The sequence below is a fragment of the Camellia sinensis genome, chromosome 2 (assembly GCF_055761805.1).
Source record: "Camellia sinensis isolate YWXY chromosome 2, ASM5576180v1, whole genome shotgun sequence".
NCBI lineage: Eukaryota > Viridiplantae > Streptophyta > Magnoliopsida > Ericales > Theaceae > Camellia > Camellia sinensis.
The window spans coordinates 58,676,524-58,820,702 of NC_138962.1; the positions used below are offsets into that span (position 1 = coordinate 58,676,524).

Genomic DNA, 144,179 nt, shown 5'->3' on the forward strand with positions numbered 1-144,179 from the left:
GATGCAAAATGATACAAATGAGACACGTATGCCTCATAAGATGCAAGATGATACAAATGAGACACGTATGCCTCATAAGATGCAAAATGATGCCAAGCGTGACACGCATGCCACATGGAATGTAAAATGATGCGAACGGACTTAAATGCGTAACAACGCACGTGTTTCGGAATGCATGACAATGCGAACGATGCGCGAGGCGACGTATGTATGACAATGCTTGTAATAAAAAATGCAATTACAATGCATGAGAGATGTGCATGACAATGCAAAGGGGTGCGTGTTACAACGCATGTAGTATGTGCATAACAATGCAACTGTGAGGCGCATAATAGCGCGATGTAATGCACCGAAACAGTGCGATGGACGCGTGCAACGTAAACGGGGTAACTTTTGGATCTTGTAAAAGGAAAAAAGGATACCAAAGGATACAACATTGTATGAGTTGGAGTGCTACGCACAGAAGACGCGGTCCAAGGTCAAAACGGAGGCCGGTTGAGCGTCGGAGATACACTTTCTTGCACTTTCTTGAGCTATGAAGACCAAAAACTACTCATATGGCCCGAACAAGGTTGTGGTAACACCACCGGCCGGGAGGGGAAGCCACCGGCTGTCCACCGGCTGCAAAATAATTTCATCGGCACAATATTCTGCCGGCCGGCACAAAATGTTGCCGACCGGCAAAAGGTTCCTGAGTCGGGGCAGATTCGACATTTCACCATGGGTGTTTTAAAATAGGGTTTCTAAACCCTATTTCTCACTTCCTCTTCTGCCGAAATTCCACACCCTCTCTCTCTAGAGTGTTTTCCTCTCCTCTTTTCCCCATTTCTTCGCGTTCTATGCCCGTTTCGTCGTCGGATTCGCGATTTTCTTCGCGTTTCGGACATTTTCAACCGAACACATCTTTGTTTCGGCGCCTCTTTTGCCGTTCCCACCTTTTTGGGGTTTGTTCCCCTCGCTTTTCTCTTGATTTCCGTGCCCTTTTCACATCCCGGCCTTTTCGGCCATTTTCGACCTTCTCGGGGGTTGACTTTTCGGTTGACTTTCCATATTCTAGCCCGGTTTTCCTTCCTCCGGCTATTTTCTCATCATTCTTGACATGGCGGACTACATTCCACGTGGCGGGACTCCCCCGGATCACGAGATGGATCCCGGGGTCGAGCTCCTACCTTTGAGCGAGCGCCCGTTCGACTCGGCGACCTACCGGCCGGCGATTCATGTTCTGCCCCCTGACGGACTTCGCCAGTTTCGGAGCTTCGAGAGGCACGTGCCACCCGAGCTACTACTGCGTGAGCCTACCTCCCACCTGTCCTTCGGCGCTTCCGAGGTAACTCTCTTTTCTTTGTTTTACTTTCTGTAATGTAGGACACAAAACTGTCGTAGCTAGTTGTGCTCTTTAACTGCTTTAGCTCAGATACCCTGTATACTGTAGTTAATTGTAAACATTCGTACAACTGATATCTGCTTGAAACTGACACATGCACACACACTGCACTAGCCCTGAATCACCCAAACACACTGTATTTCACTGCATACACACTGGCACCTAGCATTTGCTCGAATCTGTCAAACTATGCACACATGGTACATCTGCTCTGAACCACCCAAACACGCTGACGCATCACACGCTGTAGTTCACTGTAAGCACACCGACACCCGGTATTTGTTTAAATCTGTCAAACTTGCACACATGCTACATCTGCTCTGAACCACCCAAACACGCTGACGCATCACATGCTGTAGTTCACTGTAAGCACACCGGCACCCGGTATTTGTTTAAATCTGTTAAACTTGCACGCATGCTATATCTGCTCTGAACCACCCAAACACGCTGACGCATCACACGCTGTAGTTCACTGTAAGCACACCGGCACCCGATATTTGTTCAAATCTGTCAAACTTGCACACATGCTACATCTGTATGCTTCTTAGAACTGTATTTTGAATATTGCCTTGCGATTGTTGTTTTTGATTACAGGGAGATTCCCATACCATCCGCGGGTATGGGAACACCGGCGCTCGGGAGTGGTACGCCGAGCTTCCTGATGCGGTCTGTCGCATAGTGGACCAGGCGGGCTTCGGCGCTTTCTGCAGAGGACTCTCCAGGCTCACTACATGCAGACCTCTCCTCGCCGCTCTGGTGGAGAGATGGTGGGACACCACCGATTCATTCCATTTCTCCGCGGCAGGGGACATGACGATGACCCCTTACGATTTTTCGATGCTCACAGGCATCGGGGTAGGGGGTGATCCGATCCCCTTTGATACCGACATGAACGAGTGGACTGCCGCTCAGATCTATCTGCTGGGTGAGGTGCCACCTCTCGCTCGTCCAGGCTTTGTCCGATATTCCTGGTTCGAGGTCCAGTTTAGGGTCCAGCCAGCTTTGACCGAGGAGGCTTCGATGACTCAGGAGGCTGTGGAGAGGTATGCACGCGGCTTCCTCATGTTCTTGTTCGGGACGACCATCTTCGCCGACCGGGCGAACACCGTGCCTCTCTGCCTGCTCAGCGCACTGGTGGACGTCAGGGACATCTTACATTACGATTGGGGTAGCGCCGCTCTGGCCACTCTCTATGGGTATATGAGCTCAGCTTCCCGCAGCAGCGGACAGTTGCTCGGAGGCTACTGGCGGGCTTGGGAGGTACATTTCTTCTCCGCTTTTCATTTCTGCTTTATATTTTTTGTACTCTGTACACTGCACACACTGTAGTCTGCTTTATACTTGCTGTATACTGTACACGCGGCACACACATACATTCTGCTTTACACTGACTGTACACTGCTCACACTATACACTGTACACAATACACTGCACAACACATGGCTCTGCCATTTCTGCTTTATTCTGTATTCTGCTTTATCTGATAAGTGCACTGGTATTTATCTTGCAGTTGTGGGTTTATGCCTACTTTCCTAGGCTTGCTCCCGTACCAGTCACGGAGACTCCTCTGGTCGTCCCTTTTTCGCGTCGCTTTGACGGGAGATGCACCCGGAGGCCGCGAGAGACTTTCAGCTTCTTTCGCCGTTACTTCGACACCATCACCCCCGCCGAGGTATGTTTTCCTTGCAGTTCATTTAAGCTTCGCCTTTCAACTGCGTATTTCGATAACAGTAGATAACAAACTGTATTGCATTTTCAGATCACCTGGTAGCCTTGGGCTCCATTGCCGGCGACGATTCGGGACCGATTTGCCGGTGCTGAGGAGACCTCGCGTTTTCGGATCTTACTGGAGGGCCCGGTCTGTCGGGCTTGGTACCTGGGTGAGCGTTTCCTACGCCAGACCCTAGGGTTACCAGAGCAGATAGTCTCGGTTTACCCTCCTGAGGACATGAGGGAGACCGAGAGGCTCACTACCGAGCAGATGGCCGATTATACTATCGGCTGGGAGGCGACCCGCTTTAGAGGCATCGGCGACTACAGAGAGTACGTGCAGACGTACATGATGCGATCTCTGAGCGGCGGCCGTCAAGCGGAGGGAGCCAGGCCCGTGGCGCCAGCAGCTAGGGCAGGAGCGGGAGCTGGAGCGGGAGCTTCGAGGAGGGCTCGAGTCCGTGGCACGGGTGGAGTTCAGGGACGGGGGACCAGTTGGCCTGTTCTCCCTGCTTCATTGACTTTCCGAGGACAGGGTGGGGCGACCTACCAAATCCCCTTCGCCTCTCCGCCGGCTGATCATGAGTTTGTCGGTGTCCCCGACTTGCCTCCGGTATGTATTACTGCATTTTTGTACAGTCATTTCATTTCAGTTTATTTGATATTCCACAGAATATTGATGCATCCGATACTTTTGCAGGCTTCTTCTGAGTATACCCGGCAGTCATTGGAGATGAATGCCTCCATGATGGGGATGCTACAGCGGACCTTTGATCTTCTGGCCCTCTACAACATTCCGGTATGTTCTTCTGATCACGGCCTCAAATCACTCACAAGCTGATTCACGTAATCTAATGCACGGCACGATACCTGATACACTGATCTCACGGCGTGTGATACACTGAATACACTGCATTTTACACTGTACTCATACACTGCATTCTGCACTGATAAACTGCTCACGGCATACACACACTGTACTCATACACTGCATTCTGCACTGATAAACTGTCCACAGTATACTGATGCATTTGCCTTTTATGTACTTTTTTTCAGCCTCCCTTCCAGATTCCCATGGTAGGAGGTGCTCCAGCTGGACCTTCTGTCCCTGCCCGAGGGAGAGATGAGGAGGGCAGAGCATTCCCCCGTACCAAGGCGGGGCGCACTCATGTCGGGAGTAGCTCGCGAGCTCCAGTCCCTGATGATGACGACGATGAGGATGACGAGTCGGAGGCGGAGGCGGAGGCGGAGTCGTCGTCGGAGGAGACCGGAGGTGGTTCTAGCTCGGGCTCTGATGACGATGCTGATGATGCTCCTGGACCTTCGTCCAGGAAGAGGACTAGGACAGACTGATAGCCCTCGGAGTGCTTGACATGGATACAGATTTTTGTTGTTGTTTTTTTTTTTGTTGGTAGTTAGGATACTCTGTACTGCCGCAGGCAGGTTTTTGTTTCCAAAACTTGTGTATTTGAAAAAGATAGATAATGAAATGAACAAACTTTTTTGCTTAAAAAGTGTTACATTTACATATCTCATGCATTGCATCGTATCACACCATATTACACCTCGATTGTGAATGGAATTGACCTGTTGTCTGAAAAATTGAGCACTTGCACGGTAATAATCAGATAACTAAACAGCCAACAGCAAAATAACCCAAGCAACCCACTGCCTGATTCTGGACACACAGCCCTTACTCTACTGGGGATTAATCTGCATACAGCCCGTAACACAGTATTTGGTTCATTTTGCGCACAGCAAACTTTAAACACAACAGCCCAATCTGACAAGAAGGCCTTCAAAGGTGAAACCGGCTAGGGTTGAAACATGCTCAGATGCCCCAAATTTTCCCTTCCTTCTTTTGGTTCGCCCAGATGTAGAGAATGGCACAGCATTCTGAGCATAAACGATTTTTGAACTTAAATAAGGGTTTTCAACCGGGGTATCGAGCCTACAACTGGGCATAGCAGGGAGGACACAACAAAGGTACACGACCTAAACACAACGAGACATGCTCGGAAGAAACCTAAAGCAAAGGTTGAGGTAAACAAAACAAAAGATACGACATACAGACACGTTAACGAAGGCGGGGGACCTCAGATCACGAGGAGCCAGTTTCTCTGGGTATTGTTTCCCACCTCTTCTAATTTGTGATTCTCACATCACTCGGCCCTTAGGCTTGGTTTTTCTTTCAAAACCCTTTTTCTCACTTTTCTCTCAACTTACACCTCTCTATTCTTTATTCTCTCATTTTTCATCCCTCCCCAGGGTGATTGATGAATGAATAGGAAGTTGCGGGTTCATGCCCAATGCCATTAGCTCACAGCTATTTCTTTTGGTGGGTGGAGTCCCCTCCTGGCAAGTACGTCGATGACGGGGGAAAGACAGAACTCCTGACTCCACTGTGCCCCTAGTTCATCACTTTGACCATTTTTCGTTTTGGTTTTCAACTAAAACAGTTTTGATCAAGATGAGAGTCGGATTAACGTACTTGTTCAATTTTTGATTTGAAAATCATGCAAGTCAGGCTGTGAGCACTGAAAATTTTCCCTTTTGGGTCCAAGAAAATGGTCCAGTTTTGGGAAAATGGAATAGTTTTCGAGAAAATAGTCAACCTCAGTAAAAATTTTCAAAAACTATTTTTGCAAACAGTTGATGCTCAACGAGCATGGAACTTACTCTTTGAGATGCGCAACCTCGGATCGGAGGCAATGGAAAATTGCCCCTGGCTTGAAGAACGCCGCACGACAATGGAAAGTTGCCCCTGGTTTGAATGGCGACTCATGGCAACGGAAAGTTGCCCCTTGTTTGGATGATGCCGCAGCAGTCCGCAAACAGTCTTCACTAGTGATGATCACGACCGAACTCCCTCGGACACAGAGAAGACGAAGACGGTCATAACAAATATATGGACACAGTCGCCTTGAAGGTGTTGGCGACTGGACTTTGGGATGAAATCGGAACCATTGCATAGACTGAGACGCTATGAAAGCGTTGGGGGCTGGACTTCAGGATGAAGTTGCCTACGTATCCCAAACATGGGAATCAAGCCTTACGTAGTTCCGGTTAAGGTACACTCGGGTATTTTAACCTTCACTTTTCAGGCTCTAACTTTTGCCAAGGTGCCCGATGCGGGTTTTCGACCTTGCGAGCTTCTTTTCATTTTCTTTTTTTTGTATTTCTTTTTTTGTTCTTCTTTGCATTTTTTCTTTTCTTCTTTTTTTTTTTTTTTTTTTTTTTGTTTTTTTGTATTTTTCTCTTGCTCTAACTTTTGCCTGGGTCGCCCTTCCGGGTTTTCGGCCCAGCGAGCCTCTCGAAGGGTAAAAGTGTAACAAGTCCATGCCAAATGGTTTTTGAAGTTGAAGCCTCTCTGTATCTAGGAGAACGACTGTTGCAAGGATTTGTAGGAGAATCCATCATGGTTGCTTCACGAGCTTCTTCTGGTGAGGTCTAATCTTTCTGATTCGGCTTTGGTGCCTCTTGTTTGAGGGCTGCTTCAAAACTGGCCACACGGGGCTCCTCCGACAGTTGACCGTTGAATGTTCCGAATGAGTTCAAGGTTCGAAACGGACAAGTTGAATCTTGAGGCTGAGAGCGATCCTAGGCTGCGCGATCTCAAGAGCGGTTCCACACAGGTCTTCACAGGGCCGTGTAAAACATTTGTTTTTGAAAGTTTTTAAGAAAAGCGACAAATCGCTCGCGCCGAAGATAGTGTGGAACCAATCTGGATCAAGCCAGGGTCCTTCCCAGTACTCACGCTGACAAGCATGGTTTCATTCGTTAAGGACTTAGCATGCTTCTCTTTCTCTCAAAATGATCAAAGTTTTGCAAAACCCGAGGAATTCCTTCCTCTTCGTTTTTATCACCGCAGTGTTCAAAAAGGGGTTTTTGAAAAACTTAGGCTAATGCAATGAGTTTGGCGCGCAGGAGAGTGGGCGAGATGTACTGTCAGCCCATTCAAATCCTCTGGCACTTATACTGAAAGCAAGCACGAACGTGAGATAGCAACAGTTGTTTCATTCAGATTCGCTGGTGTAACTGGCCCCTCGGCAGAAACAGACTAAAAATAAGAACAGGTAATTACAAGACAAAATGGTGTTCGGGACAACAACCCCAAAATCACCTAGTATTCTATACAAAGGGGACTGACTCGATACAACAAGACAGACCCTTAAGCAAAAAGACTGACTCAAGACAAAGAGACAGACTGAAGACAAAAGACTGACTGGATACCCAAGCTAGAATTTACAAAACTCGGTTTCACCGATGCTCAAAAATGCGTGCCAGACGCCACATCCAAAATATACCGAATGCCGCCCGCAGGTGGTTCACTTTCTGATTACATACTTGCAGTATCTGTGTCCTCAAAATCCAATAACTGGGTGGTAACGGACTTGGCTGAGGTGGGTGGGAGGATAACCTCGTTATCAATCAGATCTTGCACCTCATGACGGAGGCGGAAACAATTGTCAGTAGCATGGCCTGTCTGCTGGTGGTACGCACAGTACAAAGCAGCATCATGCGTGGCAGGGAGATTCTTCGGGAGAGGCCGGGGCTCCAAGGGTTTAAGGTGCCCCCTCTCGGCAAGGATCTGAAGTGCCTTGGATAGAGGCATGTATAGAGCATGAAAGGTCCTGCGTCCTCGGGGCAGGTACTTCGAAGTCTGAGTGTTCTTACTTGACGCACAAGCGAAAGGGTCGGCAGGCGCCACCTTAGCTTTTTGATCCTTTCCCGGTGCAGGGGCGGGAATAGGAGGAATTGTTCTGGCATGACGGGGCCTATCCTGATCTTCTGACTGACTTGAACTACCCTCAGGTGGAGTGGGGAAAGCATCCTCCACAGTTTTTGCCACAACTGCGGATATCTGTTGCTTGTTCATCCCCCCGGCTTTCAAAGCCTCGACTGCCCACAGCAGTTGTTCAATGGGATCGGCATCTGCCTTTGCTTTGTCTTTTCCTCTGGCCTCAGCCTGATCGAGGGTTTGGATTGATGTTGATATGTCATTGCCATAGCTGGAGGCCATCTCTGGTTGGCTAAGTTCGATCACAATTCGCCCCAACAGCGGGGGCTCTTGGGGTACGAAACTTCCGACGTATGGTGCGGCTGGAGGTGAAGCTGACATTCCGTAGGCGAGATCCACCACAGACCTCTGGAGATCACCTATCATCCCCATCAATTCAAATGTTGTGGGCTCACGAGCCTGATACAACTGGGGGGCCCAGACCGGGTGCGCAACAGGCGACCTGGGTGGATGTGACATATCAATGTTGGTCTCACTTTGCAGAGTGATCCCTTGATCTAATGCAGCTGTCATAACCACGATCTCTTCTGAATTTTGCGTCATCATAAGCCCTGCCTCAGCGAGGAGGAACACTAGCTATTCTGTATCAACTCTCTGGATACTCTGAACTGAAAGGAAAACAAATAGCATTTCAGCCCAAACAGATCAACCACAGGTGTAGCCGAACAACTGCACTCTATTGTTGATCACTGTTCCCAAAACTGAACCCTGATACCCGCAGATAACTGATTTTCAACAACACTGATACTGGTGCCCTCGGGCCTGATACTCAATCTTGCAAACTAATATGTACGTTCCTGTAGAGATACACTCTAAAAGCACATAACAGATAAGTGAGAACCAAAACACCCCTATGTTGGGGTAGGGTTTCCCTGTCCTATTTTGTCAGGAACTAGGGTTTCACTACGCACACAATGGTTTCAAGCAACCTATAAACGGGTAAGCAACCTGTCCTAGCTTGGAATGGTCACTATGGATCCGAATATGCACTAGGTCAAATGGTCGAAAAGGGTGCCCCGGTAAAAACCGGGGTTTGTGTTCCCATACTGTCAGAGCCCATAACCGGTCAGCCTTATGGTCATGCCTTGACAAGACAAGCCTCCAGCAAACCGTTCAGGAATGGCAGATGGCAAACACGGTGTCCTAGGCGCCCCAATGCACATGCAATGCAAAGAGACACATAAATGAGATCAAAACAGGATATCATGAGTTCGAGTCAAGCTCTCTAAATTCCCCAGCAGAGTCGCCAGAAACTGTAGACGCGCCCGGGTGGGGCCCTCGCCACAGTTCGGACTCGATTTGTGTCACGGTTCTTAATTTGAACCAAAGAGTCCAAATCTGGCAAATCGTTTTGAGAAACAGATTTTGGAAAAAGTAGTGCCAAAGATGGACTGCTTTGCCAGATACAGAGTCGCCACCTAAATATTTTATTATGGGGAATTTAGGAAACCCTGACTCGGTGCCAAAGGCCACGTGTCCGTCATCACCGGAGTTGCCTCGGCTCGGGAGCTAGGGTACGATCGGAGAAGGTCAGCTATGAGCACCCCCTCTCGCCCGGTCTGAAGACCGGCCTCTACTAACCGTGATATCTAGTTTTGAAAATGTTATGTGTTCTTATTCCAATTATTAGCCTAGAATTACTATGTTATGCACACAACACACAAGTATAGACTAGATTGCCTAATTTTGGAAATAAACATTGCATATCCGTTTGTCTTGAAAAACATTTTGGAATTCGCTACTCGCAAGTAGGCTAAAAATACGGATTTCAACGAGTTTTTCCAACTCAGACAATCCAACCTTCACCCACAGGCATTCAAACAGTTTATCACATAAGCACCTAGCCACATGGTAAACATGCTGTCATGATAGCATTCACACTCATGCGATATGCTAAAGCATAAATACTTACAATATACTCTGCGCCAAAAAAAAAACAGGAACATGTTAGCAATCAATGCATGATCCAAGTCCATGTTAAGTGCCTAATGCAATGGGCTCGGCCAACCTAAGCATGGCATGTGAAATGTAGTCAATTGATGCACGTATTCAATTTGGAATTGAAGTACAAATGCAGTTAGCATGATGTACCGAGCCCGGTGGATGCACGCAAGACAAATGTATGGATGCACGCATGCATAGCATAAGGTATGCTAATTTCAAAATATGGCCTATTACTAACCATCAAAGCAGGTAAGTAAAAGGGAAGAAAGAAGTGGGGGTTGGAAGACATGCACACACACGCACCCACACTTATTACAGATTTACCCTCGCTCGGAGGGACCGAATGAATATTACAAACAATTAACCTACAAGCTAATTAAATATTACAAATTGTCTAATTAGTTTACAAACTAACTAAGCTAGGGAAAACCGACAAATCGCCTCGGGAAGAGGGCTCAATGCAATGAGCATTCGGGTCTCGCTCGGAAATGCACCGCCATGCATAGGCTGCCTCTGTTTTCCTTTCTTTACTCCTCTGGAGGCTTCCAAAACCTCAGGATTGCTTCTCTGGATACTGGGAGACATCACCGGCCGAGTAGAATTACCACCGACAGTTTTATGTGGCCACCGGCCATTGGTGAAGCTATCGGCAGAGAGAGGATTGTCGGTCGGCACTTGGAATGCCGATCGGCAGAGTGTTCCTGCAGAATTTGCAATTGACAGCAATAGAGGGCAAGGCAGAGCATGGCAGTACAATTCAAGGCATATATGCACCAATCATGTCCCTTATCATGGTAATGACTCAAAAGGGCATGTGTCTCGATTCTCGGACCACCAATCACGCATTTCCATGCATGATGGTCCAAAGAATCAAGTGTGCAACTTTAATGTCAAATGGAATGCAAACCAAACAAACAAACCAAGGCCCAATTCCTATCACCAAGTCAAGGAACAAGGCATGCATGTAAGGTGCAATGCAACCTAGGCATGCAAGCTAAGGATGCAACATGGCATGGCAAGGCACTTATGCAAGCATACAAGCAAACATGAGGCAATGCAAACTGATGAAAATGTGGACTTATACATGATTTAGGCAACTCCAAATAGGCCTAAAACAGTGGCCAAAGTGACCAAAATAAAGGACCAAATACACATACACACATGCACATGTTAAAGGGCCAACACTTAGGCACAAATGAGACAACTCTCAAGCACATTTGAATGAGGCAATCATGGACATATGTCATGCAAGGTAAGCATTGGAATTCATGTTAAGATGGTATCAAACCAAGCAAACAAAGTAGACCAAGCATGCAATGAATGGCCCAAGTACTTGAAGCAAGTCAAAGGGACTCGACCCATGACTAAGTCAACCAAGCCTCACAAGGCTAAGAGGACTTAAAATAGGTTCAAGACAGACCTAGACCATGCAAAGGGGACTCTTAGATGGCGTCTAAGTGGCTCAAATTCAAAGGCATGCACAAATACCAAAACATGGAGCATGCCACACAAGCTTTCAAAGCATTAAAGAGGCATCCAAGGCAAACATATAGGCATGCAAAGGGGACTGAAATGACATGGTGGATGGTTCCAAATCACCTAATCAATGCAAAAATGTCATGCTATACATTCACATACTTAAGGCCAACAAGCCGGAATGCAAAGAGGCTATACTAAGCATGCCAAATCCGACCCAAACAACCTAGGACAGACCTTAAACATGGCAAAATATGCACAAAAGCTTCACAAGACTAAGCCTAAAACATGCTTGAACAAGGGCTAACAACCTAAGGCATATTAAGGCAATAACAAGGCATTACATGGTAGGTATGCTAAGTATGCATGATGTACCAAAACCAACACACAACAAGGTTATATCATGGTATAATGAGCATGGAAAACAGCCAAGACATGATCAATACACACTCTAACATTATGCTCCCTCAAGAGGCCAAAAAGGGTCCCTTTCAAGGACAACAAGGGGAGGGGGTGGCCCTCCCCTTTTGGAGACTTCAAGGCACCATCTCCACCACTTAAATCCCTCAAGATTTCAGTGGTGAAGAGGCCCAAACACCAAAATCTCGAAACTCACTCAAAATAGCACAAAAAGGATCCTTACAAAGCTTAGGAGGGGTCGAACAAACCCAAACCACAAAACACTCTTAATAAACAATCAAGAGGGATAAAAAACAGAACTTTTTTGTCTTATACAATAAGCACAAAAACATCTCTAAGATAGGTAAAAAAGCAATGCCAAAATGGGGTAAAAAGGGGTAAGATTCTTACCCTTGAAGACCTCTTCAACAATGGTGCTCCAACAGCCCTCCTTGGCTTGAATCCAGCTCCAAAACACCAAAACCAGCCCCTTAGAACCTCAGTAGCTAAGAGAAGGTGAAACACTAGGTGTTTGTGTGCAATAGTGTGGACTAAAACACAATTAAACACACACAAAGGCAAAAAGAGAGAGGTATAGAGATAGAATGTGTATGGATCCTAACCCTAGAACTCAAAACCCTAATATGGCTGTCTAAACTCTCCAAAAAATCTCACCCTAAGCAAGGGAGAGAAGAACTTCTCTTATAGAGCTTCTTGTCTTGTAAAGCTTACAAGACAAGCTTCTAAAGAGGGAGAGCCAAATGCAAGACAGCTGTGATAAAATATCTGCAAAAGCAGATGCACAGTAGTCGGCCGGCCAAAGATGCCATTTTGGCAAAAGGGAATGCCGACCGGCAATAAATAGTGCCGACCGGCAATATACATTGTCGGTGGCAGCAAAAAACCAGCCGGTGGCCTATGGCCATGGCCGGTGATGTGTGGGGATGCCTAACAAGGCATTCCCTACCCCTCTAAGGCAAAACACAAGTGTTTGGTGCAAAACCAGACACTAAACAGTCGAGTTCGGAGGTCCTGAGGCAAGGCGCGTAGCCGAGACCTCCGGGAACTCTAAACGAACACAAACATGGATGATCACCGAGTGTTCAAACGGTGACGTCCAAGTCTTGAGGATGGTCAAAAATGGGGTGTCTACAAGCGCCAGTCACCCCGCTTGAGCGTGAGTTCAAAATGTAGAATTTCCAGATTTGAACCTCAAGCTCAAATTTAACTTCAAACGTATCAAAACCAAACCTTTTGGGACAAATTTCCAGAAAACATTCCAAGACTCATAGTTTAACATGATTCAAAGCTCAATTTGTAAAATCAAGGCCCAAAGGTAATTCAATTCAACATGATTTTCAAACCAAATTCATGAACATGATTCAAACATGACATGCATGAGTTTAAATCAATTCAAAACTTCAATTTCATGCTCTAGTGAGCCAATTCTTCCAAGGACAAGATGAAATCATGGACTTTAGCATAAACATGGATATGTATGTGAGATTTCATGAACAATCACTTCAAAACTCAAGAATGGCAACATGCATGCATGGATTAAGGTCTTAATTCAATAACTTGAGCTAGTTATAGACTTAATTCACTAATTTGACATGAAACATGCAAGATCAAGCTCAATTCATAAATAAGAGGGTAATTACTCTACCTTAGGTCTTGAATTACAAGACTAGAAGCTCAATTTAGCAATCTACACTTCAATCCTCTCACTCTCTCTCTCTCTTGGTCAGTTAAGTGTAAGAAATGGCTGAAGAAAATGTTTTGTTTGAGTGTACTAAGGCTCACATATGTCTAGGTAGTGGGCCACTAGAGTGGCAAAAAGGTAAATAGCCTAATTCATGACATTACACAATTTAATCTAATTTAATCATACCAAATCGATTTTCAGATAAATATGCCATAATATCCCATAAATTCTAACTAACACAAATCATCAATCAATTTCAGATTCGGCCGCCGATAAGGCCTTCAATTTGAAATTTAAACATAAAACACAAACAGATAATCAAACAGTCAAACAGATAAATGTACAAATAGACAGATATACTTAGTCAGTTCAGTTCCAGTTTTCAGTCAGTCAGTTCAGCACTTCAATCAATTCAGTTACCAATCATAATAGTCTCAGTTTAGCAGAAATCAGTAGTTTATTGGTAAACAGTGGTGAGGGTTATTACAGTCTCCCCTCCTTATAAAGAGTTTAGTCCTCTAAACTCGAGTTACCTTCGTTCTGGGAGAAAACAGCATTCAGTGGAAATAGTTCAGGATATCTTTTAGCCATGTCATCTTCCCTTTCCCAAGTGGCATACACGCCACCATGGTTTTGCCAGTCGACTTTCACTAACGGAATCTCTTTGTTTCTCAACTTTTTAATCCGTCTGTTTACAATCTGAACAGGCCGTTCCTCGTAAGTGTAGTCGTCACTTAGCACTACACGGGTTGGCTCTATCACATGGAAAGGATCCCGGAGGTAATCCCTCAACATAGAAATGTGGAAGACATTGTGCATATGCTCTGTTTCAGGAGGAAGCGCAACTTGATACGCCACCGGATTGATTTTCTCAATAATCTCATACGGTCTGACATACCTTGGCGCTAACTTGCCTTTGACTCCAAAACGAGTCTGGCCTTTCATCGGTGTCACTTTCACAAAAACGTGATCACCCACTTCATATTCTCTGTCTCGTCTTTTGACATCCGCATAACTTTTCTGTCGGCTCTGTGCGGTTTTCAGCCTCTGTTGTATCAGTTTTACCTTCTCAGTAGTTTCATAGACAATCTTGGGCCCAAGTAAAGGCCCATCTCCAACTTCTGCCCAGCAAATCGGAGATCTACATCTTCTGCCATACAATGCCTCGAAAGACGCCATACCAATGCTTGAATGGAAGCTGTTGTTGTAGGCGAATTCAGCCAATGGCAAATGGCTTTCCCAGTTCCCCTGAAAATCAAGGACACACATTCTCAGTAAATCCTCCAGAGTCTGGATGGTCCTTTCTGAATGGCCATCTGTCTGAGGATGGTAGGCACTACTCAGTCTCAGTTCAGTACCCAATGCAGTCTGTAAGCTTTGCCAAAATCTCGATGTAAACTTCGAATCCCTGTCAGAAACAATGGACACAGGCACTCCATGCAGTCTAACAATTTCATCAATATAGAGTATAGTGAATTTGTCCACATTATAAATTGTCTTAACAGGTAAGAAGTGAACAGATTTAGTCAGTCTATCAACAATAACCCAAATTGAGTCCATACCTTTACTGGAGCGAGGCAATCCCACAATAAAATCCATGGTGATATGTTCCCATTTCCACTTCGGTATAGGTAAGGGCTGTAATAAGCCTGCGGGTCGTTGATGTTTGGCTTTAACTTGTTGGCAATGAAGACATTTCGATACAAAATCAGCAATTTCTTTCTTCATTCCCGGCCACCAGAAATTCAATTTCAAATCTTGATACATTTTCGTGTTCCCTGGATGGATAGACAGTTTTGAATTGTGGCCTTCCTGCAGAACTCTTCTTTTCAGTTCAGCATCATTCGGTACACACAGTCTTTCTTGAAATTTCAGTACCTTATTTTCAAATTTCAAACCCGGTCTTGGTTTAGTTTCCCCTTCTTTGATGATCTTCTTCAAGAAGTCATCCGATTGTTGTTTCTCTTTAATTTCTTCGATCAGTGCCAGTTGAGCAGAAATAGCAGCTATTGTTCCACCTAGTTCTCGCAAAACAATTTTAATTTTAGACTTTTCAAGGTCACAAAGCAATTCTTTCTGCCCGGTGAGCAAACAGGCTAAATTTCCAATTGATTTCCGGCTCAGTGCATCGGCAACGGTGTTGGCTTTTCCCGGATGGTACAAAATCTGTAGGTCATAGTCTTTAATCAGTTCTAGCTATCTTCGCTGTCTCATGTTCAGTTCTTTCTGTGTGAAGAAGTATTTCAGACTCTTGTGATCTGTATACACCTCACATGTCGCCCCATAAAGGTAGTGACGCCAGATTTTCAATGCAAATACTACTGTAGCGAGTTCTAAGTCATGGGTCGGGTAGTTCTTTTCATGCGGTCTCAGTTGTCGGGAAGCATAAGCAATAACTCTCCCATTCTACATTAAAACACATCCCAAACCCTTATGAGAAGCATCACTAAATACAATATAACCATCCGTACATGAAGGTAAGGTCAGAACAGGTGCAGTCACTAATCGAGCTTTCAACTCTTGGAATACTGATTCCCTTTGGTCAGTCCATACAAATGATATCCCCTTCTGAGTTAATTGAGTCAATGGTAAGGCAATTTTGGAGAAATCTTTGACAAATCTTCTATAATATCCAGCCAAACCCAAAAAGCTTCGGACTTCTGTTACATTTGTTGGTCTAGGCCAGTTTACTACCACTTCAACTTTCTGTGGATCAACTGAAATTCCATCTTTTTTAACAACATTCCCCAAAAACATAACATGATCAAGCCAAAATTCGCATTTAGACAGTTTAGCATAAAGTTTCTGTTCTCTTAGGGTCTGTAGGGCAAGTCTCAGATGATGTTCATGTTCTTCTATACTTTTGGAGTAAATCAGTATGTCATCAATGAATACAACAATAAAGTTATCAAGGTATGGTTTAAAGATTCTGTTCATGAGGTCCATAAATGCAGCAGGTGCGTTGGTAACTCCGAAAGGCATAACTAAAAATTCGTAATGTTCATACCTCGTTCGAAAAGCAGTTTTATCAATATCTTCTGGTTTAACTTTCAGTTGATTATATCCGGATCTGAGATCAATCTTAGAGAATACTTGAGCACCCTGTAACTGATCAAATAAGTCATCAATACGCGGCAATGGATATTTATTTTTCACAGTTACCTTGTTCAGTTCACGGTAGTCAATACACAGTCTCAGTGAGTCGTCTTTGTTTTTCACAAACAAAACAGGTGCACCCCACGGTGAAGTGCTAGGCCTGATGAACTTTTTGTCTAACAGTTCTTGCAGTTGAACTTTTAATTCTTTCAATTCGGTTGGAGCCATTCGGTAAGGAGCTTTAGATACTGGCTGGGTTCCCGGAACCACATCAACGGTGAATTCAATCTCCCTGTCAATCAAATCCCCTGGCAGATTATCTGGAAAAACATTTGGAAATTCTCTGACTATGGGAATACTGTGCACATTAGCATTATTATCAGTAGATACAGTCAATACAGAATACAGATACCCTTTACACCCATTTCTAATCAATCTAACAGCTTTCACAGGTGAAATCAAATATGGAGGGGGTACTACTCAACTTCCATTAAACACAAATTCAGGCAAACCAGGTGGACGGAAAATTACTTGTTTCATTACACAATCTATGGTAGCATGGTATTTCGTTAACCAGTCCATTCCCAATATTACGTCAAAATGATCAATGTTCAGTGGCAGTAAATCAATATACAGATGTGCATCTCCAACAATAATTTCACAAGCAGGGTACATATATGCACAAGTCATGGATCCCCCAACGGGTGACGATCCAACTAACAGATAATTCATGGGCTCTAATGGCCTATTCAGTTTTTGCGAAAAAACACGCGACACATATGAATGCGCAGACCCCGAATCAATCAGTACATAAGCATTTTGAGTACAAATAGAGAGAATACCTGACACAACGGTCTCGGTATTCTGCACATCTCCCGGTACTAGGGCGAACACTCGGCCCTGCCTCATGGGCTCTTTCCCGGTAGCTTTAGGGTTGGGTTTCGGTGGAGCAGTTGATGCTGCGCTGCTGGCTGCAGCTTTGCTATTGTCCTGAGGAGTAGAGGGGCAATCTTTAACCATGTGGCCCACCTTGCCACACCTGTAACAGGCTCCAGATATTTTGTAACAGACCCCTTTGTACTTCTTGCCACACTCAGAACAGGGTGGTATGGAACCACTCCCCTGACTGGGGCTAGTTGTTGACCCCGTATTCTGTTTCTTGTTTAATGGGTTATGCTTGCCTTTCTTGAATTTGAAACCCTGCCTTTTACCACGCCATTCAGATGCTGGTGTTTCAGTTTTCAGTGCCTCGATGTTTGATTCAGCCATCAAAGCTCGGTCAAGAACATTTACATAGTTCGGTAGCTTCAAAACATTAATTCTGTCCAGTATTGCAACATTAAGGCCGCCTTCAAACTTTCTGGCCTTCTTGTAATCAGTGTCAACCATGTGCGGTGCATAATGGGCAAGTTCAGTAATTTTGTCTCATATTCTGCCACCGACATGGTGCCTTGTTTCAGTTGTTCAAACTCAGTCACCTTTCCTTCCCTAACACACTGAGGGAAATACTTCTCGAAGAAGGCTCCTTTGAATTAAGCCCAAGTCATTACAGTGTTGTCATCACGGATAAGCATCCACCACCTTCTAGCCTCTTCTTGCAAGGTAAAGGTGGCCAACAATACTTTATGTGCTTCAGAGCACAGAAAAAACCTCAAACAATTTTTCTGTCTCAAGAACCCAAGCTTCAGCCTTCAATGGTTCAAGGCCTCCCTGAAAGGACGGCGGTTTCATTTTGCTGAACTTCTGGGTGAGGGCAATTATGTCATCTTTAACAGGTGGCTCTGGCTGTACTGGAGGAGGTGGGGGCTGTGGGTTCTGTTGTTGCCCTAATCTTTCAGTTATGAGTTCCATCATTCTCTCCAGTCTTGCCATTCTTGCCTCAGAGGATAAGGATTCAGATTCATTTGCAGTTCTTGTATTATCCATTTCACTATAAGCAATTATAGCAATGATAACCATAAGCAATTGTACACTTAAACAGTTTATCACATTAGCACATATTCAGTCATGTCATAGCCACACACACTTTAACATGTTCATGCAATGCCCTAATCGCTTTTCTAGGACATCCTATAGCTCATTTGGACACGTGTGTGCGGTATAACTCATGGTAAGTATCGCTCTGATACCACTCTGTCACGACCCAAACCCGCCCCTATGGGTTTAGCACCGTAACCGGCCAGTAATCCGAGATTACCAAAGGCCTACTTAACAGTAAGACAGTAATACAGAGTACAGGGGCATGGCGGAAGCCAAAACAATAAATAAACAATGTCCAATGAGCTGTGAGTCTGTATGCAAAAAGATTTCCCATACATATATACATGAGCAGTACAAAACAGTATGTACAACATTTACAGTCGATCAGAACAGGGACCTAATCCCTGTTAAACAGTACAGTACAGTGCTATACAGTTATTACAAAACGGTTGCAGAGACAGACGGGGGAAATTAAAACACCCCTAAGCCGTAGCTTGACAGGCTCGGAACCTCGCAGTGAGGCACAGTGGTTGGCTTGACAAAAGGGAGTCTAACCCAGGCTCCTAGCTCCGGTCGGGTGCCTGAACACCTACATATATATATGAGCAATGAGCTAAAGCCCAGTGAATAACATAATGCGTAAAGAGGTTAAGAATGAATGTCCTTACAGTAATGAAAACAGTTCATTGATTCAGTATATCAGTTATTCAGTCATTTAGTCATATGTGGTACATCCATTAGTATAGTAGTACAGTAAACAGTAGGTCTTAAAAGACCAAACAGTCAATGATGGCCATCAATCAGTAAACAGTAGTGGTTCCAACAAGGGAACCGACAGAGATCTCTGTAACAGTAACAGTCAGTAACAGTAGTTGCTAAGGATGTCACAATACAGTTCAGAATAGAGGACATACATTCATTCCATTAACAGTATCATTTCAGAAACAGTACAGTTCAATTGTTCAGAAGGTAATCATTTTTGAACATATTTTTACACAATTGTTACTCACAGAGTTCTGGGCTACAGTTAAGCTAGAGCGCGTCCCCAGATGCCAACCCTACACAGTTACAGATTGAACACACACTAAGCTACACAGTGGGGAAAAATAATAACTTAATCCCTAATTTGCCTCGGTGTGTTCTACATCTATATCCTCATTTAAATGCCTTAAACTAGGCCTAAGAATGCCTAGGATGTGATGAGGATGCAAAGATGCACTTAGAAAACATTTTCAGAATTTTCAGAAAACAGAGGTCCCGCTCGAGCGTAGGTTTCCCCGCTCGAGCGTGAATGCAGACAAAGGTTTCCGCTTGAGCGTGTACTTACCCGCTCGAGCGTACTGCAAAACAGTCAAAAGTGCTGGATGGGTCAAAATCACGCTCGATTGGGCGCTCGACACCTGCTCGAGCGTAATACACAATGTCCCGCTCAAGCGTCAATTATTCCGCTCGGGCGGACCTCAAAACAGTGCAAAGTGCTGGGAGCACGAATTTCACGCTCGAGCGCCAGTCACCCCGCTCGAGCGTGAGTTCAAAATCTGGAATTTCCAGATTTGAACCTCAAGCTGAAATTTAACTTCAAACGTATCAAAACCAAACCTTTTGGGCCAAATTTCCAGAAAACATTCCAAGACTCATAGTTTAACATGATTCAAAGCTCAATTTGTAAAATCAAGGCCCAAAGGTAATTCAATTCAACATGATTTTCAAACCAAATTCATGAACATGATTCAAACATGACATGACTCAATTCAAAACTTTAATTTCATGCTCTAGTGAGCCAATTCTTCCAAGAACAAGATGAAATCATGGACTTTAGCATAAACATGGATATGTATGTGAGATTTCATGAACAATCACTTCAAAACTCAAGAATGGCAACATGCATGCATGGATTAAGCTCTTAATTCAATAACTTGAGCTAGTTCTAGACTTAATTCACTAATTTGACATGAAACATGCAAGATCAAGCTCAATTCATAAATAAGAGGGTAATTACTCTACCTTAGGTCTTGAATTACAATACTAGAAGCTCAATTTAGCAATCTACACTTCAATCCTCTCACTCTCTCTCTCTTGGTCGGTTAAGTGCAAGAAATGGCTGAAGAAAATGTTTTGTTTAAGTGTACTAAGGCTCACATATGTCTAGGTAGTGGGCCACTAGAGTGGCAAAAAGGTAAATAGCCTAATTCATGACATTACACAATTTAATCTAATTTAATCATACCAAATCGATTTTCAGATAAATATGCCATAATATCCCATAAATTCTAACTAACACAAATCATCAATCAATTTCAGATTCGGCTGCCGATAAGGCCTTCAATTTGAAATTTAAACATAAAACACAAACAGATAATCAAACAGTCAAACAGATAAATGTACAAATAGACAGATATACTCAGTCAATTCAGTTCCAGTTTCAGTCAGTCAGTTCAGTACTTTAATCAATTCAGTTACCAATCATAATAGTCTCAGTTTAGCAGAAATCAGTAGTTTATTGGTAAACAGTGGTGAGGGTTATTACAACAAGACTCGATAACAATGATAACAGTATGACACATTCAACCACTACAGTGTTTTGAGACATCCACCACGTCTCGACTACCGACAATACCCAAACCAGTATCGAGTACTTAATACCCCAACATAGGAAATATGAAATCATTCGTACACAAGACTTCTGGTCAACTTTCACAGAACGAGGACGCAAAACGAAGCACGGGTAATGAATAACATTATGGCACGTTAATGCCCCAAAATTTCGAGCTCTCGCCAAAGAGACACAATATGTAACCAGCAACTCAGGCTAGGTTAAATCTAACTTCTCATAAGATACTTCGTCCAGGAGAAAGAAATTGCATTATTTATTCCATTTGTTTCAAAGCACTCGATTTTTTCCAAAAAGTATTCAGACTTATACCGCCACTACTTAAACACGTCATTTACAACTAGCCACAGCTGAACTCAGAGATTTTTCAAATTATTTTCCCAAAGAATAAGGATCGCAAATTCATGTTTCGACCCAAAATCATTTTAGTTTATGAAGAGTACTCAATGTCCCTCCAGTGAATCACAACATAGCCATCCCATAAAACCCGTCACACTTATGGTGATGACACAATACTAAAACAAAACTTTCATGATAGGGACCCCGATAAATTTTGAAATTTCCAACCACGCAACAACACAAAGGGTGAAATTGCACACCCCCGTGCCTTACACCACACAAACAAGGACCGAACAAGTCGGAAGAACTCTGACAGAGTGCCTCACTCACTTTACACAATTTTACTACTTCACTTGTGTTTCCACTATCCAAACTGGACGATAGACACCTACACCAAGGTGACCCAACTTTACTAAACATCAAACCACTCGATTCTATCAGTAACCACACTATAGCCTTACCAAGGCATTCTCCTGGGATTTTCCTAAGATCGATCCCCTTCTACACATCATCTAATAACAACATACGAACCACACACTATCACGCACCGTACTAGGCAAAACCTCCTCACTTAATGCAAGCTATCTTGCACCCATACGGAATCCCTCATTCAACGCTTTCACTCGCCACCTCAACTGAACTCATAACAACAAAATTCGCGTACTTGTTCCCTCGTACCGAATTAGTTAACAAGTGTTTACCACAACACGACACTTATCATTACTACGTAACCGTTCGAGCCGAACATAAGCAAACATAGTATCTTCATCCGCCATGATCCACATGGTCCACTCTTTATTCCACATCCTATTTGACACTCGTCCCGAGGATACAATCAAGACTCTAAATCTCCGTGCCAAACAACTAGTCATTACTACTACTAAACAACTGCGTTGAACCAAACCCTGGCACAATCACATGTCGTCGACAAGGCTTTCAAAGACTCACCATCCTAACTCTCCTAAAGAGTAAAGGTCCTCACCCTCCTCGCTATTATCCCGAACCTTCATCCGCAAACACCACACCACTGTGACTCTACTCACAGGTCACACCCTAACCACGGGTTATACACCCTAACCATGGGTTATACACTTAACCAATGCTGCCGACAGCATCTCCTGATTTAACCAGTATTAAGGTACACACCTAACGCATTCAAACATAGTAAAAGAATCCTGAAACTTAGAGAACATCCATTACACTACTGCCCGAGATATAACACTAGTTGCTCACAACACGCCACTTCCCGATGCCAACAACCACAATCTTAATAAGGGACTAACACTCCTTCAAATAAAACAACCAATCAGTACGTATACAGATTCGGCAATGTTACTTACCATGAAGGTACAAGTCTATTCCTAACGAAACTATGCGCTATGCCTCTGTAAAACATCATGTTAAATAGACAACACCTAGTATTAATCGCACACTTCACATCCTCTCGAGGAGTTCTCACGACAGTAGACCAAAATCTCTACCACGCACATAAGATCAAATAGGTAACACCCTTGAAATTCCGCACACCCAGCAAGTATAACTGTTCTCACCCCATAGTAGTCCTGACCAGGATACGCATCTCTCAATTATTCCTAATTTCAAAACATGGCTCACCAACCCTCGTTTTCCCAAACCAAATGACACGCATACAAATGCATTATTACAAAAATTTTACAGTTTCACAACAACTTATTACATTAATAAAACTTTAGAGCCACAGCATGCTCCAATCCGCCCAACCCATGGAAATTAACAAACAAAGGCATACCTATATAAACAAGCAATTTTGATGTTTCAACATTCCTAAAACACATTGGTTACACAACAGAACCCAGTGATTACAAAACGATAATTCACCGGTTACAAAAACAAATTTGCCAAAACAAAACCATCCCATCGGTATTACCACCGTTACCGTCCCTCGCCGGACCGCTAAAGTTGTTCATTCTCAAACCCAAGATATCCTACGAGCTTACAAGCCACGGACAAGAACTACTGATATGCCCCAACTGGCCACACCTGGAATAACTGCATATTTCTCCAATTGGGGCTTGGGAACTCGACTCTCCCGAGGCCCTCGAAATCTGGCCTGTTTGTTCCTCATAACGGTATTGCCCCTGCCCAGTCGAATAAAGTTGAACCCGACATGGTTGCAAAACTCCCAAAGAAGCCCCTGGCTGGGTACAGAAACGCTTGATATGACCTAGCTGATTACACACCCAACAAGTAAGTGGCTCCCAAGTACGTGACAGGTTCAAAGTCTGAACTGATGGGGACCCCAACGACTGCTTCCCCAATGAGCATTCGATCGATCCAAAACTTGGTTGGCTAGATGATTTTGGTGGTGCAACTACTGGTCGAACTGTTAACCCTGTCCTCTTCCTCTGTGGGCAAACTGGAGACTTGTGGCCCAGCTGACCACATTTGAAACAATTGACAACCCTCCACTTACCCTTTCCCGAACCTAGACTCGGCACTGGAAAAGTAGAGCTAGACTGAGCTCTCTGAAATAGTTGTGGGTTAAAACCCTTCTGCCTTTTAAAAGGCCTACCAGCACTTTGAGTTATAGGGGTCGCCAAAATGGCCTCCTCCCTATTTTGTCCCATAGCTAGCACTGCTGCCTCTACATGAGCTGCCGTCTTAACAAGCACACTATAACTTCTATGCTAAGACCCAGCAATCCTTTCTCGGATGTCGTCACACAGCCTACTCTCAAACTCTGAACAGCGCAGTTCCTCCATCTCCACTAATTCTGGGGCAAATCTCGACAGGTTAGCAAACCATGCTTTAAACTGTACCAAAGGTGTAGTACCTTGGCGTAACTCCACAAATTGTTTCCACAACTCTTCCCGTGTGGAAGGAGGGAAATCACTACTTCCTCGTCTAGGCATCCTAGTGAAGGTAACAAAGATATTAGCACATTATGAAAAGTGCCGAAGTTATTTCACTCGCGTGCTAACACGGTGGATAACTGCAATTCATTCCACATAAACACATAATCACATAAGTACTTACGAATCGCATTTCCGGGTAATGACCGTCCCGTGGCGTTGCTAGAGTTCCAGTTAGAAACAACATTGATTAAGTGCCCTTCCAACAGGACTCCCAGAAACCAAGGATCCAATCAACATCCGTGAAACTAAATTCCATACCCATATAGTCACATAAACATGTTATCACATAAGCATATAACATCATACATAAGTCTCTAACAAGCGAGACAAACCCATTGCGGTATTAACCACTTCCCACGTACCCAAAGTATTCAAACTCGGTACACTCGGATACCAAGTTGTAACGCCCTCAAAATAATACATAATCCCAACATCCAACCGTTCTATATACATGATAGATAAATCACATTTCCATACATACATCAGAGTCAATATTACAAAAGAGTATTTCATATAAGTTACAAATGTTTACGAAAATGATAGAATGCCCAGCAGGCTTACATCTTTCCAAGTTGTTATTTGGTTACACAAAAGAAGAGTTCTAACTCTTTTACAAATAAAGCCCTCGGCTTGCATTTACATGTAATCAACAAAACAAATAACAAAGCAGAGTCTTCAACTCCTAAAGCCTCCCAAGCAAAGATCTTGAACTTGGCACGTCTTCTGTACCTGAAAATGGTGTCCCAAGTAGGGTGAGCCAAAACCCAGTAAAGATATACTAAACCCAATATGGGAAACAACTAAAACATTATCATTCGACAAATGATTAACACGTGTACACCAACTCACACTCTTCTCATAGCCCAATAACAACTACATCCATGTTTCAACCCACTTCCCTTATTTATCCAATTCAATTTCTAAATATGGTTCATTATCTAACCAAACAATTTAAATGAGACTGCAACTCGACTTATTAACACTTCCGTTATCCACAATTCAAAATGAGACTACAACTCATGTAATTAATACTTCAATTGTCAACTTCGTTCATGCACTTCAGTTTATGAGGTTTCGGGACTTTCACCCCGGACACTCCGACCAACTTCATTATCTATAGAGTCCATCCCCTATCTCCTCCCAAACAATGGACTACATCCCCTATCTCATCCCAAACAAAGATACAAATACAATGTAATAAAGCATATAATCACACATATGGAGTACATCCCCTATCTCCTCCCAAACAAAGGTACATATACAATGTATTAAAGCAAATAAGCACATATGGAGTACATCCCCAATCTCCTCCCAAACAAGATACATATACAATGTATTAAAGTCTTTGTCTTATACCATGATCAATTAAGGCACATATTCAATGTGTTCTTCCTACTATCATATTCTATGACACATTTCAATTGATTAGTTTCAATTTACCTAATCATCATGCGGTTCTACAACAATCAAGACTATCCTCCGCCGATAGTCCAAAGTAGTTATTTCTAGACAGATAAATGAATTTACCAAACAGATAAATTATCACATTTTCCATAAGTGAGTGATTTATCAAACCCACCACACCAACTAGTCCCAATACCATCCAATTTCATGATGTTCAAATCAATTTCATATTTCTCATAATTACCCAATTAATTGTACAAATTAATTATTTAAATTCAATTAGGGTTTTTCCCCTTTTTCTCAAACATTGATCCTAAGACCAAATCTCACCTATCAAACCCACAGAACCTCATTTTCAAGACCTCATATACATATGGAGCTTAAAAACACAAAACCCCTCTCTTATGTACCACAAACCTCACACCCTAACTTCCCAAATCACCAAATCTCAACATTATACTAAATGACTAATATTTATGTTAAAACTCATAAGAAGGAGTAGATCATTCCTACCTCGAAGTTAAGAGCCCAAAGGAGAAGATGAAGAAACTCGAAAGTGTTTCAAAGTACAACTTTTTCGGATCAAAGTGTAGCCCGTACCAAGCTCCACCTTTCTTACAAAGAGATTAGGGTAGACACGCCCAAGAACCAAGGGTATTTGTAGAGAGAAGGTGTATGTAGAGAGAGAGTCGGATCTAGGGTTTGGAAATGAAAAGAGATGAAAAAGTGAAGAAGAAACACGCTGCTGCAACTGATATACTCGAGTCTTGCTTGAGCGAAGGAGTGGTCGCTCGAGCGACTAGACACAGACAAACCTCGCTCAAGCGCACAAAGCCTCGCTCGAGCGAACAACAGAAAGCTTCAGGTCTGCAACTCAGAAGCACGCTCGAGCGTAGGAGTCCTCGGTCGAGGGAAGAAACTCAAAACATAGTCCTCCCTCGCTCGAGCCAAGAAACACAACCTTCAGGTCCAAAAGAGAAGCAGACGCGCGCTCGAGCGAAGGACACCTCGCTCGGGCGAAGAAAATCTCGCTCGAGCCAAAGCTGCGTCTGAAAAGAAAACCTAAAGACCCACAATACTCGCTCAAGCGTACAAAACCTAGCTTGAGCGAAGAAGGAAAAACATAAGGCTCGCTCGAGCGACAAAGTCCTCGCTCGAGCGAAGAGACCAAAAACTGGACAGCAACTATTTACTCCAACACCCAACCAACCTGTTTCGAACTTGCCCAACACACCTCAAGACTCAAATACAAAGAATCAAAGGATGGAAACCAGAATAAGACAACAACATACATCTACGGAACTGAGTCCGGAATATAATAAATAATAGAGGGAAAACCGGGATCTCTACAATCTAACTGAATAAAAAAGTATGTAAAATAATAATTAAGGCTAATATCTTTTTTTCATTTAAGATATGTATTTTTTTGTTACCTATTTTAGAGTCAATCTAATAAAAAATATATAGTAATAAGGTACAACTTTTTTAATTAGAAAAATGCAATTGAATTAAAATCAAACATTCTATGAATAATTTCATTTAGTAGAAATAAATTTTATAAAATTCAACTGATATGGGAAAATTTTAATCTCTTCATACACTTGCTAAGTTATTTTTAACTAAAAGAAAAAGTTTTTATATTAAATATCAATCGGACACGAATCAAAATAACACCATACAACAACATGAAAATAAATGAATTGAACTAATTTTAAAGTAATTCTGAAATAACACGACATGATACACTCCCCTAATTAGGGGCCTAAATTTTGTTCAAAATTGGGGGCCCGAGGCGACCGCCTTAGTGGCTCAGGGCCGGCCCTGTTTTGACCTAACCAATTAGGCTGACTCATTTTCGGTTTGACTGATTCGCTAGTTTAACCATGATCTTACCGGTTTTATCAAAATATGTTAGTTAGATTTATTTGATTCAAAATAAACTGTTAATTAATTTAATAATTTGTTAATAAAAAAATCATTTATTATAAATTTAAATGAACGGAACATAATTTTATAATCTCTTGAATTTTCCCTCTATAAATAAAATGTAATCTAATAAATTATGAAAAAAAATTAGTTTATTGTCCAAAATTTAGATCTTGAGATTCACAATCGAAGACAAAAGGTCAAATCCAGCGTCGTGGGGGTTTACTTTTTTTAGGAAAATAACAAATTTGTGGATAATTAAAAAGTTAATTACAAATTAGTGAATAAATATATAAATATTAATAATTAGAAGCTTATTTTTTTATTAGTTTGTGATAATTTTGTAAAATCACCACTGTGCGGTAATTTTTTGTGACTTTTTTGTTGGCATATTTTTATTTTCAGTAAATTTTTTAAAAAATTATGAAAATTTGAATTTTTAAATTTTACTGGATAAGACAAATTGAAAAATTAAAAAAGACAAAAATAATAAACTTTTTTGGCTTTTTGATTTTTTTTATTTTTGAAAAAAAAAATTTACTTTCTAGATTCATCCACACAAAACGGACTGAAAAGGTAAATATTTTTACATAATTTAAAAAGAAAAAAATTGCTAAAAATAAAAATAAAAATAAAAATTTTAGAAAAAAGATATGACTTAGTGGTGTATCGGGAAGATAGTAAAATGAGATAAAATCAAAGAATTTTACCCAAATAAAAAAATTAAATAAATAAAAAAATATGTAACAACATTACGAGTTGTTGAAAATATTTGGTAAATTATAAATACACTTTTTAAAATTTACTTAAAATATTAATTGTTGTAATTTTTTATATTACATATCACTCCCTTAAGGGAGACTTATTTATAAGTCATTTTTCAGACACTTATGGTAGGCTAAGTCTTGTGTAATTTCTTATAAAGTCTCAAGCTCTATTTAGATAGGAATGTATTCCACAAGATCCTACATAAACGTAACGTGACGTGACACTTACATAAACGTAACGTAACGTGACACCTACATAAACGTAACGTAACGTGACACCTATATAAACATAACGTAATGTGACACCTACATAAACATAGTGTAACGTAAAGTGTCACGTTACGTTTCACAAACTTAATGAGTTTTTATTTTTTTAAATTGAATGTGAAAATATTGCTGGTTTATGTTGGTGTCACGTTACGTTTCATATAAATATGATCTGTGGTAACATTCAATTTCCTATATAGAAAATTGAATATTGCTATAAATCATAGGTGTCACGTTAAGTTTATATAGGTGTCACGTTACGTTACGTTTATGTAGATATGATCTATGGTAACATTCAATTTCCTATATAGGAAATTGAATGTTGCCATAGATCATAGATATCATGTTACGTTTATGTAGGTGTCACGTTACGTTACGTTTACGTAGATATGATCTATGGTAACATGCAATTTCCTATATAGAAAGTTGCATGTTACCATAGATCATAGGTATCACGTTACGTTTATGTAGGTGTCACGTTACGTTTATGTAGATGTCACGTTACGTTACGTTACGTTTATATAGATATGATCTATGGTAACATTCAATTTCCTATATATGGTTTTACTATTATTTATGATATTAACAGCTAATATTGAGGGTAAATGTGTCAATAAACTTCCCACATGACTTATGGGAACATAAGTTTTTTAGTAGGACCATATGTAGTATAAGTCTCCCTAATAGGACTTATAAATAATTTTTCCAATTTTTAATTGTATAACAAAAAAAACTCTTTTTTATTAATCAATCATTAATTTCATTATTATATAGGAGAATAATTACAAATTTCATTTTGACTATCAACTTTGTTAAATGACAAATTGTAACAAAGGATATTTATAAGTTCTAAAATTATAGGAGACAATTTATATTTTAACTAAACATTAAGGTGTATTTGTAATTGTGAGAGGTTTCTCTCAGGTTAGATATCACAAATGGAGGGTACTATTAGGCCTCTGTGGGCTCACCGTGGAGCCCGCATCGATGATCTGAACCGTTCAATAGAGCTCGTCAAGTACTTTATCTCTGTAAAAAACCAAGTTGATCGGAATCAATAGACACTTGATCAGATCATATTTGTATAGATAATTTATTTTAAAAATTATACTTATCGTTAACACAAATGTGATCTGATCAAATAGTTATTGATATCTGATCATTGTGATTTTTTGTAGGGATAAAATACTTGACGAGTCATACATGTTCAACAATTTAGATCATTGATACAAGCTCCATAATAAGCTCACAAAAGCCTAACAATATTTTTCTAATCCGATTTAGACCGGAGAGAATCCTTCCCCTTATAATTTATTCAAAATCTCTAACAAGATGCATGAAACCACTAAAATGCTGCGTCTGTAGAAGGATGATGTTCTTACAACGTGGGAAATAGGGAGGTAATAGTCTCTCCCAAAGATGGACATGGGGCCACTGCTGTGTTAAAGGCACAGCAGTGACAGTTGTGCTTCAATTTGAGGTGTATTATGGGCTTATTTTTATGATCTGAACCGTCATTTTGTAGGGTTTGTTGAGTACTTCATGCCTACCAAAAATCATATTAATTGGATATCAATAACTATATGATTGTAGAACATATTTTTTATGCTATTTCTCAAAAGAAAAACTTATTGCTTATTTTTTTGGTTATCGATCATATAGTTGTTGATATCCGATTAATATGATTTTTGGTAGGCATGAAGTACTCAACAAACCCTACAAAATGACCGTTTGAATCATAAAAATAAGCCCATGATACACTTCAAATTGAGACACAGGCATAGCAGTGACCTCATTTCCCCCAAAGATTGGGGTTTGGGCCAAAAAGCAAGTCACAGATTTTTTTTTTTTTTTTTAGTGATTTTTATAAAAATTATATCAAAGTATTTTAGAAAAATTATAAAAAATATTTAAGATTTGACAATTGTAACAAAATAAACCTTAAATTTTTAATTTTGTCAATTGAAACCTTAATTTTTAGATTTGTTTTCAATCTAAATCATTTACCTATTTTTGTAAGTAAAATTGATGAAAAAAATGAGTATTTTAGTCATTAAATTCAATAAGAAATGATATTTTAGGCATTTCTGTATCGGTAAATTGCAGTTGCCTCCCCTAAGATTTCTAACAATTATGGAAACTTCCCCTATGGTTTTTGAAATTACATTGACCTTCCTTATTTTTTACTGACTATAGCGATCTCGGTTTTCCCCGTCATGTACTGTGTTCCGGACTTAGGTTCCGTGGTTGTTTGTTGTTGTCTATATCTTGTTTCCATCCTTTAATTCCTTGTATTTGAGTTTTGAGATGTGTTGGGTAAGTTTGAAACAGGTTGGTTGGGTGCTGGAACAAATGGTTGCTGTTCAGAATTTGGCTTCTTCGCTCGAGTGAGGCTTTTTGCACTCAAGCGAGCCTTGAGTATTTGCTTCTTCGCTCGAGCGAGAACTCTTGCGCTCGAGCGTGAACTCTTGCGCTCGAGCGTGCGTCTGTGTCTTTGAAAAACTTGAAGGTTGGTATTCTTCGCTCGAGCGACGCATCTTGCCCTCGAGCGAGCGAGCTCTATGTTTTGGTGTCCCTTTGCTTGAGCGAGAACTCTTGAACTCGAGCGTGTGTCTGGGTTGTAGACTTGAAGCTTTGAATTGTGCGCTCAAGCGAGGTTTCTTGCGCTCGAGCGAGGTGTTTGTTGTGTCTGGTCGCTTGAGTGACCACTTCTTCGCTCGAGCGAGCCTCGCATATATCAGTTCGCAGCAGCGTGTTTTTACACCATTTTTGAGTCTCTTCTTCTTCCAAAACCCTAGATCCACACTCTCTCTCTCTACAAACTCCTTCTCTGTACAAATACACCTTGTTCTAGTGGTTCTTTACCCTAGTCCCTTTGTATAAAAGTTAGAGTTTGGCTTGGGCTATCTTTGGATCTGAAAAAGTGTTGATTTGGAGCACTTTCAAGTTTCTTCTCCTTGTTCTTTGAGCTTCTTCATTTGAGGTAGGAATAAACTACTCGTTCTTATGGGTTTTAACATAAATGTTAGTCATTTTATATAAATGGCGAGATTTGGAAATTTTGAGAAGTTAGGGTTTGAAATTTGAAATGTTTGAAAGAGAGGTTTTCCATGTTTGGGTTCCATTGAGTATATAATGTGTTGATAATGAAAATGGTGATGTGAAATGAAAGAAATTTGGCCTTGATTGGCCCTAATTTGAGTTATATAAATTATTTGTGTAAATTATGAAACATTGGGGAAATATGAAATTGGTTTGGAAATTATGGAATTGGGAAAAACATGAGATTGAATGGTGTAGTTGGATTGATAAATCACTCACCTGTGGAAAATGTAATTATTTATTTGTTTAGAAATAACTGTTTTGGCCTAACGGTAGAGCGTAGCCTTGATTGTTGTAGAATCGCATGATGATTAGGTAAATTGAAAATAATCAATTGGAATATGTCAATGAATATGACGGTTGGAATAACACATTGAATATGTGCATGATTTGATCATTGTGTATGATAAAGTGTTTAAATACATTGTATATGTATCTATGTTTGGGAGGAGATAGGGGATGCACTCCATTGTTTGGGAGGAGATAGGGGATGGACTCCATTGATAACTAAGTTGGCCGGAGTGTCCAAGGTGAAAGTCCCAAAACCTTAAATACGTTTGAATGACGTCGATAATTGGAATGTAATAATACGAGTTGTAGTCTCATTTTAAATTGTTGATGATTGAAGTGTTGAAAATATGAGATGTAGTCTCATTGTGATTTGTTGAGATAAATAATGATCCATACTAATGAACTGATTTGGATAAATAAATGATAATAAATTGGAATATGGTTGTAAATGTTGGTTATGAGAAGGATGTACTTTGGCTTACATGTGTTAAACATTTATCAGATGTTAACGTTTTAGTTATTTCTCATACTTGGTTTAGCATATCTCTACTGGGCATTGGCTCACCCTTCTTGGGACACCATTTTCAGGTATAGGGGACATGCCACCCCCAATGTCTTAGCTTGGAAGGTTTAGGAGTTGAAGGCTCTGTCTTTTGTTATTTGTTTTGCTGTCTAAATGTAAATTCAAGCCGAGGGCTTTATGTGTAAAAAGTTAGAACTCTTCTTTTGTTACACCCAAGTTATACTTGGAAAGATGTAAGTCTGTAGGGCATTCTTTTGTTTTTGCCATGTGTATTCATTTGTAAGAAGACTCTGATGAATGAAAATGTATTATTTCTTTATGATTATGGATCTTATGAATGTTTGCCATTATGTCTAATTTTGAGGGCGTTACATTGACAATGTCAAAATTCCCCCTCCTGTTAATTTAGCCAAAACAGTGTTAACTTGGTTGTGCAGATGACCATAATACCCTTTAAATACTATTCATAACCTCGAGGGAACTAAGTATAATTTACCTATATATTAAATTGTCATTTTATTTCTCACAATTTTTTTTGTAATTCCTTGACTTTGTATTTTTTTTTGGGCGACAAGTTTTTGAACTTTTATAAGTATAAAAAAAAATCAACCATTAATGAAAGAAAGAAAGAAAATCCATGTTTTTTGTTTGAATTTTTTTTTAAGATTTAATTTAATAAAATAATTTAAATGAGAGAAAAAAAGACATAGATATAGATTTTAGGAAACAAATTTTTTGAATATTTTGTTATTTTCAAATAATTTATTTCTTCAAGTAAAAATCTATTTTAATTAGATGTAAGAAATAACAAATTGTTTAAATAGCTCATTATTCTCAAATAATTTCTTTATATTTCATTCCCTATCAACTAATTTTAATTTATTGTAATGTGATTAAACATCTTTTCACTTTTATATTTATTTTTTAAAAATTTGTTAATAAGGTGAGAAATATTGACCGATTTGTTTTAAAGAAAAATTTAGTGAAACTTCCCTATTAAACTTTGTATAGTAGGAGAGGTCAAAGATTTTTTTTTTATTAACTAAGGTCGCTCGATAAAATTTTTCTATGAAATCAGAGAAATTTCTCTGTGAAAATTGAAGGATGTGTTTGGTTTGTGTTTTGAGATAAAATTTTTAAAAGTTTTTTGGGGAGAGAGTTAGAAATTTTTATATATGAGAGAAAAAGTGATTGAGAAGGAGAGATGAGAGAGAAAAAGTGATTGATTGATGTAAAGGAGAGAGAGAAACTGAATTTGGAATTTTTTTTCAAAAAATTTGAGCCAAACAAAATTTTGAAAATTTTTCTCAAAAATTGTATCTTTAGATACAAACCAAACAAGCCTGAAATTTCTCTCTGTCGGGGCCGAATTTCTCTCTGTAGGGCCGAAATTTCTCTAAGTTCATTTTCATTATGAAAATATTAAGGGACCTTAACTACTATGAAATATTGTATGTTTTTTTATCTTATAAAATCTTAATATCAGGACCTTAAAAAAGAAAAAAAAATTTAATAGTCATCGACTGAAAATTGAAAGACTCAAAGATAAAAATTAAAATTTGAAAATAATATAGGATTGTGAAAAGATAAAAATGATAATTTTTTATATATATTTATGAGGTAGCATTTGGTAATTTTTATAAGTCAATTTTTATTTTATTTTTTATATTATAATATGAAATGCTATTATGTTTATTTTTCTTTAAAAAATGTAGTACACAAATATGTTTACAAAATAAAAGAAAAATTTCATGGTTCGTAAGTTGCTGTGGTATTGGGTGATGCTAGTTAGCATTGACGAAAGAGGAAAAAATTGAGGAAAGAGAATAAGGGAAGAGAACAAATGATAACAATAATAATAAATTATGCGGTGTTGCTATTGATTGCAGTGATACTACGAAAAAATAAATGAGAGAATAAATAGAAAGAAGAATGAAAGAGGTAAAATAAAGAAAATGAAAAGAGAGGGATAATTTCTCCAAATAGGTATTTTTCATACCCTTAAAAAAAAATATCAAATACCTATATGTATTTTTAAATTTTTATTCAAACTCTAATTTCTCAGAATAAGTACTCATAAAATTGGTGGTCTTTTTAAGCAATAAAAATTGACATCTTTTATATTTTATTTTGTAATTTTTAAATAAAGGACTGCATTTAAATTAATATAAGGTTTGATGGTGATCAATTTATTGATAGTTTTTTTTTTAATAAGGTAATGTGTGGTTATTCTACTATATATATGCTTGTCATTTTAAAGGTTTCGGTTCTATGTAATGAAATGAATAATGATTTCCTTTTAACAATAAATTGAATTTATATTTATTGTTTAAACACATTTATTAATCTAAGTTAAGGTTTAATAACGCATATAAAATATAATACGTTAATCTCTAATTTTATTATTATTATTATGGATTTATATATATTGATGAATTGAATATGAATGGTTTAAGATTTTCTCACATTATGGAGTAAATCATAGAGCATTAAAAACATATTCAAATTATAGAGTAAAACATGACACAATTACAAATTTATGCAATATTCAAGGATTAGTCCCTGGATCAAAAGAGTTCATTTTGTTTAAAAAAAATAAAAATAATGAAGTTAATTTATTTTAACTTTCTTTAAAAAAAAAGTTCAAATAATAAATACGTTGGTTCAAATGATAAACTTTAGTTGTTTATGTAGTATGAAATAAATTTTATGTGAAATTATATATTAAGGTATTATCTATAATAACATTAATTTTAGACATATGGTTTCTTTTTAAGTATTTTATCAATGAAAGTTATAGTTTTTTGATTAAATACTTTTATAATATCTTAACAATTTATAATTTTTTAATATTATATAGAATTTAATAATTTTATTCAACCTTACCAAAATGATGTATGGGTTTTGATTAATTTTTTTGTAAAACCTCTGGAGAGATGAGAGAAATTTACTATTTGAATATATAAAGTCAATCTTCAGATTTTTGACTCATAATACATGACATCAGTATAATATTAGTATATTCTGTTAAATAAATTAATAGAAGATTAACGGTGGGAATTCGTAATAATAGTTTTAAAAGTAATAAAGGTTTCTGTAATTATTAAAATTACAGGAGAAGTCCCTGTAATTGTCAGAAATCTTAAGGAGATAAGTGTAATTTACCCTTTATATATATCTATATTGAGTTTAATAACTAAAATATATATATATATATATATATTTTATTGACTTTACATAACAAAAATAGATGAATAGTTTAAATTGAAAACAAATAAAAAAATTAGAATTCAAATTGACAAAAATTAAAATTTCATGATTTATTTTATTAAAATGATTAAACTCTGTTTCTTTTTTTTTTTGTAATTGTTCCAAATTTTTTTAAAAATTTAAAAATAAAAAAAATCTATGATTTTTGTCTTTTCTAAATTTTTTGATTGTAAAATTTAAAAATTTAAAAATTAAAAAAAAAATTTACCAGATAAGGCAGCAAAAAAAAAAAAAAAAAAAAAAAAAAAAAAAAAACTTGAAACACATACCATAATCTTCATAGCAACTCATGACCCAAGGCTGAAGGTCTGGAAACCTAGATCCTCGTATTCTTGATCGTAGTTAATTTATTTGTTGTAATCTTTGTCCACTTTTGTAGATCAAATTACACACGCGTAGCGATATTAAATTGTGGTTGAGAATGAAGGCTTGATTTGTGGTTCCTCCAGGTAAACCCCCCTTCTTTTTGGGTGCTCCTAAACCCCTTTCTCTTACACCTCTTCTGGATTGAAAAAATAGTGATTTGGAAACAAAAGAAAAGAAAAGAAAAGAAAAGAAAAGAAAATTAATTCCTTTTATTCTTAATTCTTACTTGTTTGGATTACTAAACATGAGAAATGAGTAGAAATTGAGAGAAATCAGAACTTAATTTTGTATATTAACAAAATTTCCCATCTACCTACAAAAGAAATAAAAATATAAAAATGTTATTTTGGTAATATAACTTGTTTCCAATCTATCCATTAAAGCAAATTCACTATCTTTTCTTTGAAGAGAAAGTTTGAAAACAAAAACTTCCAATTTCATCTTGTGTATATTAAATTACTATTTTAATTCAACATCAAACAATTTTTTAATTTAAAAATTTAGCATTCAGTTTCTAGTTTTATCACGTATCACCTTAAACTCATCCCTAAATAAAATATTCCTTTGATTTCCAATCCAAAAGTACACCTTTCTGTTAGAAATGGTTTGGAAATTCTGGGTAAAAAATAGAATTTTTTCTAACTTTGGTCTATTATTTAGGTAGGACCCGTACACCAAAGCTGGCGGGTAAACCATTATCGAGTGAATGAGAATTTGAAGCCAAAGTGTGCTCCATGAAAATAGAGTTTTAGTTGAAGTTTCTTAAAGGTGTGGTTTAAGGTTTGTCCCATATTGGTTTGGTAGGAAGATTTTTGTGGGTTTATATAGTTTGGAATTATAACTTGGGGAGGGCCCCAAGGGGCACTCGAAGTTTGTAGAAGGGAGAGGTTATGGGCAAATTTGGCTAGACCCATCGGACCTATTTATTTTTGGTAAAATAAAATTTGTTCAATTTAAATTTCAATTTTTTGAATTCAAAATTGTTGCACCTCTTTAGAATTTGTTTTGTACAGGTTCACAAGCCAACTGGTTCAAAACTGTCCAGATTTTGAGCCCAAAACAGTTTTATCTGCTTGAATTTTGAACCTAACAGATTTGAATCTGTTGATTCAAAACCGAACAGGTTTCATACCTGTTCAAAACAGGTTTGCACCTGTTTATTTCAAAACCAACAGCCACCTATCTATCTATAAATAGACAGTCCTCATTTGATGTATGTATTCAATAATTTTCGTCCTAAATATTATCTGCCTTCTCTGCATTTTTGCTATTATTTTTATTTTCAGAAAGAGTGTAAACACTTAGTGTGTTCGTTGTTCGAATAAATTGTAGTGCTGCACTTATTCGTTGATAGATCATTTTATCTTGGGAGATAGACGTCCATATTTTGAAAGCACTATGGAGATGACGAATCTATCTTAAGGACAAGTGTTGAACACTGGACTTGATCAGAAAATTTGTTAAAGAAATTAATTCGGTAAGTTATTTATTTATTTTATGTTATTTTTATTATTTATTTAATTCAGATTTTAATTTTGTTTTTGTAACAAAATAAAATCTGTTTTATTTATTTAATTTTATTTCTAGTTTGATTTTTGTAATCAAACATTCACTCTCCTTTCCTATTTTTCTTTTATATTTTGTTTGTCGTTTAGTACCCAAACAGAATTAATTTAAATACAGTGAAGATTGTTCAACAATCTTAAGACAAAATATTTTTTGGTGTCTTTATTGTATTTAATTTTCTGTGTTTTCACAAAGTTATATTCTGGTTGGAAAACAAATAGTAGTAATATACTATTTGACAGATAGTAGTAATATACTGTCTTTTTCTTTGACAACTAATAGTAATATACTGGTGTCATTAGCAATTTCAAAATATTAATTTGTGTTTCCTAAAATTATTTTAGTATTTTATTTTTCTAGTTTTAGTAACAAGGAGAATAAAATTATTTTGTATTATAATTCATTTTCTTATTTAAGTAACTAGAAAATTAATTTGTATTTTGGTTTTTTCTGATTTTTGTAATCAGATATTATGGCTACTGCAACTGAAACTGCAACTGGAAGTGGTACTCCAATTGTTACACCAACACCGGTCCCTATCTAGAACCATGTTCAAGTACCAATAAATCATGGAGAAAAAGGGGGAAAATTTAACGGTACTGAGTTTAAGAGATGGCAGCAGAAGATGCTGTTTTATCTTACAACTCTAAATTTGGTCCGGTTTCTCCGTGAAGAGGCTCCAGCACTTAAAGAGGGTGAAAGTGATCGGCAAGTTGTTGCCGCTGTAGATGCTTGGAAACATTCAGATTTCCTGTGCAGAAACTACATCCTCAATGGCCTTGACAACATGCTGTATAATGTGTACAGCCCTCTGAAGTCAGCAAAAGAATTGTGGGATTCTTTAGAGAAGAAATACACGACAGAGGATGCCGGCACGAAGAAATTTGTTGTCGGTAAATTTCTGGACTTTGTTATGGTAGACTCCTAAACGGTAATTTCTCAAGTTCAAAATTTTCAGATAATTTTGCATGATATTCATTTAGAAGATATGTCTCTTAGCAAGTCTTTCCAAGTCTGTGCTTTAGTGGAAAAGTTACCACCGGCTTGGAAGGATTTCAAAAATTATTTAAAACATAAACGCAAAGAGATGACCATGGATGAACTTATTATAAGACTGAGAATTGAGGAAGATAACCGAAAGGCTAAAAAGAGGAATGGAAAAAATCCCATTGAGTCCAAAGCTAACGTGGTTGAACAAGTTCACAAACTACATAACAAAAAGAGGAAGTTTACTGGAGATGGTCCTAAACAAGGCGACAACAATGACAACAAGAAGTTCAAAGGAAAATGCTATAACTATGGCAAGACTGGACATCGAGCTTCTGACTGCCGCCGCCCTAAGAAGGATCGCGGAAGTACAAGCAAGAAGACCACCAATCAGGCCAATATGACAGAATTAGATTACATCTCTGACGGGGTGAATGACACCAACCTCTAATCTGTGGTGTCTGAGGCTAATTTGGTTGGAAATCCCAAGGAATGGTGTGTTGACACTGGGGCAACTCGTCATATTTGTGCGGACAAAAAGATGTTCATTACCTACAATGAGGCTGCAAATGGTGAACAACTTTTCATGGGAAATTTTTCTACTTCTACTGTGGCTGGACATGGAAAAGTGATCTTGAAGATGACATCAGGGAAGGAACTGACCCTCAACAACATACTACATGTACCTGACATCCGAAAGAATTTGCTTCTTGGTTCTTTATTAAGCAAAAATGGCTTTAGGCTTGTCTTTGAGTCTGATAAATTTGTATTAACAAAGAGTGGTATGTATGTTGGTAAGGGATACATGAGTGATGGTTTCTTCAAATTGAATGTAATGACGATTGTACCAAAAGTTACTATTAATAAGAATAACACATCTTTTACTTATATTCTTGAGTCAAATTTATGGCATGGTAGTGTAGACGCGCTCTCGGGAACTCCTCGACATCCGCACGCCTGCGAGTGAGAGGCGCGAATCTCGTTTAGTTCTCTGAGCTACTACAATTCGGACTCAAATGTCACGGTTCTGAATCTAATCTCACAATGTGCGATGTGAAATCGATAAATCACCAAAGAGTCCAAATCCGGCAAATCATTTTGGAAAACAGATTTTTATAAAGAAGTGTCAAACATGGACTGCTTTGTCAGATACAGAGTCGCCACCTAAATATTTATTTTGGAGAAAATTTAGGAAATCCTGACTCGTGCCTAAGGCCACGTGTCCGTCATCACCAAAGTTGCCTCGGCTCGGGAACTTGGGTACGAGAGGGGAAGGTCATTTAATGAGCACCCCCGCTTGCCCGATCAAAGATTAGCCTGTACTAAGCATGATATTTTGTTTTTGAAAACACATGTGCTCTTATTCTGGTTAATTTAGCTAATCTTTACTACGTGATGCGCACAACAAACAAGTATAGATTAGATCACCTAATTTGGAACAAAACATTGCATTTTTGTTTTGAAAACGGTTTGAAGTTTGCTACTCGCAAGTAGGCTAAATCGCGGATATTAATGAATTATTCCAATTCAAGTAATCCAACCTTCACCCACAGGCATTCAGGCAGTTAATATCAAATAAGCAGTTAGCCTCATGGCAAGCATGCTTTCATGGCAGTCAATAACACACATGCAGTATGCTAAAGCGTAAACACTCATAGTGTACTCTGAGCCAAAACAGAGAACTAGTTAGAAATCATGCACGACACTAGTTCATGTTAAGATGGCTAATGCAACACATGCAAAGATGCGACTAAGATAGGCTCGGCTATCCTAAAATGGCATATGAAATGCAACTTGATAACATGCTGTTAAACACGTATTCAAGTAATGTATTGAAAGTACAATGCAGTTAGTATGATGTGCCGAGCCCAGTGCATGCAATACGGATGAATGGATGCACGCATGTGAGCATAAGGTATGTTAAATGAAATATGCCCTAAAACTAACCATCATAAGCGGTTAAGTAAAAGGGAGAAAGAAATGGGGATTAGAAGACATGCATCACACACACGCACGCTTATTACAACAATTGGCCATCTCGAGGGAGGGACCGAAATAAGAAGCTAATTAGCTACTCTAGGCTAATTAAACTAATTATTACAACAAATTAATTAACTAATCCTAGTTAACTAATTATTACAAAACAAATTGAAATAGCTAACGCATTAACTATTAAGTACAAACCAAATGCTTAATCTAGCTAAGTAAAGAAGCTAAGTAAAGCAGTAAACAAAGGCACTCCAGAGGGATAAGGATGCATGCATGTCCGGTCGCCTCGTTTGGAAATCCAATGCGATGCCCCGATTTGCCTATGTTTTCATTTGTTCTCAGAACACTGCACCAAGCTCTAGAAAGCTTAAACTTCACCTTGGGAGTCTTGTGGGAGGGTGGCCGACCACTTTTGGTCTCTCTAGACCCCTGTCGACCACTTTTGGTTGTTGAAAAACCAGAAAAGTGGTCGGCCAGCTAGTTTTTCTGGTTGGCCGACCAGTTGTTGCTGCTGAACTGCAATTTGCTGCAACAGAAAGCAAGAAAGGGCATGGCAATGTATTTGCAAGATATGTGTGCATAACCATCTTCCCCATCATGTCATGAACTCAAGGGAGTGTAGTTCTCGACCCTCGGGCCACCAATCCCACATTTCAATGCATGATGGTCGAGAGGCGAAGTTGCACAATTCATTATGAAATGAATGCACAAGTAAAAACATAAGGCCTAGAACTCTATCATGTATGATCAAGAGCGTCGGCGACCGGGAATTAAGACACATTTCATCACTTTAAGTATGAAACGTCCCTCTTTTCCCGTGTTTGGACTGACTCCTATTCCAAACACAATGCAACACATAACATGGCATGCACAATGCAAGGGACAAGCATGCAACAACATGCAATGCAACATGATCAAACTACCAATGCAAACAGCATGCAAACAATGCTAATACATGCATGCACAATGCAATGCTACGAGGGCAACTTAGCAATGTTATGGACATGCATACTCAATGCAAGGGACAACTTGGCATACACAATGCTATGAACTACATGGCATACGCAATGCACAATGTAAGATGGCATACTTAATGCAATGTGACCTAAGCATGCGAACAACATGTAAACAAACATGCTAAATGGACTTAAACCAAAAGGGGATAGGCCTCAACCATGTCCAAATTAGTAGCCATTGGTGATGAAATTAAAGCACAAAAGGCATGGTATGCATGCACAATGCAATGGCCTATCAAAGAGGCCTAAGAGCACAACTCTCGAGAGTGCTCAAAAAGTGACAAATGTGCAAGTGTGACAACACTAAATACACTGAAATGAGGTAAGAAATGATGCCAAATCATTCAAACAAAGCAAGTAAAGCATGCAATGGTCCTAAAGCATGAAAGCTAACAAGGAGGACTACCAAGGAGGCACGTAATACATGGCACAAAAGCATGAACCAAGCGTGGACAGAGCTTAATTAGCTCAAAACAAGGACCTAAACATGCTGAGATGAGGACTCAAATACCTAGGCATGCAAGCATACAAGCTAAGCCATAAACAAGGCAACAAATGCACAACCCTTAGAGGCACTCAAAGGGTGAATGAAGTGAAAACATAGCAAGTTTATATGCTCTGAAATGTCATGTTAGGTGATGCCAAATCATGTACACAACATAAATGAAGCATGCAATGGTGTTCAAAGCTTGAAGCAAGCAAGGGCGCTTGTACTACAACTATACAAAACATGAAGCATGTGATCAAGGCAACCCAAAAAAGTCCTAGAACATGTTAAAATGAGTCTAAAACATGCATGGAAGGAAGCCAAAACAGGCTAGCATGAGGGGCATAAGACATGATGCATACAAGGCAAATAAGGTGGATTGCACTACACCTATTAAGATCAAGCATGGGATGACTTAAGCAACAAAAATCAGAGTTATATCATGGCAAAATAACCCCAAATAAGCACTAAAATGATGGCTCACAAGCTAAGGCATGAAGGCATACGCAATGGTTCATGTTAAGGCATAAAGAGGCAAACCCTCCAACGCGTTGAATAAGTGACAAATGCAAGTGAATGAGCATGAAACATGGACTGAAATCACATAATAAATGATGCCAAATCATTCAAATAGTCCAAGTAGAGCATGCAAATGGACTTGGTGTGCAAAGCTAACAAGCTAGAATGCACAAAGGCTATACAAAGCAATGCATGCATGGCCAAAAAAACCAAAATCAGAGCTAAATCATGTTAAAAAATGGACAAAAGCTTCATGAAGTTAAGCCAAAAGCATGCTAAAATGACATGTTACAGCATGATGCAAGTTAGGCTATTTGATGGAAATGCACTACAAGTGCATGGAGCATGCAAAGGCTAACCAAACCAAACCCTAACAGAGGTATGAAATGGTAAAACAACACTAAATACATGCTTAAATGGACTCAAACCAAGCTAGAATGACATGCTACTTCATGAAGCATACAATACTAGTTTGTGTGATTTACACTACAAGTGTATTAACCATGCATGGAGTGACCAAAGCAAGTAAAAACAGTGGTATGCCTCAGCCAAATAACCACAAATACAAGCTAAGAACAAGCTAACACAAGCTTAACAAAGGTGCTCAAACATGAGGCATATGAAGCTAGTAAACACAATACAAGGAGAGGGGATGACCCTCTCCCATTTAGGACACCAAAACCACCTTTCCACCACTGAAAATCCTCTAGATTTCAGTGGTAGAAAGATCATGCAAAGGCTTCAACAAAAGCCTACAGGGATGGCTCAAAACAAGGCCTAACAAGGCCTAAGAGGGGGTAAATCACCCCAAACGAAAAAGTGACCTTAAACAACTATTTTAAGCATGCAAAAATAGAACTTTTTCTAGTTAAGAGTTAAGCTTAAAAACAGATGCAAGAAGGGCTAAAAGCTTGAGAAAGAATGGGGGATTTAAGGGCTAATGACTCACCCTTGAAGACCACCTTTATAACTGCAACTCCAGCAAGTTTTTCAAGCTCAAACCAACCCAAGAACACCTAAAACAACTTGAAGAAGCCTCAGCAACACAAGCAAGGTGTTTGAGTGTGTGTTTGTGTGAAAAAGTAAGACAAAACAACACTCTTGAACACAAAACAAGAGCAAAATGAAGAAGTATAGATATAGGCTCTATGTATAACTCAAGGGAGTTTTTTGAACCTAGAGGAGGGAGGAGGAGCCTCCCTCTTATAGAAACTAAAAGGCAAAGCTCCTTGGAGAAGCTAAGCTTCAAACAAATCCCTCCATACACATGTATGGAGGATAGCCCAAATGCCCTCCAGCTGTGCCAGCTGGAGGAAAATATCTCCAAAAAGGTGACAAAAAGTGGTCGACCACTTAAAGTGGTTGGCCAGCTACATAAGTGGTCGGTCGACCACTTTAAGTGGTCTCCAGAACACAAACTGGTCGGCCATGGGTGGGAGAGGTCCAGAGCATGAAAGAAAGCTAATAAGGTGGTGGCCGACCAGAAAAGGTGTCCCAAAGACCAAGAAAGCCAGTTATCCGACCAGAAAACTGGCTGGCACAAGGAAAAGTGGTCTCCAAGGAGAAAAAGTGGTCTCCCACCCTTATACCACCTTTCAAACAAGGAAAACAAGGTTTGTACAAAAAACAAACCAAAACAGATCCAAGACGAGAGATCGGGAGGCAAAGCACGAGGCCGAAAGCCTCGAAAACTAGTCTTCGGGCATCAAAAGTGGTATGCGACCACAAAAGTGGTCTCCCAAACCACAGTGGCCCTCTAGGTCAAGGAAACAAGGTGTGGTCCAAAAACCACGCAAAACAGAGAACGTTAAGTGGTCTCGAGACAAGACGCGCGGCCGAAGGCTCCAAAAATCGAAAACCAGTCTCCAAACAGGAAAAGTGGCCTTCGACCACAAAAAGTGGTCTATGACCACAAAGAGATGGTCTACCAGACCTCTCCCTCCTTCAGGCAAGGAAAACAAGGCTTGGTCCGCAAACCGAGCTGAACCACAAAGAGTTCAGAGGTCTGGGGGCAAGGCTCTCAGCCGAAACTCCGAAACCTCGAAGCGAGCACAACATGCACTATCACCGAGCGCTCAATCGATGACGTCTGAGTCTTAAGGTCGGTCAAAAATGGGGTGTCTACAGTTGCCCCTCTTTGACAGAACTCGAAAGTCATAAGTGACATGAGTGAATGTCAAAGCCTAGAGACGACCCATTTTTGACAAGGCCGAAGACTTAGACAAACATACAAGATAACAAAGAGATGCGCCCGTAGGCGGGGGCAAGATGCAAAGGATTCGCAAGATGCCGAACATAACTTATGATCATGCAAAAAAAGCTGTAATTAAGCAAATATACACAATAAATGCAATAGTTTTAAGCAGGCGAATACGAACCAAACTACATTACATGTAGAAAGGATGTAAGAGAATTATACAATTCTCGCTACGTCTCACACGGAGTACATACAATACCGTGTGGTTCGTCTGGTCGCGCTAGCTTCAAATGAACCGTACATACAATATCGTCTGGTCGCACCAGCCTCAAATGAATCGTACATACAATATCGTGCCTGCAAAAAGAAAGAAACTTAACAGGTATAATATCGTTAGAAACATGCATAGCAATGCAAGTGAAAAGTGCGTGACAACGCCGGTGAAGGGGTGCATGACAATGCAACCTAAGTGTGACGCATAACAATGCGGATAAAAGTACGTGTAATAATGTAAGCTAAACGAGTGGGCCAACACAAGTAGTGAGTGCATAACAAAGCAACAAGTGGTGTGCATAACAAATGCAAGAGAGGAAAGTGTGCATGACAATGCAAGAGAAGTGCAACTCCAATAGTATGTTCGAAACAAAACGCTGTAGACACCCCATTTTTGACCGACCTTAAGACTCAGACGTCATCGATTGAGCACTCGGTGATAGTGCATGTTGTGCTCGTTTCGAGCTTCGGAGTTTTGGCTGAGAGCCTTGCCTCCGGGTCTCCGAACTCTTTGTGCTTTGGTTCGGTTTGTGGACCGACCCTTGTTTTCTCTTCCCGGACGGAGGGAAAGGCCTTGTAGACCATCTTTTTGTGGTCGTAGACCACTTTTCGTGGTCGTAAACCACTTTTTCCTGTTTGGAGATCAGTTCTCGGTTATCGAAGCCTTCAGCCGTGCGCCTTGTCTCGGGACCGCTTAACGTTCTCCGTTTGGCGTGGTTTTTGAACCACACCTTGTTTCCTTTATCTAGAAGGACACTGTGGTCCGGGAGATCACTTTTGTGTTCGTATACCACTTTTGGTGCTAAACAGCTGGGTTTCGAGGCTCCCGGCTGCGCACTTTGCCTCTCGAACTCTCGTTTTGCATCCGTGTTGGTTTGTTTTTGGTACAAACCTTGTTTTCCTTTCTTGGAAGGTGGTACGAGGGTGGGAGACTAGTTTTTCCCCTTTGAGACCACTTTCCTTCCTGCCAGCCGATTTTCTGGTCGGGAAACTGGTTTTCTTGGTCTTTGGGCCACCTTTTCTAGTCTCTCACCCCACCATTGGCTTGCTTTCAGTGTGGAGACCACTAATTCCCCCTGCCGACCACTTTCTTTCCTGGGAAACCACTTGAAGTGGTCGGCCAACCACTGCAAAGTGGTCAGCAGCTTTCCCCCTGTTTTGGCAGACTGTGTAGATGCCAGCTGTGCCAGCTGGAGGGCACAAACTGTATCCTCCATACACGTGTATTGAGGGATTGCATCCAAGTTTTAGCTTCTCCAAGAAGCTTGAACCTTTGTTTTTCTATAAGAGGGGCTCTCCCTCTCCATGGCAGGGGTTCTAAAAATTTTCCTAAGGCATAAGCATATATCTCTCTCTATATCTCTATATTTGGTGCCTAAAGAGGGTGTTGTTCTTCACTTTTGCACCACAACTCTTAACCATACACCCCCATCATTAAACTGAGGTTCTTGGAGGACATTTTGGACGTTAAAAAGTTGGTTCTTAGCTAAGAAATTTGCTGGTATTGCAGTGCTTCAAGGGTAACCTCTTTTCTCCATTTTTAGCTTTGTTTTGATCACTCTCTTAGCCATATTTGCATGCTTCTCTTGGCTTAACATTAAACTACAAAAAGCACTATTTTTTAGTCCTTAGCATGTTTGTTTAAGGCCCTTTTGGTGTTGAGGGCCTTCCACCCTCTTGCATGCCTTGTTTAGTCTTGTTTTGTGCCATGACTTAAGGCTTTTGGGTTGGTCTTTGCTTGGCCTTTTAGCCACTGAAATCCAGTGGATTTTCAGTGGTAGGCATGTTGTTTTGAGGCCTCAAATCAGAGGGAGGTGATCCCCTCTCTTCTTATTTTGTTTGCTTGCATTATTGGACAATCAAAGGAGCATGTATCTTCATACTTTCAAGGCTTGGTTCAGGCACTTTTTTGTGACTTTTAGGGCCTACCTTAGCTCTGTCTATGGCTTGTTTGGTCACCTTGTGTTTGCTTCTTGTATGTGTAGTGTAATCCCATTTATGGCTCATCAAAGTAGGACGTCTTTCTAGCATGTATTGGCTCCATTTCAGTAGATTTTTGGTCATTATTTGACATGTCATGACTCTGTTTTTGGCTGGTATGGTAGCCTCTTTCATGCTCCATATGCTTGTAGTGTAAATCTTGTTTACTAGCTTTGTTTGCATGATGTTTTGGCTCGTTATTTTAGCATATTTTGGCTATGCTCCAGCATGATTTTGTTCATATTTTGGGGCTGTTCTAGCTCTATTTTGAGGCTTCTTGGTCGAATGATGCATTGTCTTGCATGCCTCTAGTGTAATACACTTCACTAGCTTCGACGCTTGAGTTTTTCAACATGCATTACATGGGTTGTTCGCATGATTCTAAGTCATTTTGCATGCCATTTCAATGCTGGAGCATATGCCATTGTACTCTATGTTTCATCCTTTCAATGCCTTTGGAGAGTTGTATTTTGTGCCTTGAGCTTGGGCCAATGTGCATGCTTGTTTGTATAGCATTTTGAGTTTCTATCTTAGCATGTATTGCCACTGATTTGGGCATGACTGAGGTCAGTCCATTTCGGTTTAAGTCCATCGAGCATTGTGTATGCCATGTGGTTCATTGCGTTGTGTATGCCACGTCCATTTGCATTGTGTATGCTAGTTTTTGTTCACATTGATTGCATGCCTGTGTTGCTTCGCATTGAGTATGTATGCATGTGCATTGAGCATGCCATTAGCCTTGTTAGGTTGTTCATGCTGTATTGCATGCTTGTCCCTTGCATCTTGTTCACATGCCTGTTTCATTGCATTGTATGTTCGCATGCTTGAGCCGCATTGTGTATGCCATGACATGTTATTTGTTGCATTGTGTTTGGAATAGGAGTTAGTCCAAACACGGGAAACGAGGGGCGTTTCATACTCGAAGTGATGAAACATGCCTCAATTCTCGGTCGCCGACACTCTTGACTATACATGATGGAGTTTTAGGCTTTATGTGTTCGTGTGTGCATTCATTTCATATTAAGTTGTGCAACTTGGGCTCCTCGGCCATCATGCATCGAGATGTGTGATTGGTGGCCCGAGGGTCGAGAACCATACTCCCTTGAGCTTACGTAATGATAGGGAGGGTGGTTATGCATACATGTGTTGCAAATACTTTGCCATGCCTCTTTCTTGCTCTCTGTTGCAGCAAACCAGAAACCAGCAGCAAAAACTGGTCGGCCGACCAGATAAAGTGGCTGGCCGACCACTTTTTTTGGTTTTCAGCATAAAAAGTGGTCGGTAGGTGGTCTCTAATGCCAACAACTGGTCGACATCATCCCTACAGGTTCCCATGGTGGAGTTTCAGCTTTCTGAAGCTTTGTGCATTGTTCTGGAACCAGTTGCAAACAGAGGCAAATCGGGGCATCGCGATGGATTTCCGAGCAAGGCCATTCGAGCATGCATGCATCCCTCGTCCCGAGGCCATTTCAGTACTTTTGTTAGCTTAGAATGTGTATTTGTTTCAATTTGGTTGTGTAATAATTAATTAGCTAGAATAGTTAGTTAATTAGTCGGTTCTGTATTATTTATTCGGACCCTCCGTCGAGAGGGCACAACTGTTGTAATAAGTGTGCGTGTGTGTGGTGCATGTCTTCCAACCCCCATTTCTTTCTCCCTTTTATTTACCAGCTTACGATGGTTAGTTTTAGGGCATGTTTCAATTAGCATCCTTATGCTTCGCATGTTTGCATTCATTCATCTGTCTTGCATGCACCGGCTCGGCGCATCATACTAACTGCATTGTATTTTAATTCCTGTTTGAATACATGTATCAAATTGCATTTCACATGACATTTTAGAAAAGCCGAGCCTATCTTAGTTGCATTTTGTATGTGTTGCATTAGGCATTCTTGACATAGCTAGGATCATGCATTGATTTCTAACATAGCTATTGTTTTGGCTCGGAGTACTCGGTAAGTGTTTATGCTTTAGCATCCTTGCATGTGTGTGAGTGACTACCATGATAGCATGCTTTCCATGAGGCTAACTGCTTATGTGATATAACTGTCTGAATGCCTGTGGGTGAAGGTTGGATTACTTGAATTGGAACAATTCATTGATTGCGAGTTTTAAGCCCACTTGAGAGTGGCAAATCACCATGTTTTCTAAGCCCACTTAAGGGTGGCAAAATCCGCATTTTAGCCCACTTGCGAGTAGCAAACCGCCTTAAAAAACAAACATGAGGTGTTTTGTTCCAACTTAGGTGAACCAGTTTATACTTGTATGATGTGTGCATCACATAGTAATTCTAGGTTAATAACCAGAATAAGAGCACATGTGTTTTCAAAAACATGATATCATGTTAGTAAAGGCCGATCTTTGATCAGGCGAGCGGGGGTGCTAATTGCATGACCTTCCCCTCTCGTACCCAAGTTCCCGAGCCGAGGCAACTTTGGTGATGACGGACACGTGGCCTTAGGCACGAGTCAGGATTTCCTAAATTTTCCAAAAATAAAATATTTAGGTGGCGACTCTGTATCTGGCAAAGCAGTCCATGTTTGGCACTTCTTTCTAAAAATTAGTTTTTCAAAACCATTTGCCGGATTTGGACTCTTTGGTGATTTGTCAATCTCGCATTGCACTTTGCAAGATTAGATTAAGAACCGTGATTTTGAGTTTGAACTGTAGTGAGCCCAATGAACAAAACGAGATTTTCCTGGGACGTTCGGGCGCGTCTACAGTTTCTGGCGATTGAACACCCAGTCCATAACGCAGTACACTCCGCTCAATCTGAACACGCAGTTCATAACATGGTATTCGGTTTAATAGCACACTGCTCAATCTGAACACACAGTCCATAACGCAGTACACTTTTTTCATAACATAGCACACCGCTCAATCTGAACACACAGTTCATAACACGGTATTCGGTTTAATAGCACACTGTTCAATCTGAACACACAGTCCACAACGCAGTACACTTTTTCATTGGCACGTAGCTCATATTTTTCATTTTGAACATTGTAGACACCCCATTTTTGACCGTCCTCAAGACTTGGACGTCACCGTTTGAACACTCGGTGACTATCCATGATTCTGTTCGTTTGGAGTTCCCGGAGGTCTCGGCTCGCGCGCCTTGCCTCAGGATCCCCGAACTCGACTGTTTAGTGTCTGGTTTTGCACCAAACACTTTTGTTTTGCCTTAGAGGGGCAGGGAATGCCTTGTGAGACATCCCCATACACCACCGGCAGTGGCTGGAGGCCACCGGCTGGTCTTTTTCTTCCATCGGCAATTTTGTTTGCCGGTCGGCACACTTTATTGCCGGTCGGCATAATTTGTTGCCGGTCGGCACTGTTTTTCGCCGAAATAACACTTTTGGGCAGTCGACCACTGTTCCTCCACTTTATGGAGATATTTTGTGCCAGCTGTGATAGCTGGCACCAACTCCTTTCCCCTCCATACACGTGTATGGAGGGATTTCCCTCTAGCCAAGCTTGTTGAATAAGCTTTGCAAGAGGGAGTCCTATAAGAGAGGGGCTTTCCTCTTGGTTCTAGGTTAGAAAAACAGAAGCAAAAATCAGCCTTTAGAGATATAGATACATATTATCTCTATACCTCTCTCCCTCTCCCTTCTTGTGTGTGTTTCTTGGCCCAAAAGGTGTGTTTTACCTTACTTTTGCACCATTACACACACCATTACACCTTAGTCCGAGATTGAGGGACTTGGAGGAGTTGTTTCTTGAGTTTTGGACTGGTTTTGATCCAAAGAAGGAGGTTAGACCATTTGTCCTTCAAGGGTTCTTCAAGGGTGAGCATCTTCCCTTTTATTCCCCAAACTTGCATTGGTTTTCTACCTATTTTGTTTATTGTTTTGGCTCTTGTGTATAACATAAAAAAGGCTCATATTTTCCTGCTCTAACACTTTCATTAAGGTCACTTTGTGGTTAGATTGCAAATTCACCCTCATAGGCCTTGTTTGGTCTATTTTGGTGCCTCTTTGATAAGGTTTTGTTCACTTCAGCATTTTGATCTTTTCATCACTAAAAATCAGTGTATTTTAGTGTCAAAAAAGTTGGTTTGAAGTCTTGCATAGGGGAGGGACACCCCTCTCCCTTTATGGTTTTGTTTCCTAGCTTTTTGGGCTCAAGAGGATAGCATGTGTGCTTGTTGTTTCTTGGCTTCATTTCAGCATTTTTTTAGGCATGTTAGGTCATATATAATCTTTGTTTTTGGTCAAATTTGTGCCTCCTTGCATGCTTGTAATACTTGTTTTGTATTGCTCTACTTTGCTTAGAAGTGCACATCATGGTTAGGCCATGATTCTTGTGAGAGTTGGCTTAGTTCCATGAAGTTCTTGGTGATGTTTTTCCATGCTTAAGGTTTATTGGTTATCCATTTAGCCATGCTTGACATGTTTGTGAGGGTTGCTTTGTATTTTAGCTTAAAAGCTTTGAGCATGATGGCCTATAGCATGTATGTTTGTGACTACCCTCATGGTTTAATATCATCTAAGGACTTTCTTTTTAGTCCAAGAATCATGCTTACATGTGTGCATGCATGGTCTTTTTTCATGTCTTGAGGGTGTGTCCTCCTATGCCTAAGAATGAGCCTTGGTGTATTTGTTTCATGGGGTTTATTTTAGTTGCCATATTAGGAGTTTTTGGGGTCCTATCTTGCATGCACAAAATCTTTTTTTACTTGGCTTTAATCATGCCATGAGTGGTCATGTTGGTGGGGGTAAGTTGTCTCCTTTTGTGCCTTAGCTTTGGGACCATAAGTTTGCTTGTTAACATGAGTTGGTTGTCTATCATTTTGAGCACTTTTGGCCACTGTTTTGAGAAGGGTGAGGGCCTGCCCCTTTGCCACTTTAAGCCCTCTTGCATGCTTGCTCCATGTTTGTTGCATATTTGTTCCATTAAGCTTTGTAGTACATCAATTCCATGGTCAATGTGCTCCATGTTTGCATCATGTTTGTATCTTGTGTGCTTGGTATCATACATTTTGTCATGATAGTTGCATATTGCTTGTTGTGTTTTACATCTTGGTGGCATGATACATTTGAGGCTTGTGAGCATTACATGCATTGCATTTACTTGGTTTGGGGTGTCAAACCAAGTGCGGGAGTCAAGGACCATTCATACTTCAAGTGATGTAATGTGCCTTGATCCCCGGTCATCGGGACCTTTGACTCCAACTTGATAAGGCCCCGATTTTCATGTTGTTGTTGCATGCATTTTCATATCAAATGGCAAATTCGATCCTTTGACCCACCATGTACCATTGATGGTTCAAGGATCGAAAGTCATGCTTCTTTGAGTTCAAAATATGATAAGAAGTAGGACCATGCTTACATGTGTCCAAAAACCCCATGCTGTGCACTGTCTGTTCTCTGTTTGCTGTCAAATTGTCTTCTGCAGGAAGTTTCTGCCGACCGGCAGAATTTAGTGCCGACCGGCACTATCTGGAATGCCGATGAATCCGATAAAGTGCCGATGGGAATTTTGAAGTGCCGGTGGCAATTCTGTCTGGCCGGTGGTGCTCTGCAGGATGCAAGGAGCTTGTCCCAGTACTTTGGCAATTTTTCAGAAAGACAAGGCAGTACAAACAGAGGCGACAAGAGTATAGTACGGGTTTTCCGGGCAGGACGGATTCGAGCATGCATCATCCGCGCACCCCGAGGCAGAGGCTGTGGCCACTCTCTTCTTTCCTTTTGCTTCCTTTCTTTTAATTAATTAGAGAAATTTTGTAATAATTTTGTTTGTTCATTATTTTGGGACTGTAATATTAATTCGAACCCTCTGAGTGAGGGTAAACATGTAATAAGTGTGGGTGAGTGTGTGTATGTCTTCCAACCCCCATTTCTTTCTTCCCTTTTATTTATCTGCTTATAATGGTAGATTAGGGCATTTTTGAGATTAGCATACCTTATGATATGCATGCGTGCATTCATGCATCTGTTGGCATGCACCGGGCTCGGTACATCATACTAACCGCATTCGTATTTTCAAATTCCAAAATTGAATACATGAAACAGTTGGTTGCATATCATATGCCATATTTAGGTTAACCGAGCCTAACTAAGATTGCATCTTGTATGTGTTGCATTAAGCAAAATAACATGAACTAGGACACGCACATTTGCTAACTAGTTTATTGTTTTGGCACGGAGTACAATGTAAGTGGTTATGTTTTAGCATCCAACATGTGTGTGAATGTTGCCATAAAAGTATGCCTGCTATACGGCTAAGTGTTTACATGAGATAAATTGCTTGAATGCCTGTGGGTGGAGGTCAAACTGCTTAAATTGGGATAATGCGTTAAAACTATATTTGTTTTAAACCCACTAGATAGTGGCAAAACCGTCTTTTCTAAAAAGCCCACCTGAGGGTGGCAAAATCTGCATTTTAGCCTACTTGCGAGTAGCAAACCATTTTCAAAATGAACATAGAATGTTTTGTTCCAATTTGGGCAATTTGGTCTATACTTGTTTGCTGTGCGCATAACATAGTAAATTCTAGGCTAATAACCGGAATAAGAACACATAAAGTTTTCAAAATCAGATATCACGGTTAGTAGAGGCCGGTCTTCGGACCGGGCGAGAGGGGGTGCTCATAGCTGACCTTCCCCGATCGTACCCTAGCTCCCGAGCCGAGACAACTCCGGTGATGACGGACATGTGGCCTTCGGCACCGAGTCAGGGTTTCCTAAATTCCCCATTTTTAAATATTTAGGTGGCGACTCTGTATCTGGCAAAGCAGTCCATATTTGGCACTTCTTTTCTAAAAATCTGTTTTCTCAAAACGATTTGCCAGATTTGGACTCTTTGGTTCAGATTAAGAACCGTGACACGAATCGAGAGTCCGAACCGTAGCGAGGCCCACGCGGGCACGTCTACAAACATGCAACTCATACTTTTCATTCTGAACACACAACTCATACTCTTCGTTCTGAACACACAGCTCATACCTTTCATTCTGAACACACAGCTCATACATTTCATTCTGAACACATAGCTCATAAATTTCATTCTGAACACACAGCTCATACATCTCATTCTGAACACACAGGTCATACATTTCATTCTGAACACACAGCTCATACATTTCATTCTGAAACTGAATATATCTGTTTATTCGGAATGCTAGTTTCCTCCTGTTTCACACAGGGCTACGGATCTATTATTACTACGGAGTGGTATATGGAGCTCCCAGATGTTGTTCGCCACATCGTGGACAAGGCAGGATTTGGCCCTTTCTGTGCGGGATTATCACGTCATCCAACGAGTAGGACCCTCCTAGGGGCACTTGTAGAGAGATGGTGGGACACCACCAACTCCCCATTTTTCAACTACCGGGGACATGACGATGACCCCATATGACTTCTCCATGTTAACAGGCCTTGACGTGGTAGGCCGGCTAATCCCATACGATGCAGATATGGGTGAGTGGGAAGCTGCTTGGATTTATCTACCTGGAGCCCGCCCGTCGATCGACAGATCATCAGGCAGGGTCAGGTACACTCGGTTCTCCGAGCGGTACAGGGGGACTACGCCTGAGACCATCGAGGCCATACAGCATTATGCCCGGGGATTTTTGATGTTCCTCCTCGAAACCACTCTGTTCTCCGACAGGGGGAACACAGTTGGGCTTTATCTGCTCAGTGCTTTGGTAGACCTATCACAGGTCAGTCAGTATGATTGGGGTTGCACGAGCCTCGCTACCCTTTACTGCTATATGAGCGCGACCTCCCAAGAGCGGGGGACGATAGTAGGTGGCTATTGGCGAGCCTGGGAGGTACATTCTGCCCTATTGATTTACATTTATGCTTTTTATTATCTGTACACTGTGCACGACACACATTACATTTTGCACTCTACATTCTGCACTTAGCATTCTGTACTTCCTATACATTCTGTATACTGCACATTGCACACAGCATTCTGCACTCCCTATACATTATGTATATTGCACATTGCACACAACATTCTGTATTCAGCATTCTGCACTCAGCATTTTGTACTTCCTATACATTCTGTATTCTGACAGCCACTGCCTTGCCTTTCACAGTTGTGGGTTTATGTGTATTTCCCGACATTGGCTCCTGAGCTCGAGGTCGAGGCACTTTTTGAGATCCCCTACTCACGCAAGTTTGAGGGTCGGTGCCGGCCCAGGCCTTGGGATACTCTGCTCCACCTCCGGCAGTTCTTCGATACTGTACGGGCAATGAAGGTAATTCAGAACTCTCAGTTCTTCATGCTTTTAGCTTTGATTCATCTTGCATATTGATGATATCTAATCAATTTATGCACTTGTTTCCCACAGGTGACCTGGCAGCCTTGGATCGACATGCCAGGGAATCCTCGATTTTTGTTTGCTGGGGCATGGCGTACCTCAAGATACAGGGTTCTGCTTGAGGGATCGGTCGGCAGAGCCTGGTTCCTCGGAGAGCGCTTCATGCGCCAGACGATGGGCAACTCCAATCAGGACATCCCCTCACTGCCTTCACCGGAGATGCGGTCCGTAGGGGATCTTACACCCCAGAAGACGGAGGACCTCATGTTGGGCATTGATGCAGTTCTTTTCCTAGAGGAGGGGGATTACGCGACATATCGCCGTACATACCTGATGCCTCTGCTGTCAGGCATCCACACCCCTAAGAGGAGAGCTGCTGCTATGCCTTCCTCGAGTCGCGCCCGAGCCGGAGACATTCCTTCGACCAGTGGGGCCGGCACATCGAGGGGCGGGACTGGAGGGATCCCCCTGACTTGGCAGTATGCTGGATGACCAGATCTTTCGACCGAGCTAACGGGCTGGCAGTATGGAACTTCTTACTCGATTTCACTGGAGCCTCCGATGACTGATCATAGATACGTCAGTGATCCTGACTCACCACCGATATGTTTTACATTTTTCATCACTCAGATATTTAGACATTCATTCATTCACTGATGACTTGAACTTGCGTGTGCAGCCTCCCAGGGAGTATACTGAGGGGTTACTTGGAGTCGTGGCTTCATTCGAGGGCATGGTTCTGCGAAGGGAGACGATGCTTTGTGCCTCTGGCGTTCGGGTACTTTTCAATTTCCTTGCATTTATCATGCTTCTGATGACATATGGAAACTGTACATTTCACTGTATTGATTTATTGCATGTGCAGAGCACATCAGACACATCGTATTCACACACTATATCTGCATGCACCCACTCTATGTATCATTCTCGCATCTGCATCTGGTGCACATACTGGCTGATGCACTCAAATTGTCCTTTTTAGGTCCCGCCTCTGTGGACTGGGCCATCCAAGCCTTCTCGAGCAGCTAGGAGAGGAGTCTCAGCACGCGGCCGAGGGGGACGCAGGGCACCTGTTAGACAGGATGACGAGTCTAGCGAGGATGAGGAATCAGCACATCCCCAGTCAGAGACATTTGCAGGCAGGGACGATGACTCTGGTTCTGGTTCAGATGGCGGAGGCGACACCGAGGAGGCTTCCGAGGATGGTGACTTTGACTCAGACGGAGATGCCGATGATGGTGGTGTGGGGGCTGCTCAGCCGAAGAGGGCGAGGAGAGCCTCTCAGTCTTGAGCTCGACAGCGCTGATGCGGATGCTCCTGCTTTATTTTTCTTTTTACATGTAGTTGTAGCACATTGTACAGCTTAGGTGGTTTCATTTTCTTTTTCTTCAAAACTCATACCCTTTTGTAAAATGTTGTAAAAAGAAGCTATGATAGAATGAAAATGACTTTTTGTTCAAAAGTGTTGTACTTGACATTCTAAGCATCGTATCGCACCATTTTGCACAAAAATGGAATCGAAATGGAAATTGAACCTCGTGTATTACCAAGTCAAGTAATGAACCGACACAACAAACTAAACAACTTAACTTACTAAGAAACAACAAAACCTTAGCAAGTTTACAACTCGATAAGCAATGAGCAACAACTCGATAAACAAAGAGCAACAACTCGATAATCAAAAGACAACAACTCGATAAGCAAAACTTAACAACTCGATAAGCAAAACTTAACAACTCGATAAGCAAATGCATTTTGGACAAACAGGGCAACAGAACGCATCCGAAACAGAGGTAAACTCGAACCTTCAGCACTCTCAGCACACAGGAAAGCTAGAGATTCTCTTCTGGAGACAAAACACAGCTAGAGACCAACTTTTTGCACATGGCTGACCACCATAGGAGCTGGCAGACCACTTTCTTCTGCTGTAGGCCAAAAAAGGTGGCTGGCCGACCAGAAAAAGTGGTCGGCCGACCACTTAACCTGGGAACCTCCAATTTTCTAGCACTTGTCCTTCAAATAGTGTCTTATCCTTTATAAAGGTTCCAGTTTCGTGGTTCCCTCATTCCAACTCAGTTTTGCACCAAAATGGAGGCGTTCTTCATCCAAAATCTCACAAATTGGATTGCTTCCTTGGATGGCTCGGAAAAGGTGAATTTCTGGGGCTTCAGCATAAATGCACTATTTACATTGAGTTGCACCCCGCTGCATTTTCCGTTTCTTCATGCCGCAGCAAGGTTTTTGAATCTGGTAACACACGTCTCAGGAGGTATGTCTCACATTTGAAGACTTCCAAGCTTTAATGGAATCTGAACGTGATGAAGAAATTTTGCCGCAATTTCGCTTTGGCCACATCCAAGCCTTGGGGCGGATGTGCGGGCTTACTATGCATGATGTTCAGTCTTTGATCCGCGAAGGAGCATTGGACATCCCCAGCTTAGTTCATCAGTTTTCTGATGCCGGTGACCGCGGAGATCATCACTGGTAGAGTTTTCAGCGACATGCGCTTTGCTTGTGCATGCTATCTCATTTCTTGTTTGCCTCAGGCTTCAGAGGGTCTAGTATCTGTTTGATCGAGATCGCCGAGTGTTTGAGAGAGAGCAAGAGCTGCATTGCCATGACACTGGCTGAGACATTGATGGGTTTAGATGCTTTTCATCATCGAGAGGGGACTAGATTCGCGGGGAGTCCACTACTATTGTAGGTAATGTTTCCCACCCCCATCTCACATATATTCCTTGCATCAGTCGGCTCTCAGGCTTGGTTTTCTCTCAAAACCCTTTTTCTTACTTTTCTCTCAACGTACACCTCTCTTTTCTTTAATCTCTCATTTTTTATCCCTCTCCAGATATGGTTGATGGACAAATTGAAGGTTGTCGACTCATGCCCAGCATACTCAGCTCGCGGCTACTTCTTCCGACGATGTCTAGTCGATGCCCTTGATGAGGGTTGGTGGTGCGACTGGATGTGCAGTTTGTCCGAAGACGACATTGCTTGGCGCTGTCCTTGGCTTAATCTACTGGCAATGAGTTACAGCATCTCCCGGCCGACCGGGATTCAGTTGATTGGCCTGACACACTGCGTGTTCTACTTTCCTTTCCGATTCTGGTGCCAGTTCGGACATGATCAGACTTGCCCGGCAGAAGGGATAGAGTATCTCGCTGCATTTTCGGTCCGAGGCACGCAGCTGGCTCGATATGCCATGGCATGAAGGACTAGAGAGCTTCTGGCGCCCGCTTCCACTTTCAGTTGCACCCTCTCTGATGAGTGCATAGCTTGGCTTGGTGAGGAGGCACATGTTGGGCCCACTTTGATATCAGAGGCTTCGACCAGCTCTGGGAGGGGGCGCGGGAACACCTGACTTATCCATGCCCCGAATTTATTGCTTTATCAGTACTTTCAAGTTTTCTTTGCGAATGTAATAAAAGCAACTTCAATTTGTATACAAGAGTAGGAGAACTCTGTGTTGAAATCAATGAAATTGAAGGTTGTGGGTACTGAAATTTTTTTTGTTTGGACAAAAAATGGTCTAAGTTGTAAAAAGATTAATTTGAACAAAATCAACTTTTATTAAAACTTTTCAAAACCATTTTCGATATGGATCAGAACTGGACACGCTTGAGATCTGTCACTGCGATGCACAACCCCGGATCCCAACAACTGGAAAGTTGCCCCTAGTCTGAATAGCACTGCACTGGAGATCATAACCGAGCTCTTGGATGTAGAATAGACAAAGACGACCAACATGATCACATGGACAAAGTTGATTGGGGAAGTGTTTATGGCTGGACTTCAAGATGAAGTTGCCTACGTATCCCAAAGATGGAAATCAAGCCTTACGTAGTTTGGCTTGGGTTCACTCGTGTATTAACACTCTCCTTTTGTGCTCTAACTTTTGCCAAGTCCGCCCTTTGCGGGTTTTTAACCTTGCGAGCTTAGTTTTTATAATTTCAAATTTTTCATGCTCTAACTTTTTCCTAGGTCGCCCTTTCGAGTTTTCGACCTAGCGAGCCACTCAGGGAAAATATTTCTTCAACCTGTCCATGTTGATCGGCTGGGAGAACTCTAGGCCATCTAGGTCCATCAGAATGACAACTCCACCCAACCAGATAGACTTAATGATGTAAGGGCCAATCCAATTAGGTCTGAATTTGCCCCTAGGATCGTGGATGGGAGCTCGGTTGTCTTCGAGCACAAGATCCTCTTCTTTCAAATTCCTAGACTTAACCTTCTTGTTGAAAACCCTGGCAAATCTTCGTTGATAACCCTGAACATGATATAGTGCATTCAGCCTTCTCTCGTCAAACAGCATGAGTTCTTCGAACATACTCTGCTACCAATCTGCCTCTGCTATCCGACACTCAGCCAATACTCGTAATGACAGAACCTCAACTTCGATAGGCAGAACGACCTCCATCCTATAAACCAAGGAATACGGAGTCGCCCCGGTAGAAGCTTGAATTGAAGTCCGATAGCCCCACAGGGCAAATGGCAACTTATCTGGCTAATCTCGGTAGGTTTCCACCATCTTCTACAGTATATGCTTGATGTTCTTATTGGCGGCCTCAACTGCTCCGTTGGTCTGCGGCTGATATGTATATAACTTATGAAAAGCCACGTTATACTTCTCCAACAAGTCGATCACCTCCTTCTTGAAGTGAGAGCCATTATAAAAAATGATCTCATTCGGGACCCCGTAGCGGCAGATGATATTGTTCCTGATGAACTTTGCAACGTGCGATGCCTTCAACACTGCGTAAGATTGGGCCTCTACCCACTTTGTGAAGTAGTCTATCGCAACCAAAATGTACTCATGCCCATTGGAGCCCTTCGGAGCGACAGCCCCAATCACATCAATCCCCCAGACTAAAAATGGTCATGGCAAAGTCATGTTGTACAACTTTGACGGCGGAATGTTCATGCGGTTTGCATCACCATGGTAGACCAGTAATAACCCTGTCTAAGGATCTTCTGGGCTAGCATCACCCCGTTCATGTGCGATCCGCACTCTCCTCCATGGATGGCCTCCACAGGCGCTTGGATTCTTCAGTATCAACACACAGCTTATGCATCCTGAGATGACTTCTCTTGTACAGTTTACCTCCACAGATGATGAACTGAGCAGCCATTCTTCTAATTGCCCTCTTATCTTTGGCATTTGCCCCTGGTGGATACGTTTCCTTCTCCAAGAAGTTCCAGACGTCGTAATACCAAGGATTCTCATCTTGTACTTCATCTATGGCGGCGATCAACTCGTAGATCGGCACAAATCTCTGCTCGATGATGATCGAACGCATTCGGACTCTGAAAGGAATGTCTATCATAGAAGATAGAGTTGCTAATGAATCTGTGAACCCGTTGTTCTTTCTTAACAGATGGGCGAAATTCAGTTTCTCAAATCGAGGAATCAACACGTCCAAGGTCTGGTGATAAATTCTCATCTTTTCTTTTTTGACTTTTCAATCTCCTTTAGCCTGAGATACAACAAGGTTCAAATCTCCGATGACGTCTAACCGATTTATCCCTAGTTCTAGGGCGGCTTCTAAACCGACAATACATGCCTCATATTCTGCCTCATTGTTCGATACTTTGAACCAGAGTTTGAATGCTAGGGGTATGCAAGAATTGTCGGGTGCTATTAGCAACACCCCTATCCCATACCCATATTGGTTTGACGCTTCGTCAAAGTACATCGTCCAAGTTTCATCTTCAACATATAGAATGGCCTCGTCTGGGAATATATACTCAACTGCTTCATCCCCTTTAACTGGGTGATCGACTAGGAACTTTGCTACCGCTCTCCCTTTTACTGACTTGGGCATCACATGCTTCAGATCGAATTCGGAAAGCAGAAGCAACCAACGGGCTAGCCTACCCGTAAGTGCTGGTTTCTCGAAGAGATATTTGATGGGATCCAATCTCGAAACCAGAATTACAGAGTGAGATAATAGGTAGTGCCGCAGCTTCCTGGTAGCCCATACCAAGGCCAAACAAGCCTTCTCCAGAGGAGTGTAACGGGTTTCGTACTCCAGCATTTTCTTGCTCAGATAGTAGATAGCCCTCTCCACTTTGTCCTCAGACTCTTGCGCGAGCATGCAGCCCATTGTAGTTTCAGTCACTGAAAGGTATAGAATCAACGGTTTCCTCGGCTCAGGTGGTGACAACACAGGTGGGTTTTGTAGATATTGTTTAATCTGTTCAAAAGTAGCTTGGCATCAACCGTCCCATTGGAACTTCGTTCCTTTCTTCAGGAGACCAAAGAGTGGTTCACAAGTCAAGGTTAATTTAGAAATAAACCATCTTATGAATTGCACTTTACCCAGAAAGCCTCGCACCTCCTTTTCAGTCCTTGGTGGTGGCATTTCTAAGATGGCCTTGATTTTGGAAGGATTGACCTCGACACCTCTCTGTGTGATCAAGAACCCCAACATTTTCCCTGTTATAACACCAAATGTACACTTCTGAGGATTCAGTCGCAATCGATTCTCTCTGATCCGTTGAAAGAACTTCTGCAAGGCGGTGTAGTGGCCCTCTCTTTCTTTGGACTTGACAATCATGTCTTCTACGTACACTTCCACCTCTTTATGGATCATGTCGTGCAATATTGTGGTCGCAGGCCGTTGATATGTAGCCCCAGCATTCTTCAGCCCAAACGGCATCACCCTATAATAATAGATTCCCCACAGGGTGGTGAAAGCAGTCTTTTCCTGATTTTTGGGTGCCATCAATATCTGATTGTAGCCTGAAAACCCGTCCATGAATGAGAGCAATGCATGCCCAACAGTAAAGTCCACTAACTCATCGATATGAGGCAGAGGAAAGTCATCCTTCGGACTGGCTTTGCTTAAATCCCTGAAGTCCACACATACTTGAATCTTGCCATCCTTCTTCGGTACTGGAACTATATTGGCCAACCAAGTTGGGTATTCGGATACCAGCAGGTACCCTGCGTCAATTTGCTTGGTGACCTCTTCCTTAATCTTGAGAGCCCAATCAGGGTGGATTCTTCTGAGCTTCTGCTTAACAGGTCAGGCCTTTGGGTTAAGAGGGATCTGGTGCTGTACAATCTTAGGATCGATTCCAGGCATGTCTTCGTAGGACCACGCGAAAACATCTTCGAAATCTTTTAACAAAGCGACTAAGTGCTCGCGCTCCTCCGAAGACAATGTGGACCCGATTTGGACCAGCCGCGAGTCCTTCTCAGTACCAACATTAATTTGGGTGATTTCATCAACCAAGGGTTTTACAAACCTCTCCTGCTCTTGATCAAGCAAATATTGCAAAACCGGAGGAATTTCTTCCTCGTCATTTTCATCAAAAATTTGAAAATCCTGATTAATGCAATAAATTAAGGGCACAAAAAAGTATTCAAAGGCCACAGCCGCACAATTCTCATTAAGTACTTCCATGTCGCTTGATTCCTCTGTTACAACAGACTCAAAGGAGAAAGAAAAAGACGACCTAGACAGGATTGTGGCATCCGGATTGTCACCCCCAAGAATATCGGACTCAGACTCAGACGAGCTGGAACCTGATTCCGACTCTACAGACTCAGTAGAATCAGATTCCGACTCACTACCTGACCTGGTGTTGCTCGATAAGAATCCTTCCTCGTATTGCCAGACAAGGGAGGGTGCGATAGATGCATCCAGAATGTTTGAAGATGGGTTCGCAGCTGTTTCATTCTCGATCATGGACACCGAGAAGTTATTCCCGAAGCACTCATGTACGATCGGAGGATCTGAAAATAGACAAGACAGTGTTACCCCCATTTCAATCTCTATTCTCTCGGAATCCTCCTCCCTACACTGCTCAACCTCAGCTGGCGGGTCTGTCTGCTCCTCAGCAACATCATCCCCAGACAAGTGCAAGTCAAAGAATATCTCGAATCTCGGCAAACGCATTTTCTCTGTAATCAACCATGGCTCTGGGAAGCCGCAGAACAGAAAGTCCTTCCCCTCCCAGACAAAGCGTCCGTTCAGGGTGCCTTGGATGGGCCGGTGTACCAACTCATAAGGCTTCCTGGTTTGCTTTGATCTGGCCCTTCCGATCATCTTTTTGCCTTTCCTCACCCAGTCCTCCTTGGTAGGCAGATAGCCTAAACCAAAGGTATGCCGGTTATGCGGCACTTCGGCCGATGTTGCAACGCCTTTCTAGCCACTTTTCCCTAATCCCATCCCGGGGATGTGCTGGAGTTTGTTCATGAGGTACACAAATTATATACTGACATATAACCCCTCGTCAATAGCTAGTAAGTTCTGTATAACCCGAGCCTCAGCTAGGCTAAATCCTGACAAGAATACATCCTCCGCGCCATGTTCGATCTCTAGAACAGGTGTAGACACCTCCGGCGGCGGATGGATTGACGAATTCCCAAAAACTATAGCCACCCCCTTCCCATGGGGGTACTTCAACATCTGATGCAGGGTGGAAGAGACTGCCTTTACCTAGTGCAGCCACAGCCCCCCTAGGAGTAGATTCAAGGTCGCGGGAACGTCCAAGACATGAAAGTCAATATTGTGTTGTCCTAGACTGACCCTAGTCTGAATCCGCATAGTCCCCATCACTTCTTTGCTAGTATTGTCATATGCCCGAATCACTTAGGCAGTAGGCATAAAGTCCGCGGGTTTCAACCCGATTGCATATGCCATCCTCGACGGACATACGTTGATGGCAGATCCTGTATCGACAAGAACTACTGGTATCCATTTGTCTCTACACTCCACAGAGATGTAGAGCGGTTTGTTATGGTTTGAGCCCTCAGGCGGCAGCTCCTTATCAATAAAGGTCAACGTCGAGGAAGCTTCTCCTGGAAAAACCAATCCTACCAGCTGCTCAAGCGTGGTATTGTAGACACCCCATTTTTGACCGCCCTTAAGACTTGGGCGTTACTGATGGTTTACTTGGTGGAGACAGGTGTGCAGGGGAAATGTTCAGTTTCTTCGGCAAGGAGAGAGGCAAATCCTTCAAAACACTTTGTTTAGGGATTTGAAGTTGAAGAAAAGAGGAGAAGAGGGGAGAAGCCAAGTTGGAGAAGAAGATAGGCAAGAATTGCTAAGAGAGGGACGAGCAGCACTCGCTGAATCGGGCTTGTCTATCTGTACACTTGGAGTTTAGTTATGAGGTCACCACCGTTGGAAAGAAGACTTCCGGGGCTTCATTTTGCACTCAAGAATCTCCTAGGGCCAAGTCCGGGTGGGGGAGATATGATCAGTTGAAGTCGGGCATCATCCTGGTTGGATCGAATCTGCGCGGCTTCACGGAAAAGGGCATAACTTTTTGCACAGGAGGAATTTTAATGCAAGGTTTGCGCCATTGGAAAGCTAACTTCCGGGGCTTCAATCTGGACATCCACCGGCACTTTTTTGACCTCACCGGCCACCCATCGGCACTCTGTTTGTGCCGGCCGGCAATTTATTGTGCCGACCGGCCATTTATTGTGCCGACCGGCACTTTATTGTGCTGATCGGCAATTTTTGCTAGCCGACGACCTTCCGGAGCATTCTGCAGATTGAGTGGATTCCAGTTGTGCCAGCTGGAATGCACAGAATTGATCCCCCACGTGCATGTGTGTTTGTTTTGCACCTTGTGAGCCTTTGACCCCCTTAACCTTCTAGAAGCTTGAACCCTTTGGCCAAGCTTCTTGGAGAAGCTTGGCCAGCTGTTTTAGCTTCCTCTAGAAGCCTTGCACCCCTTTGACCCTTTCCCTTTACTTAGCTTGTAAGCTAAATGCTTCCCTTGCCTTATATAAGCACCTCTTCTCCTCCTTTGTTTAGGTTAGAGATTTTTGGAACAAAAAACCAGAGATATATAGATATATCTGATATACATACATACAACCCTTGATCTCTCACCATATCTCCCTCATTCAACCATCAAACACCCTTGTTCTTGGGCCATTTCTTCATCAACTCATAGCACAAGGCATCCAACGCCTATTCCAGCAGCTTGAGGCTGTCCTCCAGAGGTTAAAAGCTCCTAAACTTGGTCCAAGAGGTGCTGGTTTGCTAGTCTTCAAGGGTGAGTCCTCATCTTCCCTTTTCTAGCTTTTTCTTGCTTCATATCTAAGCCATAGTTACTTGCACTTTTGGGCTCCGACCTAAACTTCAAATCATCATATTTTGGGGTCCTCTTCATGTTTTATTGAGGACCTCTTGCTGTTTGAGGACAGTAGCTTGCACTTACTTCAATATCCTCCTTGAATGCCATAATCTTGCATAGAATTTTTGGCTTGCGTGTGATCTGTTTTAGAGCCTGATGTAAACTTAAAATAGGCTTATTTTGAGCCCCTCTTCAACATTGAAGAAGGGCTCAACACTGTTTGGGACTTCCATGTTGTACTTCCCTTTATATCCTCTTTTTGGTCCCATTTTTGTATGACTTGGCAGCCCCTGATGTTGCTGTTTTTGGACCTTGGTCCGAACTAAAATTGGCTTTATTTTGACCTCCTGAACAAGTTTTATTAAGGGTATTTTCTTGTTTGGTGAATGTTTTGTATACCTCATGTTATAGCCACTTTTGAGCCTCATTTTGCATTGTATTTCTAGCATGTTTGTATACTGATTTCGGGGCTACCATAAACTGTAAATGTGTATATTTTGGGCCCCTATTCAATGTTGTTGAAGGGCCCTAACATGTTTGGGGACAGCAGCTGTGAGTTGCTTCATAATCTCATGTTTAGGGCCGTTTTTGTATGCCATTGTTGCCCTATCTTTGTTTGCTTTTTGGCCATGAGTTGTACTAGTAAAATGCTAATTTTGGGGCTGCCTTGCTACTGTCTATTCATTGCATATCCATGTTGTGCATGTTTGATATAGCTATAGGCCATTTCGGGTGCCAAAGTCCATGTTTCGGGACTATTCCATGCATCGGGTGTGTTTTCGCCTCATTCCGGGGCTGTTTTCCCCCATATTTCAGTGCTGAAATCCCATTAGCATATTTGCATGTCATTTTCCATGCCATTGCATTGCATATGCCATTGCCTCGGTTTGCGTGCCCGTGTGCACGCATTTCGAGGCACTTCATTTTCATTCATCGGCCTCTTATGTGAGTGTGGCTGAGGCTCTCTCATGTTAGTATAAGTCCATGTTGCATTCCATATGCCATTTTAGCCATTGCATTGCATATGCCATTGCCTCGGTTTGCGTGCCCGTGTGCACGCATTTCGAGGCACTTCATTTTCATTCATCGGCCTCTTATGTGAGTGTGGCTGAGGCTCTCTCATGTTAGTATAAGTCCATGTTGCATTCCATATGCCATTTTAGCCATTGCATTGCATATGCCATTGCCTCGGTTTGCGTGCCCGTGTGCACGCATTTCGAGGCACTTCATTTTCTTCCATTGGCCACTGTTTTGGGCCTAACTAGAGCTGCCTAATTCATGTTTAAGACCATCCCTTGCTTATTTGCATGCTCATCTTGCATGTTTGCTTGTATCGGCATGTTGCATCCTTAGCTCGTATGCCTAGGTTGCATTGCATTGGCATGCATGCCTTGCCTCTTGATCATGTGATAGAGGTTGGGCTTTAGTTTGTTTGATTGGTTTGCATTTCATTTGACATGAAAGTTGCATACTTGATTCCTTGGGCCATCCTGCATGGAAATGCGCGATTGGTGGTCCGAGAATCGAGGCACATGCCCCTTTGAGTCATTACCATGATAAGGGACATGAATGGTGCATATATGCCTTGAATTGTGCTGCCATGCTTTGCTTTGCACTTTGTTGCTGTCAATTGCAGGTTCTGCAGACATTCCTTGCCGACCGGCAGTATATATTGCCGACCGGCAGTAAACAAGCAGCCGATGGATTCATCTTGTGCCGGTGACTACACCACACTGCCGGTGACAATTCTACTCAGCCAGTGGCACTCCTCAGTGTCCAAGGAAGCAGTCCTGAGGTTTTGGTAGCTTTCAGAGGAGCAGAGGAAAGAAAACAGAGGCAAACTATGCATGGCAGTGCGATTCCGAGCCAATCCCGAGCATGCGTTGCATATGGCCCTCGCCCCGAGGCGGTTTACTGTTTTTATTTAGTTTAGTTAATTTGTTAATTAATTAAACAATTTGTAATATTAATTAGCCTGCGTAGTTAATTAATTTGTAATATTTATTCGGTCCCTCCGAGTGAGGGCATGTCTGTAATAAGTGTGGGTGCGTGTGTGCATGTCTTCCAACCTCCACTTCTTTCTTCCCTTTTATTTACCTGCTTATGATGGTAGATTAGGGCATATTTATTTTAGCATACCTTATGCTATGCATGCGTGCATTCATGCATTTGTTGACATGCACTGGGCTCGGTACATCATACAAACTACATTGTACTTTTCAATTCCAAATTGAATACATGTTGCTTGTAGCATTTCATATGCCATTTTAGGTTAACCGAGCCTATCTAAATTGCATCTTGTATGTGTTGCATTAGGCAATTTAACATGAACTAGGACACGCACATTTTTGCTAACTAGTTTGCTATTTTGGCATGGAGTACTAGGTAAGCTTTTATGCTTTAGCATATCGCATGCGTGTGAATGTTGCCATGATAGCATGATCACCATGAGGCTAGCTGCTTATGTGATATAACTGCTTGAATGCCTGCGGATGGAGGTCAAATTACCTAAATTGGAATAATGCATTAAAACTGTGAGTTTCAAGCCCACTAGGTAGTGGCAAAATCATCTTTTCTAAAAACCCACTTAAGGGTGGCAAAATCTGCATTTTAGCCTACTTGCGAGTAGCAAACCATTTTCAAAACAAACATGAAATGTTTTGTTCCAATTTGGGTGATTTGGTCTATACTTGTTTGCTGCACGCATAACATAGTAATTCTAGGCTAACAATTGATTTAAGAACACATAAATTTTTCAAAAACGGATATCACGGTTAGTAGAGGCCGGTCTTCAGACCGGGCGAAAGGGGGTGCTCATAGCTGACCTTCCCCGATCGTACCCAAGCTCCCGAGCCGAGACAACTCCGGTGATGACGGACATGTGGCCTTCGGCACTGAGTTAGGGTTTCCTAAATTTCCCCATTTTAAAATATTTAGGTGGCGACTCTGTATCTGGCAAAGTAGTCCATGTTTGGCACTACTTTTTCAAAAATCTGTTTCTCAAAACGATTTGCCAGATTTGGACTCTTTGGTTCAGATTAAGAACCGCGACAACAAAATCGCGAGTCCGAACTGTAGCAGCGGGGCCCACGCGGGCGCGTCTACAGTTTCTGGCGACTCTGCTGGGGAGTTTAGAGAGCTTGACTCGAACTCGTGATATCCTGTTTTGATTTCATTTATGTGTTTCTTTGCATTGCATGTGCATTGGTGCGCCTAGGAACACAGTGTTTGCCATCTGCCATTCCTGAACGGTTTGCCGGAGGCTTGTCTTGTCAAGGCATGTCCATAAGGCTGACCGGCTATGGGCTCTGACAGCATGGGAACACAAACCCCGGTTTACCGGGGCACCCCTTTTGACCATTCGACCTAGTGCATATTCGGAATCCATAGTGACCATTCCAAACTAGGACAGGTTGCTCACCCGATGTTAGGTTGTTTGAAACCGCTGTGTGCGTAGTGAAACCCTAGCTCCTGACAAAATAGGACAGGGAAACCCTACCCCAACATAGGGGTGTTTTGGCTCTCTCTTATTTGCTATGTGCTTTTAGAGTGTACCTCTACAGGAACGCATATACCAGTTTGCGAGTTTGAGTATCGGGCCCGAGGGCACTAGAATCAGTATTGTTGAGAATCAGTTATCAGGAATTAGTTATCCGCGGGTATCAGATTCAGTATTTTGGGAACAGAAATCTGGGAACAGTGATCAGCAGTAGGGTACAGTTGTTTGGCTACGCCCGTGTTTGATCAGTTTGGGCTGAAATGCTGTCTGTTTTTCCTTTGAAGGTTCAGAGAGTCGGAGAGGTGATACAGAATAGCCAGTGTTCCCCCTTTGCTGAGGCAGGACTTATGATGGCGCAGAATTCAGAAGAGACTGTGGTTATGACAACCACATTAGGTCAAGGAATCAGTTTGCAGGGCGAGATCGATGGTGGTGCACCACATTCGCCCAGGTTGCCTATTGCGCACCCGGTCTGGGCCTCCCAGCTATACCAGGCTCGCGAGCCTACTACATTTGAACTGATGAGGATGATCGAAGATCTTCAGAGAACTGTGGCAGATCTGGCCTTTGGGGTTTTGGCCCCATCATCAACCACATCACGTACCAGGGAGTTCATGTCTAAAGGCTCCCCAACTTTGGGACGGGTTGCATTGGAAGAAGGCCAATCTTTTGACAAAGTGGAAGCGACTGGTAAGAACAAGGCAGGAGCAGGCATTGGTCCCCATGAACACCTTCAGTGGGACATTGAGGCTTTGAAAGCTGAGGGACTGAACAAAGAGCAAGTCTTCGCGGTTGTCACAAAAACTGTGGATGATACTTTCGCCACTCAGAATGAGAGCACTCTGAATCAAGGGGCAAGCCGGGAGAAGGGCCTTTGTACCAGGAATGTTCCCTTCAGCCCTAATCCCGTGCTCGGAAATGATCAGCAAACCCAGTCAACGCCTGCCAATCCCTTTGCTGGTGCATCCAGCAAAACTCCACAAACCTCAAAATATCCACCTCGAGTCAAGAGGGTCTTCACTCCACTTTATATGCCTTTGTCAAAGGCTCTAGAGGTCTTACTCCGGAAAGGACATCTGAAACCGTTGGAACAACGGCCCCTACCCGATCCTATCCCTGCAAAGCATGACCAGACTAAGTACTGTGCGTACCACCAACAAACCGGTCATGAGACCGGTAGTTGCTTTCGTCTGCGCCATGATGTACAGGATTTGTTTGACAACAAGGTCATTGCCGCACCAGCTCAGTAAAGTCTATCACCACTGGATCAGTGAACTCGAGGGATAGTACGAGTATGTGATCAGGGGATGAACCACCTGTGGACGGCACTCAGTTTACTCCAGATGTGGCGTTTGGCACGCACTGTTTCGAGCATTTTTACGAATGCTAGTTTTTGTGTTTTCTAACTTGGGTATTGGGTCAGTCTTCTCAATTTGTATTGAGTCAGTCTTTTCATACTAAGTCAGTCTGGTCTGTCTTGTTGTATCGAGTCAGTCCTGTTTTGTTAGGGTCAGGTGATTCCGGGGGTGTTACCTCGGGCATCACTATTTTGTTTTGTGTTTGTCTTTTTGCCTTCTTTTGAGTCTGTTTCTGCCTTGGAGCCAGTTATGCCAACAGATTTGAATGGAACAGCAGTGGCTTTCACACTCTTGTGTTTGCTTCTGCCGTGTGCCAGTTGCGCCAGAAGTATTGAATGGAATGACAGTGCTCTTCGCCTGCCTTTTCTGTGCCTTGAAATCATTGTATCGACCTAAGTTTTTCAAAACTTTTTTTGAACACTGCGGTAAAAACGAAGGGGAAGGAATTCCTCAGGTTTTGCAAAACTTGATCAATTGAGAGAAAGAGAGGCATGCTAAGCTTTTAATGATCGAGATCATGTTTGTTAATGTGAGTACTGAGAAGGATCCTGGCTTGATCCAGATTGGTCCCACACTGTCTTCAGCGCGAGCGATTTGTCGCTTTCTTAAAAACTTTCAAAAACAAAATGTTTTGCGCAGTCCTGTGAAGACCTGTGTGGAATCGCTCTTGAGATTGTGCAGCTTAGGATCGCTCTCAGCCTCGAGATTCGACCCCTCACTTTCAAACCTTGAACCTGAGTTCAGAAGGTTCAACGATCAACCACAATGTGAGGCCTGTGTGGCCAGATTCGAAGCAGCCCTTGGACAAGAGGCAAGAAAGTCAGATCAGAAGAAGCTTGCAAAGCTAGAACAGAAGTACCCCTCGAACTAGGGGCAAAGATGTCAGATGTGCTCGAAGAGCCGAAGATGAGTCCTCTTGCAAATCAACAGCCACTCTCCTGGATACGGATGGCTTCAAAACCCTAAAACCATTTGGCATGGATTTGTTACACTTTTACCCTTAAGAGGCTCGCTGGGCCGAAAACCCGGAAGGGCGACCCAGGCAAAAGTTAGAGCAAGAGAAAAATACAAAAAAGAAAAAAATGCAAAGAAAAGAACAAAAAAGAAAATCAAAAAAAAAGAAAGGAAATGAAATGAAAAGAAATGAAAAGAAAAGAAATGAAAAGAATTGAAAAGAAAAGAAAAACAAAGCTCGCAAGGTCGAAAACCCGCATCGGGCGCCTTGGCAAAAGTTAGAGCCTAAAAAGGAGAGGTTAAATACCCGAGTGTACCTTAACCCCGAACTACGTAAGGCTTGATTCCCATGTTTGGGATACGTAGGCAACTTCATTCTGAAGTCCAGCCGTAAAACACTTCAAATTCAACTGTGTCCATGTAATGGTTCCAGTCATCTTTGTCTTTTCTGTATCCGGGAGTTCGGTTGTAATCGTCGCTCTGAGGACTGATTACAATACACTACGGTGCCATTCAGACAAGGGGCAACTTTCCGTTGCCATTCAATGCGCTGCGGTGCCGTCCAAACAAGGGGCAACTTTCCGTTGCCATGTAGCTCTCTTCGAGCAAGGGGGCAATTTTCCTCCAAATCTGAGGTTGTGCGTCTCAAGAGTGGGTTCCGTGCTTGTCAAGCATTGGCCGTTTGCAAAAATAGTTTTTGAGAATTTTTACTGAGGTTGACTAATTTTCTCGAAAAGTGTTCCAGTTTTTTTAAAAACTGGACCATTTCTTGGACCCAAAAAGGAAAATTTTCAGTGCTCATAGCCTGACTTGCATGATTTCAAATCAAAAATCGAACAAGCGCGTTAATCTAACTCTCATGTTGGTCAAAACTGTTTTAGTAGAAAGCAAAAACAAAAAATGGTCAAAATAATGAACTAGGGGCACAGTTGAGTCAGGTGTTCTGTCTTTTCCCCTTTGTCAACATACTTGTCAGAAAGGGCACTCAACTTGCCGAAAGGGCACCGTATTCGCTAGAAAAAAGAGCACCACTGAAGCTGAGCGCAAAAGGGCAGAAAGCTCTCTTATCCTCCAAGCAACGAGGTATCGAGCCAAGTGCGAAGCACGAGTTGGAATGGATCATGATATTCCACATCCTCATCTGGACAAATCTGATCACGTCCAAACTCCCCAACAGAGCATCGTCAACCGATGTCAGCTGCAAATTTGCTACATGCCCAGTTGTCGCGCAGCCCCTCTGTGGGAGAAACTTACTGTTGTGAACAAGAGTCTGGTAAAATACCAGGGGCAAGAGCCCACAATTTCCAGCTTATCCATCAACCACCCAGGGGAGGGATGAAAAACGAGAGATTAAAGAATAGAGAGATGTGCGCTGAGAGAAAAAGTGAGAAAAGGGCTTTTTCAGAAAAATAGAGCTTGAGGGCCGAGCGATGTGAGGATCACAAATGAGAGAGGAAGGGAAACGATACCCGGTGAAACAGGCTCCCTGTGCACGTTTGTGTGTCGTGTCTTTTGTTTTGTCTCGATTCTTGTCTTGAGTCGTTCCGAGCATGTCTCGATGTGTTTAGGTTGTTTACCTTTTGTTTTTCGTTGTTGAGTCGTAGTGCGCTGTGTTCAGTCGTAGGCTCAATACCTGGTTAAGAACTCTTTTCTTAATTTCAAAAATAAAATTGTTTTGTGCTTAGAGTGCTGTGCCATTCTTCACATTTGTGCAAAAAAAAGGAAATTTGTTCTTTCGAAAACTGCAGGGTTCAACCCAGGTCATGTGAGAACAGTAAAATCAGGATCTATCTGAAGCTATATAGGTTCTGGACTGCGAAGCAAAAGAAAAGAGGGAAAATCGAAGCATCTGAGTGTGTTTCACCTTCAGCAAATTCCGTGATTATACTCCGAATATACCTCTTCAGGCCTTGTCACTACTCCGAAGTATGGGTGTGCCCCTACCTCAAGCTCAAGATCAGGTCTGCTTCAAGCCAGAATGGCAATCAAAGTGCTCCCTCAGAAAACCAGTCCTTGCTAGGAAAGAAAGGTAGTAACTGCGTTTTGGAAGTATAAGCAAGAGTAACCCACTTTCAGCTCAGATTGTTTCTGCGGAATTTTCAATTCATGTCTTCGATGCGTAGCTCATCGTTAGTCGGCATGCACGAGGTGTATCCTTTTGAAATATATATTGTGACCCTTCTGAGAGGTAAATCGGAGGTTGTGTTTGAATTGGTCTTGTTAAGGCTTGTATTACTTTATTCGGCATTTTGTTCCAAATATGCGTTGTCATGCCCGTTCCACTTGCATTGTGATGCACGTTCCAATTGCATTGTTATGCACCCACTTCACTAGCATTGTTATGCTCATTCATTGCATTGATTTTGCACATCTATCCAGCATTGTCATGCTCATTACATTTGCATTGTCATGCACCTTTTCACTTGCGTTGTCACGTACTTTCCACTTGTATTGTTATGCACGCTCTCTTATTCAGAAACACTGGGATACGTCCTTATGCTTTCCCTTCTCATTCGGAAACTCCGGGATACGTCCCTATGTTTCTTTCTCTTTTTCCGAAACACCGGGATACGTCCCTATGTTTCTTCTCCTTTTTCGAAACACCGGGATACGTCCCTACGTTTCTCTCTCTTTCCGAAACACCGGGATACGTCCCTACGTTTCTCTCTCTTTCCGAAACACCGGGATACGTCCATACGTTTCACTCCTCATTTTCCGGGACATTGGGATACGTCCTTATGTTTCTCTCCTCATTTTCCGAGACACTGGGATACGTCCTTATGTTTCTCTTCCTTTTCCGAAACACCGGGATACGTCCCTACGTTTCTTTCTCCTTTTCTGAAACACCAGGATACGTCCCTATGTTTCTTCTCCTTTGTCGAACCTTGGGATACGTCCCTAACCTTTGGGATACGTCCCTAACCTTTGGGATACGTCCCTAATCTTTGGGATACGTCCCTCATCTTTGGGATACGTCCCTAATCTTTGGGATACGTCCCTCATCTTTGGGATACGTCCCTAATCTTTGGGATACGTCCCTAATCTTTGGGATACATCCCAAATCTTTGGGATACGTCCCTCATCTTTGGGATACGTCCCTAACCTTTAGGATACGTCCCTAATCCTTGGGATATGTCCCTAATCCTTGGGATACGTCCCTAATCTTTGGGATATGTCCCTAACCTTTGGGATACGTCCCTAATCCTTGGGATACGTCCCTATGTTTCTCCCTGTCCCATTTCCCCACACAATTTCAGTGCGTTTGGAATTCATCTTAGGTTGCATTGTCATGCACACCTCTTCACTTGCGTTGTCACGCACATTCCACTTGCATTGTTTTATCAAAACCGGCTTCGCGTAGCGTATAAGTCCAACTTTCAAAACTGGCTTCGCGTGGCGTATAAGTCCAATCGTCAAGGTCTCCTTTCATATCATTTGCATCCTGCCCCTGAACTACGCTGGTTTGATTCCTTGCAAAGGGATACGTAGGCAGCCTGCGGGCACAACCATTCATTCATTTGTATTTTGTTTGTTTGTCCAAGTCTTCGGCCTTATCAAAAATGGGTCGTCTCTGGGCTTTGACATTCACTCCCGTCATTGTTATGACTTTCGAGTTCTGTCAAAGAGGGGCAACTGTAGACACCCCATTTTTGACCGCCCTTAAGACTTGGGCGTTACTGATGGTTTACTTGGTGGAGACAGGTGTGCAGGGGAAATGTTCAGTTTCTTCGGCAAGGAGAGAGGCAAATCCTTCAAAACACTTTGTTTAGGGATTTGAAGTTGAAGAAAAGAGAAGAAGAGGGGAGAAGCCAAGTTGGAGAAGAAGATAGGCAAGAATTGCTAAGAGAGGGACGAGCAGCACTCGCTGAATCGGGCTTGTCTATCTGTACACTTGGAGTTTAGTTATGAGGTCACCACCGTTGGAAAGAAGACTTCCGGGGCTTCATTTTGCACTCAAGAATCTCCTAGGGCCAAGTCCGGGTGGGGGAGATATGATCAGTTGAAGTCGGGCATCATCCTGGTTGGATCGAATCTGCGCGGCTTCACGGAAAAGGGCATAACTTTTTGCACAGGAGGAATTTTAATGCAAGGTTTGCGCCATTGGAAAGCTAACTTCCGGGGCTTCAATCTGGACATCCACCGGCACTTTTTTGACCTCACCGGCCACCCATCGGCACTCTGTTTGTGCCGGCCGGCAATTTATTGTGCCGACCGGCCATTTATTGTGCCGACCGGCACTTTATTGTGCTGACCGGCAATTTTTTCTAGCCGACGACCTTCCGGAGCATTCTGCAGATTGAGTGGATTCCAGCTGTGCCAGCTGGAATGCACAGAATTGATCCCCCACGTGCATGTGTGTTTGTTTTGCACCTTGTGAGCCTTTGACCCCCTTAACCTTCTAGAAGCTTGAACCCTTTGGCCAAGCTTCTTGGAGAAGCTTGGCCAGCTGTTTTAGCTTCCTCTAGAAGCCTTGCACCCCCTTGAACCCCTTTGACCCTTTCCCTTTATTTAGCTTGTAAGCTAAATGCTTCCCTTGCCTTATATAAGCACCTCTTCTCCTCCTTTGTTTAGGTTAGAGATTTTTGGAACAAAAAACCAGAGATATATAGATATATCTGATACACATACATACAACCCTTGATCTCTCACCATATCTCCCTCATTCAACCATCAAACACCCTTGTTCTTGGGCCATTTCTTCATCAACTCATAGCACAAGGCATCCAACGCCTATTCCAGCAGCTTGAGGCTGTCCTCCAGAGGTTAAAAGCTCCTAAACTTGGTCCAAGAGGTGCTGGTTTGCTAGTCTTCAAGGGTGAGTCCTCATCTTCCCTTTTCTAGCTTTTTCTTGCTTCATATCTAAGCCATAGTTACTTGCACTTTTGGGCTCCGACCTAAACTTCAAATCATCATATTTTGGGGTCCTCTTCATGTTTTATTGAGGACCTCTTGCTGTTTGAGGACAGTAGCTTGCACTTACTTCAATATCCTCCTTGAATGCCATAATCTTGCATAGAATTTTTGGCTTGCGTGTGATCTGTTTTAGAGCCTGATGTAAACTTAAAATAGGCTTATTTTGAGCCCCTCTTCAACATTGAAGAAGGGCTCAACACTGTTTGGGACTTCCATGTTGTACTTCCCTTTATATCCTCTTTTTGGTCCCATTTTTGTATGACTTGGCAGCCCCTGATGTTGCTGTTTTTGGACCCTGGTACGAACTAAAAGTGGCTTTATTTTGACCTCCTGAACAAGTTTTATTAAGGGTATTTTCTTGTTTGGTGAATGTTTTGTATACCTCATGTTATAGCCACTTTTGAGCCTCATTTTGCATTGTATTTCTAGCATGTTTGTATACTGATTTCGGGGCTACCATAAACTGTAAATGTGTATATTTTGGGCCCCTCTTCAATGTTGTTGAAGGGCCCTAACATGTTTGGGGACAGCAGCTGTGAGTTGCTTCATAATCTCATGTTTAGGGCCGTTTTTGTATGCCATTGTTGCCCTATCTTTGTTTGCTTTTTGGCCATGAGTTGTACTAGTAAAATGCTAATTTTGGGGCTGCCTTGCTACTGTCTATTCATTGCATATCCATGTTGTGCATGTTTGATATAGCTATAGGCCATTTCGGGTGCCAAAGTCCATGTTTCGGGACTATTCCATGCATCGGGTGTGTTTTCGCCTCATTCCGGGGCTGTTTTCCCCCATATTTCAGTGCTGAAATCCCATTAGCATATTTGCATGTCATTTTCCATGCCATTGCATTGCATATGCCATTGCCTCGGTTTGCGTGCCCGTGTGCACGCATTTCGAGGCACTTCATTTTCATTCATCGGCCTCTTATGTGAGTGTGGCTGAGGCTCTCTCATGTTAGTATAAGTCCATGTTGCATTCCATATGCCATTTTAGCCATTGCATTGCATATGCCATTGCCTCGGTTTGCGTGCCCGTGTGCACGCATTTCGAGGCACTTCATTTTCATTCATCGGCCTCTTATGTGAGTGTGGCTGAGGCTCTCTCATGTTAGTATAAGTCCATGTTGCATTCCATATGCCATTTTAGCCATTGCATTGCATATGCCATTGTCTCGGTTTGCGTGCCCGTGTGCACGCATTTCGAGGCACTTCATTTTCTTCCATTGGCCACTGTTTTGGGCCTAACTAGAGCTGCCTAATTCATGTTTAAGACCATCCCTTGCTTATTTGCATGCTCATCTTGCATGTTTGCTTGTATCGGCATGTTGCATCCTTAGCTCGTATGCCTAGGTTGCATTGCATTGGCATGCATGCCTTGCCTCTTGATCATGTGATAGAGGTTGGGCTTTAGTTTGTTTGATTGGTTTGCATTTCATTTGACATGAAAGTTGCATACTTGATTCCTTGGGCCATCCTGCATGGAAATGCGCGATTGGTGGTCCGAGAATCGAGGCACATGCCCCTTTGAGTCATTACCATGATAAGGGACATGAATGGTGCATATATGCCTTGAATTGTGCTGCCATGCTTTGCTTTGCACTTTGTTGCTGTCAATTGCAGGTTCTGCAGACATTCCTTGCCGACCGGCAGTAAACAAGCAGCCGATGGATTCATCTTGTGCCGGTGACTACACCACACTGCCGGTGACAATTCTACTCAGCCGGTGGCACTCCTCAGTGTCCAAGGAAGCAGTCCTGAGGTTTTGGTAGCTTTCAGAGGAGCAGAGGAAAGAAAACAGAGGCAAACTATGCATGGCAGTGCGATTCCGAGCCAATCCCGAGAATGCGTTGCATCTGGCCCTCGCCCCGAGGCGGTTTACTGTTTTTATTTAGTTTAGTTAATTTGTTAATTAATTAAACAATTTGTAATATTAATTAGCCTGCGTAGTTAATTAATTTGTAATATTTATTCGGTCCCTCCGAGTGAGGGCGTGTCTGTAATAAGTGTGGGTGCGTGTGTGCATGTCTTCCAACCTCCACTTCTTTCTTCCCTTTTATTTACCTGCTTATGATGGTAGATTAGGGCATATTTATTTTAGCATACCTTATGCTATGCATGCGTGCATTCATGCATTTGTTGACATGCACCGGGCTCGGTACATCATACAAACTACATTGTACTTTTCAATTCCAAATTGAATACATGTTGCTTGTAGCATTTCATATGCCATTTTAGGTTAACCGAGCCTATCTAAATTGCATCTTGTATGTGTTGCATTAGGCAATTTAACATGAACTAGGACACGCACATTTTTGCTAACTAGTTTGCTGTTTTGGCATGGAGTACTAGGTAAGCTTTTATGCTTTAGCATATCGCATGCGTGTGAATGTTGCCATGATAGCATGATCACCATGAGGCTAGCTGCTTATGTGATATAACTGCTTGAATGCCTGTGGATGGAGGTCAAATTACCTAAATTGGAATAATGCATTAAAACTGTGAGTTTCAAGCCCACTAGGTAGTGGCAAAATCATCTTTTCTAAAAACCCACTTAAGGGTGGCAAAATCTGCATTTTAGCCTACTTACGAGTAGCAAACCATTTTCAAAACAAACATGAAATGTTTTGTTCCAATTTGGGTGATTTGGTCTATACTTGTTTGCTGCACGCATAACATAGTAATTCTAGGCTAACAATTGATTTAAGAACACATAAATTTTTCAAAAACGGATATCACGGTTAGTAGAGGCCGGTCTTCAGACCGGGCGAAAGGGGGTGCTCATAGCTGACCTTCCCCGATCGTACCCAAGCTCCCGAGCCGAGACAACTCCGGTGATGACGGACATGTGGCCTTCGGCACTGAGTCAGGGTTTCCTAAATTTCCCCATTTTAAAATATTTAGGTGGTGACTCTGTATCTGGCAAAGCAGTCCATGTTTGGCACTACTTTTTCAAAAATCTGTTTCTCAAAACGATTTGCCAGATTTGGACTCTTTGGTTCAGATTAAGAACCGCGACAACAAAATCGCGAGTCCGAACTGTAGCAGCGGGGCCCACGCGGGCGCGTCTACAGGTATCGATCGAAAGTTTAGCCCCATCCATTGCGGAAAGGACAACCTGTCTATGAACCCTTGCAGCCATGAGTAGTCCCTAGATGGAGATGTCTGCTTGTATCTTCTTAAGCTGTTTCAACACAGCTTCCTCTTCGAGTAACTTTTCTTTCTGCTTCTCCGCCTGTGTGTCCTTTCCGGACGCCTCTGGTTGATCTAGGTGTGAGGGCTTGAAATACCGCCCATTCCTAGTCATGTGGTCCACCTCTCCAATATACCAGGCATCATTCGGTTGATTGTTCCCCCAATCTTCGTCTGTGTGGGCAAGACATAGGTCGTCATCTTCCCACCACATGCCATCAGCCATCGACAAGCAGCTATCCGGTTCTGTGATAACTGTTCCTGTGCGCACAGCACATCCCATTCCCGTGCCCCCAACACATTTTGTTCCCGTGCTTATAGCACATTCTATCCCTACAGGGGCTTTGGCCTTTCTAGCCCTCTCCAGATCTTCGATATTTTCCTGCTCAAACTGTTTCAATGCAGCTTGCTGCTCAGCATCTTCTGTACTCAAACTGTTATGATCCTGAGCAAAATTCTTATCACTAATGCTCTCCGGCGGTCCATTCTGATTCCCGGCCATTCCGGCCACTGTTGTTGTCCCCTTTTCTAACGGTCCTTACTTTGACTGATGTACCTCAACAACATCCGCCTTGTCGCTGAGCCATCCGATAACTTTCGCTGACCCTTGCAGAACGAACCAGTTGACAGTCACGTCCGCTGAATCCTGTTCTTCAAAGAATTATAGATTTGTAATGTCTTCTTCTAGTTCTGCTAGGTCATCTAGCCCCTGATTAGGTCTATCCTCTTGAATTACACAGATCTCTGCCCCAACCGGGAGCTCTACTCTTAGTCTAAACTGACCCGTTGAAGTAATATAACCGCTCGGGTTGTACTCAAAGTTTGTAGACCCCTCAAGCTCTGACTGATCATTCCCGTCTACCTCAATAGTGATCCCGATTCCATGTTCGTTGGTCACCTCCACCAGTTCAGGTTGGGTTTGGGAGATATCCAACATGCACAAGTCGGTGCCATCGGGAATGAATACCTCCAGCTTGGGTAGGTGAGAAGGGGTAATATATATGCTCGGGTCATATGGGATGACCGAGGTTTGGATGAGGTTGATGCGTTTGGGAGGTGGAGCTTGGTTATGTGGTGGGAGAGGGTTGGTTGTGACGTTCGGCTTCTCCGGGGGCATAATCACTCTGTTGTCTATGAGATCCTAAATCTCATGACGTAATTGAAAGCACTGGTCGGTTTCGTGACCATGCTGTTGGTGATAGGCGCAGTACTTCGCCGGGTTATGGGTATGAGGAAGTTTTTCTGGCAATGGTCGTGGCTTTAGGGCCTTCAAGTGCCCTTTCTTGATCAAAACCCCCAAAGCCTTGGACAAGGGCATGTATAGTGGGGTGAAGGTTCTTTGGCCTCTGGGCGCATATCTGGTTGTTTGCGAGCTACTTCCAGACATACCAGTAAAGGGTGTAGCTGCAAGGGTTTTGGGAGGGGTGGTGGTGACCATTCCCACATCTGAAGATCTGGCAGCTGTTGCACTACTTGTGCCTGCATTCATACTGCGGTTGAATGCCCTTATGGGCTGCTCTTTTTCATAGTCAATCAGACCTTGTTTCATTGCGTCCTCGATCTGCACCCCAATCTCGTGTAGGTCTGCAAAGGTGGGGAGGGGGAGAACAATCATCTTTTGCATGAGCTTGGGCTGGAGGTTGCGCACAACCATGCGAATCTGATCTTTATCAACGGGCCTGATGGTCATCATCGAGGCTTTAGCCCTCCAACGAGTCACAAAATTGGAGAAGCTCTCCTTCGGTTCTTGCCTGGTGGTCTCGAGATCACGAGTTGTGATCTCGATCTGAGTGTTATAGGAGTATTGAGCTATGAAGGCCTCAGCCATCTCCTCCAAACTTTTCTTAACGGAGTCCTCTAGTTTTGCATACCAAATGGCCGCTATACCCGACAACCGGCCAAACAGAGAAAGCTTCTGCAATCTGGAAAGGCCCATCGGCCTTAGGATATCTGAAAACAGTTGTTAGTGCACCATAGGATCTCCAGACCAGTCAAAACGGTCGATATGCGGCATTTTAAATCGGTCCGGCAGAGTCACGACCGAGTCGGTATATCCATCCTCTATATCCGGAATGGATTTCACACCTTGTGACTTCCTGAAAAGCTTTTCTAGCTTGCTTAGTTTTAGTGCCGTTGGATCCACCTCAAACTCAAACGATGAATCAACTAGATTGGTGGGTGCTTTAGATAGCTGAGGTAGGATTGGGGGCGGAGCTGGCCCCGTTGGAACGTCCGTATTTTCCTAGACGTTAGGTGTCTCCTCGAGTATTGGAATTCTTGGTGGGGGAGGGGGTGCGTGCCAAGCAGATGCCCCGATTTTTTGTTATGGCCTGGCAATTAACTCTGCCTGTTGGGTGACTACCTCAGCTTGATGTGCAGATACTTCTACCTGACGGGCAGCAACCTGTTGCACGGCCTTCATACTTTCCTGGAGCTGACGCATCATCTCTTCCAGACCTGCCATATTGTCTTGATCTAACTGAACAACGGGTATATCTGCCTCTACAGTAGGAACTGAGACCTCAGCCTGGCTGTTCAAGGACCACTGCTCTAGCGACCTCTGTACTGATACACTGCGCCTTTTTGACCTCCGCCTAGTAACCGGGGGTAAAGAAAGAAACATTGCTTGTCCGTTTATCAGATCCCTGGATCGATTAAGTCTTCGACCTCTAACCCAGAGTGCTCGGGGAATATCTGCCTGGTCGGATGCAATTGTGCTAAACTACCTTGCAAATAGATAAATAAAGCATAATAAATAAACAACCCGAAAGTGCAGTGTGCTATGTTATGAACTAGATAAATTAAAGACAACACACAGTTGGCCAGACAACACACAGTTGGTATTTGTAAACTGAACACATTGTTTCTCAAACACTGATCGTTGTTGCCCAAATTGCTATGCCAAAACTGATATCCTCGGATAAAACTGATTCCCAAACATTGATGCCCTCAGGCCTGATACCCAGACTTGCAAACTGATACATGCATTCCTGTAGAGACGCACTCTAAAAGCATATAACAAGCAAATGCGAGCCAAAACACCCCTATGTTGGGGTGGGGTTTCCCTGTCCTATTTTGTCAGGAGCTAGGGTTTCATTATGCACACAGCAGTTCCAAAACAACCTACAATCGGGTAAGCAACATGCCCTAGTTTGGAATAGTCACTATGGATTCCGATATGCACTAGGTCGAATGGTTAAAAGGGTGCCCCGGTAACAACTGGGGTTTGTGTTCCTGTCGTGGCAGAGCCCGTAACCGGTCAACCTTATGGCACACAGCCTCAGGTAGATCGTTCAGGAATAAAACTGTAAAAGAAATGATGAATGCCATGTTACTAATTTCAGGTTTACCGCAGAACTTGTGGGGGGAAGCAATATTATCTGCTAATTATGTTCTTAATAGAATACCCCACAAGAAAACTAACAGCACTCCTTATTAATTATGAAAAAGGTCGACCACCTTCCTATAAATACTTAAAAGTGTGAGGGTGTTTGGCAAAGGTAGAAGTTCTTGTTCCTAAAAAGACTAAGATAGGACAAAAAACAGCGGATTGTGTGTTTATTTGTTATACTTAGAATAGTAGTGCATATTGGTTTTGTAACAACCCCGACCTATGATTAACACTAATCCATGTTTAAGTATGCCAAATAAGTAATTATGAAGAAATCCTGAGTCAATTATATGTGCATTGCATCATTTTGTGTTTATACCTATTTACTGCAGAAGAATCTGTTCATGTTTTGATTTCAAATTGCGAATTGAAGGCCTTATCGGCATCCGACTTAGAAATTGACTTGATTTATATGTTAATTAGGATTTATAGCATTTAATAGTAGGTTTAATTAAAATTGGGCTCAGAACAACTAAATTAGATTAAATTAATGCCATTTGATTAATTATGATTAATAACTACCAATAAGGCCATTTTTAACCCCACTAAGTTGAACCTTACATCTCATTCTTTCTTATATGATGCTCAAACGTGAGAAAGAAAGAGAATAGGGAGATTTGGATCCTAGGCTCAAGATTTGAACTCAAAACAGAGGGAATTGTTAAGAGAAAAGAAGAAACTTTGAATATTGTTCATCTAGCTCAAGAATTAAGCACCTAAAGCCCAATTGAACATCTAAGGTAACAAGTCAAGTCCCTAGTCTTGAATTTAAGTTGAATCATCTATGCATTCAAGTGAATTGAGCTATGAGATATGAGATTTGAGCTTGAAAAGTAGGAAAAAATATTAATTCATGCATGCATGTCCATATCATGGAGTTTTGAAGTTGTGATCATGAAATTTTCTCATGCATGTCATAGATTGAGCTTAATTATGGGAAATCATCATGTTTTCTATCAATTTGCCAAGTTTGATCAATTTTTGAAGTAATGGAGTTCAAGAGAATTCTTGCATGTCATGTTTTTGGAAACATTCATGAAGTTTAAGTTGATTTTCTGTACAATTGGCATACTTTTGGGCTTTGATTTTATGAAATGATCTTTAAATCATAATGTGTTATGAGTTTCTAAGTGTTTTCCAAGAATTTGGCCCAAAAGGATGAGTTTGGGGATGTTGAATTAGTGTTTTGAACCTTGGGAGCAAATATGGAAAACCCAGAATTCTACTTCCTCGCTCGAGTGAAGGATTCCATGCTCAAGCGACCACCTTTATTTTCGCACTTTCGCTTGAGCGACAGAAGGTTGGCTCGAGCGTAAATTGCAAGCTCTTAGGTTTTTACATGTTTGGAAGCATGCTCGAGCGAAGACCTGTGTCTCACGCTCGAGTGAGCATCGAACGCGCATCGAGCGAAGATTTCGTGCAACCAGAACTTTTCACATTTTTACAAACCACTCGAGCGAAGAAGTCTACGCTCGAGCGACCACTCACATTTGGCATGTCCGCTCGAGCGAAGAAAGCCATGCTCAAGCAAGACCCCTGTTTCAGCAAAATTTTGGTTAAGTGTTTCAAGTACATTTTTGCATTCTCATTCCATCCTAGGCATTCCTAGGCCATGATTAAGACTCCCTAATGAAGTTAAAGGTTAGAAACACACTAAGAACAAACGAAATAAGTTATGTCCAATCCAAACGCGTGTATTCAACGTATGTATCTATCATGTAATGTAGGCCACACGCCTCAAGATAAGTGAATTGCCCACCTTGCCATCTAATTGGAGCTACCAATTATCTATGAGTAATAACTCTGTAAAGTTATGTTTAACTTTAATTATTTTATGATGATATGAAATGATAAGTTTTCTGAAATGCTATGTTATGTGTGAATGAATGATTGCCCAATTTTCCTTGAAATGTAATTGTGGTATCCTTAGCAAAGGCCCTTGCCCAGGGGACATAATACTGTGTTTGGTCATAAGGCCCTAGCCCGGGGGTTAATACCGTGGCTGAGGCCCTCAGCCGGGGGAATTAATACCGTAGCCTAGGCCCTCGCCCGGAGGAAACAATACTGTGGCATAGGCCCTCTCCCGGGGGAAATAATACCGTGGCCGATGTATAAGATAAGTTACCCGGTGCCGAAGGTTCTTTCATGGAACTTGATAAGTTTGCCAAAGAGACATGTTTGTGCTAATGGATGTACCACACATGATTTGATTATGCACAAGATTATGTTTCTGTTCAGTTATCTGATTATGATTTTGATATACTATGAAGCTTGGTATATGTTATGGGCATCACTCATTAAAGCCTTTACTCTGGTATTATTCACTGGGCTGTAGCTCACTGTTATTATGTATGTAGGTGAGTAGGCACGTGACCGGGCCCAGAGTTGACAGTCTATGTTTCAGTTTTTGTCAGCCAACCTTTGTGCCTCCCGAGGAGGTTCCGAATGAAGTCAAGAATTATAGCTGTTTTTGTAAACATAAATATGTTTGTTGTTTGTTAAGTCCTGGACCAGATTTGTGATATCATGCTACTAGGAATGATATGTAAATATTGTATCTCTCATCATCACTCGTAAGCTTATAAAAGTTTTAAATAATGTGTATCATGTATGTCTCCACGGCTCAATGGACTGAATGTATTTTGTATATTGCTTCCGCAGCCCCTAACTTTATGATAAGTTATCCAGAGGCCTTTAGTAATCCGAGGATTACTGGCCGGTTACGATGCTAAACCCATAGGGGCTGGTTTGGGTCGTGACAGGTTTCTGACTTATAAATCAGAAATACCAGATATAAATGTGAACACTATTATAGAGTCAAGGAATGCTGTGTTTTTTGAACATGTCTTTCCTTACAAGAAAGGACATGAATTAAGTTCATAGAAAAGAACTTATGATTGTACACAAAGTCAAGAGACTAGTAATGGTCTTGACCAATAGGATTTAACTGATGATGAACCAAGACGAAGTAAGAGAGCTAGAACATCAAAATCCTTTGGTCCAGATTTTCTGACATATCTGTTAGAAAATGAACCTTAAAGCTTTAAAGAAGCAATGACAGGTCCTGAAGCACCTTTGTGGAAAGAGGCTATTAATAATGAAATTGAATTCATTATGCAAAATCATACTTAGGAATTGGTGGATCTTTCACCTGGTTCTAAACCTCTTGGATATAAGTGGATATTCAAGAGAAAAATGAAAGCAGATGGTTCAATAGACAAGTATAAAGCAAGACTTGTAGTCAAAGGTTACAGACAAAAGGAAGGTCTGGACTATTTTGACACATATTGCCCTGTGACTAGAATAACATCCATTTGCATGCTTATTGCCATAGAAGTGTTGTTTAATTTAGAAATACATCAAATGGATGTTAAGACAGCTTCTTAAATGGTGATCTAAATGAAGAGATCTATACGGAGCAACCCGAAGGGTTTGTAGTACCTGGGCAAGAAAAGAAAGTTTGTCGACTTGTAAAATCTCTTTATGAATTAAAACAAGCACCTAAGCAATGGCATGAAAAATTTGATCATGCAATGCTTACTAATAGGTTTAAGATAAACGAAGGTGACAAGTGTGTCTATGTTAAAAATACTGACCAAGGATATGTCATAGTTTGTCTTTATGTGGATGACATGTTTACCATTGGAAGTAGTCAAAACATGATCAAATCAACTAAGTAAATGCTTAACAAAAGATTTGATATGAAAGATATGGGGGTCGCAGATGTTATATTAGGAATGAAAATTACTAAAACATCTGACGGATATGCATTATCTCAATCACATTATATTGAGAAAATTCTTGGTAAATTTATCAAGGATGATATGAATGTAGCAAGAACACCTGTAGACATTAGTCTTTATTTATCGAAAAATAAATGTGATGTGGTGTCTCAGTTAAAATACTCTCAAATCATTGGAAACCTAATGTACCTAATGAATTGTACATGTCCTGACATAGCTTATGCAGTCAGTAAATTGAGTAGGTACACTAGTAACCCCGGAGAAGACCATTGGAAAGCGATCATTCGGGTTCTTAAATATCTAAGATTTACTCATGATCATGGTTTGAACTTTACTCGATATCCAACAGTACTCGAAGGTTATTGTGATGCCAATTGAATATCAGATACTAAAGATTCAAAATCTACTAGTGGATATGTCTTTACTTTGGGGGGCGCTGCTGTCTCTTGGAAATCTACGAAGCAAACATGCATCGCACGATCCACAATGGAATCTGAGTTCATTACTTTAAACAAAGCAGGAGAAGAAGCAGAATGGCTTCGTCACTTCTTAGAAGATATTCCAATGTGGCCAAAACCTGTGCCAGCTATTTGCATTCATTGTGATAGTCAATTTGCAATAGACAGGGCACATAATCATATATATAATAGTAAGTCACGACATATTCGTCGTCGACATAATACCGTAAGGTAATTGCTCTCAAATGGAATAGTCTCAATAGATTATATAAAATCTAAAGAGAATATTGCGGATCCGTTAACAAAAGGTTTGACTAAAGAGCAAGTATATAGTTCATCGAAGGGGATGGGATTAAAGCCTATTACATAAGAGTCATCATAATGGTAACCCTACTTATATGACTGGAGATCCCAAGAACTAAGTTCAAAGAGACAACTAAGTTATGTGTGGTTCGCTAGAAATCACTAAGGGATTAAAATTCCCTACCCATTCCTATGGTGAGAGTGATATTTGCAACATATGTTGTATGCAGGGGTATAAGGATATGCTTTACTTTAATGATTACTTATATCTTGATTTAGGCATAAAATCAAGACGAGTATAAGGAGATACTCACAATAAGAATCACCTATATGAGTGTCGAACTGGAGTCGGTTCTATGAGAATGAAGAGGCTATATTCTCTAGAAGCATTCATGAAAACCAGGAGCGTTCAAGGCCAAAATGAACACAACAGTGAGAACCACGATGTGTTAGAAGATATTTTGTGTGAAATCTATTGTCTTGGCTTATACAAACGGCTGAACAATTCAAGGCATCGCGTCCATTGGTTAGCTAGTAAGTCCGATAGGTTATCACTAGGGAAGGTTCAAGGCCAAAAGCCACCTATCCTGATGCAAGATATTTTCGATTTATACTCTTTCGACAAATTATGCATATTGTTGCATTTCCGTTGTCATCTAATTCCATTCATGTGGGGGATTGTTAGAAATGGTTTGGAAATTCTGGGTAAAAAATAGAATTTTTCCTAACTTCGGTCTATTATTTAGGTGGGACCCGTGTGCCAAAGTTGACGGGTCTAAGTGGTAAAGCGTTCTATGCCGTGTTGTGATTCACGTAGTATATTTGGTTGCTCAAAAACCATTATCGAGTGAATGGGAATTTGAAGCCAAAGTGTGCTCCATGGAAATGGAGTTTTGGTGGAAATTTCTTAAAGGTGTGGTTTAAGATTTGTCCCACATTGGTTTGGTGGGAAGATTTTTGTGGGTTTATATAATTTGGAATTATAACTTGGGGAGGGCCCCAAGGGACACCCCAAGTTTGTAGTAGGGAGAGGTTATGGGCAAATTGAGCTAGACCCATTGGACCAAAAAATAACCACACACGCGCGCGCTACCGTCCGGTTGGGTGGGCTGGGCTTGGCTTGGGCTTGGGTGCGTGGTGTGAGGTTGGGTTGGGCTTGTCCGGCCCAACACTAATCTTTTTGGGCAAAAAACATTTGAGTTCAATTTTATTTTTGGTAAAATAAAATTTGTCCAATTTAAATTTCAATTTTTTAAATTCAAAATTGTTGCACCTCTTCAGAATTTGTTTTGTACAGGTTCACAAGCCAACTAGTCCGAAATTGTCCAGATTTGAACCCAAAACAGTTTTATCTGTTTGAATTTTGAACCCAACAGATTTAAATCTGTTGATTCAAAACCGAACAGGTTTCATACTTGTTCAAAACAGGTTTGCACCTGTTTATTTCAAAACCAACAGCCACCTATCTATCTATAAATAGGCAGCCCTCATTTGATGTATGTATTCAATAATTTTCGTCCTAAATATTATCTGCCTTCTCTGCATTTTTGCTGCATTATTTTCCTTTTCAGAAAGAGTGTAAACACTTAATGTGTTTGTTGTTCGAATAAATTGTAGTGCTGCATTTATTCGTTGATAGATCATTTTATCCTGGGAGATAGACGTCCATATTCTGAATGCATCGTGGAGAGGACGAATCTGTCTTAAAGACACAGTGTCGAACACTGGACTTGATCAGAAAATTTGTTAAATAAATTAATTCGGTAAGTTATTTATTTATTTTCTGTTATTTTTATTATTTATTTAATTCAGATTTTAATTTTATTTTTGTAACAAAATAAAATCTGTTTTATTTATTTAATTTTATTTCTAGTTTGATTTTTGTAATCAAACATTCACTCTCATTTCTTATTTTTCTTTTATATTATGTTTGTCGTTTAGTACCCAAACAGAATTAATTTAAATACAGTGAAGATTGTCCAACACTTTCATGTATCCCATTTGTACATGTGTAAATTTATCTTTTATATTATATATTATAAATAAATTACAAAACTCTATAATATATTATAAATTTATCTTTCATGTATCCAAAGCTTCTACTCTATTTTATTTTATTTTTTTGCTTGTTTTTTTTTTTTCCCCAGTAACTAATTGGCGTTCTCCATTTTATTTAACAACATAACTTCAATTGTTTTGACAATTTAAATATATTTCTTAAGGACTAAATGTGTTAAAACTCTTTCCTAAATGAAATATTCATTTGATTTCTTAAAAAATTATATTTTTTGGGGGTAATTTAAAATTATATTTTTGTGTTTTTAATTTTCTGTTTTTAAATAGTAGTAGTGCGTGTAGTTTTAGATGTATACCATCAATTACTTTAATATTTATCCATTTAAAATTTTAAAATATATTTCTAATCTAAATATTCTCAATTCTCATATCTCATTTGTACATGTAAATTGACTAATAAATTGAAAAAGTTGTAATTCTTACAATTCTTTTCACTAAATTCTTGAACACTTTCTAACAATTTTTATTTTTTATTTTTTAAATTACTCCTCAACGTGTACCATTTGAATTCATTTAGTGGCCATTATTAACTCAAAAAGCAAAAAACAACTTTTTATCAACTTCTCAAATCACTTACCAAAAAAGTCAAAAAACTTGGTTAAAAGCTAAAAGTCAACTTTTAACCATCTTCCCAAAACACCTTTTACATATTTGAGCAACACAACATATTTCCGAGTCTACCTTTTTATTTAAAATATTATATTTATTAATTGAAACTAATATACGGGAACTCAAGTGATAAAAATAGCGAAACATGCTTGCAATGTTTAGGAGATATTTATTTTGTAAATTCAAATTTAGTAAGACTTCTTAAAGTTATAAGAAAATGTACTTAATTGCAAGTCAATATGAGACTTTGTTATTAGTGTTCATAATTTTTGAGAATTTAGTAATGTAATATTGAATTTTAACTCTATCATTTGCAGAATATTTTTTTTTATTACAATATGAAAGTGTTATTCTCTTATAATTAAAAAAAAAAATAGCGATGCCTATTTGGATGAAATGACACAATGATTATCGATCACACACACTGTAAAGGGGGTAAAAATAAGACATATTTTAATTTTATTAAATGGTGTGACCTTCGACTTGTTAACATAAATACAGAATTTGGAAACTTGTTTAGAAAGAGTAATGTTATACCAACTATCAAATCTTACTTATTGATGTGACACTTCTTTTATCATCAAAATGGGTCATATTTAAGAAATGGGTCATATTTAAGTTTTCAAACTTTGATTATTGCATGATACATCTATTAGTAAGAAAAGTTCATTAAATTTATAAGTTTGTATAACATTTTCTTTTCTCATTATCATTTCTTTGCTCCAATTGGTCTCAATACACCTCACCTTGAAATAATGACTCTCTTGTTATGTCAATTCTTTGCTCCGATTATTCTTTCACCTCACCTTTAAATAATGAAAATTTACTGATTTTGTAGAAAAATGTTATACAAATTAATAAATTTTACAAATTTTTCTGACGAACTGATGTGTCATGCAATAATCACACAGGAAACTAAAACAGGACCCATTTCAATGATATCATAGGTACCACATTAGTAAATAAGAACAGTTTGTAAGATTTCATAGTTTGTACAACATTACTCATTGAGAAAGATGAATTTAATAAAGGCAATTACTAAATCAAGGCTCATTATAATGTCACTTTTCTTAAGAAGTAATTCACACCAATCAACTCATTAGATTGGATTCAAAATAGTTTCTAATTAATTCCCACCGAGACGCAGAAAAGTCTAACATTGCCATTTCAATAACAAAGAAGTGGCCCAATTATAAGACTAACACAATATTTTCTTCTGCAAATTGAATGCCTATTAAAAAGTCTGTAATTTTTAATAGAATGCCTATTCTGATGTGTCATGTAATAATCAAAGTTTGAAAACTGAACAGAATCTACTTTAATGATGTGATATGTGCAACATCAGTTTGAAAGATTTGGTAGTTTGTATTTCATTTTTTTTTTGCTCATTGAATTTTTGTGGACTGCACCACTCCTTGGAATAAGATGTGGGCCTTCTTGGCAACATGTACACAAGTTGTTCTCTTTCTCCAATGCTTTGTGGCCATTTGTGGGTTAAATGGCTTAACATAGTTTAAAATTTTAAAATTTCAATTTTGGATTAGATAAATATAACTAAATAATTCTATTAGTGTTGTATATTTGGTCAGAATACCAAATTGGCAGGAAAATTAGCAAAACAGTAATTACTTTTGCTATATGTTAGATAGTGAATTTCATTTTTTGTGTTTTGAGTAATCTTATTTTGTCTGAAAACCTGAAGGATTGTGATAATGTTCTTTAGTAGACTACAAGAAGTTCCTATAATCCCTTTTTGTCTAATCTTAAGTCACATCACTCGTCTCCAAGATGCCTTTCCATAAGGAATTAACTGTACGAAAAGATAAAGTGATTTTTTACCTCAATTAGTTCAAGAAAATTTGGTCCTGTTAATGATCGCTATTATTTTTGCACTATTTATAGCACATTGATTTGTTATTCTTCTATTACCGGCAACTCAAATATGTCTTTGATAAAAGAATTGAGGTGATATTTGCTGGAACAATCTTCTGTGTAAATAAAATAAATAGAAATAAATTCAAACAAATAAATAAATAACGTACCGAATTTATTTATTAAACCGAATAAATAATTTAAGACCAAGTCGAGTGTGTGACACTCCGTCCTTAAGACAGATTCGCCCCGCTACGGTGCTTACGGTTGAGTGGCGTCTATCTCCCAGGATACAATAATCTTCACAAAATTGTTGTAGCACACCAAACAAATTTGTACGGCGAACCAAACCTGTGTTCTAATACTCTCTGAAATTATTTCTAAAACTAATATGAAGAAATAATGCAAATAGATAAATTTGGACAGCAAAATGAAAGAATTTCTGACTCTTTTTTCCGAAGGATTTGACTGTTGGAAATGTATCTTATTTATAGGCAAAAACGGAGGTCTGAACAGGTTGCTAATTTGAAAGAACAGACGCAAGTGTTGAATTTCAAATAATCTGACCGTTTGAACAGCAATGGTTTTAATTCTTCCAAACAATTGAAAAAGGGTCTGTTGGTTTGTTGATGGAACAAATCCCAAACCTGTAGAACTTTATTAATTAAACTAATTAAATATATATATATATATATATATAAACTAAAGAACCTATATATATATATATATTAAACAAATTGAATAGTTTAATAAATAAAGTAAGAGGTACTAATTTTAAGAAACCACTCAGGAATCCAAAATTTGAATTTAGAATTAAATTAAATTTCCACACTAATTTTTTATTGAAAAAATTCAAAAGAATTTTATCTAAAAATTAATGTTAGACCCGAAAACGATGTCAATTTCCCATTCACTCATAAATGGTTTTGACGTTTCGTCTTCACCGTATGACTTGCCACGCGACAAGGAACACCTCACCTCTACGGACCCACCCCAAAAGACGTTTGGGGTCCACCCAAAATTGGGCTAAAAAATATGCCTATATAAAATCATTTTTTCCAACAATCCCTCACATGAATGGAATTTGACGGAGAGAAAATGCAACAACATGATCTAATCAGAGAGTACAGAAATTAGAAATATTCTGCAAAGGATATGTAGTTTTTGGCTTTGAACCTTCCCTTGTGAGACACTATCGGATTTACTAGCTAACCAGTGAACATGATGTCTTGAACTGTTCAGCCGTTTGTGTAAACCAAGACAATAGAACTCACACAGTATATTCCCAGACACAGTTTAGTTCTCACTATTGTGTTCATTTTGGCCCTGAACAACCTGGTATTTCATGAGTGCTCTAAAGACTTGTAGCCCTTCACAAATCTTATAGAACCGGCCTAGTTCACACTCACATAGGTGATTCTTACGAAAAGTATCCTGCCATACTCCACTAGGTTTACCTAGATATAAGAATCATTAAACGTATTACTTAACCTAAATCGCTGCAGACATCACTTATTTCATCATAGAAATGGGTAGGAGTTGGACTCCACAGTGATTCTTCTGAGTCAATCACAACTCGGTTGTCCCTTTGAACCTAGATCTTGGGATCTCCAGTCAACTAGGTTGGGTTGCCATTGTGGTAACTCTTATTTAATAGGCTTAAGTCCCATTCCCCTCGATGAATTCTCAACTAACTCTCTTGCTAACCCTTTGGTTAGTGGATCTGCTATGTTGTCTTTAGACTTAACATATTCTATGGAAATAATTCCATTAGAGAGTAGTTGTCTCACGGTGTTATGTCGACGACGAATGTGTCGTGACTTACCATTATACATATGACTCTGTGCTCTACCTATAGCTGATTGACTATCGCAATGTATGCATATAGCAGGCACCGGTTTTGGCCAAATTGGAATATCTTCAAGAAAGTGGCGAAGCCATTCTGCCTCTTCCCTAGCTTTGTCTAAAGCTATGAATTCAGATTCCATAGTAGACCTAGCAATACAAGTCTGTTTGGAAGATTTCCAAGATACAGCCGCCCCACCAAGAGTAAAGACATACCCACTGGTGGACTTTGAGTCTCTTGTATCCGATATCCAATTTGCATCACAGTATCCTTCAAGTACTGCTGGATATCTAGTATAATTAAGCCCAATGTTACGAGTAAATCGGAGATATCTAAGAACCCTTATAATTGCTTTCCAGTGTTCTACTCCCGGATTACTCGTATACCTACTTAATTTACTTACTGCATAAGCTAAATCTGGGCGAGTGCAGTTCATCAAGTACATTAAGCTTCCAATAATTTGGGCATACTCTAATTGAGAAATACTTTCCTGTACATTTTTAGAAAGATACAAATTAACATCTACAGGTGTTCTAGCTAGATGATCATCATCTTTGCTGAACTTGTCAAGTATTTTCTCAATGTAATGAGATTGTGACAAAGCATATCCTTCTGATGTTTTGGTGATTTTCATACCAAGTATTACATCAGCAATGCCCATGTCCTTCATGTCAAAATGTTTATTCAACATTTTCTTGGTAGTTTTAATCATGTCATTATTACTACCAATGATGAGCATATCATTTACATATAGACATACAATGACATAACCTTTATCTGTGTTTTTAATATAAACACATTTGTCACACTCATTAATTTTTAAATCCATTTGACATCATTGCCTTGTCAAATTTCTCATGCCATTGCTTAGGCGCTTGTTTTAAACCATATAACGATTTAACCAATTTACACACTTTCTTTTCTTTCCCTGGAACAGAAAACCCTTCTGGTTGTTCCATATAAATTTCTTCATTTAACTCACCATTTAAGAAAGCGGTTTTAACATCCATTTGATGAATTTCTAAATTGTATAGAGATGCAATGACAATTAGCATTCTAATAGATGTTATTCTAGTAACCGGTGAGTACGTGTCAAAGTAATCAAGACCTTCTTTTTGTCTAAATCCTTTGACTAAAAGTCTTGCCTTGTATTTGTCAATTGATCCATCCGCTTTCATTTTCCTTTTGAAAATCCACTTATAGCCAAGAGGTTTACAACCTGGTGGTAAGTCCACTAGTTCCCAAGTGTGATTTTGCAAGATGGATTCAACTTCACTGTTGACAGCTTCTTTCCATAAAGGAGCTTCAGGACTGGACATAGCCTCTTTAAAAGTTAAAGGCTCATTTTCTACCATATATGTTAGAAAATCTGGACCAAAAGATTTTGAGGTTCTAGCACGTTTACTACGCCTAGGTTCCTCTTCTTCATTTTGATCTAACTCTTGTTCTTGATCATGTTCTTGATCATTACTAGTAATAGCATCAAAAGATCTTTTCTTATTACTAGTCTCTTGTCCAATCTTATTCGGAAATACATGTTCAAAGAAAGATGCATTCCGAGATTCAATAATAGTATTTACATGCATTTCGGTATGTTCTGATTTATGAATCAAAAACCGATATGCACTACTATTCTTAGCATAACCAATGAAAATGCTATCAATGGTCTTAGGACCTATCTTAGTCTTTTTAGGACTAGGAATAGCTACTTTAGCCAAACACCCCCACACTTTTAAGTATTTGTAGGATGGTACTCTTCCATGCCACAATTCATAAGGTGTTTGATTTACTTTCTTTCGGGGTATTTTACTTAAAATATAATTAGCAGAAAGTATTGCTTCCCCCCACAAGTTCTGAGGTAAACCAGAACTAATTAACATGGCATTCATCATTTCTTTTAAAGTCCTATTTTTCCTTTCAGTAATTCCATTTTGCTGAGGTGAGTAAGGAGCTGTGGTTTGATGAATTATTCCATGTTCTTTACAAAATTCACCAAAAGGTGATTCATATTCACCACCTCTATCACTTCTAAGTTTCTTGATTTTCTTACCAAGTTGATTTTCAACTTCATTCTTATATTGAATGAAAGTTTCCAAAGCTTCATCCTTGGTTCGAATTAAATAAATATAACTATATCTAGTATAGTCATCTATAAAAGTGATTACATACTTTTTCCCACCTCTGGTTTGAATTGATTTAAAATCACAAATGTCACTATGAATTAATTCAAGTGGTTCCGTACTTCTTTCAATTGAATGAAAAGGAGTTTTAAATAATTTTGCCTCAACACAAATTTCACATTTATGATTTGAATCAATGTCAAATTTAGGTAAACATTCCATATTAATTAATCTACACAAAGATCCATAATTAACATGTCCTAGTCTACCATGCCATAAATTTGAAGACTCAAGCAAGTAAGAAGAAGATGTAGTATTATTAATAACTGAGGGTACAACGGTCATTACATTTAACTTGAAAAGGCCATCAGACATGTAACCTTTTCCTACATACATCCCATTCTTAGTAAGTACAAATTTATCACTCTCAAATACTAGCCTAAACCCATTCTTACTCAACAAAGATCCGGAAACAAGATTCTTGCGAATGTCCGGTACATGCAGCACATTGTTGAGAGTGAGTTCCTTTCCAGATGTCATCTTGAGTACAATCTTTCCTTGTCCTTCAACTTTGGAAGTTGAGGAGTTGCCCATAAAAAGTTGTTCACCATTATCCACTGTAGAATAAGATGTGAACATCTTTTTGTTGGCACAGATATGGCGAGTAGCACCAGTGTCCACCCACCATTCTTTAGGATTTCTGACAAGATTTGCCTCGGAAACAACTGCAGAAAGATTGATGTCATCGACACCATTGGAAATATTATCCACTTCGGTCATGTGGGCTTGAGCAGGCTTCTTGCTTGTTCTTTTCTTACTTTTGCCTTTACTACGGCAATCTTTGGCCCGATGTCCCTCTTTGTCACAGATGTAACATTTGCCATTAAACTTGTACTTTTATTATCCCCCCCTTTAGAGCCTTGTGATGAACTTTCTCCAGAAGACTTTCGTTTCTTGGTTTTTGAAGTATGTTCCACCACATTTGCCTTAGACTCCATAGGATGCTTACCAGCCCGCTTTTCAGAATTGTGGTTGTCCTCCTCAATCCTCAAACGCACAATTAACTCGTCCATAGAAATTTCTTTGCGTTTATGTTTGAGGTAGTTCTTGAATTCCTTCCAGCCTTTTGGTAATTTTTCAATTAAGGCTGCAACTTGAAAGGATTCACTGAGAAACATACCTTCTGCGTGAATGTCATGCAGAATGAGTTCGAAATCTTGAGTTTGGCTGATCACAGTTTTGGAATCAACCATTACAAAATCTAAGAATCTGCCAACCACAAATTTCTTTGAGCCGGCATCTTCCGTTTTGTACTTTTTCTCCAACGATTCCCAAAGTTCCTTTGCAGTCTTGATTGGACTGTAGACGTTGTATAATGTGTTGTCAAGTCCGTTCAAGACGTAATTCCGGCAAAGGAAATCGGCATGTTTCCAGGCATCAACCGCAACAACCACTTGCCGGTCGGTTTCATCCTCTTTCAGGATAGGAGCATCTTCACGAAGGAAACGAGCCAGGTTTAGAGTTGTAAGATAGAACAACATTTTCTGTTGCCATCTTTTAAAGTCAGTTCCTAAGAACTTCTCTGGCTTTTCACCGTGATTTACCGGTACTGTTACAACAGGAGAGGGAGTTGGCGTCATTGCAGCCACCACAGTAGTACTTGTTTGGGCATTTGTTTCAGTAGCCATCAATTCTAATATATAAAACAAAATTATAATTAGAATTTACACTACACAGAAAATTAAACCAAATTCACAGAATTAAATTCTGTAAAAATAAAAGAAACGAGAATGTAACTTTTATTTTCCCAATTAATTTGAAAATAAAATAAAATTTTATTTAAACAAATTAATTCCACACAGAAAATTAAATTCTGTAAAATAAAAGAAATAAAAACTATAACTTTTATTTATCAATTAATTTGGAAATAAAATAAAATTTTATTTAACCAAAATAATTCCACACAAGAAATTAAATTCTGTAAAAATAAAAGAAATAAAAACTATAACTTTTATTTTTCAATTAATTTGGAAATAAAATAAAATTTTATTCAACCAAATTAATTCCACACAAGAAAATTAATTTCAGTAACACTTCAATAATTAAAATACTGAAACAGAATTTTAATTAATGAAAACTCAGAAAATAATTTCTAAAACCCAAAATTAATTTCTGGAAAAATTCTACAAAAATATATTCTAAATTGTTAATGACACCAGTATCGTACTACTAGTTGTTGTCAAAGAAAAGAGACAGTATATTACTACTATCTGTCAAATAGCATATAATCACTATTTGTTTTTCCAACCAGAATATTATTTTGTAAATTCACAGAAAATAATTTTGTTCCGAAATTATTTACGAAGAATCAAAAAAGGAAAACAAACGAAAAATTCTGTAAACAGAATAATTCGAATCTGTCTTAAGATTGTTGGAACAATCTTCTGTGTAAATAAAATAAATAGAAATAAATCCAAACAAATAAATAAATAACGTACCGAATTTATTTATTAAACCGAATAAATAATTTAAGACCAAGTCGAGTGTGTGACACTCTGTCCTTAAGACAGATTCGCCCCGCTACGGTGCTTACGGTTGAGTGGCGTCTATCTCCCAGGATACAATGATCTTCACAAAATTGTTGTAGCACACCAAACAAATTTGTACGGCGAACCAAACCTGTGTTCTAATACTCTCTGAAATTATTTCTAAAACTAATATGAAGAAATAATGCAAATAGATAAATTTGGACAGCAAAATGAAAGAATTTCTGACTCTTTTTTCCGAAGGATTTGACTGTTGGAAATGTATCTTATTTATAGGCAAAAACGGAGGTCTGAACAGGTTGCTAATTTGAAAGAACAGACGCAAGTGTTGAATTTCAAATAATCTGACCGTTTGAACAGCAACGGTTTTAATTCTTCCAAACAATTGAAAAAGGGTCTGTTGGTTTGTTGATGGAACAAATCCCAAACCTGTAGAACTTTATTAATTAAACTAATTAAATATATATATATATATATATAAACTAAAGAACCTATATATATATATATTAAACAAATTGAATAGTTTAATAAATAAAGTAAGAGGTACTAATTTTAAGAAACCACTCAGGAATCCAAAATTTGAATTTAGAATTAAATTAAATTTCCACACTAATTTTTTATTGAAAAAATTCAAAAGAATTTTATCTAAAAATTAATGTTAGACCCGAAAACGATGTCAATTTCCCATTCACTCATAAATGGTTTTGACGTTTCGTCTTCACCGTATGACTTGCCACGCGACAAGGAACACCTCACCTCTACGGACCCACCCCAAAAGACGTTTGGGGTCCACCCAAAATTGGGCTAAAAAATATGCCTATATAAAATCATTTTTTCCAACAATATTTGACATTAGCATGAATTAAAGATGGTAACTTGTATGGTTTGGCTCTTAATCCATCATTGTTTTTATTTTATCTAAATGATTCTTGCTTATTTCAACTTTTATGTTATAGGTTCTAAGTTTCTTGATGGCTGAAACAATTGCTGTAATAGGAGCAGCAGCAGGAGTAATGCAGGTTGTGTCCCAAGCTAAGCCAATATTTTGGGATCCACTCATGACCAAAGTCAACCTTTCAGGAAATGTAGAGGAGATTCATTATTATTTAAATGATGCAGTCAACAATCTAGTTTCTGTAAAGATGGATTTCAAGAATGAAGTCGAGAGAAATAAAATGAAGAAGCCATCTGAAGCTTACTTGGAATGGAACCGCAGGGTGATGAAGATTGAACAAGAAGTGGAAGAATTAGTAGCCAATTATAAAAAAACCCAGCAAACATTTTAGTTTTCCCTCTTGTTCATTGAAAACGAGTGAGCGGTTTGTGAGAAAATTTGATTTTTGTAACGGTCGACGAATCAGGACAGAGCTGGAGTATTTCTGAAACAACTACAAATCTGGAAAAACTATTCCATTTCCGAAAAATGTTCTGAAAACTAGATAAAATTCCCTACGATCCATAGGAAGGCTGAGCTCTAGAAAAATCTAAAATAGCCCTTTTGAGTATAATCTTTAGGTAGTACTCAATCTGGAAATTCTGTTTTCATTAGTGTTTTATGCTCTTGTGTTCATGAATATGCTTATTAATTTATGATCATGTCTCGATATGATATTACACATGTCATAGGTTTATGTATTTTATTTTAATCTTTCGATGGTGCTCACACTTATCCAAATCTGGAAATTATATTCTTGTGCGAAATTATTCCTTTAACTACTTGAATATGCCTAGAGCTACTTGTGCCTATCTTCATATGTGAATCTCATGTGTTGTAACCTTATTTCCTTCTATTTGTACTATTTAGTTATTCAAACTTGTGCAATAGATGTTGTTTCAAGAGCATGTCCTAACTCTGACTTAAATTATCTAACTCAAACGGGAAACTTAATGGGTGGTAATGGGTTGCGAATTTTTGGACAAGATTACTAAGATATTGATTTGGGTGACGAGATGTGTTCCCTATTTGAAAGTTAAAGTCATGCGCAAGTGGTTTTCGGAACCCTTGAATGGAGCGGTTGTATTCGGACCCTAGGTATTTGGTGTAAGGAGGGATTTGGGCAAGTCCCATTATTACCGTCTCTTTTGAGGCCCTGCGGTTGGCGCTATCCGTATATAACCGTTGATAGGCATCTGAGGTAAGTTATGCAACAAAGCAGCAACAGAGGGGGCATACCGAATAATCTGCATCCGATTCCTGTGGTTTGGAGGACGAAATCTCTTTGGAGGATTTCAAGACTACTAACAACTAACCCTGTAACCTGTGTTAATTACTTGAATGTCATGCTCCTTTCCCATATTGTTGTAATTTGCTATTGTGTATTAGATTGGAAAAAAAGGATGGGGTGTGTGTGTGTGTTTACTGAGCATTCAAAACTCATGGCGCTTCAAGCTAGGTATCAAAGAAATGTACAAAGCCAACGAAGAGTCAGAGACATTTGAAGACTTAAGTTTTCCTTAAAGAAAGTTCGGAACCATTTCGCTTATTAGTTTGACTGTGCTTTTATTTATTCTTCAATTGTAATAATAGTGGGGCTTGTTTTGTAAATTTAAAATTTGTGATGCTGAAATTATTATTTACCTTGTAATCCTATGCCTATCACTGCGTTACTTATGAGATCTTGCGTCAATGCCTTTTAAGATCTGTCAAAAGGGTAGTGTGCTACTTAAGAAAGCTGGACTTAGAAGGGAGGCTAACTTGATTCCTCTGGCGATCTGGGATCTTACTTGGTTATTGGCCACAGGACTCATTAGTGCTGTTTCCTAGACTCCTAACCTTAGATAAACCTTGTATTTAATTGATAATATATTCTCTGAAGTTCGCGATTTTTTTTTTGGGCATCACACTCTATCTTTTTAATAAAGGGACTAGGGTTGAGAGATCCCCAAATCAAGGTGTATTTGTAGAGAGAGAGTGTGTTTTAGAGAGACAGTGTGCCGGATTAGGGTTTTGGGATGAGAAGAAATAAAAAAGTGAAGTAAAATATCTCTGCTGCGAACTGATATACACGGTCTTTGCTCGAGCAAAAGAGTTATTGCTCGAGTGACTAGACACAACAAATGACCTCGCTCGAGCACATAATGCAAAGCTTCAGGTCTGTCATAGATGCACACGCATGCTCGAGCGCAACAAGTCTCGCTCGAGCGAAGGAACAAATAACACAAGCTCGCTCGAGCTCAAGAAACCTGGCTCGAGCGAAGAAGCAAATTTCAAAAAGCTTGCTCGAGCGTAAAAAGCCTCACTCGAGCGAAGATGCCAAAATTTGGGCAACAACAATCTAAACCAATTAACAACCAACCTGTTCTAAACTCGTCCAACAAGTTCCAAAACTCAAATACAAAGAATCAAAAGGAAAAACAAGACATGGATACAATATTCAACCACCAAACCTGAGTTTGGAATACATCAAAGGTCGGGTCAAAATCGGGATCACTATGAAGGACAAGAACTACTTGTTACTTTTGGATGATGTCAAGGATGATATCAATTTATATGAAATAGGGATTCCTTATAGCAACAATCGCAGCAAAATAGTATCGATGACTAGATTGCATCATGTTTGTTCCTCAATGGTGAAGAAGGAAATTAATGTGACTTATTTATCTACAAATAGAGCATGGAAGATGTTTCAAGATGTTTTAGGAAGCCCAAACTTGTTGAAAATCCAAAAATTGGGCCACTTGCATGGCGAGTGTGCAAAGAGTACAATGGAAGGCGAGTGTGCAGAGAGTGTGGTGGACTTCCACTCTTGATTGAAAAAGTAGCAAATACTTTCAAATTGAAAAATGACATGTACCTTTGGAGTGAGGGATTGAATAGTTGGAGGATGTGGCCTGAAAAAGAATGCCAAGGCATTCGAGAAATGTATAAACTATTGAAATTTTGTTATGATGACTTGGATGAGGACTGAAAAAAGAAATGCTTTCTTTATGGTGTATTATATCCAAAAGACATTGACATAAACACAAATTCTTTGTTGGAGTGTTGGGCAGCTAAAGATCTCCTTGGCAGTGATCATGGCAAAATAAAGACAAGTGTCATGATTGTGTGCTACATATTGAATCGCCTTATAAATGTGTCATTACTTGAGGAAGGCAAGAGTGAGAATCACGTTACAGTGCACAAATTCATGCGACAAGTGGCCTTGTATATAGCAGAAGATGATCCTAAATGTAAATATCTTGTACAAACAAATAGATCATTAAGAGAGGCCCCAGATATGAAATCTTGGAGTCACAAAAATAGGATCTCCTTGGGTGACAATTAGTTGGTTTGGTTACCAGATTCCCCATGTTGTACCATGCTTTCCACGTTCTTCTTGCAAAAAAAATTGGATCTGACGAAAATCCCTGAGTTATTCTTCAAACATATGAAAAATCTTTGAGTTTTGGATTTATCTCATACTGGAATAATTTTGTTACCATCATCAATATCGATGTTGATTAGTCTCAAAAATCTATATCTGAATGATTGCACAGATTTAATGGAGCTCCCTTCTGACATTGGTGAACTTGCTCAACTTGAAGCACTTGATATTCGGGGGAGTGGAGTCAATAAAATACCACCCCATATTGAAAAATTGATTCATCTAAGACGTTTGCTAGTATCCTTCACCAAGTTGAGAAATGGAAATGCCACTCAAGAGGCAGCTTTTGGTTACAGTATGATATCAAAACTATCTAGATTGGAAGAATTGGTCATTGATATGAAATCACCTGAGCAGTGGTCCAATGAGGTGGTAGAAAATATCATAAAAGAAGTGTCTTCATTGAAAGAATTGAAGATTTTGAAGTTTTGCATTTCCAACAAGGTTGTAGATTTCATAAAGCTAGTGAATATGAATCTCCGTATTTTCCTTTTTGAAGTAACAAGTCTTCGAAAGAAGTTTAGAGAGAAATATCCAAAGCATCTGGTTCTTTCAAATTTTCATTGGTTCAAAACTCAGAACATCCTGAAATTCCTGACTTTGTCAAGTGTGAAAGGTATATCAAATATTGCAATGGTGCAGGAAGCAATTTTCCAACTCTTGATGTTCTTGCTCGAGCTAATGCATTTGAATTGGTCAACCACAAGGATATCAAGCCTCTATCAGACTTTGGAATTGCAAACTTGAAAAAGGTCTTAGGATGTCTGGTTGGAAGTTGTGATGCAATTGAAACAATAGTGGGTACAGTGGACAGTGCAGGGCCAGTACTACCGAACTTAGAGGACTTGTACATAAAGAATTTACCGAGGTTGGAAAGCATTTGTAAGGGCCCAATGCAACCTGGAAGCCTAACCAAATTAACAACTCTACATCTGACAAGCTGTCAAATGATGGTTAAGATTTTTCCTCTAGGCGTGATTCAACAACTTCATGAACTCCAGTATTTGAGAATTGAAAAGTGCCAAGAAATTGAAGAAATAATTGCAGAATCTGACACAGTTGGAAATCTGAATTTACTGCCAAAGCTAAAGGAACTGATTCTCCTTGAAATGCAAAAATTACGAAGTGTTTGCGCAATTGAGTCAGTGGAGTGGAGATCCTTGGAGAAGATTGGGATTTTGAACTGTTCTGTTTTGTTTAAAGTACCTTTCAACAAAAAGAATGCAGCAAAGCTGCAAACTATTGAAGCAGAGCAGCAATGGTGGGAAGCATTGTAGTGGCAGAATGATGAGGTCAAAGAACGGCTTCAAAAATTATTTACCTTTAGGTAATGTTTCAATCTTTAAAATGTTTCATCTTCATATTTTGTGCAGTTCCTTGCCTAACTTTAATTTCTCCAAAGTCCATAGATCTCGTAGTGAGGCTACTCTCTAAGATGGTCGTATGAGCTTTTGAAATCTAGGAGAACTGGATCCTTTTCACCTTCGCTCTTTTGCAAAAAATACTTGAGAGATCTCAGTGTCATGAAGTTTCCGAGTTAGTTTGGATGAGATAGTGTTGTTGTTGAGTGCTTCTTCGTGTGTTTATTCCTTCCTGATTGTGTTCTTCTGTGTTCCTTCTACGCTGGAGCAACTTTACATCAGGTATTCATATATGAAAATAGCTGAGCTACTATTTTCTGTTTTGTTTGATGTTCTACAAAACAAGCCTGTTACGAATTGACCATGTATTATTTGATCTTTTATCTAGCACACTTCTGTGTGTTCTCTAGTCTTAATCTTGGCCGCTAATTGGTATTCTAGATTATCTTCCATAGTATCTGTATCTGTGTGACTCTAGATATGCACTGAAGTAGGACGGGCAAGGATCCTCTCATTGGCTCCTTACTTGGTGGGCCATTGGGCCCACTTTTGGGCTCAATTTTGATGATCCGAACCGTTTACATTTTAGGATTTGTCGAGTATATTATACCTGTAAAAAATCAAGTTGATCGAACTATTAATCATTTATTAATTTTTTTTTATAAACAATTTTATTTTTTAATAACACTTTTAATTTGATGATTAGAACACGTGGTTTTCGATATCCGATCAATTTGATTTTTTACAGATATGATATACTCGAAAAATTTTAAAATGTGAACGGTTCAAATCATCGAAATTAGGCTCGAAAGTGGGCCTAATGGCCCACCAAGTAGGGATCCAAGGAGAGGATCCTTGCTCGAAGTAGGATCTCCTGCAAGCAACATAAAGTGATAAAGCCATGGGATTTCCCTATGGAAAGAAATTCCGTAAGATTTTTTTTTTTTATTTCTAATCATGTGCAAGAGTATCGTGTAATTTAATTGGTCAGATTATATTTTTTTTTAACATGAATTAGTTCAATTTTGAGGTTTTTAGCCTTTCCCCATCCCACATGACGTATAACTCAACAATGCAAGTCATTTTGTTTGGCTAACTTTTCTAAGTCTCTTTTGTTATGTTTGGATTTTAGAATTTGAATTTTTGCCAATATTAACATATAGGAGAAAGAAAATGAAGTGAAAATAACTTCATTTTTTTTTCCTCTGTATTTTAGTTGGGTTAGGAAAACAAGAAGAAATGAATAAATGTTGGTTTAAATTTTTTTTTTTTTTTTTTGGGTTTAGTTATTCATAAAAAAATTTGAATATGTTGAAGCAATTGATTTTTCTAAATAAATCCAATATCTAAATATGGACTTAATTTTGTTGTCTTTTTTTAATTATTATTTTTTATCATAGTTTTCTGTTTGGTGGAGAGAAGATTAGAGTTTCAACAATATTTTTGTTCTTATACGCATATTTATAGTAAGGTGTTTTTTTAATAGAGAGTGTATGTTACAACATTGTTAGATAGGTTGAGGTGAAATTTGGACATAGAGACATCCGTGTTTGTCTTATTTTTCTTTATTGTTTTGTAGCTTGGAAATTTGGAACCATACATCCTTGCATAGCAATTTCAAATCCTAAATGGTAAATCTATTTGATATGCCAACTTCAACTTTATTAGAAAATCAATGTGCGAGAAATCAAATCATACATAAATGATTGAATCTTCCTACGTTGCAGAATGAAGAACTTCAACTTTATCAGTTGTTCAAATTTAATTTTCCCTGAGCAGTGCTCCTAATGTGGGCTATAAAAGATTTCCCTTGATTTGTAAATAATTGCCCACGTTATGATTATATTGTAGCATAAAGTCATCTGGGTATTTAAATGATTTCTATCTTTTTGGACATGTCTTTGTTTCGTTTAGGTTACCAACAGTTTAGGCAGCTATTATATTTTCAAATGAATAAATAGAATGAAATCACATGCAACAAGAGAGTTTTTAAACTTCCATATTTGTGGATGGAGATTAAAAAATTTCCTTGAAATTGTTTAAAAAAAAAAAAAAATTTGTCGGCAAATCTATATATGAATTTGGCCTTCAAGGAAGACTAAAACCCTGAGTATAAACATTTATTACTCGCCAAAACAAATTAAACAAAATTATTGATAGATTTCAAATAACAAGAAAAACAAGAACATCAAATACAACACTTACAAAAAGACAAAATAGGCTAAAATAGCTAATAAGACAAAATATCACATCAAACTCATAATCATTTCATTTTTTCTCTCACAAACATCACATCCAACCACAAAAAAATCAAATCATCTTCCCAAACACAAAAATTTTAGCCTATTAAAACAGCCAAAAATTAAAATAACCAACTAAAATAGTGTAACAGCGCCCGCGTGGGGACCTCGTGCTACAGTTCGGACTCTCGATTTGTGTCACGGTTCTTAATCTGAACCAAAGAGTCCAAATCTGGCAAATCGTTTTGAGAAACAGATTTTTTTAAAAAAGTAGTGCCAAACATGGACTGCTTTGCCAGATTACAGAGTCGCCACCTAAATATTTTTTAATGGGGAAATTTAGGAAACCCTGACTCGGTGCCGAAGGCCACACGTCCGTCATCACCGGAGTTGTCTCGGCTCGGGAGCTAGGGTACGATCGGGGAAGGTCAGCTATGAGCACCCCCTTTCGCCCGGTCCGAAGACCGGCCTCTACTAACCATGATATCCGATTTTGAAAACATTATGCGTTCTTAAACCAATTATTAGCCTAGAATTACTATGTTGTGCGCGCAGCAAACAAGTATAGACTAGATTGCCTAATTTGGAAATAAGCATTGCATATCCGTTTGTTTTGAAAAGTGCTTTGGAATTTGCTACTCGCAAGTAGGCTAAAATACGGATTCCAACGAGTTTTTCCAACTCAAGCAATCCAACCTCCACCCACAGGCATTCAAAGCAGTTTAACACATAAGCACTTAGCCGCATGTTAAGCATGCTATCATGGCAACATTCACACTCATGCGATATGCTAAAGCGGAAATACTTACATCGTACTCCGTGCCAAAACAGTAAACTTGTTAGCAAACATGCATGATCAAAGTCCATGTTTTAAATGTCTAATGCAACACATACAGGATGCAATCGAAGTAGGCTCGGCTATCCTAAACATGGCATGTGAAAATGCACAACTATCACATATTCAGTTTAGAATTTAAAATACGAATGCAATTAGCGTGATGTACCGAGCCTAATGTATGCAATACAAATGCATGAATGCACACATGCATAGCATAAGGTATGCTAAATTAAACGTGCCCTAATCTACCATCGTAAGCTGGTAAATAAAAGGGAAGAAAGAAGTGGGGATTGGAAGACATACACACACTCACCCACACTTATTACAGATTTGCCCTCACTCGGAGGGGCCAAAATAATAATACAAATTAATTTACTACGCAAGCTAATTAAATATTACAAATTAATTAACAAATTAATTATTCTAAGAAAACAGTAAACTGCCTTGGGAAGCGCGCCGCCATGCGTAGGCTGCCTCTGTTTTCTTTCCTGTGCTCTTCTGGAGGCTGCCAAAACCTCAGGACTGCGTCCTTAGGTACTGGGGAGTACCATCGGCTGAGTGGAATTACCACCGGCAGTGGTATGTAGCCATCGGCACAAAATGAAGCCATCGGCAGAGGATTGATTGCCGGCCGGCACCTTACACTGCCGATCGGCAGAATGTTCCTGCAGAATCTGCAAATGACAACAACAGAGGGCAAGGCAAAGCATGGCAGCACAATTCAAGGCATATATGCACTACTCATGTCCCTTATCATGGTAATGACTCAAAGGGGCATGTGCCTCGATTCTCGGACCACCAATCACGCATTTCCATGCATGATGGCCCAAAGAACCAAGTATGCAACTTTGATTTCAAATGCATGCAAACCAAATCAAACCAAACAAGGCCCAATTCCTATCACCAAGTCAAGGAACAAGGCATGCATGCAAGATGCAATGCAACCTAGGCATACAAGCTAAGGATGCAACATGTCATGGCAACTAACTTATGCAAGCATACAAGCATACATATGGCAATACAAATGGGTGCAAAGATGGACTTAAACATGAATTAGGCGGCTCTAAATAGGCCTAAAACAGTGGCCATAATGCCCAAAGGTGAAGGCTAAACACACATGCACACACACATGTTAAGACCCAACACTTAGGCACAAAGCAAGCAACATTCAAGCACACTTGAAAGAGGCATTCATGGACTAAAAGCATGCAACATAAGCTCTGAAATCATGCTAAAGCATGGTGCCAAACCAAGCAATAAAATCAAGCCAAACATGCAACAAATGGTCCAAGTGTTCAAAGCAAATCAAAGGAGCATTGAACTACACTTAACAAGGCCAAACATGGCATGGACTAAATGACTAAAAACAGAGTTTTAGGACATTAATGCAAGGCCTAAGGACCACTTAGATGGCATCTAAATGACTCAAAATCAAAGGCATGCACAATGGCCAAGACATGGAGCATACAACACATGCTTCCAAAGCATTAAAGAGGTATGCAAGGCAATCAAACAAGCATGGAAATGGGACTGAAATAACATATAAAGTGACCCCAAATCACCAAATCAATGCAAAGATGTCATGCTATACATTCACATACTTAAGGCCAACAAGCCCAAATACAAAGGAGCTATATTAAGCATGCCAAAATCGACCCAAACACTTATGGACAGACCTAAAACATGGCAAAATAAGCACAAAACCTTCACAAGGCTAAGCCTAAATCATGCTCCAACAAAGGCTAACAACCTAAGGCACATTAAGGCATAAACATGGCATTACAAGGCAACTATGCTAAGCATGCATGGAGTACCAAAACCAAATTAAAATCATGTTATATTATGAATATATAAGCACGAAAAACAACCTAAACATGCTCAACACACACTCAAGCATAGTGCTCCCTCAAGAGGCCAAAATATGCCCTTTTCAAGGACAACAAGGAGAGGGGGTGGCCCTCTCCTTCTTGAGACTTCAAGGCACCATCTCTACCACTGAAATCCCTCAAGATTTCAGTGGTGAAGAGGCCCAAACACCAAAGTCCCGAAACTAGCACAAAATGGCTCAAAATGAGGTCTTTCAAGGCCTAAGAGGGGTCAAGCACCCCCAAACCAAAAAAACACTCTTAATAAACAATAAAGAGGGTCTAAAAACAGAACTTTTTTGTATTATATACCAAGCTCAAAAACGAATTTAAGATAGGTAGAAATAAGATGCAAAAATGGGGTAAAATGGGGTAAGGTTCTTACCCTTGTAGACTTCTTCAACAATGGTGCTCCAATGGCCTTCCTTGGCTTGAATCCAACACCAAAACTTCAAAACCAGTCCCTTAGGACCTCAGTAGCTAGAGGAAGGTGAAATACTATGTGTTTGTGTGCAATAGTATGAACTAAACACACTAAAACACACACAAGAGGGAAAAAGAGAGAGATAAGGTGTAACAAACCCTAACCCTAGAACTCAAACCCTAACAATGACTGTATATGCTCTCCAAAATATCCTAAGTCTAACCTAAGTCCCCCCTCTTTTCTTTTCTAGAGAGAGCCTCTCTCTATATGTCTTGTAAAGCTTTCAAGACAAGCTTTACAAGAGGGAGATCCCTCCATACACGTGTATGGAGGGATGCAAAAGCAAGACAGCTGTCTAAAAATATCTGCAAAAGCAGATGAACAGCAATCGGCCGGCAAAAAATGCCATCTTGGCCAAACACAGTGCCGACCGGCACTAAAAAGTGCCGACCAGCAACAAAATGTGCCAGCCGGCAATAAACATTGCCGGTGGCAGCTAAAACCAGCTGGTGGCCTCTAGCCACTGCCGGTGGTGGGTGGGGATGGTCTACAAGCCCTATCCTGCCTCTCAAAGGCAAAACACAAGTGTTTGGTGTCAAACCAAGCACAAAACAGTCGAGTTCAGAGATCCTGAGGCAAGGCGCGTAGCCAAGACCTCCGGGAACTCCAAACGAACACAAACATGGATGATCACCGAGTGTTCAAACGGTGACGTCCAAGTCTTGAGGATGGTCAAAAATGGGGTGTCTACAGTTGCCCCTCTTTGACAGAACTCGAAAGTCATAACAATGACGGGAGTGAATGTCAAAGCCCAGAGACGACCCATTTTTGACAAGGCCGAAGACTTAGACAAACATGCAAGACAAACAAGGTATGCGCCCGAAGGCAGGGGCAAAAATGCAAGACAATGCACGAAGCCGAGCATAACTTATGATCATGCAACGACAGCTGTAATGAAGCAAACATGCGACAATTTTAAGCTAGCATACACCAAACTACACTACAATGCAGAAAGGATGTAAGAGAATTATGCAATTCTCAATACGTCTCACTCGGAGGATACAATACCTGTCCGGTCCGTCTGGTTCCACCAGCCTCAAATGAACCGTACATACAATATCGTGCCTGCAAAGAAAACAAACTTAACAGGTACAATATTGTTAGCAACATGCATGACAATGCAAAATGGATGCCAAATGATATGCAATATATACAAAACAATGTATAAACAATGCAAATGAAGATGAAATGTAATTGAAACAATGCAAACTAAATGCAAAGCAATTGAATCGTGATCCAATCACGAGCGGTTCGAAACCACACCTATGTCAAATAGATTGATGGAGGTAACAAGTCTGTCTACCATAGAACGGTCAACTGAACTATGAGCATTGTAGACAGACGCAAGAACAAGTATTGGGTGGAATTGACACAAGTGGGGAAACGACCCGCTGGAGAAAGGACTACAATCCTAATGCCGGATGCAAACATTACACTACAATGTAATCTATATGGGGGGGCAATGGATATGGCACGCGGGCCAAACCAAATCTTGCCTAGGAAGGGCATGTACGCATACAGGCCATGTTTAACATAGAACGGTCTACTGAACTATGCTTCGACACGAGAAGTATGGGCACATACCAGACCAAGCTCAACATGGAAAGGCGCAAGCCATAGATGGAAGTGATGCAATGAATGCATGCAGTCTAAAATGCAATGGATATGGCGCGCGGGCCAAACCAAATCTTGCCTAGGAAAGGCATGTACACAAACAAGCCATGTCTGACACAGAAAAGGTGCCGCAACCGTCAAACCAACATACCAGCGTGAAATCGGCGCGATACACATGTAGAACTGTGCTTTAACGTGACAAGTATGGGCACATATCAGACCAAGCTCAACCTGGAAAGGCGCAAGCCATGGATAGAAGGGATGCAATAAATGCATGCAAACTACAATGCAATATTTACAAATATGCAATGGAGTGGATATTTACAATGGATATGGCACGCAAGCCAAACCAAATCTCGCCTAGGAAAGGCATGTACACGTACAAGCCATGTCTAACACAGAAAAGGTGCCGCAACCCTCAAACCAACATACCAGCGTGGAATCGGCGCGATACACATGCAGAACTGTGCTTTAACGTGACAAGTATGAGCACATATCAAACCAAGCTCAGCCTGGAAAGGCGCGAGCCATAGATGAAAGGTGATGCAATGAATGCATGCAAACTACAATGCAATATCTACAAATATGCAATGGAGTGGATATTTACAAAATGCATGACAATGCAGTATGATGCGATCTGCTGGGGAAGATGCAATGGATGCATGCAAGCTACAATGGAAATGCATGACAATGCACTATGATGCAATGGCTATGATTGCAGCTTTCCCTATCTTACCCACCGGGCGATATACTAGGTTGGTTCAGTATCCAGAACTGAGGCGCTGACATGCTGCCTCAATCTATGGGGCTTCCATACAGATTTCAAGCCGAGGATACACCTCTGGGTATTTAAACCAAACTCTAGTCTCGGAAATCCCGAACCTTTGCGTTCTAGGCATAAGCCATTCGAACTCTAGTTTCCACCGTCCCAGTTGGTCTTCTAGGAACTCACCGCAAGCATAGGCAGGTGGCTTTACCAAACCACCGAAAGTCGTTCGGGCACGACAAACACCGAAGGATTTGCACCTTCAGAGGATTTAAGGTCTCCTAGACCGGGATGCAAAATGGATGCATGACAATGCATGTTTTTTTTTTTTTTTGTGTGTTTTTTTTGTTTTTGAAATGCAAATGATGTATGAAATGCATGTTGCATGGAATGCGCGACAACACGCGGCTTAAGATGCACGACAATGTAAATGAATTGCGTGCACCATGCACTGAAGGTCTTGCACCTTCCGAGGATTTAAGGTCTCGCCAGACCGTGCGTGTTTAAGGTCTCGCCAGACCGTACGTGTTTAAGGTCTCGCCAGACCGTGCGTGTTTAAGGTCTCGCCAGACTGTACGTGTTTAAGGTCTCGCCAGACCGTGCGTGTTTAAGGTCTCGCCAGACCGTGCGTGTTTAAGGTCTCGCCAGACCGTACGTGTTTAAGGTCTCGCCAGACCGGGATAATGCACGTGACAGTGCGATGCGCAGAACAGCGCAAGGTTTGAAATGCACAAAATAGTGCGATTGCGCAAAACAACGCGAGGTTTGAAATGCACAAGACAGTGCGATTGCGCAAAACAGCGCGAGCAAAATACAATGCACTAACAAGTGCAAGGAGGTGCGCAAAACAGCGCGAACAAAATACAATGCACTAACAAGTGCAAGGAGGTGCGCAAAACAGCGCGAACAAATGCAATAGATACAAGCATTTTCTATGCAAGACAAGAGCATGAAATGAAATGCACAAGATAGTGTGACGAACGTGTGCAACACACACGGGGCAACTTTTGGATCTCTGCGAGAGGCAAAAAGGATACCAAAGGATACAACCTTGCATGAGTTGGAGCGCCACGCACGGAAGCCGCGGTCCGAAGTCAAAACGGAGGTCGGTTGAGCATCGGGGATGCACTATCTTGCACTATCTTGAACCATGAAGACCAAAATCTATTCAAATGGCCTAAACAAGGTTGTGGGAACACCACCGGCCGGAAGGGGAGGCCACCGGCTGTCCACCGGCTGCAAAACAATTCCATCGGCACAAAAAAGTACCGGCCGGCACAAAATATTGCCGACCGGCAAAAAGTTGCTGATCGGGGCAGATTCGACTTTTCACCCTGGGCATTATAAAATAGGGTTTCTAAACCCTATTTTCTCATTCCTTGGCCGCCGAAAACTCTTGCCCTCTCTCTCTAGAGCGTTTCTTCCTCATTTTTCGCCCGTTTCTTCGCGTTCTACGCCCGTTTCGTCGTCGGATTCGCGATTTTCTTCGCGTTTCGGACATTTTCAACCGATCACATTTTCGTTTCGGTGCCTCGTTTGGCGTTCCCGCCTTTTTGGGGTTTGTTCCCCTCAATTTCCTCTTCATTCCTGTGCCTTTTCACATTCCGGCCTTCCCGGCCATTTCCAACCCTATCGGGAGTTGACCTTTCGGTTGACCCTTCGTATTCCGGCCCGGTTCTCCTTCCTCCGGCCATTTTCTCATCATTCCTGATATGGAGGACGACATTCCACGCGGCGGGACTCCCCCGGACCACGAGATGGATCCCGGGGTCGAGCTCCTACCTCTGAGCGAGCGCCCGTTCGACCCGGTGACCTACCGACCAGCGATCCATGTTCTGCCACCCGACGGCCTGCGTCAGTTCCGGAGCTTTGAGAGGCATGTGGCGCCTGAGCTACTACTGCGCGAGCCTACCTCCCACCTTTCATTTGGCGCTTCCGAGGTAACACTCTTTCTTCAACTATTACTTTCCGCAATGTAGAATACAAAAACCGTCATAGCTAGTTGTACTCTTTAACTGCTTTAGTCTGATATGTTGTAGACCGTAGTTGACTGCAAACATACATACAACTGATATCTGTTTGAGACTGGCACATGCACACACACTGCACTAACCCCAAATCACTCAAACACACGGCGCACACCGTATTTCACTGCAAACACACCGGTACTCGGTATTTGTTCAAATCTGCTAAATTTGCACACATGCCATATCTGCTCTGAACCACCCAAACATGCTGATACATCACACGTTGTAGTTCACTGTAAGCACACGGGCACTCGGTATTTGTTCAAATCTGTTAAATTTGCACGCATGCTACATCTGTCCTGCTTCTTAGAACTGCATTTTGAGTGTTGTCTTGCAACTGTCATTTTCTGTTTACAGGAGGATTCCCATACCATCCGCGGGTATGGGAATACTGGTGCACGGGAGTGGTATGATGAGCTCCCTGACGCAGTCCGACGCATCGTGGATCGAGCGGGCTTCGGCGCCTTCTGCCGAGGACTCTTTAGGCTCTCCACATGCAGACCTCTTCTTGCCGCTCTGGCAGAGAGGTGGTGGGACACCACCGATTCTTTTCACTTTTCAGCAGCAGGGGACATGACGATGACCCCTTACGATTTCTCGATGCTCACCGGCATCGGGGTGGGGGGTGATCCGATCCCCTTTGACATTGACATGGATGAGTGGACCGCCGCTCAGGTCTATCTACTGGGGGAGCCGCCACCCCTAGCTCGCCCAGGTTTTGTCAGATACTCCTGGTTCGAGGTCCAGTTCCGAGTCCAGCCCGTATTGGAGGAGGAGGTGCAGATGACCCAGGAGGAGGTGGAGAGGTATGCTCGCGGCTTCCTCATGTTCCTGTTTGGGACTACTATCTTCGCCGACCGGGCGAACACCGTGCCTCTCTGCCTTCTCAGCGCACTGGTGGACCTCCGGGATATCCTGCATTATGATTGGGGTGGCGCCGCTTTGGCCACCCTTTATGGATACATGAGCTCGGCTTCTCGCGGCAGCGGCCAGCTGCTTGGAGGCTACTGGCGGGCTTGGGAGGTACATCTCTTCTCCGCTTTTCATTTCTGCTTTCTGCTTTCTGTATTCTGTACACTGCACACACTGTAGCCTGCTTCATACTTCCTGTATACTGTACACACGGCACACACATACATTCTGTTTTACACTGACTGCACACTGTACACTGCACACAATACACTGCACAACACACGGCTCTGCCTTTTCTGCTTTATTCTGCATTCTGCTTTATCTGATAAATGTACTGGTATTTACCTTGCAGCTGTGGGTTTACGCCTACTTCCCTAGGCTTGCTCCTGTACCTGTCATAGAGACGCCTTTGGTCGTCCCCTTTTCACGCCGTTTCGACGGTAGGTGCACCCGGCGGCCACGAGAGACTTTCGGCTTCTTCCGCCGCTACTTTGACACCATTACCCCTGCCGAGGTATGTTTTACTTGCAGTTTATTTAAGCTTCGCCTTTCCATTGCATATTTCAAAACAGTAGATAACAAACTGTTTGTTACTTTCAGATCACTTGGCGGCCATGGGCTCCCTTGCCAGCTGTGACTCGAGATCGGTTCGCCGGTGCCGACGAGACCTCACGTTTCCGGACCTTGCTTGAGGGCCCGGTCTGTCGGGCTTGGTACCTGGGGGAGCGTTTCCTACGCCAGACCCGAGGATTACCTGAGCAGATAGTCCCAGCTCACCCTTCTGCGGAGATGAGGGAGACCGAGGGGCTCACGACTGAGCAGATGGACGACTACACCATCGGCTGGGAGGAGGCCGGCTTCAGAGGCGTCGGCGACTACCAGGAGTACGTGCGGACGTACCTGATGCGACCTTTGAGCGGTCGTCGAGCAGAGGGGGCCAGGCCTGTGGCATCGGCGGCTGGGGCCGGAGCGGGAGTTGGAGTAGGGGCTGCGAGGAGGGCCCGGGTCCGTGGTAGGGGCGGAGCACAGGGAGGACGGGGAGCTGGCTGGCCTGCCCTGCCCGCTGTACTGACTTTCCAGGGGCAGGGTGGGTCGACCTATCAGATCCCCTTTGCCCCTCCACCGGTTGGTCACGAGTTCATCGATGTCCCCGACTTACCACCGGTATGTATCACTGCATTTTTGTACAGTCATTTCATTTCAGTTTATTTGATATTCCACAGAATATTGATGCATCTGATACTTTTGCAGGCTTCTTCTGGGTACACCCGTCAGTCGTTGGCGATGAATGCCTCGATGATGGGGATGCTTCAGCGGACCTTTGATCTCTTAGTCCTCTACAGCATACCGGTATGTCCTTCTGACACTGGCCTCAAACCATTCATACACTGCTTTACATAATCTGATGCACGGCACAACACCTGATACACTGATCTCACAGTATCTGACACACTGCATACACTGCATTCTGCACTGTACTCTATACTGATAAACTGCTCACGGCATATACACACTGTACCCATACACTGCATTCTGCACTGATAGACTGCTCACTGATAAACTGCTCACGGCATTCTCACACTGTACTCAGACACTGCATTCTGCACTGATAAACTGCCCACAGTATACTGATGCATTTCCTTTTTCTGTACTTTTTCAGCCTCCTTTCCAGATTCCCATGGCAGGAGGTGCTCCAGCTGGGCCTTCTGTCCCTGCTCGGGGGAGAGATGAGGGGGGCAGGATATTTCCCCGTACCAGGGGAGGGCGCACTCATGTCGGGAGTAGCTCGCGAGCTCCAGTCCCGGACGATGATGATGACGAGGAGTCAGAGGCGGAGGCAGAGGCGGAGTCCGAGTCATCAGAGGAGGAGACCGGAGGCGGTTCTAGCTCGGGCTCTGACGACGATGCTGATGATGCTCCTGGACCCTCGTCCAGGAAGAGGACCAGGACAGACTGACGGCCCCTGGGGTTTTTTGACATGGATGCGGATTTTTGTTATCTTTCTCTCTTTCTTGTACTTTTCCTTTTGCTGGTAGTTAGATTACCTTGTACCGCCGCCGGCAGATTTTTTTTTTTTTTTTTGCAAAACTTGTACATTTGGAAAGATAGTGAAATGAAACAGACTTCTTATCTGAAAAAGTGTTACATTTACATATCTCATGTATTGCATCGCATTCCACCATGCTACACCTCAATGTAGATGAAATTGATTGGTTGTCTGAAAATTGAACACTTGCATTGTAATAATCAGATAATTAAACAGCCAACAGCAAAATGCAACCCACTGCCTGATTCTGGACACACAGCCTTCACTCTACTGGGGATTAATCTGCATACAGCCCACAACCCAACACTCAGTTCATTCTGCACACGGCAAATCCCGAACAAACAGCCTAATCTGACAAGACGGCCTTCGGAGGTGAAACCAGCTGGAGTTGAAGCACAATCGAATGTAGAGAATGGCACAACATTCTGAGCATAAACGATTTTTGAAATTAAATAAGGGTTTTTCAACCGGGGTATCGAGCCTATAACTGAACACAGCGAGAAAGACTCAACCAAGGTACACGACCTAAAACACAACGAGACACGCTCGGAAGAGATCTAAAACAAAGGTTCAGGTAAAACAAAACAAAAGACACGACACACAGACGCGTTAACGAAGATGGGGGACCTCAGATCACGAGGAGCCAGTTTCTCTGGGTATTATTTCCCATCCTTTTCTAATTTGTGATTCTCACATCACTCGGCCCTCAGGCTCGGTTTTTCTCTCAAAACCCTTTGGCTCGCTTTTTCTCTCAACTTGCACCTCTCTATTCTTTATTCTCTCATTTTTACCCCTCCCCAGGGCGTTTAATGGATGAATAGGAAGTTGTGGGTTCCAGCCTGATGCCGCTAGCTCACAGCTATTTCTTCTGGTGGGTAGAGGGCCCTTCTGGCAAGTACGTTGACGACGGGGGAAAGACAGAACGCCTGTCTCGACTGTGCCCCTAGTTCATCACTTTGACCATTTTTCGTTTTGGTTTTCAACTAAAACAGTTTTGATCAAGATGAGAGTCGGATTAACGTACTTGTTCGATTTTTGATTTGAAAACCATGCAAGTTAGGCTGTAAGCGCTGAAAATTTTCCTTTTTGGGTCCAAGAAAATGGTCTAGTTTTGGAAAATGGAATAGTTTTCGAGAAAATAGTCAACCTCAGTAAAAATTTTCAAAAACTATTTTTGCAAACAGCTGATGCTCAACGAGCATGGAACTTACTCTTTGAGATGCGCAACCTCGAATCAGAGGCAATGGAAAATCGCCCCTAGTTTGGAGAACCCCGTATGGCAACGGAAAGTTGCCCCTGGTTTGAACGGCGGCCCGCAATGACTGGTGGCAACGGAAAGTTGCCCCTTGTTTGGATGGTGCCGCAGCAATCCACAAACAGTCTTCACTGGTGGTGGCCGAATCCCTGGACACAGAGATGACGAAGGCGGTCACAACAAATATATGGACACAGTCACCTTGGAAGGTGTTGGCGACTGGACTTTGAGATGAAGATTGAAACCATTGCACGGACCGAGACGCTTATGAAAGCGTTGGGGGCTGGACTTCATGATGAAGTTGCCTACGTATCCCAAACATGGGAATCAAGCCTTACGTAGTTCCGGTTAAGGCACACTCGGGTATTTTAACCTTCACTTTTCAGGCTCTAACTTTTGCCAAGGCGCCCGATGCGGGTTTTCGACCTTGCGAGCTTCTTTTTATTTTCTTTTCTTTTTGTATCTTTTCATTCTCTTTTTTTGCTTTTCTTTTGTATATTTTGTTTCTTTTCTTTTCTTTTCTTTTTGTATATTTTTTTGCACTTCTTTTTTTGTATTTCTCTCTTGCTCTAACTTTTGCCTGGGTCGCCCTTCCGGGTTTTCGGCCCAGCGAGCCTCTCAAAGGGTAAAAGTATAACAAGTCCATGCCAAATGGATTTTGAAGTTGAAGCCTTTCTGTATCTAGGAGAACGGCTGTTGCAATGATTTGCAGAAGAATCCATCCCGATTGCTCCACGAGCTTCTTCCGGCGAGATCTACTCTTTCTGATTCGGTTTTGGTGCCTCTTGCTCGAGGGTTGCTTCTGATCTGGCCACACAGACCTTACATGGCACTTGACCGTTGAACTTTCTGAACGGGTTCAAGGTTTGAAATGGACGAATTGAATCTTGAGGCTGAGAGCGATCCTAGGCTGCACAATCTCAAGAGCGGTTCCACACAGGTCTTCACAAGGCTGCGCAAAACATTTGTTTTTGAAAGTTTTTAAGAAGGCGACGAATCGCTCGCGCCGAAGATAGTGTGGAACCAATTTGGATCAAGCCAGGGTCCTTCCCAGTACTCACGCTGACAAGCATGGTTCCATTCATTAAGGGCTTAGCGTGCCTCTCTTTCTCTCAAAATGACAAAGTTTTGCAAAACCTGAGGAATTCCTTCCTCTTCGTTTTCATCACCGCAGTGTTCAAAAAGGGTTTTGAAAAAAAAGAACTTAGGTTAATGCAATGAGCTTGGCGCGCAGGAGAGCAGGCGAGATGCACTGTCAGCCCGATCAAATTCTTTGGCACTTATGCTGAAAGCAAGCATGAAGTTTGAGATAGCAACAGCTGTTTTCATCCAGCTTTGTTGGTGCAACTGGCCCCTCGGCAGAAACAGTCTCAAAACAAAAACAGATAATTACAAGACAAAACGGCGTTCGGGACAACAACCCCAGAATCACCTGGTATTATATACAACGGGGACTGACTCGATACAGCAAGACAGACCCTTAAGCAAAAAGAAAGACTGACTCAAGACAAAGAGACAGACTCAAAACAAAAGACCGACTCGATATCCGAGCCAGGATTTACAAAACTCGATTTCACCGATGCTCAAAAATGCGTGCCAGACGCTACATCCAAAATCATACCGAATGCCGCCCGCAGGTGGTTCACTTTACATACTCGCAGTATCTGAGCCCTCGAAATCCAACAACTGGGTGGTAACGGACTTGCCTGAGGTGGGCGGGAGGATAACCTTGCTATCAATCAAATCCTGCACTTCATGACGAAGGCGGGAACATCCATCGGTACTGTGACCGGACTGTTGGTGGTACGCGCAGTACAAGGTAGCATCATGAGTGGCGGGGAGATTCTTCGGGAGTGGCCGAGGCTCCAAAGGTTTAAGATGCCCATTCTTCGCCAATATTAGTAATGCCCTAGACAAAGGCATGTGGAGGTCGTGAAAGACCCTGCGCCCTCGGGGTAGGTACTTTGAGGTTTGAGGATTCTTGCCAGATGCGCTAGCGAAAGGATCAGCTGGCATTGCCTTGGCTTTGTGGCCCTTTCCCGGTGCAGGGTTGGGAACGACAGGAATTGTCTGGGCATGACGGGGCCCATCCCGGTTTTCTACCTGGCTTGAACTGCCTTTGGTTGGAGTGGGGAAAGCATCATCCACAGCTTTAGTCATGACTGCAGATACCTGCTGCTTACTCATCCCCCCGGCCTTCAGAGCCTCGACTGCCCACAACAGTTGTTCAATGGGATCGGCATCTACCTTTGCTTTGTCTTTCCCTCTGGCCTCAGCCTGATCGAGGATTTGGGTCGACGTCGGCATGTCATTGCCATAGCTGGAGGCCATCTCCGGCTGGCTGAGCTCTATCACAATCCGCCCCAGTAGCGGGGGCTCCTGCGGTATGAAATTCCCGGCATACGGCGCCGCTGGTGGCGAAGCCGACATTCCATAGGCTAGATCGGCCACGGTCCTCTGGAGGTCACCTATCATCCCCATCAATTCAAAGGTGGTGGGCTCACGAGCCTGATATAACTGGGGAGCCCAGACCGGGTGCACAACGGGCGACCTGAGTGGGTGTGACATACTGATGCTGGCCTCACTCTGCGGAGCGATCCCCTGCTCCAATGCAGCCGTCATAACTACAATTTCTTCTGAATTTTGTGCCGCCATAGGTCCTGCCGTGGCAAAGGGGAGACACTGACTATTCTATATCAACTCTGCAAGTTTCTGAACCTTGAAAGGAAAAACAGACAGTATTTCAGCCCAAACTGATCAAACACGGGTGTAGCCACACAACTGTACCCTACTACTGATCACTGTTCCCAGAAATCACTGTTCCCGAAAACTGAATCGGATACCCGCAGATAACTGATTCTCGACAATACCGATTCTCAATCATACTGATTCTGGTGCCCTCGGGCCTGATACTCAAACTTGCAAACTGACATGTACTTTCCCTGTAGAAATACATTCTAGAAGCACATAGCAAGTAAAGAGAACAAAACACCCCTATGTTGGGGTAGGGTTTACCTGCCCTATTTTGTCAGGAGCTAGGGTTTCACTATGCACACAGCGGTTTTCAAACAACCTAACATCGGGTAAGCAACCTGTCCTAACTTGGAATGGTCATTATGGATTCCGAATATGCACTAGGTCGAATGGTCAAAAAGGGTGCCCCGGTAAACCGGGGTTTGCGTTCCTATGCTGTCAGAGCCCATAGCCGGTCAGCCTTATGGACATGCCTTGACAAGACAAGCCTCCGGCAAACCGTTCAAGAATGGCAGATGGCAAACACTGTGTTCCTAGGCGCACCAATGCACATGCAATGCAAAGAAACACATAAATGGAATCAAAATAGGATATCACGAGTTCGAGTCAAGCTCTCTAAAATCCCCAGCAGAGTTGCCAGAAACTGTAACAGCGCCCGCGTGGGGACCTCGTGCTACAGTTCGGACTCTCGATTTGTGTCACGGTTCTTAATCTGAACCAAAGAGTCCAAATTTGGCAAATCGTTTTGAGAAACAGATTTTTTTAAAAAAGTAGTGCCAAACATGGACTGCTTTGCCAGATTACAGAGTCGCCACCTAAATATTTTTTAATGGGGAAATTTAGGAAACCCTGACTCGGTGCCGAAGGCCACACGTCCGTCATCACCGGGGTTGTCTCAGCTCGGGAGCTAGGGTACGATCGGGGAAGGTCAGCTATGAGCACCCCCTTTCGCCCGGTCCGAAGACCGGCCTCTACTAACCATGATATCCGATTTTGAAAACATTATGCGTTCTTAAACCAATTATTAGCCTAGAATTAATATGTTGTGCGCGCAGCAAACAAGTATAGACTAGATTGCCTAATTTGGAAATAAGCATTGCATATCCGTTTGTTTTGAAAAGTGCTTTAGAATTTGCTACTCGCAAGTAGGCTAAAATACGGATTCCAACGAGTTTTTCCAACTCAAGCAATCCAACCTCCACCCACAGGCATTCAAAGCAGTTTAACACATAAGCACTTAGCCGCATGTTAAGCATGCTATCATGGCAACATTCACACTCATGCGATATGCTAAAGCGGAAATACTTACGTCGTACTCCGTGCCAAAACAGTAAACTTGTTAGCAAACATGCATGATCCAAGTCCATGTTTTAAATGTCTAATGCAACACATACAGGATGCAATCGAAGTAGGCTCGGCTATCCTAAACATGGCATGTGAAAATGCATAACTATCACATATTCAGTTTAGAATTTAAAATACGAATGCAATTAGCGTGATGTACCGAGCCTAATGTATGCAATACAAATGCATGAATGCACACATGCATAGCATAAGGTATGCTAAATTAAACGTGCCCTAATCTACCATCGTAAGCTGGTAAATAAAAGGGAAGAAAGAAGTGGGGATTGGAAGACATACACACACTCACCCACACTTATTACAGATTTGCCCTCACTCGGAGGGGCCAAAATAGTAATACAAATTAATTAACTACACAAGCTAATTAAATATTACAAATTAATTAACAAATTAATTATTCTAAGAAAATAATAAACCGCCTTGGGAAGCGCGCCGCCATGCGTAGGCTGCCTCTGTTTTCTTTCCTGTGCTCTTCTGGAGGCTGCGAAAACCTTAGGACTGCGTCCTTAGGTACTGGGGAGTACCATCGGCTGAGTGGAATTACCACCGGCAGTGGTATGTAGCCATCGGCACAAAATGAAGCCATCGGCAGAGGATTGATTGCCGGCCGGCACCTTACACTGCCGATCGGCAGAATGTTCCTACAGAATCTGCAAATGACAGCAACAGAGGGCAAGGCAAAGCATGGCAGCACAATTCAAGGCATATATGCACTACTCATGTCCCTTATCATGGTAATGACTCAAAGGGGCATGTGCCTCGATTCTCGGACCACCAATCACGCATTTCCATGCATGATGGCCCAAAGAACCAAGTATGCAACTTTGATTTCAAATGCATGCAAACCAAATCAAACCAAACAAGGCCCAATTCCTATCACCAAGTCAAGGAACAAGGCATGCATGCAAGATGCAATGCAACCTAGGCATACAAGCTAAGGATGCAACATGTCATGGCAACTAACTTATGCAAGCATACAAGCATACATATGGCAATACAAATGGGTGCAAAGATGGACTTAAACATGAATTAGGCGGCTCTAAATAGGCCTAAAACAGTGGCCATAATGCCCAAAGGTGAAGGCTAAACACACATGCACACACACATGTTAAGGCCCAACACTTAGGCACAAAGCAAGCAACATTCAAGCACACTTGAAAGAGGCATTCATGGACTAAAAGCATGCAACATAAGCTCTGAAATCATGCTAAAGCATGGTGCCAAACCAAGCAATAAAATCAAGCCAAACATGCAACAAATGGTCCAAGTGTTCAAAGCAAATCAAAGGAGCATTGAACTACACTTAACAAGGCCAAACATGGCATGGACTAAATGACTAAAAACAGAGTTTTAGGACATTAATGCAAGGCCTAAGGACCACTTAGATGGCATCTAAATGACTCAAAATCAAAGGCATGCACAATGGCCAAGACATGGAGCATACAACACATGCTTCCAAAGCATTAAAGAGGTATGCAAGGCAATCAAACAAGCATGGAAATGGGACTGAAATAACATATAAAGTGACCCCAAATCACCAAATCAATGCAAAGATGTCATGCTATACATTCACATACTTAAGGCCAACAAGCCCAAATACAAAGGAGCTATATTAAGCATGCCAAAATCGACCCAAACACTTATGGACAGACCTAAAACATGGCAAAATAAGCACAAAACCTTCACAAGGCTAAGCCTAAATCATGCTCCAACAAAGGCTAACAACCTAAGGCACATTAAGGCATAAACATGGCATTACAAGGCAACTATGCTAAGCATGCATGGAGTACCAAAACCAAATTAAAATCATGTTATATTATGAATATATAAGCATGAAAAACAACCTAAACATGCTCAACACACACTCAAGCATAGTGCTCCCTCAAGAGGCCAAAATATGCCCTTTTCAAGGACAACAAGGAGAGGGGGTGGCCCTCTCCTTCTTGAGACTTCAAGGCACCATCTCTACCACTGAAATCCCTCAAGATTTCAGTGGTGAAGAGGCCCAAACACAAAAGTCCCGAAACTAGCACAAAATGGCTCAAAATGAGGCCTTTCAAGGCCTAAGAGGGGTCAAGCACCCCCAAACCAAAAAACACTCTTAATAAACAATAAAGAGGGTCTAAAAACAGAACTTTTTTGTATTATATACCAAGCTCAAAAATGAATTTAAGATAGGTAGAAATAAGATGCAAAAATGGGGTAAAATGGGGTAAGGTTTTTACCCTTGTAGACTTCTTCAACAATGGTGCTCCAATGGCCTTCCTTGGCTTGAATCCAACACCAAAACTTCAAAACCAGTCCCTTAGGACCTCAGTAGCTAGAGGAAGGTGAAATACTATGTGTTTGTGTGCAATAGTATGGACTAAACACACTAAAACACACACAAGAGGGAAAAAGAGAGAGATAAGGTGTAACAAACCCTAACCCTAGAACTCAAACCCTAACAATGGCTGTATATGCTCTCCAAAATATCCTAAGTCTAACCTAAGTCCCCCCTCTTTTCTTTTCTAGAGAAAGCCTCTCTCTATATGTCTTGTAAAGCTTTCAAGACAAGCTTTACAAGAGGGAGATCCCTCCATACACGTGTATGGAGGGATGCAAAAGCAAGACAGCTGTCTAAAAATATCTGCAAAAGCAGATGAACAGCAATCGGCCGGCAAAAAATGCCATCTTGACCAAACACAGTGCCGACCGGCACTAAAAAGTGCCGACCAGCAACAAAATGTGCCGGCCGGCAATAAACATTGCTGGTGGCAGCTAAAACCAGCCGGTGGCCTCTAGCCACTGCCGGTGGTGGGTGGGATGGTCTACAAGCCCTACCCTGCCTCTCAAAGGCAAAACACAAGTGTTTGGTGTCAAACCAAGCACAAAACAGTCGAGTTCAGAGATCCTGAGGCAAGGCGCGTAGCCGAGACCTCCGGGAACTCCAAACGAACACAAACATGGATGATCACCGAGTGTTCAAACGGTGACGTCCAAGTCTTGAGGACGGTCAAAAATGGGGTGTCTACAAATAGCCACTTCCCAAACAAGGCCATTGTCACATCACACAAGGAGATAAAAAACAGATAAAGCATCACATTCCAATATTGTATCTAAAAACATTAAGGCAAGCAGCAATAATAGAAAGAAACTAGCCTACAAACTATGGAGTTTTAATCTGATCAGTTTTCTCAGAAGATTTATTGGTAATTACATCTACAAGTTCCTAAGCTTGAGCTCCTAAACACCATTGGATCGATTGTCCCAATCTCCTGTCACAAGGGCCTTCATGAAGTTTTCATAACCTGTCACTCACTAGACAAAAGGAAAAAATGGCAAATAATGTCAGAATAACAAAATAGGTTAGTAAGTGTCATGTTTTAGATTTGTTGTGAACCTATTTTATTTAAACTGCTTGTAAAAGTCTAGAGAAAAAAAACAAAAAACTAACATGGCTGAGTGAATTGTAGCGATCCAGATTTTTTTCGTAAGCCTTTATTTATTTATTGTTACTCGATTTTATTTTTGGCTTTATTAATTGCTTAGTTATATAAGAATTTAATGTGGTATATAATTAATTTAATGTGTTAGTTAATTATAATTAATCTGAATATTTATATTTATATATTTTTATAAATATATAAAAAGAAAATTATTAATATAGATTTTATATAAGATATTTATATTTATATATGTTATATTTGTGATTTATTTGTATAATAATAAGAAATTATATATTTAGACTTAGGTTTATAATATAATATAGTATAAGAAGTCTATTAGGTTTAGAAGTTAAGAAGAAAGTAAACAATAGAGAGAGAGAGAGAGAGAGAGAGAGAGAGAGAGAGAGAGAGAGAGAGAGAGAGAGTAATCAAAGAACAAAAAAAGAGAGTGTTGTGTGTGTGGCGTAAAACAGAGAGAGACCGGCGGGAGAGAGAAGAGGAAAAGAGAAAAAAATATTAGGGTTTTGTTTTGATGGTTCTATTAGTTTTTCAAATATTTTTTTGATCTTTAAAAAAAATATTGTGAGTACAAAACCCACTTCCCTTGATTTATATTTAATTCGTTGTTTTTATTTATTTATTTTTATTTATTTAATGTTGAATTTATTTCATACTTACCTGTAGATGATTGACTGATTTTAATTATTTTAATTAATTGTGTATGTAAAGTTTAGGGTTTTTGGATGGTTGATTGATTTTAATTATTTTGTTTAGTTGTGCATGTAAGGTTTAAGGTTTTTAGTTGATCGATTGATTTTAATTATTTTGATTAGTTGTGTATGCAAGGTGTAGGGTTTTTATATGGATTTATTTTATGGTTATAATCACACTCATAGTTATATGAAATTAAAATTAATTAGGAACCCATAGATAAATTCTTTATACTCCACCATGACTCCATGGATTGTTATTTTATTTGAGTGTTGGTGAGAAAGAGTGTATAAAAAAAAGTGAAGATTATGAGATTTATTTGAATACCTTAGGCTTGGCATTATTACGTTTGTGTCACGACCCGAACCCGTCCCTATGGGTTAAGGCCATAACCGACCAGTAATCACGAGATTACCTACGGCCTCAAACCAAATAAAACGAAACTCATCAGAGTAAAGGGGCCAAACGGAAGCAAATTCAAAATTTTGTCCATAGAGTTGTGCTTATATGCACACCATCACGTTCTAAACATTTATGTGTTAATAACTCACATCAAAATATGTACCAACACAGAACATTGTACATACAAGATCATACAAGTTTAAGTCAGTCGAACCCAAGACTTATATACAAAAGTAGTCCAATGCTTTCGCCAACATAACAAAAACTATAAACAAAGGACAAAAGCGAAGTCAATCTCGTGCGTGAGACGTTTGGGTTGACTCCTCAAAACTCTGACTGTTTCTCACAATTTCACCGAGGCTAGTTCTGGACGTCCCTTGGCTCACTTACATGTACATGAATCAGCGTGAGCGAAAGCCCAGTGAATAATATCAAATAAAGTAGATACATAAGCAATCTTTGAAACAGTTACAGCAAACGGCCTTTGGCCCAATTATTTATGTCAATGGGCCTTTGGCCATATCATTTATGTCAATCGGCCTTCGGCCCAATCATTCATGTCCATCGGCCTTTGGCCCAATCGTTCATATCAATCGGCCTTCGGCCCAATCGTTCATATCAATCGGCCTTCGGCCCAATCGTTCATATCAATCGGCCTTCGGTCCAATCATTCATGTCAATCGGCCTTCGGCCCAATCATTCATGTCAATCGGCCTTCGGCCCAATCATTCATCTCAATCGGCCTTGGCCCAATCATTCATATCGATCGGCCTTTGGCCCAATCATTCATATTGATCGGCCTTTGGCTCAATCATTCATATCAATCGTTGTCCACCATTCAAATTAATGAACTTACAAAACTTACATAGAAGTAAACAATTAGACGACAGTACATATCTTGTTAAGATATTACTCACAGTGATCGGCTTGTGGATTTGCCCTGGAGTTTGATCGTACACATCATATAGTAAATAAGGGTCACAACCAATTCAATCCGTTCTTTAATTCACATATTCCTCTTTAGGCTCCATTCTTATCTCTTTAACTCAATTACAATGCTTAATGCATGCCCAAGAATGCTTGCAAGTGAAAGAGAATGGAAAATGAAACACAGAATACACTTTCAAAATTTCAAAAAGCAGGGTCCCCGCTCGAGCGTGGACTTCCCCGCTCGAGCGGACCCATGAGGTCTGCAAAAGTACTGGTTATGACATTTTTGCGCTCGAGCATGGAACTTGGACACTCGAGCGGAAGTCCATCCTACATAGCTCCCCGTTCGAGCGTAAACTTCCCCGCTCGAGCGGACATCATGGTCTGCAGAAAATACTGGGAGCACGAAATTCACGCTCGAGCAGCCGTTTCCCCGCTCGAGCAGACATCAAATTTCTAGGTTTTCCAGAATGTGTTCTTGAGCTCAAATTCAACATTTGAACCACATTTATTGCATATGATGGCTCAAATCTCACATATGCTTGTACTAACATGGTACCAACACCAAATTACAACACAATGGAGTTCAATTTCATGAATTGATCACATGCATGCCCCAAATTAACTCAAACTCATGCATTCAAGGTTCCCATTTTCAATAAACAACATGCATGCCCATTTTGAATTTCATTTTCACTTCTAGTGACGCAATTAGTGCTCATTCCCATGAAACTCAACAAAAACATGCTTGCATGTGGGATTACAATTCCAATCTTTCATAATTTACAATTTACATGCTAGATTTTGTGATTCCATAGGTATTCTTTACATGCATGCACATATCAAGCTTTCATTCCAACAAAACCAACTCAACTCATGCTTTTGGTTACAAACAAACCTTGAACACACAAGATTACACATTAAACTCGTGAATTCAAGAATCAATTGCTTACCTAGAAGCCCAATCTATGGTTAATTCTTGAACTAGATTTCAAATATCCAAGCTTGAGTCAAAATTGCACAAGTCTCTCCTTTCTATCTCTATGGCCGGCTCTCTCTCTCTCTCTCAAGGCACCAAAATCAGATTTTTGAGTTCAAAAGAGGCAATGAGGATGTATAAGGCCTCACACATAAGGCCCCACTAACTATTATTTAATAACATTAAATAATTGGGCACTAAATCATTGATTTAATCAATTTAATCCGACCCGAATCAATTTTCAATTAAATTTCACCATAGGCTCTATAGATTACGCTAATCACAATGGCGCAGTCAATTTCGGGTTCTGTGGCCGATAAGGCCCTCAATTTAATTTCCAAAGCAGATAATCAAACAGATATTCCTACGATGAACAGATGGAAATTCAAAACCACATATTTTCACACAATGGCACATGAAATCATATTAAACACATAATCATACTCAAATTACGGACCAATTAGCATACTACGGAACAGGGGCACCACAGTCTTCCCCTCTTTAGGAAGTTTGGTCCTTTAAACTTAATTTACCTTCGTCGGGAAACAAATGTGGATAGCGTAGTCGTACTTTCTTCTTTTTTTCCCATGTAGCATCTGTCCCATAGTGTTCTTTCCATTCCACTTTCACCATTGGGGTGGACTTGCTTCTCAATTGTCTCACTTGCCGATCAACAATTCGTTCCGGCAATTCGGCATATTCCATATTTTCGTCAATAGCTACCCGGTGATAATCAATCACATGAAATGGGTCTCGGAGGTAACCCCTCAACATCGACACATGAAATACATTGTGGATTTGCTCAAATCCCGGTGGCAAAGCAACTCTATAGGCAACTGGACCAAGCCTTTCCAAAATCTAAAACGACCCATTGTAACGGGGCGACAACTTGCCCTTCTTTCCAAACCTGACTTGGCCTTTCATCGGAGAAACACAGATGAACACATGGTCACCAACCTCATACTCTAGAGGTCTTCTCCGAATATCTGCATAATTCTTTTGTCGGTCCTGAGCTGTTTTGAGCCTTTGTCGAATAGCCTTGATTTTCTTGGAAGTGTCTTGCACAATTTCAGGCCCAAGTAAAGCCCTATCCCCGACTTCTGTCCAACAATTAAGTGATCTACACCTTCTACCATACAAAGCCTCGTATGGTGCTATACCGATGCTGGAGTGGCAGCCGTTATTATAAGCAAATTCTGCAAGTGGCAAGTAGTCTTCCCAACTCCCCTGGAAATCCAAAGCACAGATCCGAAACATATCTTCCAGAGTCTGTATTGTTTGTTCTGATTGCCCATCTGTCTGTGGGTGGAATGCAGTACTGAACCTTAGTTCTGTCCCCATAGCTTCCTGTAAACTCTTCCACAATCTAGATACAAATTTTGGATCTCTATCTGACACAATAGATACCGGAACTCCGTGTAAACGGACAATCTCATCAATATAAATAGAAGCCAATCTATAAGCATTAAACATAGTTCTAACTGGAAGAAAATGTGTAGATTTAGTCAGTCTGTCAACTACAACCCGAATAAAATCCATACCTCGAGAAGTCCGAGGTAGGCCAATAACGAAATCCATAGTCACATGTTCCCACTTTCATTCAGAAATAGGGAGAGGTTGAAGTAGACCGCCTGGTTTCTGATGTTCAGCCTTAACTTGCTGACACTGAAGACACTTGGACACATATTCTGCAATCTCTTTCTTCATTTTAGGCCACCAATAGGTTTGTTTCAAATCCCGATACATTTTATTATTACCCGGATGCATAGCAAATACGGATCTGTGGGCTTCATCTAAAACCCTCTTCTTTAGTTCCGGAATGTCTGGGACACACATTTGGTTTTGAAATCTCAACACTTCATTTACAATACTGAACTCTGTTTTCGGACTTGTCTCGAATTCATCAATCACTTTCTTGAGGAATTCATCCTCTTTCTGTTTCTTCTTAATTTCATCAATGATTGCCGACTCGGCTATAATGGCGGCTATTAATCCGCCCTGTTCACATATTACCACTTCAATTTTAGATTTTTCAAAATCTTGCAAGATCTCTCTCTGTTCAGTGAGCAAACAAGCCATACTCCCCGTTGATTTTCTACTCAAGGCATCAGCAACTGTGTTAGCTTTCCCGGGGTGATACTGAATCTCTAGATCATAGTCCTTTATCAGTTCGAGCCATCTCCTCTGTCGCATATTTAACTCCTTCTGCGTAAAGAAGTATTTCAGACTTTTGTGATCCATGTAGACTTCACACTTTGCCCCATACAGATAATGCCGCCAGATTTTCAAAGAAAAAACGACTGCGGCCAATTCTAAGTCATGTGTTGGGTTATTTTTCTCGTGCAGTCTCAACTGTCAGGAGGCATGAGCAATAACCTTTCCATTCTGCATTAGCACACAACCCAAACCTTTATAAGAGGCATCACTGAAAATTACAAAATTTTCCGTACCTGATGGGAGTGTCAACACTGGTGCAGTGGTCAATCTCGTTTTCAATTCATGAAAGACAGCTTCTCTTTCGTCATTCCATTCAAATAATTGCCCCTTGCGAGTCAACTGGGTAAGAGGTACAGCTATCTTGGAAACGTTTTTCACAAACCTCCTGTAGTACCCGGCTAAGCCCATGAAACTGCGGACCTCTGTTACATTTGTCGGTGTAGGTCAATTCACAATTGCCTCTATTTTCTGTGGGTTCACTGAAATTCATTCCTTGTTGATCACGTGTCCTAAGAAAACAACTTCATCCAACCAAAACTCACATTTCTTTAGTTTAGCGAATAATTTCTTTTCCCTAAGTATTTGCAGGACAGTTCTCAAATACTGTTCATGTTCAAGTCTATCTTTAGAGTATATCAAAATGTCATCAATAAAAACCACAACAAATTCATCAAGGTAGGTTTTAAAAATTCGGTTAAATAGGTTGATAAATGATGCCGGAGCATTAGTCACTCCAAATGGCATAACAAGAAACTCAAAATGTCCATACCTCGTTTTGAATGCGGTTTTCTCAACATCTTCCGCCTTTACTTTCAACTGATGATACCCGGATCTCAAATCAATCTTAGAAAACACCTATGATCCCTGTAACTGGTCAAATAAATCATCAATACGGGGTAAAGGGTATTTGTTCTTTATCGTTACCTTGTTCAATTCTCGATAATCGATGCACAGACGCAAAGTCCCATCCTTCTTTTTCACAAACAAAACTGGTGCACCCCAAGGCGAAGTACTAGGTCGGATAAACCCCTTGTCAAGCAGATCTTGCAACTGTTCTTTCAATTCTTTCATTTCAGCTGTAGCCATTCTGGAGGGAGTTTTAGAAATAGGCTGGGTGCCTGATACAGTTTCAATAGTGAATTCTATCTCCCTGTCCACCAATTCCCCTGGTAGTTCATTTGGAAACACATCTGGAAATTCTCTAACAATAGGGATATCATTCAATTCAACATTTACAGATTGTTCAGACAACACATAGCACAAATAACCCCAACACCCTTTCCTGATCAGTTTACATACTTTCATTGCAGATATCAAATAAGGTGGAGGCACTACCCCATTACCCACAAACACAATCTCTTTATGTTCTGGTGGTTTAAATACAACTCGTTTTGTCACACAATCAATGGTGGCACAATACTTGGTCAACTAATTCATGCCCAAAATTACATCAAAATGCCTAAAGTTCAAGGGAAACAAATCTACATATAGGATAGCATCCACAACACGCATATCACAAAACCGGTATATAAATTCACACAATACAGATTCCCTCGATGGAGCAGACGCACATAGCAGTTGTGGCAGCAATTCTAAGGGTCTATTCAGGCTAGATGCAAATGCACATGTTACAAATGAGTGTGTTGATCCAGAGTCAATTAACACAAGAACATCCTGATTACATATAGAAATGGTACTTGAGACAACTGCGTTGGCATTCCGGGTATCGCCCGGAACAAGCGCAAAAACTCTTCCTTGTCTCACGGTATCTGCGGCGGGAGTAGATCTCGTAGTATTTCCTGGTTTTGGGACTAATGCTGTCGAACTAGCAGCAAATTTTCCACTGTTCTGTTTGCAACCTCTGGCCATATGTCCCTGTTTACCACAATTAAAACAAGCTCCTGACACACGGTAACAAACCCCACGATGCCTATTACTACAAATAGTACACAACGGGGTTGCATCTCGGGAAGAATTAGAAGTATTCGAGGAGCCCGTATTTTGCTTATTTGAAAACTCCTTCTTTGAAAACAAGCCCTGCCTTTTGTTGCCTTTCCATTCTGTCGTTGGCTTAGCCTGTCTAGCTATGTTAGCCTCTGATATGATGGCCCTGTCTAGCACCCCAATGTAGGTTTCTAGCTTCAAAACATTCACTCTTTCTAAAATGTTGCTTCGAAGCTTACCTTCAAAATGCCTCGCCTTCTTATAGTTCGTATCAATCACGTGTGGTGCAAACCTGGCCAATTTAGTTAATTTAGCCTCATACTCAGCTACAGTCATACTATCTTGCTTAAGTTCCATGAACTCTGCTACTTTCCTATCCCGGACTCACTCCGGGAAGTACTTGTCATAGAAAATTTCCAGAAATTTTGCCCAATCAGCATCTTTGTAATTCTCAAGCATTAACATCCACCATCTTCTTGCTTCGTCTTCTAGCATAAAGGTGGCTAGAAGCACTTTCTGTGTATCCGAACACGGAAACACTTCAAATAGTTTTTCGATGCCGAGGACCCAAGCTTCAGCTTTCAAAGGATCTAATCCACCATGGAACTGTGGTGGTTTCATTTTCTTGAACTCTTTGGTGAGAGCTATGATTCGGTCATCATTCTGATTATCTGGCACAGGAGGTGCCGGAGGTGGAGGTGGAGGTGGAGGTGGCGGGTGTGGTTGCTGCCACTGTTGTTGCCACTTCTGTTGCTGTCTCAAAGCTTCTGCCATTTCTTGTATCAGTCTTTCCATTCTGTCTATTCTAGCAGTAGAGGATTTCTCTATCTCATCACCTCTTGTTCTCACCATCTGATTAAACTTACATTATATTTCATACAAAAGATTTACAAGTATGCATATATTAAAGAGCATACGTATTCGAACAATTTGCAAAGTAAGCAAATCACAAACTTATAACACACAGTTGTTCATATTTAACAGTTAAGCGTATCCTTGATGCTTTCAGATTCATACTTATCACATGAATGCATCCTAGATCTTTTCTAGACGCTTATTGCTCTTTTGGACAAGTGTGTGAGTTATTAACTTGTGCTCTGATACCACTCTGTCACGACCCGAACCCGCCCCTATGGGTTAAGGCCATAACCAGCCAGTAATCACGAGATTACCTACGACCTCAAACCAAATAAAACAAAACTCATCAGAGTAAAGGGGCCAAACGGAAGCAAATTCAAAACTTTGTCTATAGAGCTGTGCTTATATGCACGCCATCACGTTCTAAACATTTATGTGTTAATAACTCACATCAAAATATGTACCAACACAGAACATTGTACATACAGGATCATACAAGTTTAAGTCAGTCGAACCCAAGACTTATATACAAAAGTAGTCCAATGCTTTCGCCAACATAACAAAAACTATGAACAAAGGACAAAAGCGAAGACAGTGTCATGCGTGAGACGTTTGGGTTGACTCCTCAAAACTCTGACTGTTTCTCACAATTTCACCGAGGCTGGTTCTGGACGTCCCTTGGCTCACCTACATGTACATGAATCAGCGTGAGCGAAAGCCCGGTGAATAATATCAAATAAAGTAGATACATAAGCAATCTTTGAAACAGTTACAGCAGACGACCTTTAGCCCAATCACTTGTATCAATCGGCCTTTGGCCCAATCATTTATGTCAATCGGCCTTTGGCCCAATCATTTATGTCAATCAGCCTTCGGCCCAATCATTCATGTTCATCGGCCTTTGGCCCAATCGTTCATATCAATCGTCTTTTGGCCCAATCATTCATACCAATCGGCCTTCGGCCCAATCGTTCATCTCAATCGGCCTTCGGCCCAATCATTCATATCGATCGGCCTTTGGCCCAATCATTCATATCAATCGTTGTCCACCATTCAAATTAATGAACTTACAAAACTTACATAGAAGTAAACAATTGGACAACAGTACATATCTTGTTAAGATATTACTCACAGTGATTGGCTTGTGGATTTGCCCTGGAGCTTGATCCTACACATCATATAGTAAATAAGGGTCACAACCGATTCAATCCGTTCTTTAATTCACATATTCCTCTTTAGGCTCCATTCTTATCTCTTTAACTCAATTACAATGCTTAATGCATGCCTAAGAGTGCTTGTAAGTGAAAGAGAACAGAAAACGAAACACAGAATACACTTTCAAAATTTCAGAAAGCAGGGTCCCCGCTCGAGCGTGGACTTCCCCGCTCGAGCGGACCCATGAGGTCTGCAAAAGTACTGGTTATGACATTTTTGTGCTCGAGCGTGGAACTTGGACGCTCGAGCGGAAGTTCATCCTACATAGCTCCCCGCTCGAGCGTGGACTTCCCCACTCGAGCGGACATCATGGTTTGCAGAAAATACTGGGAGCACGAAATTCACGCTTGAGCGGCGGTTTCCCCGCTCGAGCGGATATCAAATTTCTGGGTTTTCCAAAATGTGTTCTTGAGCTCAAATTCGACATTTCAACCACATTTATTGCATATGATGGCTCAAATCTCACATATGCTTGTACTAACATGGTACCAACACCAAATTACAACACAATGGAGTTCAATTTCACGAATTGATCACAAGCATGCCCCAAATTAACTCAAACTCATGCATTCAAGGTTCCCATTTTTAATAAACAACATGTATGCCCATTTTGACTTTCATTTTCACTTCTAATGATGCAATTAGTGCTCATTCCTATAAAACTCAACAAAAACATGCTTGCATGTGGGATTACACTTCCAATCTTTCCTAATTTACAATTTACATGCTAGATTTTGTGATTCCATAGGTATTCTTTAAATGCATGCACATATCAAGCTTTCATTCCAACAAAACCAACTCAACTCATGCTCTTGGTTACAAACAAACCTTGAACACACAAGATTACACATTAAACTCATGAATTCAAGAATCAATTGCTTACCTAGAAGCCCAATCTATGGTTAATTCTTGAACTAGACTTCAAATATCCAAGCTTGAGTCAAAATTGCGCAAGTCTCTCCCTTCTATCTCTATGGTCGGCTCTCTCTCTGTCTCTCTCAAGGCACCAAAATCAGATTTTTGAGTTCAAAAGAGGCAATGAGGGTGTATATGGCCTCACACATAAGGCCCCGCTAACTACTATTTAATAACATTAAATAATTGGGCACTAAATCATCGATTTAATCAATTTAATCCGACCCAAATCAATTTTCAATTAAATTTCACCGTAGGCTCTAAAGATTACGCTAATCACAATGGCGCAATCAATTTCGTGTTCTGTGGCCGATAAGGCCCTCAATTTAATTTCCAAAGCAGATAATCAAACAGATATTCCTACAGTGAACAGATGGAAATTCAAAACCACATATTTTCACACAATGGCACATGAAATCATATTAAAGACATAATCATACTCAAATTAAGGACCAATTAGCATACTACGGAACAGGGGCATCACAGTTTGTTTTCATGAGTGAGATGTTTTGTATATGTATATTGTTGCCTCGTTCTTATGAGTAGATGAGTACTTTGATTTAGGCGCGTACATATATGCTAACCATCCAGGGAGTGTGGGTCAAACTCGGGACGATATCCCCGTGCAAGTTTGGCTTCGGAACGGTGTTAGGTATACGGGAGGCACATGGGATATATGTGTAGGCCAGAAGTAGAGGCCGAAGTGGTGGAGTTAAGGTACAAAGAATTTAATTATGAGTTTATTGGTATAGTGTGAATTGTATTGATTTGTACATCTTGAAAAATAGTAAACGATCTTGATAAATTATGAAATTTGAGCAGAGGCATGTATACGTGATTCTAGATAACTTTTGTGCTTTAACTTTTTATTAAAAAGATCGATTAGAACTTATAATCGGATGATCTTGGTTATAGTAATTTTGATTCATTTTAGCAATGCAGATTTTAGAGACTGTTTTAACCCACAAAATGAGCTCATTTTTATTGGTTTCGCGTAAACTGAAGTAAAAAATTATTCTGAACACTTTTCATGTTTTGAACCTTTTCGAAAAAATTCATCTTACAACAGTTTCTTTTCATTTTTAGTTCCAGATTTTTTGATCAAATTTCGTTTAGGATTTTCTATTAAGTTTTTATCTCAACCTGTTCAGTTTCTACTAAATTCGATTGTGCAAATTTTTAAAAAATTTGATTCTGTACAGCTTTTATTCTTTGAGTTTTGGTCAATTTGAATTATTAAGCATGAAACGGTGTATTTTTATACTTCTTTAGCAAGTTATTAATGATTAAATTATACTACGTTTATTTTTTTTTACAGGGTGGTGGGTCTTACTAACTTTTTATGCAGGGTTGACCCACCATATTTTTATTTCTATTTTGTTTATTTTATAATCAATTTATATTTTGTTGTGTACTGGTAAGAAACTAAATGTCACCGTATCTCGGGAAACTACCCATTCGTCTCGGTGCGGTTGGAACTACTTGTCTTGTACTGTAACAAAAATTAAATGTATTTTTGTTTGTGACTGGTGGACACGTGGGTGTTAAATCTTGTACTCATACCCTGACCCCGTTTTGTCTCTTGGCAACTCGGGTGCGTTCTCTTTGAGCGCAATCGAGCTTCTTTTGCAGGATTAGTTGGGGCTACGGCGGTGACGTGGAATAATTATAGTTGTTGGACATGTGTCTTGAATTTCTTTTGTTTTCTTGAGCTTAGGGTTGATATTAGTTTATGTATTTATTATTTTTTTATGACTTTAGTATTGGGATAATTTGGCATGGTTTGTAACCTTACGTTATTTAAGTTATTTTGACTATTTATTGTTACTTTAATGTTGGAGGTATTGGTTAATTATGAATTTATGGTGGATGGTTTGGTTGGCGTTTTGTTAGTTTTTTATTTGTTTATTTATTTATATACGTTGTAAACTTTTGAGGATGGAAATTTACTTAAACCCTTTGGAGATGTGAACGCAAAGATTTTGTTTCACGTCTAGGATTTGGATGATGGAATATTGATTGGGGTTTAGTCCTAATTTAATTTTTAATTGTTCAAATTTTGGAGCATGACATGAATAAAATTGTTTTTCATGGGTAGGGTTCAATTAAACAGTCATGCGCGGGTTGTTTATTTAACTAAGCTTGTGTTGTGGTTGCAATCTGATGGCATGTCTAAATAGAGAACACAGACAACTACTTGTTATTTAGGTCTTTGAGGGAATGGTAAACAAAATCTTATAGTAGATAAGTAAATAATCTCTCTATATCTCATAAATGAGAAATGATATGAGAAATTACCTGACTGTTGAAAACCATTTGCACCAGGTTAGTGCGAATATATATCGTTAGCTAATGGCCCATTGAATCTTCATCAATTTCAAATTCCTTATAAGCTGGACAAGTTTTGTTCCTCCACTCTAATTCATGCCACTTTAATGCATCCCACCACTCTCTCTCTTTTGATCTTGAAATTGTCTCTAGACACTTCCATGGCATGAAGACTTTTGAGCTTTGGACAATTATAAACAATCAGACTTTCTAATACTGGACCAATACTCAGGCTGCCAGAAATGGTAACCAATTCAGGTAAGTCAAGAAGTGACATCTTCTTCAAGTTTTGGAGAACATAACCAGAGGATTTGAAGTCCGAAGATTCCTCACTTAATAGGCTCTTGACTTTGAAGTAATCTTCAACTATAAGTGCTTCCAACTTGATGAGATTACCAAGTAAATTTGGGGTGAAAATAGTAATCAAATTGGGACATGTGTGCAATGCCAAGTACCTCAGATTGGATAGACAACCCTTATGAATTTGGCCTTTCCAAATACTTCGTAAATTTTTCATGTAATAAATACCCAAGTATTGTAGCCGTCCAAACACAGGTTTTCTATCAACCCCCCACCGATATTCACTATCTCGATCAATAATGGTTTGAAATTCATTGCATTCCACTAGCAAGAAAAATTTGAGTTGAACCATATTTTCATTCCTGAATTCAGATAATGTCTTAGTAGTATAATGACAATCAAGGAAAAAAACAGAGGTGTGCTAGAGTGCCTCGGTAATCCCACTAGGCTTGCCCTCACCATTTATATATTTGAGGCATTTCTTTGATTTTTCCCATTTCTTAAATAATTCCTCAACTTCATGAGGTAGACGGAATATGATTTTCCATGGATGATGGCCAACAGTGAATCCAAATTGAGACAAATTTGGATACATAACTTGTTTGTTATTCTATCTAAGTTGCTGCAGTGATTCAACTGATGACAGATATAACCTAAGTATTTTCAACTTTTGTAACCCACTCAATTCATTCAGTATTTCCTTCACATTAGCATCCCACATATCAACATCCGGCATCTGGATTCACATTAATGCTTAATTCATTAAATTCAAAGAGTTTTGACAACACCTTTGTTGGGATGATTGAATCCATCTACTTAAATTCTTTGTAGCGGTTTGCACATCCACAAAAGAGACCCTGAAGCACTTCAAACTGATTAATTGTCCAATTTCTTTGGGTAAATACATTAATTCAGTTTCTTGCAGGATCAAATTACTCAAGCATCCCAAGTTTTCCAATTTGGGGCGGCAACTCCATGAGAAGTTCACAACCTTTCAAACGGAATGTGTGAAGTAAAACCAACATGGAAATAGAAGGTGGCAAAGACTTTATGCTAGTGTAGGACAAATCTAGAGAATGTAGGAGAGGCATGTCCTCAAAAAATAATCGAGGAATTTCCATCAGATCATAGTTCTTATGTAACCACAGCTTTGTGAGGATTGGGCACTTAGGGTTCTTCAGAAGCTTGGATAATTTGTTATCCATCAAGTAAAGCTCTCTAGCATTATTCCACTCTTCAATCTTTGGTGTCTCAACCAATCCTAGTCCCCCTTGCTTTAGATAAAGGCTTGGTAGATAGGGTATAAAATATTGCTGCAGTATATTTTTAGTTTCCTTTCGCATCCGGACTTCATTTACCCCAACATTCTCTAGCAAGAAGGAATTGATAAGATCTTCAAAAATAGCTTCTCCTTCTTCCCGTTTTACTAAACTATTTGAGACCCAATTTTATATTGGTGAATCTCGAAATCCTGAGTTTTGTGCACAAAATTTAATGCAATGTTTTGTTATGATGTCCTTCTGATCCCAAACGAGTTTTAACACATGAACCATGACTTCAGAGGACTGTGACGTTAATTGGTGGAGTGCAAGTTCCCACACACCAATATCAGTCACATCTTTCAAGGCCCTTGCAAGAAGAACGATTGCAAGTAGGTGACCGTGGCATTCTTTCACTAACTAGATGGCCATTTGTTGGATAGCAGAAGAAGAAAGAATAAGTGATGAGCCCACGTTCCTATAGAATAGATTTCAGGGTAACAGATGATCATCCATTTTGATCTCTACATCCACATCCATTATCTCATAAACTTTTTGAGATCGAGTTGTGAGAAGTACGAATCCATGATCAGGGATTTTTAAGTTGTATAGATTATCCATTAGCCCATCCAAACAATCCACAAGCAACAATAAGTCATCAGGTGGGAATAGAAGTAGTTGTTCCTCGAAAATCAAAATGTCATCAATCTGATGAAATTTGGCAATCTGTTTAGCAATGTTCTACCTAACCTCTTCGGCGCTCTGTGATGTCTTGAGACAGAGAAGTAGAGGACGATACTACATTTGGCGCGTATCATCGACATAGCTTTTGGTGCTTTTGCTACTTCCTCCCTTTGGCTCCCTGAAATTCCAATCTTTCGAAATATTCCATCCCGAAAGCATTTGGAGACCTGGCGAATAGCATAATCGATAGCCAATTCCAACATTTCATCCGGCGCTTCAAATTTACCACTTGTTTGACTCATTAACCCAACCTCAATTCTGTGTGTCAAACTCTTATCTGACCTTGCAGTAATAACATAGCTTCTTAAGGTTAATAACATAGCTTCATGAGGTAAATAAGCCACCACATGAAAATCATATCTATCCAACATTCTTTCGACCTCACAAATAAGAAAATCATATTCTAGTCTAATTCATGTTCATGTTCCTCATATATGTCATCTAATAGCAAAGCTTTTATTTCTCTTCGTAATTGATTCATATCGGAAAATCGCTTCCTGAGAAATATTGGATTAAAAAAAATCTTCATCTGGTTTTGGTTTCATAGGGTGGGTGATGTTATGATACATTTAGATGTACCATACATTTAGTTATGAACTTTTATGATTTTATGTCATAACCAATACCATATTAGTCATAACCACTATCATATTACCTCATAACTTAGTTATATTCAGTTATTTATTTATACCATATTACCTCATAACTAGGTCATAACTAAATTATTTAAATAATTTAACTCTCAAATAGGCAACCGGTGTAGCCGGTTACAAGGGGAAACAAAATTAAATCAGTCGTGTTTGGCCCTCTTGTTGGCTCTTCACCTTCCTCTTCTCTTCCCTCTTCTCTTTTGCCATAGCCGAAGCTTTCGAGGACCACCAGCCTCGTCGGTGATCCGGCCTTCAGCCATATCGACATCTTCTTCACAAGCTCTCACTCTCTGGACGTCTCCACCATGGGTTTGTGAGCAAAGACCTAGTCATCGTCTTTTCCCTTCCCTTCCAGCCGAATCAAATTTTTTCGAGAACTCTTTTCCGTAGTTCAGGTTTGTTGCTAGCTCTAAGCTTCATCTAAATGTGCCATTGGTGCTTTGATTTTAAAACCCTAACCCTTATTGAATATCTGGTATTAATTTTTTTTATCAGTCAAAATTAATATCTATAGCCACCCAAGATAGTTGTGCCATTGGGGCTTTGATTTCAAAACCGTAACCATAAAGAATGAATATCTGATATTTTTTCTCATTCAAAATTAACATCGATTCTCAGTCATATTCACATTCCTTTAATTACTTTCACTTTGCTTTGGCATTGTATATCCACTATTTTTTTTTTCTTATTTTTGTACCCAAAGTGAAAAATCTAAACGAGGTTTTTATTTTTATTTTGACATTGTAAATTTTTATATAAAAAAAAATTTCTTTGCTTGTAAGTTACAAAATTACTTTGTTAAGTTTTTATTAATATATATATATTTTAAAGTTTGCCATATCCAATTTTTTATTTGATACATGTAAAGTAAAAAATCTAGACAAATAAAACAAACACTTATTTTAACTGAGTAATGTGTAAAGAAAATTTATAGTAAAATAATATAAGCTAATTGGTGTTCCACTGCAACTGATTGTTTCTGTAAATAGTGCTCCATGTTTGCTATTTGATCTGCCTCTGTAATAGCTCCTTCCATTGTTGAGAAGCAATTGGCAAGTCATTTCAAACAAAAATATATAGACTCATGATTTTCTATCTCACCATGTGTGCACAACCAGACAGCCAGGTGTTCCAAATCCCCTACTATGTTCATCTTCGTATTTTAATTTGAGATGGCCGGACAATTTGGTATGTAGATAGCTGCTTCCATGCCTTACAAGTTCTGTCGGTGTGTGGTTTCTATGTTGTTCTTTTTCTTTAATTTAATTTATGTGTAAATTATGCACACCACCTGTTTGCTAATATGTCCCCGAAAATAGAAAATAGAAAATCTGTTGGTGTCTTAACCATGAATAAAAGAGGCATTCTAACTACCAGCCACCAAAATTAACAGCAAATCATCTTCCTTGGAACAAGTTGCATAACACAATGATTTTTATGTTCAAAACAGACAAGTGAAAACAAATTTTGTATTATTCCATGATGTGGTTCATTGAAGAAAGGATTATTTAATTACATAGCTGGAAGTAATACCACATCTACCATAAGATATTTCACTTCCTCAAGTGGATTTAATTAGAAAAAATGTAAAACATTCATTCTACTGGTAGATTCGAATACCTTGTGTAGTGTAGGGCCTTATTTTGACAAATTAATATGGCAAATAGACCGCCTGCAAAACATAGATAAATCCCCATCAATTAAAGCTCTTTCAAACAGAATTTCATGCCAATTAACAAAATGAAACTGGGACCAAGTTAACAGAATTTCAAGAGGCGAAGGCATACTAAGACGGGTAGTTTAGAGACCAAATTGGTTGAAGATGGTAAGGTTGCTGTAGATTCAGTAAGCAACTCCCGGGTAAAGTTCATTCATTTCTTTGAAAAATCCAAGCCTTTGTCGCCATGCTTGACGTCTATGTATTTATGGATGTGTTCGTAAATGATTTATTCTTTATGCTTTGATTTTAATTTTAATATATTAATTCTGTTTTAGAATTTTGATTAATTATAAATTTTAAGATTTAGGAATGCAACAAAAGTATGTTGAATTGGAGTGAAGGAGAATTGGGTGAAAGCATATATATGTCAAGTTTTCATGGGTAGTTATTTGAACAAAGGAAATGGCTCTTCCCGTTTAACTTGCATTTTTGGAAACTCTGTTAGTTACAGGGAAGTTTTTTTTTTTTTTTTTTTTTTGTTTCTTATTTTCAATGTCAAAGTAACAGCTTGATAAACATTGTTTCTTTTTAATTGCTTTACTTTTCATATGATGTAAATTGTTATTATTTTGTCTCTTTTGTGTTTTTTTTCTTGGTTTTCTTGTCCTATATTGTTTCAAATGGTTAAGATGTGAAATAATTTTCTCTTGTTTTCTTCAATACATTTGAGGAGTTCATTATTTTCATCGGTGAGACCATATTCACCTTCATCTTTGTGTCATTCTTTATTCTTTTGTGACCCAGAAATTAATTGGGATTGAAATGTTTAGGGATTAGGAATTATATTTCAAAGAATATAAAAATAGCAGTAGCAAGAATTCTTAGGACTAACTCAGGAATGCATATTGTTTCTTCATTACATTTGTGAGTTTATCTTAATTTTTTGAGCATACACCATCAAGTCGTATAACTGATTGATAGGATCTTAATTTTGTGGGAATTCTACTCATTATACTTGATAGAGCTAAATCTCAGAGCCATTTTCCTATCAAGTATGGCATTGATGGCTTGGATGGGAGTTTGATGGACCCTTATTAGCAACCATTTGCAATTTATTATTGAAAAGAATGATTGATGTGAGATGATATGCTTGATGCCTTCTGTGACTTCATAATAATGAGATGGTTGATTGCTGGCCACTGGCCGAGTTTATGCCATGTTCTTGTGTT

The 144,179-nt window shown here is 40.7% G+C and overlaps 1 protein-coding gene across 1 annotated transcript; it reads left to right on the forward strand.

Moving 5' to 3' along the window:
• The first annotated feature begins 101,953 nt into the window (after positions 1-101,953).
• LOC145813789 (disease resistance protein RPS2-like) lies at positions 101,954-104,162 on the forward strand. Its single transcript, XM_082909905.1, has 4 exons — positions 101,954-102,233; positions 102,512-102,691; positions 102,998-103,366; positions 103,465-104,162. The coding sequence occupies exons 1-4, from the start codon at positions 101,954-101,956 to the stop codon at positions 104,160-104,162; spliced, it is 1,527 nt and encodes a 508-aa protein (XP_082766031.1).
• Positions 104,163-144,179: the final 40,017 nt, after the last annotated feature.

What these genes read in the sequence shown, in the direction of transcription:
- LOC145813789 (XM_082909905.1), top strand. Translation starts at nt 101,954, where the DNA reads ATGAAGGACAAGAACTACTTGTTACTTTTGGATGATGTCAAGGATGAT. An exon ending in TGCAAAGAGTACAATGGAAG is followed by an intron (nt 102,234 to 102,511) that starts GCGAGTGTGCAG and finishes AGTGTTGGGCAG; the next exon opens with CTAAAGATCTCCTTGGCAGT. An exon ending in GCTAGTGAATATGAATCTCC is followed by an intron (nt 103,367 to 103,464) that starts GTATTTTCCTTT and finishes TTCAAAACTCAG; the next exon opens with AACATCCTGAAATTCCTGAC.